Source organism: Desmodus rotundus, chromosome 4, assembly GCF_022682495.2.
Source record: "Desmodus rotundus isolate HL8 chromosome 4, HLdesRot8A.1, whole genome shotgun sequence".
NCBI classification, from domain to species: Eukaryota; Metazoa; Chordata; class Mammalia; order Chiroptera; family Phyllostomidae; genus Desmodus; species Desmodus rotundus.
In genome coordinates, this window is record NC_071390.1 from 9,224,892 (window position 1) to 9,369,070 (window position 144,179).

Consider the following 144,179-nt stretch of genomic DNA (forward strand, 5'->3'; position numbering starts at 1 on the left):
CAAAACCATAAATTTACTTAAAACCTGATGAGATTTTGGGGGGATTACATGGCACAATGTATTTAAAGTGTGGCCCAAGACAACTCTTCTTCTTCCAGTGTGGCCCAGAGAGGCCAAGAGGTTGGACACCCTGCAACCTCCCACAAGTCCTTCTAGTGTGTGCAAGTGGCAAACGTTTGGCATTTTAATCAGGTGCTTCCTTAAAAATAAGGTCACTGTAATTAAAACTGTGAAGGAAACAAAGATCTCTGTCATTTCTCTCATCCCCATTGAGAAGACTGTATGTAGTGTTGGTGCCCCAAGGTCCCCTGTGACCAGCACAAGGAGTTCAAATCTGGTGCTTAAACATGACCTCTTATCTTGAGCTCAATCTAGTAAATCGTCTGATGAAGCTGATGAAACTAATTTACCCCATTGTAAACCGTAGGTGTCTGCTTAAGTCTTTCTGGGTAGGAACTTACAGTCTTAAACCATGATACAAATGAATGCATCTATGTAGTCAAGAATTTTAGTTTAAGAGTAATCTAGAGGCAGATTTACTGTGAGTAACTGAATGATCAAAGAAATGATCTCCCTTTGAAATAAACACTTACCCAACTCATGTATGTTTCAAGCTCCTCCGAGCTTGGAATAAGCCCTAAACAAATCCTATCCCGAAGGTTCCAGCACAGTTCTTCCCTGCTGGTGGCTTTGCCTCTGAGATTGACTCACGGCCTTCCCAACCATTTCCCATGCTCTCTGAGTCACTGTACTTGGCCCGGGCACATCTGAGTGCCCAGGGCAGGAGAGGCCATTGGCAGAAACTCCAAGTGTTGTGCCACTTGCTATGGCTCACAGTATTTGGTTCATCTCCAACTCTCAGAAAATTTCATCCTTCACCTCTTGAGTTTAAATAAATATACCTATGATCATGATTTGCCATTAATATAAATTATTCAAAAATGTGTAATAGAGAGAGAGAGAGACTGGGGGAGTTTGTGGTAAGGGGCCAGTGCTGTATCTACGGTGAGGGCGGTTACACGAATCTACACATGTAAGCAAATTTCACAATACCATACACCAAAATTTTAACTTTTAATTTAAAAATTTTAGAAAAAAGGCAATAAAGATTAAAAATAATTAAAAAATAAAAAATAAAACTTCTGTGAATACACACACACAAAATTTTAAAAGAATGCATGTAAAAACTGATGAAATCTGAATAGGGCCTGTAGTTTAGTGAATACATTGTAGCAATGTCAGTTTCACAAAGCACCATGGTTACAAAAGATGTTCCCCTGGGGAAAGTTAGGTGAAGGATGTGTGGGAACTCCATACTCTTTTTGCAACTTCTTGTGACTCAAATTATTTTTTAATTAAAAGGTGAAGGTACATAATCATTTATTTCTAAATTTATCTGACTAATCTTTTCAAGTTTAGGGTTTAGTTAGCAATCCTGGTAGAAACTACCTTTAAGACTCTGGTTCACTCTACCCAAGCTGCTACCCTTTTGCAAACAAAAAAATGGAAGAATGAAATAACAGAAAAATGTAGAAAAGTCTCAGTTTTCAAGCACCTTGTTTCTTCAAGCACCAGTTTTCAAACATATACATATATATATATATGTATATATATATACATATGTATATATGTATATATATATACATATGTATATATATGTATATATATATTCCTGTGCAGAATAAAAGGTCCTGCTCTCTTTTACACATTCCTTTCTGTAAATGCCAGGTCTTGGGGGGACCTGCCGCCGCCATCCTCTTTGCTGTCCATCACTAATCACAGGTAAGAGTCAGGAAGCTTTCTGAAGCTTGGAGGTACAACAAGCAGATCTTGCCCAAGGTGGTTTAGAGAGTGAAGGCTGGAGAAAGCCAAAAACTGTTAAGCTTGAAATAAGCAGGCACGACACTCAGGCAAGTTTAAAGGGGCTCAGACATGAACCAGAACATGTGTCTTCAGGGAATTTTCCTAGGACAAAGGAAACGAGGTAATTTATCTCTGTTCCCTTAAGCAGTTTTACAATGACACTTTTTTTCACATGCTGAATCTGAAAAAAAAAAATGAGTTTAACCACAGAATTATTTGATACTAGATATTTTAAGCTGAATCCTTAAAGCCAATAATTTTTAAAAGTAGTATATCAATATATATGGATTTATAGAATTGATGAGCAAAAGGAAAAAAGAAAAGCAAGGAAGGGAAGGCGAATGTGAAAGAAAAGACAAATTACAGAGATTACCACTCCAAAATGTAGGGGGGGAAAGGCAGAGAAAGGCTGGTGATGGAAGACAGTCAGAAATTCCTCTGTTGAACAAAAGGTTTTATTTTCTCACTTTGTACTGTCCCTTAAGGATTTGTTCATGAGACATGCAAATACCTGTGAGTTTGAAAGCTCCACTGTGGTGGCTGTATTTGTTTTAACGTCTGCACAGGTGAAATGCCAATAATCGGACTCATCATTATTTATGCTAGGCATTTCAGTCAATACACTTCCAGGAGCCTTAAAGCTTAGTCTATTGGTTTCCCCCAGTCTCTAAGGCTTTCTCTTAATATGATAGTGTCATCTTGAAGCTACGCTATAAAGGCTATGAAAAACATAACCATTCCCTATGTCGTTAAGCATTATACTCTATGGCATATCTTTCTAACACGAGTATTTATAGCGCCAAAGAAATGATCACTCAGTTCTCTAAGTCCTTACTGCCTTTCCCTAAAGATGTCTAGGAATAGTCGTGCATCACTTAACAATGGGGACGTGTTCTGAGAAATGCCTCGCTAGATTTCATCGTCGTGCACACATCACAGAGCGCACTGGGTGTGTAGATGGTGCGGCATAGCTAGACGCTGCGGCCTTCTGCGCCCTGGGCTGCGCAGCACAGCCTACCGCTCCCAGGCTGCACGCCGGCACAGCCTGTTCCCGCGCTGAGTACTACAGGCGATTGTAACACAACGCTAAGTATTTGTGTATCTAAACGTAGAAAAGGTACACTAAAAATGTGGTATTAAAAAATGGACCAACTGCATAAGGCACTTACAAAGAATGGAGCCCGCAGGGCTGGCAGCTGATCTGGGTGGGTCAGTGAGTGGGTGCTGAGGCAACGTGAAGGCCTGGGACGTACTGTCCACCGCTGCAGACTTTGTAAACACTGTACACTGAGGCTACGCTAAACTTTTAAAAATTATTTTTTTCTTTCTTCACTAATAAATTAACCTTAGGTTACTGTAATTTTCTTTTGCTCAACTGTATGAACTTTTTAATTTTTTTAAACGTTTCCACTCGTTTTATAAAAACACAGCTTAAAACACATATTGTGCAGCTGTACAAAAATATCTTCTTTCTTCATATCCTTATTCGTTTTAAGTTTTGAACTTTGTGTTAAAAACTAAGACACAGACACACGCACTAGCCTAGGCCTGCCTGCACGGGGTCAGAATCATCAACATCGCTGTTTCTCCCTCCGCGTATCTTGACCCTGGAAGGCATCGGGGCGGTAACATACATAGAGCTGACACCTCCTATCATAACAACGCCTTCTTCTGGAACACCTCCTGAAGGACCTACCTGAGATTTTTCTCGAGGTGGGAGGAGTCACTCTTCCTAGAAATCTGTCCACCGCGGTTTGCTTTGCTCGTTTCATCTTGGAGTTGCATGCGAGCAGATGGCGCACCACGAACATTCCTGTCTGCTAATGAGGACGTCTCGGTATGGGGTCCGTGTCGTCCAACTTTTTTAAAGAGCTTGTTGAGGTCTGCAAAAGCTTCTGCTAAACCCTTCACGGTAAATTTTTCTTGGAGATTCTTCTTTTTTTTCTCCTGCAGTTTCCTTTTTTCCTTGCCTCATCTTCAGCTATGTGTTCCTCTTCCAGTTCCAACTAGTTAGTCAATTCCTCAGGAACCACCTTCAGGAGCTCCTCAAGGTCATCTTCATCCACACCCAGGTTGAAGTTGTTTACCATCTTAACCACAGTCTTGTTGATTTTTGCAACATTTGAGCTATGATGTTACAAAGGGTATGATGTCCCTAAGGCTATATAGAAATTTCAGCTCCACTATAATCTAAAGGGGCCACCACCACGTATGGGGTCCACTGTTGGCCAGCATCTTGTTACGTGGCAGTGATTGTGTATTTCAACTGTGAGGGCTATGTTAGTTATCTATTGCTGTGTAACCAACTACTCTAATGTAGCAGCTTAAAACAATACACATGTGTTATTTTAAACTTTCTGTGGTTCAGGAGTCTGGTCATAGCCTATTTGAGTCTTCTGCCTAGAGTCTACTAAGGTGACAAAGTATCAGCTGGGCTGCATTTTTATCTGGAGACTGGGAGGAAGAGTCTGCTTCCATGCTCTTTCAGGTCGTTGGAGAATTCATTCCCTTGTGCCATATGACTGAACCTCTCAGTTTCTAGAGGCTGCTCACAGTTCCCTGCCCCACCGGAGTTCACCACAGGCAGCTTGCTTATTCCGTCTAGAGTAGCCTGGCAGCTAGAAGGGCAGTCTTACCTAATGTGATGTAACCAGGAGTGACTCCGCATCGCCTTTGCCAGATTCTCATAGTTAGAGACAAGGAGCACGTCTGCTCGCACTCAGAGGGAAGGGGGCGTACAAGGGTATTGTGGGTGAAAAGGGGCCACAGACTAAATCCAACAATCTCAGGGGTGACCTGTGTGGCAGCCTTACAAACTCAGAGACCTAAAGTAACCACAAAGGATGGTCTGAAATTAAAATGTTAACTAAAAGTAGTTTATGGAAGGTAGTCCTGTCCTAGGCTAGAATCTTCCCTGACAAAAGTCAATCTTCACCTTAATTAAGCCTATCTATTGTTTCTGCATCTACATAACATACCTCTGGAATGTCAAAGTAATTTTCTTTTCCCAAATCCCTCAAAGCACAGGTACTGCACCAGAGGGAGACCACAAATCCCCTCATTGTTATTGTTATTGTTAATTGTTGACTGCTAGCCATCCTGTATCCATCTGTGTAAAAGAAATATGCATTTATGATATTACTATTTATCCAACACCCCACTCCCACTTTATTCCATCCTGCCTCCCTAATCTATCACCAGTAGATTTCATGTGAGCCACTTATGTCTTCTCTCTTTTTTTTAAAGGTGTTATGTATTTATTTTTAGAGAGGGTAAGGGAAGGAGAAAGAGACAGAGAGAAACATCACTGTGTGGTTGCCTCTCATGAGCCCCCTACTGGGGACCTGGCCTCACAACCCAGGCATGTGCCCTGACAGGGAACGGAACCAGCAACCCTTTGGTTTGCAGGCCAGCACTGAACCACTGAACTACACCAGTCAGGGCTGATTCCATGTAAACCACTTACGTCTTCTCTTTTGATGGTAATGTGTAAAATAAGGCGCAGACTGCCATTTTCTGGAGCATTTTCTCAATCTGTCGAGGTTCTGCTTCTCAGCAATTGTCATTTTGGCTCAAATGAACTCATAAAAATTCTTACAGGTTTGGATGTTTCTTATGTTGACAATATGAGTATCAGAAAGAAGAGGTCATTGGGGTCACCTTAGGGTCTGTCTGTACAGGTGCTAAAATAAGCTTTTCATATTTCAGGTATCTTTTCACATGTCAAAATAGACAACTTAAAAGGTGACAGTGATAATGTGGAATAGTGTTTTGACAGAAAAATAGTTAAAGAGAAAAAAACTTTAAAGGCACTTTAAGTAAACTTTCAGAATGTAATAAATAAAATTCAAGCTTACACTTAAAAATTGCTTACATAGTAATTAAAGTATAACTGAAAAAATATGTTAGCTGCCTGATTTCTTGACATGTTTAAGTGTTATCAATAATTTTATATGTTCAAACAGGATTCAGAAATAAATAAAGCTAAAAAATGTTACAGACCAGGAGAAAATATTTGCAACACATTTAACAGAGAGAGAATTAATAAGCAGAACACATAAATGCCTTCTAGAAATCATTAAAATACTAAAGAAAAATGGGCAAAATATGAATAAGCAATTCACAAAGAGATAAATGCTCAATTAGCCTTATAATTAAGTAAATGCATGATCAAACCAATAATAAAATATACATGTTCACTCACACAATTGGAAAGATGAAACAAAAAGTGGTTTGTAATCTCAAGAGCTTTCTGGGATGTGAGAAAATGAATGGGCTCTCGTACATTTAGGGCAAAGATAAGCTTTTGGAAGACAATTTAGCAAAACCAATAAAAATTTTAAAAGGATTACTATTTGATCCAGCAATTCCATTTCTGGGAAACTATCCTAAAGGAACACTCCCACTTTTTACAAAGTAATACACAAAAATATTTATTGTAGAATTTTATCATTGTAAAACACTGGAAATAAAAAAATGTCCTGTGACAGAGAACTGAATTACAATTGACCCGGGCTATCAAATTCTATGTAGCCAATAAAAAGAAAGAGGTTATTTATGTGTACATGCCTAAAAAGAGCTCCATGGCATACTGGGTGAAAAAAAAAATGAAGAACAATATATGAGTTATGATCTTATGTGTGTAAACCACAGATATGTATCGGTATAGATCTGTACAAACACGTAAGACCCGTAGAAAGGGTTGTGAGAGGGTGCCCAACGGCGCTCGTCCTCCCACCCCGTGAGTGGGACGCAGGAGTAGGGAGGTGGTCAAGGAGGCTGCTGGGCTTCGGTTGGTGTAACTTGATTCATTTGGCTCACGTGCCTTGAGAATACTCAATAAGAATAGAAATAAATAGAGTGCACCACCTTTTTCTTTGTCATTCTAAGTAGAAAGAAAAAACATTTCCATAATTCAAAAATATTAAATCTTTTTAAAGCCAACCACCTAAATTGATGTCCTTCCCTGCAAACTTCTTGCTGAGTCATCTCATTTTCTGGCACACGATAGATGTAAACGAGAGATTCGAAATTAAGAGGAGCGTTCTAATATCTGTCTGTCTGTCTATCTATCTACCTATCTAACAATGTTCTATCCCTGCTGTTTATAGTCTGCCTTTCCTACATAGTCTGTACCATCCTTCCTACCGGCCATAAAATGTATACTTTTCCTCCTCGGAAGGTTTATTTTTCAAAAGGCCATAAAAGAGCAAGAATGGGATGGGTGAAGAACAAGAATACAATACCAAGAATAACAAGATTAATAGAAGACCTATGTTAAAATACAACTTTAGAATTTTAACACCGTCTGGAAAACCTGTCTCGCCTATGCTCAGCTTCTGCATATAAAAGGTTCGGTCGCTCTGTTTTCTTAGCAAAACAATAACAAGCCATAAGGGGTCTGACTATAACTCTGATTTATTTTGTCACAGTGAAGAACTTCTGAATGTGCCTCACGTCAGTTTTGCTGATATCGGTGTTTTTGGCCATAGTTGGTGCCTTCTACGGTGGTGCCAAGCTCGTGAGCAACATTGCTTTTTTAGAAAGTTAATTCAACTTCTTTTGCACCAAAAAAAAAAAAGCAACTAAAGAGCTGGAAAATTGAACCAAAAATTAAAAACACATGGCTTTGGTTCTTTCTGTTTAATTAGGTAAATATGTATATAAATTATACCTAGACCTGTAGGTACTCGTTGCCCATTTTTACTTTATGATTACCTCAAGTCAGCATAGTGCCTTGTAAGAATCTACCAATGCTGCAGCCATGCCATAAACTCTATGAAATAAACACATCTTTCTGGCTCAGTGAAGTTCAGAAAATCTGAGTCTTCGCTCCTATAAATGTATCATATTGCATTTACTGGCTAATAAAATCCCAAAGAACAAGATTGCCCTTCTTTTCACAACTTGATCCTTCACAAATTGACAAATGTAATGCTTTAACCTACTTGCACTTAACCCTGGCTCCCCAAGGGAAGGTGCTAACCAGGTGAAAGTGTCCTTCCTTCCTTTGGTCTGGGCTAGTGGAGGTGGCATCAGCAGGAGGCAGCCCAGTGCCTGAGGGGTACAGCTGGCCTACGCTAGAGGTTTGAGTGGCCCAAGTTAATGAGGTTAACAAATCAAGGTCAAAACAAGAAGACAAAAGGAGCGTGGGCACTGCGAAGGCAAAACCCAGGACCTGGTGCCAGAAGGTTGGGTCACGGGACAAGGGCATGGATTGTTACCCAGTTGGAGGCCAACTCCCTGAAAACCAAACAGAGATAAAAGCCAAGGACTAGGTGACATTCTTCAGAATCCAGGTAGGTATTTGTTCCTTCTTAGTCATCACGTGCTTAGAAAAAAACAGAGAAAAGTTTCTCTGCAGAGCTTCTATGCTACAACAGTCTCGGCCATCTCTCCTGAAAAAGGGTTGTGACATTCAGGTGGCTTTCTGGAAGGTGTTGCAATAAAAAGCCTTTATGAAAAGTCCACCCAGAACAAGTCGCTTTGGTTTATTTTTTAAGGATATAGTTTAGAAAGAGCAGCTCCACAGGAGGAAATACACAGGGAAGAAATGATGATAACACCTGTAGGCAGTAATTTGCATATGGCCTTGCATAAAAAAGAAAACGTCTTTATTCAAACAATGACATGTTTTGTCTACACAACTCAAAGCATTCTGAACTGGAAACAGGAAAACAAGGAGTTTGTATTGGATGTAGAGGGTTAAGTGGAGAAAAGTTAAGACAGAAGAAGAGAGAAGAAATTAAGGGGTAGACAGAGGGAAGGCTGAAGCATTTCATCTCAGCAGGCAGGGGACCCTGCATCCCCCTGCATATAAGAGCCATCCCTCCTACAATGTCAAAGATTTGAAAATTTTCCTTCCAGCTGAGAGAAAAGACTGGATATTTTCGGAATTCCCGGGATATCTGCCATTGAGTCCCTTCACTTCGTAAAGTGGGTCACTAAAGCCATTTGCTAAGTAATGCAAAGAAGTGCTTCAGCTTCCACAACACACCCCAAGGCAATGCATACACGACCTCAGTGATTGTGAATCAAGGCATGGTGGTGAAAATAATCGCTTTGTTTTCCACTTTATCCTGCTAGTTGATTTCCACTGGAAAAAGAACAAATGGTTTCTTAAAGTCTCAAATGCATGCCCCCGTTTGTGTGGACGTGTGGAACTGGGCGGGTGCACCCAGCCATTACTGATGACTGCGAGCCGCCCCGAACTACCTGGCTGCCCCCTCACAGGAAAAGCAGGCCTTGGGCACCATCCAAATGCAGACAGTCGCGTCTGTCTGTTTCCCTAAGCTTCAAATAAACCACCGTAAGCGCTCAGTGACCACTGGCCGCCTCACGCTTATTTCCTCCACGGTTCAACACTTCAAAACCTTACGGAAAGTAAGTAATTTTCATCAAAATAATTATAACTCTGGCTGACCCTCCATGAAGGTGGGGCCCTCAGGAAATAACATTGCGTGAGGTCTTCCATTGTCCACACTTTAATCCAGGTGAAAAATCAAGGTACGTAATAAGTCTTTGGGGCAACCCTAAGGAATAAGAGCTCAGTGAGAAGGAGGTCTGGGGAGTTGCGGAGGGACAAGTAAGGAAGGATTGTAGGGCCACAGCTTCCAAAGAATGTTCTCAGAAAAACACATGCCCCGCCCCCCTGCCTCCACCCTCATTCCACTCCCTGTGATGAACGAGGAGGGTTTTGGTTTATTTTTTGTTTGAGCTGCTGAGTCCCACAGGGCAGGGGACTGGAACAGCCATCTCTGATTAACATACAGAGAACAAAATCCACCCTGTTTTGCAGCTGCAATGCCATTTGGTCTTTGTTTTACAAACGTTTCTATAGTTTTATCTTTATTTCTGATACCGTTGAGAAGCAATTATTTTTTAAATAGATTTTGAACGTAAGTGAAATTTTCCCAGTGGCAACTCTGTTTGCAGACGTAATGTGCCTGCTGGAAAATTGGGGGAAATATTTGCTTATTTTCACAACAAATAATTGGCAGAGTTGTGTCTTTGTGAGACACAGTTGTGTCTTAAATAGTAGCTAAAACTCTGTTGTGGTGATATTATTATCTGAGGAATGTTAAAAGTTTAAATTCATTCAAATGTTGTGCTGAGTTCCTACTCTGTGCTTAGCACCCACTAAGTGCTGGAAAATACAAAAGAAAGGCAAGAAGCAGGTTTGGCTTATTTCAGTGCTATCAAAGAGGAAAGACAGAAATGAAGGACTGTGCAAGAAGCATGTAATTAAGTAGCAACATGTGCCGTGCCAAGGATGTGGTCTCGTTTTTTATCACTAAAGGAAAAAATACACCGAAGCTCAGTTAAGAAAAATGTGCTCTACCTTCTTTGGAAACAGGATGGGACAGTGGAAAGAAACAAAATACTTTAAAGTCAAGAAGGACCAACCCAGGAGATCGTTGGGGTGGCAAATATCTTAGCCAGATGGTCTTTACACAGAGCTAGGTTTGCATCTGGGCTCCTCCTATGATTAGTTTTGTGATCTTGGACAAGTTTTTAACCTCTTTCAGCTTCCGGTTTCAAATGAGGATAACAATGTAGTGTAATTTACTTGTTTTAAAATTTCAATAATGCGGTGTAAACATGAGATGATTTTAGTTTTGACCAATTGCTGCTTTTAACATTGTTTTGGAAAAGTCTACTTTTCTTATTTGAGGACTGAACCCTTATCATGTCTTATCCCCATGTTAAGGAGTATGGAGACCAGAAACAGTTTCCTGTCCCAGTGTTAGACAATACTGAGATCGTGCAAAAGAACGGGACTGTTTGATCTAGAAAACAATCGTCCTGAAAGAAAAGATTAAATCGCTTACTGATCAAGACCAACAACTTGCTCAACAAGATTCACTCCGAGACTCTAGCCTTGCTTTGCACTGCCTTAAAGTTATTGTGTCACGAACTGTTCAGCCTCACCCAGCTACCCCTGCTGCTGCCTTGCCTTACCCCCTCAACTTCCCTGGCCCCCGCCCTAACGCCCATTCCCAACTGAGGCTGTCAAGGTGGGGTTCTGCCTTACGGCAGTAGGTCTAATGCTTCTCTCGGCTTGACCAAAAGGTTTTTCTGGTGGTCTTTTAAGATGGTAACGGTAGACACCTCCCAGCAGAACCTTTGCAGCACGTTTCATAATATCCTGGCCACTCTGGAGTTAAAACACAAACCTGTCTGGGCTGGCTTAGAAAGCTCAGTTTATATCTTCTTCAAAGCACCACCCAGCCTCACCTCACCCCAGACAGGGGGGCTTGAGGGACAGGGGATTGGGAGGTAGGTTGGCCTCCTCTTTTCTTTTTTCTTACTGCTTTTTTTTATTGTTGTTCTACTACAGTTGTCACAGTTTTTCTTCCGTTGCTCTCTACCACTCCACCCCCCCCCCCCCAGTCAATCCCCACCCTGTTGTCCATGTGCCTGCATCCTTGAGTAGACCCTTCCCCTTCTTTCCCCGCTTCTCCTCTCCCCTTCCCCTCCGGTCACTGTCAGCCCGCCCCTTGTTTCCCTGCCTCTGCTTCTATTTTGCTCGTTTGTTTGTTTTGCTCAGTGGGTTCCACTTTTACTGGCCTCCTCTTCATAAATGGAGGCGGGGGAGGGAGGAGACATGTGGCTGGAGGCGACCCTGCTCCCTTCGAAGACCTAACACTCTTGTGGCTACTCAGTGGTGGGGAGAGGTTCTTTCTCACTTGGCTGCTCTGGCAGGTGTGTCACCAGGGTGTCCCTGTGTCACCAGGACGGCGTCCCCTGTGTGGATGGTGCTCCTGGCTTTGTTGTGGCGTGTCGGCACCAGGCCGGCCTCTCCACTGGCGTCCCAATCAAAGAGGCCAACCCTCTCTATCGGTTCCTGCCTCCAGAAACCTTTCTCCGTGTGGTGCTGCCCTGTGCTGCCCACTCTTGTAAACCTCCTGTTTCTTCCTGCGGAGCCACAGGGCCCACTGAGGAAAGCGAGGAGACAGAACGTATTATTGAGGATTAAACACCCTTCTACGTTATGTGGCCCATAGACAATAACCAGTAACCTTCTTTCTTCCCCACGGCAGGCAATGCATCGTGGCGGCGACGCTACCTTTGCAAGCAGAAAAGCAATATGAGAATATTGTAATACATTTACCATGCTTACGTGTATAAGAAAAGGTTCCCAAACATTTGGACTTCAAAACCAAAAACTAACTGACTTTGATTTCATCTGACTACAAACTAAGACAAATTTATCATCAAGAATTTAAAAATTCTTGTCTAGACCAATAAGAAAGACAATTTTGATACCAGAGGGACACTCTGTCTTTTTTGTTGTTGTTGTTGCTTCTTACTAAATAATCTTTAATTTGGTGTCTTAAAAATGGGTGTTTCATTGCTGATGTGGCCAGGCTCTGCTCAAGGTGTGAAATCACTTATGTGCCAGTGTGAAGGGGGGGGGGGTAGCATTCTTAATAACATTTTCCAGACATGTCTTCGAGACTATTGCTATTTGGGGGAGATCCAAAAGAGCATAATGAGAAATATTTATAGCATATGAGTGTAATAAAAAATGTAATTATGAATAAACAATACATTAAAATGGTAGGACATACTTTACATTAGATCATAGGAATGAATATCACAAATACAGGCAATATTTTTGAAAAAATAACCAGCAGTGAAAAATTTATGTATAATATAAACCAGACACTCCAAAATAATTTGTGGTTTACTTAATTCTTACCGTTCATCCTATATTCTTTTGAATAAGCTGAAGGAAGGCACCCGAGGAACTACCTCAGCTGTTTCTGATTTTGATTCTGAGTTTTAGTGCAATGGAAACTCCAGTCTACAGAAAGCAAGAGATAGCATGTCGTTTTTAGAAATTTAGACTTTTTTCCTCTGAATATAGACACCTAATGAAAAGAAATGCATTATACAATAAATAAGTATACTTCCAAATTGTCTCATTATTTCTGGGCAAACAATAATTGCATATAAATTCTGAATAAAGGAATATCACATTGCATCTTATGTGTTCTACAATATGCACTCACAGAAAATCATTACAGTAACAAAACCAGCTGCATGTAATAGAAAGCAAATGATTTACAATGTTACTATGAGAAACTACTTTATTTCATATTATCATAAAAAGAGCAGAGCTGAATATTTGCATGACAAACAGAAGAATCCAGGAAATTCCAAACGCAACTCAGTTTCTTTTAATAGGTATTAATGCTGGAAGGTGATTTAAAAGCCTGCTCCTCTAGAGAATATTAGCAATTATAATTTGCAGTCATCATTAATCTAACAACTGAAAGAAAAACAGGGACGAACATAAATGGAATATAGAAAGAAATACTTGGAGTAATATGTGCTCCTATCACACAAATGAGCTAACATTTAGTGATTTTGAACACTTTATGTCATTGAAGCTGAGATGTAGAATGCATTTCTGTTCCTAAAGGAAGCTTGACTCCGAAATTTGAACCACACCATGGTTGGTCCCTGGTCCTTGATCCACATACAATAAATCTTCCCAATCCTCACATGACAGATCCCTTAAGTCTACCAGTGGTTTCTTAGTCATTTGCACACCTTTCAGGGGAAGATGACATTCTGAGAGGTTCCTCTGGTGCCTCTCCGATGACAGGAGGCTCAGGGGGTTGTCTGAGACCTTCTTTGCCCAGAGTCCGCCTGGCTGGCTATTCCACTGCAACTGTTGCCACTCCGAACCAGCCTGGTGCACGGCACTTGCTCACTTTGAAGGTCCCTCCTGAAACAAGATACAAGTGATAAATGACTGCTTTTGGATGCCCAAATCAAGCTGGAGGCTCTATGAACAATTTGCCCAATTTCCATGCTCAACAAGGAGGGCAGGGAGAAGAAAGGTCTTAAAGACACTCAAAAATATCTGACAATCTTGATCTTCGCCAGTCCCCCGTTTTTCCCCTTCTCCCTGAGCAGTGAATCTTCCTCAAGTCCAGATCTTTCATCAGTTGCATTCTTTCAAAATTCTTTCTTTTGAAATATTTTATTTATTTATTTATTTTACAGAGGGGAAGGGAGGGAGAAAGAGAGGGAGAGAAACATCAGTGTGTAGTTACCTCTCGTGCGCCCCCTACTGGGGATCTGGCCTGCAACCCAGGCATGTGCCCTGACTGGGAATCGAACTGGTGACCCTTTGGTTCACAGGCTGGTGCTCAATCCACTGAGCCATACCAGCCAGGGCTCGAAATTATTTATTCATTGCATAAACTTTGGGCTTTATTACCTTTTTTCCCCACTCTCTATCTTGAAATGGCAAAACTGCTGCCTGAAACCAGGAGGAAGGTCACTAGCAACAAGAAACACGGAAGTTATTATCAACAGATTGTCCACCTGACAATCACACGAGCTTGGTAGGGTGTGTTTTGCCAAGAAGGCACTGGGTTTTTCATTCCACGATAAACTTAAAACTCATCTCTCTTTTTTGCCTGTTTAAATTAAGCTTTGGGGGGAGGTGACATTGGTTAAAATCATTATATGAGTTTCAAGGTCACAACTCTATAAGACATCATCTGTCTCTCATATGGTAGCTCATCACCCAAAGTCTAGTCTCTTTCCATCACCATGCGTCTGACCCCCTTTACCCCTTTCAAGCTCCTTCTGCCTCCCTCTCCTCTGAAAAATCACTTCACACGGCATATGCTCTCCTGCGATAGTCAATCAGCTTTGACCCGTCATGTATATATCTCTCTACGTAGCTGTCAAGTTCTTATTTATTCTTTACGTGTTCACTATGTTGTAAAGTTTCATTGGATGTGACATAGTTTGAGTGACAGTCAACTAGAAGTTTCTTGCTTTCGAATCCGTTCAGCTCAGCATTTCAAGCAATCATTGATGCTAGAGGAAAAAGTGTGAGTGCTAAAAGTTACACAGTTAATACCATAGAGTGTGCTCCCGTGTATAATGCGCACCCACGATTGGGGCCCAAACTTTGAGGAAAACAATCTTTCATTTTAATTTTTTAATTCAATTATTTACTTATTTATATTTAGAAACAAAACTGATTATCATATTGCAGGGTATTATTTTGCATTTGGATATCATTATTGTTTTCCAGAGTTACACTTTTAACACATATGTATAAATAAAAGAAAAACATACATATTGATGTGGAATTAGCATTACCCATGCAAAATGTGCACCCTTATTTTTTCCTCAAAAATTTGGACAAAAAACGGCGTGTCACACAAGCCTAAAAACCATGATAACGTTTCATATTTGTAAAATTCTTGACAGTTTACACAATGCTATTCCATGTATTGTGTTATATATAGTCAAAGGTCTAACAAACACTATGGGTGGGTTGAGGTGGTGGGCGAGCCTTGGTCTCCTGAACATTTTTCACAAGAGACAGACAGCAGAGAATCCAGTGCTGTCAAAAGCGCAGAGACACATCTCATCCTTCTGTAGCTTGTGGACGCCCACCACCACAGTCGAGACCACTGTCTCCGGGAGTGTGCCGTGAGCTGCAAAACAGATCCACTGCCTTCGGCTTGTCTCTGCACTTTCAGTAAAGCAGTGTAAGTCTCGGGGATTGTGTCAAGGATGCTATGATCGTGCTTAAAGGCAATCGAAGTACAAGAGTTGTTCAAAGGAGAGGAAGGATTTGGTTTCCAGGTTTCCTGTCTCATCCCTACGTGAGCAATGCCTGAGGGGGAGAGTCGCCACCTTCCCTCATTCATTCTTTGTGACGGGATGGGAAAAATACAATGGGAGTGTTCGTGTTGGCTGTAGCTTAATCTCCTCCAAAGTAAATGAAATTATGATGTTAAAAAATTAGCATGAGGTGAGCAATCAGCATATGTTAGCTATTAGTTAATAATATTTAAAAGAGATAACATGCTTAAAGTCAGAGTGGTACATGGGAGTTAGAAAACACTGATTAGTCACCGAATGTTTATGTTACTAGGTATACCAGAGGATGTCATGCTTAAAAAAAAATTCACCACAATTCTCTTCTTAAAGGAAATCTAGTACGTTAAAATATTATTCGATGTATGATCCATGCCTTAAGTTTCTCTCTTTAATATTTATTTTGTATTCATTACTTAAGCTCCTAACTCAGCTGCTTGCAGAGATAGAAGGTGTATAATTTAGGGAATCCCTTATTACTATTCTGCAACTTAAGAAGCTCATTAATTCTTATAAAGCTGTTAACTTGATACTTTGAAAAGTCATTATTTTATTGTAAATTAAGGTTTGGAATATTATTGAGTTATTTTAACTTTAATTTTTGTTTAGGAAAAGTGTCTACCCATATTAGATTTGGCATGAAACAAAAATAACTCGGGGTCTCAGTTTGCTGGCTCTCACCCGCTGGACTCGTGAGGCAATTACTGCATCCCCCGATCCTTAACTTGGAAAAGAACAGCACAGGAGAAGCCTCAGATCTGAGGAACACAGCTGCAAAGAGAAGTGGAATCGCACCGTCGACCCAACCACAACTTCCTACGAGCTGGACCCTCCTGAGCTTTACCTGACCCCGCACTGAATGCTGGGATAACACCCACCGGGCACGGTCGCTCAATGACAGTCCAGTGAGGGTCTCTTTCCGGGGTACTTCAGTGGAGATCTTGCGTCAGAAAACACAAGCCCTTCTTTCCTGAGGCGCTTATGCACCAGGCTTCACTTGTCCAAAGCCAGCCTGTTCCATGCCTTTCCAGTGTCCAAGCACCAAAAAGGAAAACGAAATCCCCTGGAATGACACAGGTGATTTAGACAAAGCTTTAACTTAGAAATTCATACAATGCTCTTCATGCCCAGGATACAAGTTTTAGAAAAACTTCATTAATTTTTGTTAAGACCTCAGGTTCCAAGAGCCCAGTTATAGGCACAAATTCCACAGTTTACACCTTGTCCTCCTGCAGAGTAACCCTGATAAACAACCACAGTAAAACACAGTTGTGCATTGATGGGAGTCTATTGGGGAGACATCCTGGATAATCTAAGGTCCAAGTTTAGAGAAGAAATTTAAATGTCGTTGTTTTGCTGAGGAAGAATTTAAGTTGCTCAGGGTCATAGATGCTCCACGCTCCTTCCACTACACTACTCGACTTCCTGGAAGCGGGTATTTCTTCCAGGTCTATGTTGCCAAGACATGTCCTATGCTTAACCTTGGCTGTGTAGATGATCAGTGATTATTCCAATAACCAGAAAGTGATTATAATGCAGATTCACAACAGCCATTCCCTATAGCATAGCCTATATGTGCTCTGAAGGTGATCTAATCCAGACCATGTAAAAGATAAGCACCCAGTTCTAAGCCAAAAATATTTTTATTATCAAATATTCAGATGGACTAAAACATTGTTCAGGCTAGTTGAAAGTGCTTAGAAGAAACAGTTTCAAATCTGACCTTGGAACAAAGAGAGTTGGATCTACCCCCTCAAAATGCCATCCTCCCCCCACCCTGAGCTTTATATCAAACACAAATATAACAAATACTTTTAAAGTCCTTTACTTTGTTTAGCATAGATTAAATAAGGGGAAAGATAGAACAGTAGATCTCATGTAGGGGGGAAAACACCACCACCAAACGTTTTTGCCAGCTGTGCACCAGTTTAATGCTCTCCAAATGATCATATGCGTTAGTTCCAGAAATATTACGATTCTAATCCTTTATTGTTTGTTTAAAGGATTCTCCATGTTGGATGTTAACTGAATATGAAAAATATTAGCAGATGTTTACAAAGTACAAGGATACACCTACGGACTCTGATAAACATTTCCTTCAGCAGTAATCAAAACCTCCCAGCCCCTGTTAGCCTCTACATAGGTCCATACAAGGAGCAATGTCCTAGAATATTTTGGAAAGACTCAGGATAATGAGGCAATTGAAATTTGAAGACAAATATGTAAGTATTCACAAAACCTTTCTCCAATAACAATCATCACCGCTTTTCAGTAATTCTATACATATATAAATTTACTGTATTATATCGAGTGGGCCAAAAATCCATTTAGTGTTTTCCATATGATGGCTCCAGTAGCGCTTAGTTGTCTTTAACTTCATTTGAAACAATTTTGTTAGACTGTATCGTGACAGCTGTCATGTCAGTGTGCATTAAAAAAACTTATTGAAATTGGTGAATTATTTAGTAAGCATTTTAATATCGAAGATGGAAGAAAATATGCAACATTTTTGTTGATAATGCTTTCTTAATTCAAGAAAGGTGAAAATGCAACTGAAATGCAAAAAAAGATTTCTGCAGTGTATGAAGAAGATGCTGTGACTGATCGAATGTGTCAGAAGTGATTCGCGAAGTTTTCTTGGTACTACTGAATTTTGGCCAAATAATTCTTTGCTGTCTTATGCATTGGAAGATGTTTAGCAGCCCCCCTGGCCTCTACCCACTAAAACCCAAGTGGGAGATAGCCAACATACTCAAAGTATCCAGATAAATAAAGTTATTGGTGAAAATGAAAAATGTGTCTTTTATTTTATGGAAGAAACTAAATGGACTTTTTGGCCAACTCAATATATAGAAACAAATCATATCTATATACATTAATGTATTATATATTACATAAATGTAATATATTCTGTACTGTGTGTATATATAAAATTATAATATATTATTATATCATTTACATTATATATTACATCCATATTGTGTATATATATATGTATGAAGAACTTTGAAAATTGTGGAGCTGGAAGGGGCCTCAGAGGCACAAAAAGATTATGACTTGTCAGGCCTACAGCTGCTGGTTACACGGCCAGAACTAGCAACAGGCCTTCTGATGCTCAGGCCCATCGGTTTCCACACTGTCATTCACAAACTTCCAATAATTTCACGGTCAGTTGTCAAAAGAAGCATGATTACAAAAAAAATTATCTGCACATGTGCATCGGAGATATATACGGATATTTCCACAGCATTGTTTATGATAGTAAAAATTAGAAACAACTTAAACATCCTTTTGAAGGAGAAAAGATCAAATGGGGCTCGTTCGTCTGACCCAATACCATACGAAGCCTGTCCAGAAGGTATCCAGCCATACAGTAGAGACGTTTATTGAGGAAGACACAAGATATACAAGAAACATTGTACAGAGGACAATGATGTCTCAGTCCCCTTCAAAGTAGGTGCCTTGGGACCTCACACAGTTCTCCCAATTGCTATCGGCTGCCCCGTCATATTTTCCTGAACCTCATCAATGGTCTGAAATCTTTTCCCTTTCAAAGGTGATTTTAGTTTGGGGAAAAGCCAGAAGTCACAGGGCCCCAAATCTGGGCTGTAGAGGGGCTGAGTCACCTGGGTGATTTGCTGTTTTGCTAAAAAAATCTGCACAAGACGCGACGCATGAGTCGGTGCTTTGTCACGATGAAGCTGCCCATCACCAGTTGCCCATAGCTGCGGCCTTCTGAATCATGGAATAGTCTCCACGGAGGAATGTTCAAGCTTAACGCAAAAATGATGCAGATCCGTTGCTCTACTCAGTCAGTCATTTTGAATGCGATGAACACACAGTGCACATGCTCACTTAACGACGTCTACCACCCTCACTGACTAGTACGGTGAAGTCGTCGTTCACACCTGCACATTCCAGTCCACTCTCCCTGGCTGCCAGGTTACATCGATGTTGCGTAAACTGTTCCCGTTATGTTAACAATGGCTGGACTTTTTCCGGACAGACCTTGTATAACAATTAAGGTAAATCAATTCACATTCTGTGCATCAACACATATTGATTTTGTTGAGAAAACGAAAATTGCACATCATAGTATGATACCATAAAGAGGAAATTAAAAGACATCTACACAAAACAACATCCTTATGTGCAAACATGTGTTCTGCTCCATAAATTCTTACCCTCCTCAACATCTTTTCATAGTCTGAAAAGGCTACAAATAATATGTGTAGAAGTTACAGTTATTACTACAAGTGGAAAGTTTAAGGCTTTTCAAAACCAATTGTACTTACCTGTAATTTCTTCCTAATTGAGCTGTTAGTGTCAATTTCCTCATGCAGGGCCTATTAATAAGAGATATATTTACTTCCTTACTGAGACGATCTTCGGGAGGAAGAGCTCTCAGGATGTCTTAAAGGTTTTTTTCTTCCAAATTAGAGGACCCTTCATTAATAAATCACATAAAATAGGAATCTGCTTTAGTATATTGACCACATTCAATTAGGCAATTAAAATGCAATTTGCTTCTTTGTGTTGTGGATATGCTACTTAGGATTGTTAAATGTTAGAGAATGCTTTAGTGGCTCCTGTTAGAGACTCTCATTTTACAGATGAAGAAACAGAGATCCAAAGCTGGGAAGATACGTAGCTAGTAATAGGCAGGATTGGGACTAAGTCCCGGGCTGCTGACTAGAGCTCTTTATAGGACTGTCCCCACACTGCTCAGGCATTGCAAACTGTTTCCGTACAATACCCGCAAGACAAATGAATCAGGCCAGTGATGAAAACAAGAAGACCACCTACCCTCCACCCCAAATACTTGTTCATTGCAATTATAATTTCAAATCAATTTGCCAAAGACTTTAACTTTTTAAGGGTTATGTGAACATTAATCAGTCTATGTACATACCCCTAATATAACTCTAGAGTTTTTCCATATGTATATCTGTATACATTTTATATATATTTGAATTGTGTGTATATTTGAAGTATATACGTGTGTATCTGAGGTTTGATGATTGTAATGACACTTTGGGAAAGCTCTGTGTCGCCTTTGTGTCTTTCAGCCTGCGACTGGAAAATAATATTGTACATGCTAGTGTTAACACGCTTGACCTGGTGGGTTATTTAAACACTAAGAGCTTCCTAATTCTCCTACGATAGGTTTCCAAGTGATGAGTTTAGAGATGCTGATGCCCAAAGGAAAAAAATTCTCCCACAGTGCTTGGAATAAATAAGTCTCCTTATGAGACTTTACTGGAAGGTGCAAGCACTATACAAATATCTTCATCTGTGAAATCCTCCTCTATTGGAGGATACTGATTATCTTTACCTTCTGCTTACATTGTTCTCATTTATTGCATCAGACAGTGTAACTGTTTAAAATTAGAAATTTCACCATTTTTCCTCCTTGAAGATGTATTATTTCCCCAAGCCCTTGAACTTAGAATTATACAAAACATTTCTGGACATATCATTAGTCACAGCATAGTAAGAAGTGACTGTCTTCAGTTCTGGTTATATTGTCTGTATGTGTGCAGACCTTCTTCCTTTCAAATGATTGTCCAGGTATACCTTAAAATCAGTAGGAAGGAGTTTTAAAGCTGTGTGACAATAAGTATTTTTGCAGAACCACTTAGTTCCCAGGTCTTATGCAATTGCCATTATTTTCACTATGAGCCAGTGATATATTTGACTCAACCGACTTGTTTTTAATTCTCTTAATATACATAATCAACAAAGAAGAAACACTTTCTTATAGGAAATCACTTTGCTTTTATAATACCATCCTGAATTCTGTTTAGCTCATTTTTCTTTCTTTCTTTTTTTTTTCTTCTCCAGGGCAAAACTATACTATTTTTTTTTTCTCGTTTACAAACATTAAGTCATAACTCCTTATCTTGCCAGACAGTTAAACTAAATAATTTGGGTCTACCAGGTCTTAGGAAACCTCACAAGAAATTTAGGTGTTACAGGAAGAGATGTTAATAATTCCAGTTGTTCAGCTCTTGCCTTTAGAGTACTCGCTAAATTGTGACGGAGTACATTATTGCATTGCTGTGAGCTCCCCCGCCAACTTCCACCCTGGAGATGGCTATATTTCACAGATGAGTGAAATGATATTTGTAAACAAGTTTAGAATTATTAATAAAGCTTCCCAAACAATTTGAGCTCTTTAGAAACACACATTCACTATTATAACTAATTATTTATTGTTTATATAATTACAACCAATTGAGACGAAGAATTGTAAAATGCAATTTATGAAAATTCTCAACGGAATTTTGTTTTTGTAACTTCCAGGTATCAAATCATTTCTCTCTGGGGATTTTGGTTGAAATTCCACCATTGACTCTTCCAATGCACTTTCTAAAAATTAAAAATTCCTAAAGAATATTTTTCATTAAAGTTGACAACTGCCCACTCTGGGATCCAGATGCTATATTCACAGTAGGACGACTTTTTTTTTTCTGTTTTCTGTACATGGCCTTCATACACCCTGTCTCTTGGAGATGAGAAATTCTGCCTCCTTTTATACATTTTATAGAAAACTTTCATGAGAATGGCCTAAAACCAGGTCTTTTCATTCTAGATAGTGTCTAGCTGTTACTTAAGATACCATGTGCAGTTCGGTTTCCTGAAGATCTTGGTGTTAAGTTAATCCATCGTCTATTTTGGGAGTGCCTGTTTCATGCAGAACTCACACCAGCCTCTGAAAAAATTAGAGTTTCTGACAAATGAAAGGAAATCTATAGGTACTAGTGAGTGTCCGTGGGTCCCTGAAAGAATGTGCTGGGATGTTAGTGGTCTTTGAGGTCTGTGGTGTTGTCCTTCAAAGTCAAGGAAATAACTTCCTTCCATAAGATTTAAATAACGTTTAATGTTATCCCCAACCTCTGAGGTTTTAAAGTCTATGATTGCTTTTCTGTCACAAACTCTGGGTGGGACAAAAGTAGGTTACAGTTGTGAGTACACGGAACACAGTTTATTCTTGTATTGTTATTTATGAATTATTGTATTATTTTCCATATGAACAACTGTAAACCTACTTTTGCCCCGCCCTGTACACTGGGCCCTCACACACCTCCATGCAATATACAAGTCCATTGCATGAAAAGACCCTTGGGTTTTAGAGGTTTGAGTGCTGTGGCTAGTAATCTGTGAACACGAGGACACTAAAAAACCATGGAAAACTTAATGTCTCCCTCAAATGGAAAAGTTTTAAATCGTGCCTGAAAATAATAAACACTTACACTTTATGTATCTTACACTTCTATGGCCTTTTTAAGTTGGAAAAGTATATGCACATCTATCATATTGTTTTACTCTCAAAATTAGTAATAAAAAGGAAGAAAAAGCATTAAGTCATTCCATACATTGAGTGCCCACTGCACGCTAGGCACTGTGAAGTGATGATCCATGACACACACGGCAGTCCAAAGAACTGAGACTTCCCGTGGGAAAGGAAGACATGGATGGAAATAAAAACAGCAAAGGTAGTGTTAAAAAGTCTCTTGTGAGAAATAGATGGGGCAAAGGGAGCTTTAGAATTATGTGCCATACTATGCTAGGAAATGTACATTATTTCAGAATACTTCTCCAAACCCTGTAATAGCTATTTTATCTACAATTTATGGACAAGGGAATGGAATCTCCCAGATTCTAAATTCCTTGCCTCAGGATACTAAGTGCCTATCACGAGCTCTGTACTGAATTTCTGGCAGAGCCAGGACATCAAGCAAGGCTCCTGACTTATCAGCTATTACCATATTTCTCTCACTAGATCAGGCAAGTGGGGAAAAAGGGCCGTGTTAACATATTCCCATTTTCTTCTCTTAACAAAGCCCCTTTCATTCCAGCAGCACCGGGGTCTTGCCCTCAGGACCAGCCAAGGCAATTGTCTGTGCCTTTGGTGAAGGAGGCTGTTCGCTTTTCTCAGCTGAAAGTGTACGACCAGGGAGGTCTCTGGGCTTGGCTTCCGAAGCTGGATAGTCTACCGGACTGCAAGTGTCCCAAGGGGTCCTTTTGACATTGAGTCCATAGTCGCGATGGAGTCTTAGACATGAGTTTTCCTACCCTTGAAGAATCTGAGGCTCAGGGGTCGGAAACAGGTCTTGAGACTCCAGCCCAGGGCCTTCAGCAACCTTTATTCATACCTGTGTTTTGGAATCCGACCTGCTTCCCTTTCTCCCTTTTCTTGGGGGAGAGGGAATAGGGGGTACCATTTCAGATTTCTCTTTTTTTCAAAAGGAGAAGAGGGGATAAGGGGTTGAGAAAACTGTGTTTTCGGGCAATGAAGGGGAGGGATGCATTCCATTACTATTTATCGAACGCCCGCTCTGTGCCAGGCACAGGGCATCTAGGACACAGCAAACACAGCTTCCGAAGACTGAAATCGGGCTCTCTCTACGTCGGGCAAGCCCTGGGGCTTGACTGCCCCCTCTCAGGGGCGGTCCCCCGCCGGGCGCTCTAGACACGCGCGTCCCCAGAGCCCAGCGCTGTGCTAGGCCGCAGCTGCGGGCGCGCATCCGCGAGGAAGACCTAGCCTCGGAAGAGAGCGGGTGCCGGCGCCCTCGGTCGCCACGGCAACCAGGGAAGTGCTGACCTCTGACCCGGCGGCCCCGCCCAGCCCCGCCCCGTTGCGTTCCCGAAATCAACATGGAGACTAACAACCCGGAAGTGCCGCTGTGGCTGCCGCCGCTGCCACCTGCGCGGTGCTAGGAGCCGAGGGCCCGGACTGGCCGAGCCCGGTGCCCGTCGCCCTGCAGCCCGTGGCCTGCCGGCGCCTCGGCGGCCGCATCCCCTGCCCCAGGTCCCACTCCACCCCCCAGGCGACCCGCCCCCGCCCCCGCCCGGAGGAGGAGCCGAGGCGAGTAGGAGGTGGAGGGAGAGGTTTGCGTGAGAGAGCGAGGCCGCGCGAGCCGCCGGCGGTTCGTATTACCGGGGTCGGGAGGAGGAGCCGGGCCGGACCGGCGGGCTAGCGCAGGGCGGGCGGGAGGGAGGCAGGCGCGGAGGAGGCGAGGGTAGCGCGGATCTGCGGAGGCGGGCGAGAGGCCGGGGGCTGCGAATTAGGCGGACGAGCTCTAGTCTGCAGGGCGGGGGGCGCCCTCCCACTCCGCAGCCCTCCGCCCGGGCCGTGGCGGCCAGGCCTCACCGTCCCGCAGGCCCGGAGCCGCCCGCCATCGCAGCCGAGGGCTTGTCCCTGGGGCCGGGGGCGCGAGAAGGTGCCGGAGTGGGGTACGGGACGGCGCGGCCAGGTGATGGTGGGTCCCTGTGCCTTTGAAGAAAGGGGACCCCCAGCGCAGCCGTGTCCCCGGGCTGCCCCGTGAGGCCCTTGGACATCAGCTGCAGGCAAGTTGGGCAGCTGTGAGATTGCCCGGCTCCGTTAAGTGCCCTTAGGATGCAGTGATTAGGGACCAGGCTCTCCCTCCGGGAGGGGCACTGCCTGAGCTGGGGAACTCGGTGCAGAGAAGGACAGAATGATGCTGTCCGAGCAAGCTCAAAAGTGGTTTCCAACCCACGTGCAGGTCACAGTGCTCCAAGCCAAAGGTCTTAAGCCAAAAGGCAAAAGTGGCACCAATGACACATACACTATAATTCAGCTGGGCAAGGAAAAGTACTCCACCTCCGTAGCTGAGAAAACCCTTGAGCCAGTCTGGAAGGAAGAGGCCTCCTTTGAGCTACCCGGCTTGTTAATGCAGGGCAATCCAGAGAAGTACATTCTTTTCCTCATAGTTATGCACAGGTCCCTGGTGGGGCTGGATAAGTTTTTAGGGCAGGTGGCAATCAATCTCAATGACATCTTTGAGGACAAACAAAGAAGGAAAACAGAGTAAGTTACGTAATTTATTTTTAATTTTGGGAAGCTTAACTATATCTTATTTATGGATTTTCTGTTCTTGGAAATGATGTGTATACCTGGGGCATTGGTGTTGGGACTGAAATATGACCCGGTTTTAAGCACCATATTTGCATGACTTCCAAGTAAAAATAGCCCTTGTGAAGAAACATTTTTAAAATGGAGTCTTGAATGGTCCCTTACTTTCATTTGTTTGAGGTGTTCATCTTAAAGAATTGAATGTGTTGCACTGGGCTTTAAGTAAATTGACATTGTTTCATTACTTATAACAAGACTGGGTCCTAGGGTTGGCCAGCTAAAACAATGTGTGTAAGTTGTCTTTGAACGTAACAGTTTTCCCGGAAATGGAATAGCAGAAAACTAAATCTGCCAGTATATTGTCCTCTGTATATATGTTGAACTCTGAAGCTGTTAAAAGATGAATTACCAGATTTAGAACTCATTATGTCATTTCAACATTGCAAACACAGTGGCCTTTATTTGAGTGCAGCCATTTTTCAGGGTAAGGACATCCTGATGGAGTCTAAAGCTTCTTAAAGAAAGAAAAAACTTCGTAAGTGTGTGCAAACATCCTCAACCTTGAACACACTGACGTTTTCCTGCGAATCTGCAATATATTGGAGCTGGTGTATTACTTCGGAATTAGCTCTGCAAAGCCAATGTGTTTAGACCGTATTAAAAGTTGTCAGATTTGGACAATGATTAAATTCTTGTGATGAAATGATGTAATGGCATCGTCAATTAAAACATGGGTTTTTAAATAGGACTTTTTAGCTTAAGATAGATATATTTCTAATTTTGAAAGCCATCATGTAAGTTAACACTGGGATGTTACGTTGAAAAATAGTATGTTTTCAGAGATACGTGTACTTACCTCTTCCTTAAACATAATTTTTCTGGTCTGAGAGAACATTATTCATGAGAGAAAAATATAGATTGAATTTATAAGAGGAATTGAAATTTCTGAAATAGCTTTGCTGTTTGTTTCATTCATAACTGAAATTTAGTTACCCTTTTAGAAACTTTTTTATAATGATAACTTTCTTGACATTTATGTTAATTTCTTATATTTTCAAACAACCACCTCTTGTTTTTTTCTATGTGTATCTTTCTGCAAGCTTCTCTTGACTGGAGTTTTAATTTTCATTTTAAAAAAAGTTTTCCCTCAGATCTTTACCAAAGATTTAATGTGTAGGGTAAAAGGGTAGAGAGATGATAAATACTAGAAATGCAAGACTAACAATGGTAAATATTTAGACTAGTTAAGGAGATGAAAATACTGTGAGAAAAAGGAACAAAAAGGGTTTTAAAAAGTGTAGGCTGAGTATATATCAGTGATTTTAATGAAATTGCTTGATATCTACAAAGTCGTATTCAGTTTCCTATTGAAAATGGATAGTTATCAGATAATTTGTTTCACATTACCAATTTCAAGTGTCACTTAATAAGTAATGTTCAAAGTGTTCTGAACGTAAACTTTCAAGTGCATTGTGACTTCAGTTGTCATACTGCATTGACAGCACTTTTGATGGCAATGAGTGATGCGTTACAGGCCCTCTCTGAAATGTAAATTTTCCACGTGAAAGTAGGCCCAACTCTGAACCCAGAGATTCTGAGGACGAAGTGAGCTTTTCAAGTTTCTTCTTGTTTTACTCCTTGTTGTTGTCAACATCACAGTTATAATACATTAGGCTGTAAACAGTAATACTGTAGACTCCCTATAGAAATTCTCTGTTGGCTACTGTATAAAATTAGGTAGAACTTTTTTGGGGCAAATGCTTTAAAATGTTATCAACAGCCCATGCGATGTTATTGCTTCCAAAATGATTTTCGTGTTATTAAATGCCCAACATTTTCTTTCTTTGTGGATAAATGGGGACCACATATTTGATGAGGTATCTTTATTGGTAATATTTCTAGTTTTTTAATATATTTAATAGTTTCCTTTTGCAGCACAGCTGTACATGTGGCACAGTGAGAGACAGACTTGAGCCACTGGTGTATTGCAAGAGAGATATTTAATATTCTGCACATTGCTGAACCTTGTCAGCATATTCCCCAGTGCTTTCGAGAAAAGCCGTATGAATGGTGAAGGTTACCAGCTGAGCTGGAAGTGCCACGAAACTGCTGGGTGTGACACTTTTTATTCTTGACACTGAAGACAGGTATTTACAGCTTGTCTTCCAGTTGTGCCATGATAGGCCAAGAAATGTGACAGCTAAAACTGTTACTTAACTTATTTTTATACCTTTAAATTAAATGCCTTTTTTTTTTCTTTTAAGAAGTGGGGGAAGGGGTCTGGACCGGCACACACTGAGTGGAGCATAGAAAGGGAACTTCTGTATCTCCCACTTTAATGGGTGTCTGGGTTGGTTCTGGCATGAGATTTAAGGAAATAATACAATGTTTAATAATAGAGTGGTAAAATTGTTCATGCTGTTATGTAATGTCTATTGATTCTTTTCTTTTTTTTTTTTACAACAGAAGTGGGTGATGTTGATTTTTTTTTTTTTAACGCTCATGAAAAGTAATAACAATCAGAGTCCCCAGAGTTAGGTATGACTCAAGCACATGCTGGTTTTAGGACTTTTGTGTGCGTCTCTGCAGTACACCTGCGTCCTGGCCTCTGGCACCCTTACTGCCAATCTTGTCCCGTTCCTGACCACACAGCACCAATTGCTTGGGAATAGTTCCCACATGTGTGGTGGTTTTTGAACATGGACCTGTGCCCACTAAAAACTGAACAGAGGCCATATATAGTTTAAATCCAGCACTCAAGAGGTGAAAAAAAAATCAGCATTAATCCACTAAGCCCCAAATGCTGCGTCTTCATTCTATCTTTTTGAAGCCTGGGAAAACAAGTTTTATCTCTGGGATGATTTTTGAAGGTCTCATTAAGCCTTCCCTGTTATATCACTTTCAAAACAAGACGGCTAAGGTATTTGTCATGCCTGTATTTTAAATTAGTATACTTAAAGTTGTTTGCAGTTTTTTTGGATGGGGATGGGAGGAAGATGGTAAAATACGATATTTACAGTTTATATTCAAGCACTGACTTGCTTTATTCTATAAAGCTCATCTAAGTCTTTAGTGTTCCCTGCAAAACACATCCACATGCACCCACGGTGTATTATAGCTTGGTTGTTTTAAGGATACAATTCTGGAAATAATTCAGTTAACATTTATTTAGCGCAAGGCAAACTATCCTCATGGACCTTACACTGTGGCAGTAGAAAACCCGCATTGCCTTCTTCTTTGGCTGTCCTGCCTCCTGATTAAATAGTGTCCTGTAATAATGCACAGCTACGCATTTAATATTATTAACATATTTGGTTCATCACATACGAAAGAACTTCTGTTTTCATGCAGATGTTATCCATCAACTTTGGATATTTTTCTTACTGACTTTAACCTGACATTGGATGTTACTTCTGTTATCTGTGCCTCATTTTCCTCATCTCTGAAACAAGAATGTTAAAGTAGATGATGCCTTTGGTCTTATTTGTAAAATCCTGTGAATTTTGATTACCTTCATTCCCTTCCATTTATTGGGTTATTGGGGTTTTTTCCCCTGATTTTCTTTGATTTGTTATACACGTGGAAATCCTACAGGCTTGGGTTTTGTTTGTTTGTTTTGCTTTGTTTTGGGTACAAAGCGTATTCATCTATTTTCTGTAAAGCCTGAGATGTCACAGAATGTTTCTGTAGTGCCATTCATCAGCAGTATTCCTCGCCCATTGAAAATGGCTCTATTTTCCAAAACTAAGTCTGTAACTGTGTATGTAACCTTGTTCCATTTCCAGACTGTTCAAGTGCTCAGGTTTGTGTTCAAGGTGCTGTACTCCACAGACTTCATCACTGTCACGTCTAGTCTCTCATCTGCAGATTTCACCCTTTGCCACAGATAAAGGATTTCCTCAGTTTAGAGTAAATCAAGTTAACGCTTTCTATTTTAAAATATTCTCTTTTTTAAAAAAAGTTGCTTGTTTTGATGCAGCTAGATCTTACTTGATTGAATTGCTCCAAATTAATCAAGAAAATACTTCTTTTGAGTGTTACTTGCTAAGATGTAGCTGATATATGTATTGTTATGTGCCTGTTTTTCCTCCTGCCTGGAAAGACCTGTGATCCAGTCCTCCACGTGATATATAGTAAATGTACCTTCTTCCGGCATATCCTGTTGGTAACAATGAGGGAAAGAACTAATATAAAATTAGATCTGAGTTCCTTTGTAGCTAAGAAAATTCGTTACACTTGATTAGAGCTATGTTTAAATAATAAGTCGTCTGCAGGTATGGATATTCTGCTTCATTGTTAAGTAATGTGGAAACATTGTAGAAACTGTCTGCTCGGCTTGATTTTGCAGGGTGGTTTTTGTTTTTTGGGTTTTCTTGTTCTTTTTTCTTTTTTTGGCTGTTTGCCCTATAGAATGACCACTTGTAACACTGACAACTGGAGACTTTCTCATGGATAAAAATACTATGAACAAAAGCAAAATAAACTTTGTTTCTTATACATCATTTAACAATGGGCAATGTCATACAGCAAAATGGCTAAGTTTATGAGATTTGGCTCCTATTAAAATAATTTTTATTCAGTATTGTCACAGTAGCAATAGTAAATGAAACAAAGGTGGTAACAGGAAGCATTTATACTTTTTTCTTTGAAAACTCTTTATGAGATTTATTACTATTTATCACTTCCTGCATTTTATTCATTTTGCATTTTTTATTCAGGAAAAGTTTTTGACCCATTTTATACTAATCTAAATTACATCATATGCAATTTTTATAATTAGTAAACTACATGTAGTGGGCTGCGATATTAACAAAACTCTTGTAACAGTTTTTACAGAAGAAACTTTTGGATGAAGCTAAATATTTATTGCTTCATTAAAAATATGGCCATTTATCATTTTATAGTGCCCCATCATAGTTTGTATTGATGAATTCTTTCGGAATCTGTACTTCAGTATCGTTTAACTTTAAAAAATGTTTATAGGCAATTAGCAACATTTCTCCCAGATGGAAACATAATAAATAGCCCTCATCAGTAAGGAGTTTTGATGTGAATGATTTGCAAGTAATGGAAGAAAACATTATCTGAAAACCTTTCAGACTTACTACAGGCCCACTTCTTTAGTATATGTCCGGTCCCAGAGACAGCGGTAAGTCTTTACAAACTAAACAACGAGTAGAAGCAGAAGTGCTCCGCCGGCGCGGTCTCCTCCGGTGCACAGATTGCCCTCGCGTGCGAGAGCTTTGCCTAAGAAGCTGTTTGTGTACAGCGAAGCTTGCTAGCCGCTCTTCATCACATGTTACAACCCAGTTTTTCCTTCTCTTTAAGGTGGTTTAGTTTAGAGTCCAAACAAGGAAAAAGAGCCAAAAGCAGGGGTGAGATAAAGGTCAATATTCAGTTCATGAGGAACAACATGACGGCGAGCATGTTTGACTTGTCAGTGAAGGACAAGACGAGGTCCCCCTTTGCAAAGCTGAAGGACAAGGTGAAAGGGAGGAAAAGCGACGGGGCGTTTTCTGACACGTCTTCTGCCATCATTCCAAGTTCTCACCTGACTGATGCCAATTCTGACTTTCCAAGCGCTGAAATACAGATGAAATCCAAACCAAAAAAGCCTTTCCTTCTGGGTCCTCAGCGACTCTCCTCAGCACATTCAATGTCTGATTTAACTGGGACCCACGTGTCTTCGGAGAAGCTGAAGTCTGGCCCCATTGGCCAAACGCATCTTCTCGGCCGCCAGGTAGATTCCTTTGGAGCGGTTCCCGAAAGTGGTAAGTGACACATTTCCTTCTACTTGCATCCTCAGTGGCCCGAGATACCCTTTATAATCGTTAAAGTTCAGCTTCTAAAATTCGAAAATAAAAATTACAGGTTCTTAGTAGTATTTTCTAAACTGAGTGATCCAATATTATTGAGTACCTACTCTTCTCAGAATTGTTAGGAGTATTAAAGGCAGAGCCTGTCTGCATTCAGTATTGTATTTATATTATTAGATGATAATAAAAATGAGTCTTAGTCACTTCTCATAGCCTGGCTCATTTTTTTTCCCTGCTGTTGCTCCTGCCTGGAGCCTGAAGCATAAATGAATATTCCATTTAATCGGAAAGTTCCCGGGGAAAGACCCATGTTCAGAAGTACTGTAAGAAAGTCAGTGTAATGCGAACGATGGAAAGTCTTTGAGGGTTTATAGCACTGGCAGGCCCAGCAGAGCCTCTAGTTTTGACATTAGGGTTTGTTTATGTGCTTGCTTCTAGCCGTATACTAATTATTATTAGCCTGATACTTCGGAGTGCTATCCCTCAGCATTTTAGGGTTGTTGTCTTTGATTATTTTAAAGTTAAATCTTGAAGTAGCTAATGGCTCGCCTTCTAAGAGCAGCAGCATGCGCACATAATGTGTCACCTCGTGTGATGTGATGTGTCACTGACTATGTGCCGACTGCAAAATTGTTTGCAGGAAGTCTCAGATCTCCACACAGAAGAACATTAAGCTTTGATACTTCTAAAATGAGCCAACCCGACAGCAGCGTGGATGAAGGCGAGTCGTCTTTCGGAAGACAAAGTGACCCATTTACCAATGTGACTGCCTCATTACCCCAAAAATTTGCGACACTGCCAAGGAAGAAAAACCCATTTGAAGAAAGCAGCGAATCCTGGGACAGCAACATGACTTTATTTTCAAAATCCATTGAAGTAAGAAAAGAAAATAAGAGAGAGAAAAGGGAGAAAGTCAGCCTGTTTGAAAGGGTGACTGGAAAAAAGGAGAGCAGAAGGTCTGATAAACTCAACAACGGGGCGGCCAGTAGCCCTTGTGACTTGAAATCACCTAATGCGTTTAGTGAAAATCGGCAGGACTATTTTGATTACGAGTCAACTAATCCGTTTACAACAAAATTCAGGGCCTCCAATATAATGCCATCTTCAAGGTAAGCTTAACACGGGCGAAGCCATGCTGTTTTGAAGAATATTGTGCTTGAATGTATCAAATACCCTTTTTAAAAATACTTGAATGTTCTAATTTTTCTGGTTTTACTTGAAAAAATTCTTATTTTTATAGTTAATTGTGGAGTCAGACGGTGTTGCATACGTGTTTGGATTTGAGCTTTTTATCTCAGAAGGACGACAGAGTCTTAATCCCTGCCCTAGTCCACAGGGTCCAGCAGAAGAAAGGCCTGTTTGAGTGTGGTTGGTAGGGTGATGTGGGTGCTCATTTATGGTTTTAATTTGACCGTTTCACCTGAAATGTCCTATGGCGTGCTTGAGTGTGACACTGTTATGTTACAGAGGTGGGGGTTTTGTAATAGAAGATTTTTGTGTAATAAAAAAGGGGCATTACCTGTGCTGGACCCTGTATTTGTACTTAGGTGAGCCAGAAACTCACCAAAACTAATGGAGAGAAGGGCTTTTGATGGGACGTGGTGACACAGTCCAGTGGCTGTTCAGTCAAACCGGAAACTGGGGAGGTGTGTTGTGTTTGCGTGTGTTGCTTTCCAGGAGTTAGTGTGCAGGCTGTCTGGGGAGGGTTAATGGACCAACAGCAGCCCGTGGGCTATTCTTTAAGAAATACTGGCGTAGGTATTAATGGCTTTCATAGCAGATGTCAACTGTCCTTATCAAATGGCAGTGTAGAACTCATTTTGTTTGTGAGTGTTTATTGGAACTCAGGGACCCCTATGGGTACTATAAATACATCAAAGAATATCTGTATAATGATTTATAGTTATAGACATAATCACTATTATGATAAAGGTTTTCAAAATCTTAGTTCTCAGTTATGTGTATAACGGTGCTTTTCTTATTCCTTGGTACAGGTTGGAACTATATGCCTTTAAGATTATGGATTTTGCAGAAGGGAACGATGGAATAGCCAATTAAGGAAACCTCAAACACGGGAAAAGATGAATTTATTGCAGCCTTAAGCAGTTATCATAGCAGTGCATGGTAGAATGTTTGCCGTGTGAATCAGAGGTTTTTTCTCGAGGCAATAATGTGTACAGACTGGGGGGGAATCCGGCTCAGTAGCTCTGTGAGCTCTGTCAATCTCAGCGTCTCCACCTGTGAAACCAGGAAGAGAATTCCTACTTGGTGGCATTGGGTGACGATAAACGATAAGTTAAGTACAAGGCACAAAGCCAGGCCCCAAACAGGGAACCCCCAAAATGTCAGCTGCCCTTCTGTTTCACACGCTGTCACTCACGTTGTGTTTGAAAACAGCACTTTATTTCGCCCCCTGTAAACACAGGATTCATATGACGGCCGCCCGTCAGGCTGCGCGCTCCCACCTCTCCGGTGACGTAAGGGCATGTTAAAACTTTCACTTAAACCTTTCCGAGGGCAGGTGTGTGTTTCTTTGGTTTTCCCTTAGCAGTAAATGGTATTTGCTGCGGCTTTAGAAAGTACCGGTCAGTTTTCTCTGCAGACTATACTCCAGAGAAATACATTTTTATCTTACGGCATTAATATTTTATTAAGGAGTCCATAGTTTCGATATGCTGTTCTGAAATATTTTCTTTTGGGACTTTATATAGTGTACTTTACATGTTGCATTAGTTCCTACATTACAGGTAGGAACCCATTTGCTTTTTTCTCCTCCTTTATTAAACTTGTTTTGAAGGAGACTGTTGAAAACAACTGTCTAAGATAACTTAGAGATTGGGTAATTTGTATTATTTTAGAGTCAAAGAAAATGGGAAATGGTAGGAAAATAATGTTTTTAAATTATGTCAGCATATGGGAAAATAGATATCCTCAAACCTTTAAATGCCCTATACTTGGGCTATTTACATGGATTGCCATGGATTTCAAAAGTGAGTATGACACTGTGAAATTTAGGCTTTGTTTTGGGTTGTTTCAATATTGATGCATTCTCTATCAAAATTAGAGCTGTTTCATGTTATATGTATAAAATGACAGCAGGCATGTAAAAAAACAATAGATTTTTAAATCTGAAGACTTTTTAAATATTCGTTCATCTTCATGTTCTATGAGATGCCAGAAATGACGTGGACAGAAATGTGTAGATTCTTGGGGGCTACTCTTTCTCATTGTATCAGAAACCACCTTTGTGGTGAATTTAAAGCATTTGCAATAAAATAGCTCTAATTAATAAGATTGACTGTGACTAGATCTAGGAAGAGAGAGTGCAGTCCCATTTTGGGAAAGCAGCTCCATCCTGAGTGGGATTTGGAGGCGGCTTCCTCTTTACGTAACAGCAGCCCCTGTTTACGCTCCCAGGACCGCCCCTCCCTTAGATGGGACATTTTAGAGTTCTCACACTCGCATCGAGCCCGAATGCACTTTTGAAGCTTTGGACTCACGTCACGAGGATCCGTGCTGGGGATTATTTTTCTTCCAGTAGTGCTTAACAGCCTCTCCGCAGTTTCCTGGACTCTTGTGACTGGAGTTGGTGAGGATGCTGAACAGAGTTGAGGGGGAGACGGGAGGCTGTGGAGCTGGGTCCTGTTCTTGGTGAGTCAGCTGGCTCACCTGTGTCTGCCGGTGCCCAGGAACTGTTATTACCCTCTGCAGGAGTGATGTGTACGATTCCAGTAGGAGAAGTCCCTTTATGCCAGAACAGTCTAAAGTGCTGAGGAACTCTTTCTTAGACGTTAGAGTTTTTATTCCTTAGTGTCAGTTAAGTCCCCCTGAAGAAACCCTGTAAGTCGCGGGAACGCTGCCTTTTGCGTCTGTTCCTGGAGTGGACCCACGGTCTTGCATAGAACTGATGAAGGAAGCGTGTTAGGCTTTTTGTGGGGTGACTTCAACAGAGGGCGGGGCTCTTTGAAACGCTTTTCCTGAGGTTGCTACTTCTCAGTCTCTGTCCTCTTCCAGGCCCCTCTGAGAACCCTCCCCTTCTCCACTAGGGGCGGTGGCTGGTCCTGTGCTGCAGCTGCTTCTTAGCTGGCTTACTTCCCGTGGCACCCCATTATTCACTGGGAGCCCCTTCCCTCTCCCCTCCCACCACCACGATCAGCTTGAGGGTAGCGCCTGTGTTTCATTCATCTTTCTGCCCTCAATCCCCAGCATGATGCTGGGTTTGGAGAAACATGTTTTAATCAGTGACCACAGAAGAACTGACTGATTTCCTAAAGGACCTCTTCCACCTCCGTAGCCTCCTGTTTCCAGCTCGGTGCGGGCTGCGGACATCTTTCGGAAGGACTGAGAACAGATCCATAAGGCAGATGTGTGCATTTTCATGTGCAGCACGTTACGTGACCACGTTACTGAAAGTCCGAGTGAGTTTTAAAGGACTGTTAAAATTTAATATTCATATCCTAAACAGCACCTTTCTGGAGTTTATTAAGAACTCTGTATTGTTTAGAATAGGTTATCAACTGTAATAAACAACCCCAGATGTCGATGGCTTATTACAGTAGAGATTTATTGTTGTCACAACCTAATTCACTGAAAGGGGGATGAGAGAAGTAGGTACTTGGCTCCACACAGTAATTCAGGAGCCAGGCTCCTCCTTCCTGTGATGCTCCCGTTTAATATATGGCCTCCAGGGTTACCTGGCGAGGATCGAGAGTGGAGGATCACATGCGGGACATCTCTGAGTAAGCCAGGCCTGGCAGTGGTGTGTAGCGCTTCCCATATGTCCCATTGGCCAGAGCTCAGCCATATCCCAACTTGGGTGCAGCCAGCTAAGAAATGCCGTTTAGCTCTGACTCCAAGGGAGCGGAGGTGGGTGTGGTGAGTGCGCAGTTCTGTATTTGCTGCAGGAACCGGTGCTGAGAAGCCTGGATGCTAACACTTGGCACGCTGCAAAACTCCTACCACACACAAAGGTACATGGAAATGTATTTGAAATGAGCATCGTTTTACTGGTTTGAGTTGTCTGCGTTTGAAGATTGCTTCTACTCTTGGTTTTCATTTATAAATCACAGGTAGTTTAGCATCACCAGAATCAACTCATCAGCTGTGTGGTGAAGCCCACCATGTGTAAAGTCATGCTTTTTCACACCAGCAGTATATAGTTTTCCAAAAACAAATGCACCTAGATGTTTGTGCCCTTTTCAATACCGTGGTTTCTCTTCCTCCATACCCTAAACTGGGGGGCTGGCAAGCAAGACTCGGGGAGCCCAGTCTGCCTTGCTGCCTGTTTCTGTAAATAAAATTTTGTTGGCGCACAGCCCACCTATTTGTTCATGGCTCGTTTTGTGCTCGCTGAGTAGTATCGACTATGACCTGCAAAGCCAAAATATAACAGAACTAGTTCGCTGAACCCTGTACTAGCCGAGTGGAGACCTTTGAGAGGATTCATAGGGTAGGAACAACCTGGGTCCCTGAGGCCACCTGACCCCGGATACCAGCTGAACCTTGAACTTTCTCTGAATGATGAATTCTCAGAGTATTAAATTACTGAAATTTTTGTTTATTTATTATAGCACTTAGCATGATTATTGTTTAGCGCTTAGGGCTTAGGGCTTAGGGCACGGGGCCATAGTACCTTTTGTTCTGTTGTATGAGTTTTTTTAAAGATTTTATTTATTTATTTTTAGAGAGAGGGGAAGGGAGGGAGGAAGAGAGGGAGAGAAACGTCAGTGTGAGAGAGACACATCGATTGACTGCCTCTTGCATGCGCCATGACTGGGGACCGAGCCCTCAACCCAGGTATGTGCCCTGACCCTGGGGCATCAAACCAGTGACCTTTTGCTTTGCAGGCTGATGCCCAACCCATTAAGCCACACCGGTCAGGGCCCTTTGGTTCTGTTTAAGAAAGCCTAGTTAGAAAAAAGCCAAGAACCACTCATTTGCAATACCAAATCCAAACCCTTCCTTCAGCTTTTTAAGACTTACTATATTTTAGGCTTTTCTTAACTACAACTTTTCTTTTACTATTCCTTATCTCTCTGTTCTCAGTGGGTTAATTTCCTTACCTCTCCACCCGGAGGCCTTTGTGAGACTCCCCATCCCCACTCGTTGGCTCAGTGGTAGAATGTACCCTTATCCTACCTGAGTGTCCTCAGCCCATCTACCCTTGATGCTAAAAGCTCTGTACTTCTCTCTTGATCAATAATGTGATGTTTCCCTTCTTTGGATATCTGCTGACGCAGAGGAACGTGTTTGCCAAGCCACATTGATTGTGTCTGGGTCTTAGTCCCAGTCACTAGGGAACGTAAGCTTCCCAGTGGTGCTGGATCTTCTCCAGTGCCCCACAGAACCTGGATCGGCACCTGTCCTCAGCATGAGGCCTCAGGGCCTCCTGGGAACTTTGAAAAGCTATGATTTGTTGGGTCCTACCTCAGGCTGAATTAGAATTTTTAGGGAATGGGCCTGAAATAAAAATCATTTTTAAAACTTCCCGCTGATTCTCAGACAGTTTAAACATTGCTGATCTGAATTAAATCATTTATTTCATAGGGGTTCAGTAAGTACTTATTGATGAGTAGGAATCAGGAGTTTGTATACTCGTGGTTGACTAGACAACTGAGTCACATTAGCTTTGCTTACAGGGCCCTAGCTAAGGTAGAGGGCACCGTAGGAAGACCAGGATGATGGAAACAGATGTGGTGAGGAATATGAGAGTTGACTGACTAGCTAAGAAACATCTAGATTATAGTAGGCATTGAAGACTAGGCAGAAATGTCTGACTATTAAATGTTAATGGCATCTGCAGATGAATTATTTCTCAGGATTCAGGTAGGACAGAAGAACTCTGCCTAGTTAAGGGAATTCATTAATATAAGGGGAAAGTTGGTTGTGCATTTCTTATTCTGAAGTTTAAATAATGTAACCAATAATAGGAGCATACTCTGTGTGATGAGCTAATGTTTGATGTTAGAGGAGTTTATATGAGAGAGCTCGGGCTCACCAGAGAGATTGTTGCTGGAGAATTTGGGGCGGAGCATCCTTCTGTTCCTGACTTGCACAAAGACCGTGCTTTCCCTTCATCCGTTTCTGCCTCGTGGTAGTTGTGAGTACTGTGTAGCGAACACCCAGTCACTCTGTGATGACTTAATTGAATGTTTCATAGTATTATACTTAGTATCATTGATTTTATTAAGAGCATGTATGCATATATTTCCATTTGTAGTGTTTGCTCTGAAAGAACATGTCTTTTACTTAGCTGATGAACTTAGGCCAATCATTTACTTTTTAAGGCAGTACAGAAATAGTGTCCAAGATCAAATATTATTTATCACTAATATTTTATAATTTTGCATGACAGATACACCTTTGACCATTGGGATCAGGTTGCCCTACTTCCCTCCCTCCCCTCTTTCCTTCCCTCACTAGTCAACTTCTGACTATGGTTGTATCATTCCTCTCTTTGAAGTGACAAAAATTGGGTACCTGGACTATATGTTTCTAATTTTCCCAAATCAAAAAAATCACCATAGGCTTAAAAGCATGTAATCATTATTATGAAGTTACATAACACGCACATAAAACACGAAAGACTGCTTACTGTAGGCTCACATTTTAATTTTAAAAGTTATAGTAAATGACCCTAAAGAAAAGATCCTATTCTTAGTTTTAAAACTTCCATTTATATAATGCTTCTTATGGAGATTTGTTTTCTTGTGTAAGTTTAAAGGCCTCTCTTTGGCATAATAAACCTTACCACGCATAAGGCTTATTTTAATGGCAATGCTTTTTGTTCATATTTGTCTAGTGTTGAAGATAACTTGCCTGGTATTCATGGCAAGCCGTAAATCTTTTACACAGCTGAAAATTTATACCCTCATTTATGAGGTAGAAAACGAAAACTTTTGAGATGGTTTTCAGCCCCATTGACCCATCGGTGCCCAGGGATTAGCAGAACGCGTCCAATGAAACAGTGACTGCGAACGCGAAATATGCAGCGTGATTAGTTCCCACTAACTAGAACTTTATGCTGAACTCCGCAGAGACTACGTGAAACTTTCTTACCCTTTGTCATCCTAATACTCATTATAATAGCTCTCATTAATTGGTACATTTCCCAATGGGTTAATTTGCAGATACCCACCATGCCATCCTTTTGCTAACTCACTAATGCAAATTGATATTTATAGACTTCAAAATTGAAAACAAAAAAAAGCTCTGTAACAAAAAAGACAAACTTGGCTAAGTTATTATTATTTTGGGCTGGGAGATTGAGATACAGAAAGACTCTGTGAGAGAAGAAAACAAGCCAAAAAAAAAAAAATCCACAAAAACTACTGTAGGCTAATAAACTGATGTGAAAATTTCTCAATTTACAGCACTTGACAGGTGCTAAAAGAAAAGCATCTTTAATTTTAATGTGTTGTTAGGACCTCTTTAGAGAGACTGTACAAGTTATTAACAAGGTCCTCTGAGACAGGAGACGGGTAATTAACAAGACCTATGGAGATATAGTTTAGGTAATTAACGAGCTCTTGGGCACTGGACACGGGATGGCACCTAGTGAGTCTGATAGTTAAAGAGAACAGGCTGCTATGACATGATCAAGTGCGAGACTCAGTACGTACGTCCTCTCGAGGTTTCTGATAGGGAAGTATGAAAACTGTATTCCAGTGACCCCAGTGCACTAATTTTTGTAAACCACTGTGTAATTTTTTTGGTTTAACTTTTCATACAGAATTTGAGAGTTTTATTTCTTTGTAACATCCAACAAACAGGAGGGCTTGTTACATACAGATTTATAATCTTTGTTAATTGTCACTGGTGAACACGTGTATTTTGAGGACAATACATTGGAAAGACATAAATGATATGATTCTAAATTGTTTTGGACACTTACTGTTCTGTTTACTTTTCCATCTCTGGCCTGTTGGCTCAAGTTGCCTCTTCCAGGTTGACCTTACTTTTCTCATCCACCTGCAAACCGTCAGGATCCAGGCCGGAGAGGAGACTGCCCCTCACCGCTTTGGTTCGTACCCGGCGTGCCCAGGTTCCTCTGCTGCTAGGGCACCTTCGAGGCTGAGACTCGATGTTCCCGATTTCAAGCATTTGGTCTAGTTATCACCTGTGTAAATTTGCAGTTGTGAGGGTGTGAATTGAGTTTCGGTTCGGAAAACTCCCACAGTCAGCAAACCTTCAGTACAAACATGTTACACTCTATGAGGATTAGGGGTCAGGGACGTAAAGAAGGCCCCTGCAGGCCTCCTGCTTCATTCCCTCGCTTCGACAGTGCGGCCAGCTCAGTCCAGCAATATGACTTCTCTCCGAACTTCAGATCTGGTGATGGAATGATATTTTCATTTTCATTACTTTTGAAAATTTACTGTATGCATGGAAATCAGAGGTTATGAAGATATAAACCCTGCTCTTAGAGCGTGCAGAAGCAGGCGTGTAAATATTAGGTCTGAATTCTGTGCTAAGGACTGGACGTGCTACAGGCGTTGGGGAACCATAAAAGGTTTTTAAATTGGATTGTAATATGATCAAAGTACTATCTTACACAGATAGCCCTGTAGAGTGGGGCATCTGCTGGGGACAGGAGTGGAGAGGAGAGGAGAAGGACTTGGGGCAGGAAAACTAGTTAGGAAGTTAGTGTGATTGCTGAGCTGAAAGCTGACAGAAGGTTACTTGGCAGTGAGGATGGAAGAGAACATCTCTGACGCACTTTTCTGGGCTAAAATAGACGGGACTTAACCATTTGTGTGTGTGTGTGGAGCGGGAGGGGGGCCTGGAAAAGAAACAGTGAGGGTTATCCCAGTGATGCGTCTTCAGTCGGTGCCCTGAATCTGATGAACACAGCATTGTGGGAACGATTGCAGCTACGTCAGGTCTGCAGTGTCTGAGCCAAACTTGGCAGCTTGGTTCTGGTGGAGATGTTTGAATTTTTGGTTTTTGTTTTTAATGAGATGCTATCTTGTTTATTTAGAGTAGGGAAGGGAAATTTATGTTTATTCAGAGAAGGGAAATTAATGTGTTCTGCATTGACATCAGAACACAAGTTAGTATCAACATGGTAAAATAGCTCTGAAGAGTTTGGTTTTACAACTTGAAACATACTTTGGCTTCTTTGAGCACAAGAATGCAAATTTCTGTAATTGCTTATGGATTTAATGCATGTAAAGTTTGTTCACTTTAGCACTGTAATAACTGCAAGTATTTCTCTCCGGTGGCTTTGGCTTTACCCAATCCCCTGTTGGACCCCTTTTGTTAGTTTCTCGCGGAGAGAATGACTTCTGTTTCTTCTGTGGACAGGCCTCCTGCTTCTGTGTTGAGAACAGTTCCTTTTGGGCCACTGTGACCACATTACCTGCCATTACTGTTTTTCATTAACAATGAAGCTTCAACTTTTGGAAAACAGGCACTGTTTCTGTGTATTTAATATATGGTGGTGGTGTTACCTGTGGCCAGGGTGTTTTAAATGGCTGCTGGCAATAGAAAATCAGGCAATTAACTTGATTATGAAATGGTTTTTTAAATGCATTTGTCTACTTTCTAAGAATGTTAGGATCCAGACATTTGTCTCCTTGAACTTAAACCTTAAGGATAAATTATTGCTCTTTGATTTGATGTGTTAAATGTAATGCAGCATTATATTATAAAATAATTACAACATAATATAACTGTATAAATATTAAAATATGTATAAACATGTATTACTGTTAAATATTATACATCAAATAAAATGTTTTAATGTATATATATATTTTTAAGCCTAGAACTCTTTCTGACAAAGGTGCTAATACTGTTTAAATAGCAATTACATGAATCAGTTAGGCCTAGAATAAAACTTAGTTCATGTTGCCAGTTGTTAAAGTTGTTTGAGCAAACATGTATGTAAAGCTCTGCAGGGCTGGGCTGGGTGGGCTGAAGAAGGGATTCGGAGAGGACTGGTAGCCACCGGAGCTGCTCGGAGCGGGGTGTGAGCAGTGGCCCGTAATCCAGGCAGAGTGGGCTCTGTTGACCACGGTGCTTGCTGTGGAAAGGTGGAGGAGTCGTTTGCTAGAATTTGGGAAATGCTTCTTCAAGGAAGAGGCCTTTGAGCTTGGCCTTGACCATTGAACATGATTTTATAAGTTGGGGAATGATGACGAGAGATAGTTGTCTCACTAAAGAGCAGGAAAACATTAAAAATGTGAGATGCATTTTGAAGGGAGCTTTTCTGAATAGTGACTCTGAACTCACATCATTAGCGTTTTACCCACTCCCGAGTAATCTCACCCCTCCCTTCTTCTCTCGTTGGAGTCACGGTGCTGTGCTCTCCTGTCTGCCATTCCCCGAGGAAGTCTGCTCGCTGCTTCGACTACCACGGAGCCAATTAGGGGAGCGCCCCGCAGTGGCTCTGCACTGAGACCTCCTTGTTACGGAGCCCGGTGTGGGAGTGGGGGTGTCCAGGGTAATCATGTGTTTTGTTTTCTTGAGGTGTACATTGTATTTGTTTCATCTCAATTGTTTTCTTTTTAAAGACATAAAATGTCCCAAATAAATTAAAAATGGAAATCATACTGAGCAAAATCTAATACTTGATTCAGAGGCTCTAGTTAACTTCCTCTACCCAAGGGTTTTACAGTGTAACATGAAAAAATATATGTGTATAGTAATAGAATATTCTGAAGGGAGAATTACGAGTTCAGGTGTCAGACTTAGGTCTGGATTTGAGTCTGCCGAATAGCTGTGTGTCCTTGAGTTAGCCTTTCTAAAGGGACAGTGACCTTGTTTTCCAGCTGTTACAGGGGACAGCGGCCTTGGCGTCCTGCGGGCACAGAGAGTACAGTCCCGAGTGGAGTGTCTGCCACACAGTGAACCTGGAAACAGTGGCTCTCGCTGTGACTTTACTGCGTAGCATCCGCAGAACTGTTGGAAGTTAAAGGAGATTCTTTCTAAGTAGTAATATATCCTCAACTTTAAAAATATTAAATACAAGTGGAATTTAGGAGCTCATGTTTTTTACTGACCAATAAGGGACATACATTTGGCCGAAAACAAACTTGATAGATTTTCTAGTTTCTTTCAAGATGTATGTTCAGTAATAGTCTTTGGTGAAATAAACTAAACTACATTGAGATTAAGTAAAAGTATTTCCTGTATTAAGTAGAACGTTTATTTTGTTCCTGTACGTGGTGAAGGCATCATACTCAATATTGCTGCCAAATCCTGTGTTCAGAGATTCTTGCATAGCACAAGTAAGGACAGCGACTGGTACATTTCTGAGCTTTGACTTTGACTTAAAGCATATTGGCTATTTCCTAAACTCACATGGCTGAGCTCAGTTGTTAAAGAAGGCACCATAGCTTCCTCTCCAGACTTGGCCTTGTCTCAGTTACAGAGCCAGCTTGGGGTACTCTCGGCCAAGAGCGTTGTGGGCCATCTACCCTTTAGTGCCTAGTCCAGAGAGACACGGGGCCAACTTGCCGCGCCCAGGTGGTGCTCCTTCTTTCCTCACAGGAAGAGGCTGCTTGGCCTGGGCCACGGGGAGACAGAGCCTGTGCTGGGTCTGGCCTGTCTGGGGGCCTGCGGCCTTGTTCTCATCACTCCTTCTCAGTTTTATTGTTTTTGCTTCTAAAATAAACACAACTTGATTCCCACTGCCCCCCACTCCCCCCACACCCCACGCCCAAATGGACTCTAGTGGGTATAAAGCAGGCAGTGGACCAGGGTCTGCTCAGAGTGGCGGGACAAACAGAACTTCTTAGAGTGATGGTATTCCTAAAGATTTAGGGAGAAAAGATTCTTTTTATATCAAGGGAAAGAAATATGAGTAAAGTGGAAACATCTACCTGAATTTCTAACTTCAGTCTGAGGTGTCAAGGACATTTTGTGCTTGTTGCTGAATGTATTCTCATGTATTAGGGTGCTAAAGAGAGGAATGTTTGAGAAGCTCAGTTTTAAAGAAATGGAGAGCTGTTGGGATTCCTAGGGCTTATGTTGGACAGTTTGTGAATTGTTTGATTGACTATATTTTTTAGTTTAATAAAAATTATTATTTTACCTATTTTATTTTTAAATTATATTTTATTGATTGTGCTATTACAGTTCTCCTGATTTTTTCCTCCTCCCCCCCGCCCCCACACTCTCAGGCAGTTCTCCCCACCGTTATACAAGTCCATGCACGCATGTAAGTTCTTCAGCTACTCCATCTCCTACGCTGTACTTACATCCCCATGGCTATTCTGTAACTGCCTATGTGTACTTCTTAATCCCCTCACCTCCTCACCCATTCTCCCCCTCCCCCCCCCATCTGGCAACCATCAAAACGCTCTCTGTATCCATGATTCTGTCTCTGTTCTTGTTTGCTTAGTTTGTTTTTTAGATTCAATTGTTTATAGATTTGTACTTTTTGCCATTTTATTTTTCATACTTTTTGACCTTTTTCTTAAATAAATCCCTTTAACATTTCATATGATAATGATTTGGTGATGATGAACTTCTTTAGTTTTCTCTTGTCTGTGAAGCTCTTTATCTGCCCTTGGATTCTAAAGGATAGCTTTGCTAGAGCAACCTTGGCTGTAGGTCCCTGCTTTTCGTGACTTTGAATGTTTCTTGTCAGTCCCTTCTAGCCTGCAAAGTTTCTTTTGGGAAATCACCTGACAGTCTTATGGGAATTCCCCTGTACGTAATATTCCTTTTCTCTTGCTGCTTTTAAGAGTCTCTATTTATATGTGCCCTTTGGTATTTTATTTACAATGTGTCTTGGAGTGGGCCTCTTTGCATCCATGTTGTTTGGGACTCTGTGCTTCCAATACTTGCATGGCTATTTCCTTCACCAAACTAGGGAAATTTTCTTTCATTATTTTTTCAAGTAGATTTCCAATTTCTTGCTCTTTCTTTTCTCCTTCTGGCACCCCTATGATGCGAATGTTGGACTTCTTGAAGTTGTTCTAGAGGCTGCTTATACTATCCTCATGTTGGGGGGATTCTTTTTCTTGTTCTGATTGGTTGTTTTTTGCTTCCTTATGTTCCAAAGCATTGATTTGATTCTGAGCTTTATCTGCTCTACTGCATTTCCCTGTAAATTATTCTTTATTTCAATTGGTGTATCCTTTGTTTCTGACTGGATTTGTTTTATGCTATTGAGGTCCTCACTAAGTTCCCTCACCATCCTTATAACCACTGTTTTGAACTCTGTATCTGATAGATTGCTTATCTCCATTTCGCTTAGCTCTTTTTCTGGAGTTTTGATCTGTTCTTTCATTTGGACCATGTTTCTTTTTCTCCTTGTTTTGGCAGCCTCCCTGTGTTTGTTTCTATGTGTTAGGTAGAGCTGCTTTGGCTCTGTGTCTGTGTAGTGTGGCCTAATGTAGTAGGTGTCCTGTAGGGTCCAGTGGCACAGCCTCCCCTTTCCCCCAAGCTGGATACTTGAGATGCACCCTTTGTGTGTGCTAAGTACACCCACCTCTTTCAGTTGAGCCTTGGTTGCTGTTGGTAGATCAGTGGGAAGGATTTACCCAGGCCAGTCAGCTGCAAGGATTGGCTGTGACCACTGACCACCAATCTTCCATGGAGTATCACAGCTGTGCAGGGGCAGGGTGGTGGTGCTCTGATGTGGTCTCTAGCTCTCCACTGGGTGTGCTGGCCCTGAGGTTTCCCAGGTGGTACAGGCCAAGGTCAGTCCTCACCTGTGTTTTGCCCATGGCCACCCTGCCTGAGCTATAAAGCAATCTGAGATGGCTGCTACTTGTGCTGGTCTTGGAGATTCCCAGGCAAAGCCAAGCTGTGAATCTAGGCTGGCCGCTGCTAGTTCCAGGCTGGGGTTCACTGAGGCCAGCTGTTGCTTCTTTGAGAAGATTTAGGAAATTGTGAAGCTTGAGCCAAGACCAGCCATTCATATGGAAAAGCAGCTTCCGTGGGCCTGTAAGTTGGATGGGGCAGAGTCTCTGGGGGATCTCCAAGGCAAATCAAACAGCGTTAGCCAGGTTGATGGAGTCTCAGATGTGGCACCAGTTTGCCAGCTCTGTGGTGGGGAGGGTTTAGAAAAGAAAAAGTGGCCTGTGCTCGCCTTGATGCCAGCCACTTCAGTTTCTCCCTGCATACCGCTGGTGCCTTTCGAGCTGCTGGAGCTCAGAGGGAGTGAGTCTGAGTAGGTGAGTTTGTGTGGGGGCTCTTTAAGAAGAACTGCTTGGGGCTCCAGAGGTTTCTTCCACCAACTCAGTGTTTGCTGGTTTTTGCAGCCAGAAGTTGCAGGGACTTACCTTCCTGGCCCTGGAACCCTGGGCTGGGGGTTTGGTGTGGGGTTGGGACTCCTTGTTCCCGAGATATATCCCTCCCTATTTTTATCCACCACATGTGAGTGAGGGACCAGCCCGTTGTGCGTGTGCACCCCTCCTAACAGTCCAGATGGATGTGGTTTCTTTAATCTGTAGCTGTCAGACTTCCATTCAACTCTATTTCTGCCGGTTCTGATGCTGGTTCTATATTTGAGTTGTAATTTTGACGTGGTTGTGGGAGGAGGCAAGCCATGTCTGCCTACACCGCCATCTTGACCAGAATTCTAATGATTGACTACATTTAAAATAATTATTTCTTTTATTCTCCAGAGGAGAACAGGAAGTTAAGCTTGATTGAATGTAGTATTCTTAATGAAACATGCCTTAGTTTCATAAATATCTTTAAATTGTTCCATTTTAGGACTTTTCCAACAACATATTTATTAGTATTGGGGATGGAAATGCAGCTAGGTCTGAATTTACTGCCTGTGGCACCTCATGAGAGTTACCCTGCGAGGATGCTAATAAGTAAATTACTGGTAGTCCCAGGAGACATACTGTATTAGGCTCTATTCTGCTATTCATGTGTTTAGCGTGCTTGCCCAGTCCCAAGAGAGATAATGGAGTACTTTAATCTATAATGTCATTAATTTGAGTTGGTACTAAATGCCTCTCCCCACCGCCCCCCCAAAAAAGAAAGGGGAGAAAAAGAAATATGGAGTCGCACCTTGCCTCTTAAGCCCTGTCTGCATGTGGAATACACCTAGTTGCAACATGCTGAAAGTTGTATTTACTAGTGGAAATTCTCTTTGGAGACTTCATTCATCTGGGTTTTTGTAAAGAAGGTCATTAAAGAACATTTCTTTAAACTCCTCTAACTTCTTTAATCTCTGTTGAACTTCTATGGAATAAATGTTTTTAGCATTTTCCAGAAAAATCTCAAGTTAATCTGTACTGTGGTCAGCGATCCAAACTGGTGCCCCTGGTTGGTGAAATGCTAACCTGGCTAGTTGAATCGAGTTTATTGGAAGTCACCAGTTTGAAACGTATTTCACTTCATACTGGCAGTGGTATCGGAATAATTCTTCCTATCTTACAAAGAACTGAAAAAATTCCATTAACATACTGTCAGGCCTCGATATAAGTAACCTTCATTATTTAGAAAACATAATTTCCTCTCCTCTTTGGGGACTTTATGTCTCGCTGCTGAAACTTGTATCGACCTACCATTGATTTACTTACTCAACTATTAGCTCAGTTTTTGCTAATGTTTGGTAAGCCCTGGCCATTAATTTACTTAACACACATTTTTAAGCATCTGCTATGATGCTCTAAGTATGTTACATGCTAGGACTGAAAAGCCTAGGGAAATATTCCTTCAAGAAGTTTTCAGAAGAAGGGGGAGGGGATTAAGATACATAAAAGGCAAACTCAAGAAAAAGAAATTTTTGGAGCGGTTATAGGTCACAGCAAAATTGAGCAGAAGGTACAGAGATTGCCCATATATTTCTACTCCGAAAAATGCATAGCCTCCCCCATGATCGACTTCCCCCCACTAGAGTGGTACATTTGTCACAACTGATGGACCTATTTTGACACATCATAGTTATACAAAGTCCGTAGTTTGCATTAGGGTTCTTGTATATTCTGTGAGTTTTGACAAATGTATAATGACTTGTGTCCACCTCTGTAGGGTTATAAAACCTTATTGGTTACTGTTCCTTTGAAAACATGTGCAGAGAAATTCTGTTTGTGAAACTGTGTTACAAATTATAAGACAGTATATAAAAGTGAGGGGATATTTGTTCAAGTACATGTCATTTTTAAGTAGGAGCAATCTTTAATAATGCAATTCTTAATTGTAAATAATTTTGAACATAAGCTACTCCAGGTCTGTGAATATGGAATGTGTTGTTAAACAGAGGCCAGAACTTTTTTTGTGGCTGGCAGTGAAGTATCATTTACAAAGTAGGAGACTATGGATATTTTGGAAACAACAACAAAAAAATAGTCCTAAAAACTAGTTATGGAGCATAAGCCCGAAGTTGAAGGGAAAAGGAAAGTGTAGCTAATTCATGTGAATAATTGTGACATACTGTTTTTCTCTGGTTTTTATTAGGTAAATATAATAAACCTTTGTCCTAAACTATTTTAAATTATTAAGTGAATAGTTTACAGCATTTATTGTGTATGCTTGTGTCACTTCGAGTCCCAGCAGGAGACACATGGTACACTCACAATGGATAATTGAAGAACGTTTAGTGAAGAGATTGTTTCCAGAGGGGTGGCAAGTGTGAGGGGTGCCGAGGGGGGGTAGGAGAGCCCTGGGGACCAGCGGTGTCTAGGTGGCACTGCCATGCTTAGGTGTGGAGGAACAGCTGTAGCTGCAGCTCTGGCTGTTTGTAGAGAAGCTGCTGCTAAAGCTGTGCCCCGGCAGAGATGGACAGAGGAAAGTGGGATGGTGGACCCTGTCTCCCTTTCTAAGCGGAAATGGAAGCCAAAACGGGGGACCCCAGGTGATGCACCCTCCTTGGGGTGCAGGGAGGGAGCAGGAGAGGCAAATAAAATAATGGGCACTGTTACTTCAACACCTACTGCTTTTCAGCCTTTCTTCTATCTCTATAAAATGATCGAAGCCTTGGACTTTGCGTAGTCGTTTCTGATTGCAAGAATTCCTAGGAGATTGTATCGGACTCCTTGAAAGCGGCTCACGGTAGGACTGGACTGAACAGGTTAGAACACCTATGTGGAAGAAGTGCGGTTTGTGGCTCAGAGCGTGGGCCGGTGGAGTTCGGTTGCCTTTCCTTGTCTCTGGCTCACTCATAACTATGTTACCTAGAGTGAGCTTCTTCCCTCCTCTGTGCCTGTTTTCTCGTCTGCAGATGGGAGTAAAGACAACACTCACCTCCTAGGATAGTTACAAGGATTAAGTGAGTTAAAGTGCTCAGAAAGGCACCTGTTAAGGAAGGTGCCTCAGAAAGGTACCACAGTTAAAGTCCAATAAATATCAGTTGTTGTTAGGCCTAGTGTCTTTTTTTTTTTTTTTGCCCTTGCTTTACTGTAAATGGGGCATTTTCCCCCCTTTTCAGACTCATTAAAGGTTTTGTTACGTTACGTTACAGTTCTGTTTATACCCCTCCTCCCAGCTACATTTGTCACCAGAGTGAAGCCCCAGGTCTCTAGAGCCCACTCTCTCAGTGAAACAAGATCAATGGGCTACTCCCCTTTGAACATAATTAATGTCAGAAGTTCTTCTGTGATGGTTTAAAGTTGCATGTATTCCCCACACACAATAAGGAATGAGTGGCGTCTAAGAGCGTTAGTCCTCTGCCACCCGCTCCTTCCCCTCGTGGACCCCCAGCCAGGTGGGAGTTTTCAAAGAACTTGAATTCATTTATTAAACACAAAATGGATCAAGTTGTAGGCCAAAATGGACTTACCTTCATAATGTTAGCACTAATGGGAGCTAGAAAGAGATCTTACGGAAGATGTAATAATGCTTTTTAAATGCCTTCAAAAGAGCTTCTAGTCTTTCTCATTGAAAGACTTAAAATCCTAGAGCCAAGAATTTGCACAGTTTGCATTATCTTATACTAACAAGGTAGTTAGTTAAGCAGTTTTAATAGATCTTTGTTCTTCTGTGGGTTTTTATTTTTATCTCCACAAGCACTTCATACTGTTTTTCACTCTCATTAGTTCCTTCCCAGTCTCAGGTATTCTTGCTCCAGAAGGATCTGTTTATGTTTTGAGAAGAGACGAGGAAGGACAGTGGAAAACTCTGGTGATTGCTAAATGTGTTAGTGATTTCTGCAGTGGTCAGTTTCATCGCTAGTTTCATCGCTTTGTGGCACTGCTTAGCTTTTCTGACCTGTCTGTAGAAGACTAGTGCATAGCAAAAGTTAAACGACGCTTTGAAGTTCTCACCAGTTTACTTATTTCTTTACCCAATATTCATTCTACAAAATAAATCATAAGTGATGTTATAGGAGAGATACTAATGATTCCTTAAGATATGTTTGAATACTATTCATCTCAAAATTTAAAATAAGAGTTTACTTAGAAAAAACATTTAAAATTGGAATATTACAGTAAAAAATAAGCTTTTACTTAAACACTATAGAATGTTAACGTAATGCAGTTTATTAGTTTAAAAAACTTTTAAAAATATGAATTTAAAATATTTCTATCAACTTAATAGTTACTTTAGAATCCCTTGCCACCCCCAAACTCCTTCAGTTCTGATTTCTAAAATAATTTTTTTAAATTCGGAAGTTTACATTTACTTTTTTCAATGTGAACATGTCCAAGTTCATTTTCTACCTGATTGAAAACACCCTGTTCCTTAACCTGTCAGCGACTCAGCCGAGCAGTCAGGCTGTGTTATCCAATATCTTGTGTGACGTGAGGAGCCGTCCAAAGGAAAAGATACCGCAAATTGGTGCCACACTTCGATAAATAGAGACATTTTATTTTTCACCAAGCTAATTCAATCCAGTTCAGTTAACTCTTTCTTCCCTCTTAAGGACAGATCAAAAAAGCAGCCACGAATGAGTGAGTCTGTCCTGTGTTTGACACGTCAGTGTGGCCTGTAAAGCCGCCCCGTGAGGGAGGGGTTCTGCCTTTAGATGTTAGACAATGGCCCACACAATGGCCCTGTCCTGTCCACGGAGACGGCTGGGGACTGCTCGAGAGCGTCAGAGGGCTCCGATTACACTCAGGTAGGATGGGAACCGGAGCGGCTTCTCTGCGTCCTGCACGCCTCTAAACCCTTACCGCTGCCACCTTCTCAGCTCCGGTTCCGGTTGTCACAGAGTGCCGCTTGAGCTCCAGAGGCTAGAGCAATTGGATGTCGTTACTTTTATGACTTTGATAAAATCTTTGTCCTAGATGTCTGTTTCTGAAAAGCCCTGATCAACATAAATATAGTACTAGCATTTCTATTTCTTATTTCAGTAATGCCTTCCCCAGACGTAATGAAATGTATACAGTCGTACTGTTTGGTCTGCAAGGATGGGAGGGGTGGGTGATGCTGCTGCGGGGGAAGCGTTGAGAGAACGCTCACGGAAGACTAGAAGTGCGAAGAAGGTGCCCGTTGCTCTGTGGATTAGGTGTAAGAGCCTTGTCTCGGCGTCAGAACCTTCCGGGGCTGCTTCCCCACGGCTGCCTTGGGTCCTAGTGGTGACCCTGCTGTGAGGCGGCCCCGGGCCATGCCCTGTGTCTTCAGACTCCTCTGTCTCTGGCCTGCCAACTGATCCTTCGTGTCATTGAGAACCTACCTTTTCCTCCACCAGTTGCTGTGGTAGAGTGCTCCTTCCTCCCAGTGGTCGGAACGTCTCACTCTCAAAGGTGTCGCCCCAACCTCCCCCAAGTGCAGCGGACTGTGTACTTGCTCCACCCGCCCGGAGAGGGGAAGCGCACTTTCTGATTAATCCACGTGGCCCGTGTGTTCGTGGCTCACGGTGCAGCCCGTGCTCGCCGCACACGGGCCGGGGGCCAGGGCTGTGTGTCGCAGGCAGGAGGACATGCCAGAGCCACACACCCCCACTGTCACCAACGGTACGACCACACGCAAGCTCCCACGCCGCTTCTTGGCTCTCGTTTCCTTATTCTGAAAATGAAGATCTTACCTGCTTCAAGGGTCATAAAGATGAAATGAGTTAATTTGGGGAAATTTCTTCCAACAGTATGTGACAGAGTCAGGTGCTTTGTGAATGTTTATAAAATAAAATAAATTATTGAATATGTGCTATCTGCCATTCACTGTGCTAAGTGTTTTACATGTTGTTAACTAATTTAATCTTCACTGTCGTCTTATATGGCAGACACTGTTGCCATCCCCCCTTTACAGATGAGGGAACCCAGCAATGAAAGTTAAGTGGCTTGCTCAAGGTCACGCAGCAAGTACAGGGCTGAACCGGGACTTGAATTCGCACTTCCTGGTACCAGGGCCCTCCACACTTCTCTGCTGGTAACCGTCTGTGAAACCTGAGTGTCAGTCACTGGGTCCCAGAGATTATCACAGTCAGATGGAGGGAGATGCAGCAGAATGTGTTTCTTGGCTGTGGGAGGACAGCGTGCCGTGAGACACTGGCGAAAGGAGAGATCGGTCCCGCTGGACCCTGGTGCTGACCGCCTGGATTGAGAATCCGAGAGGATGGGAACCACATGTGCGAGCAGCAGCTCCCCTGGCTCCCCGGGCCGAGGTGTGCGCTGTGATAACGTCTTTTTGGATTTTGTTTTTGTTGTTTTCTTTCAAGCCACTGTTTTCGTCCGGCTCTTGAGACCTTGCTGGTACAGCGATCTAGCCTGGGACCGTACTGAACACAGTAAACATGGTGAGATGCAGGAAATGAGAAAGTGTGTCAGCTGCCTCTGCCTATAAATAGTGCATTCTAGGTATTTAAAACATGTTTCATTCTCTTCTGCCGCGTCGCCCAGCTATGGTGAGGTACTGAATGTGTGCCTAGGAGTCTTAGCTAGGAAAGGTCAGCCACCAGTTCAGGAAGCTGGTACTACAAATCTTAGTCATAACACATGAAGCCTTGGATATAAGAGGGATTCTTTTGAGGTGGTTGTACATGGCATGTATGCTTTTTAGATTTACAGCTTGGGACGTGTACCTGCAATAATAGATTATTTTCCAGACATTATATCTAGTGTCCAGACCTTTTGTGTGCACAGTCTAAAGTTTTAAAAGTGAATTTCTTCAAAGGATTCCAGTTATTCCACTGATAAAGCACAGATAATGTTAAAAAAATTATTTTACTGTTAAGTCTTTTTGGAGGAGGTATAAAAAGGTTCCTAGGACAGAAATGCTTTGTAGAGGTTATAATGGCTAATACTCTTAAGTGCAGGGTAAAAATTAAACTTGAAGCGCAACGATGAAATATTTACTCATCTGATGGCTTTGAAGTTTAGCTTCTTTTTGGTTGCAGCCCCCCTCCTAATGGACATGTTTCAGAGAAGAAAATGATTATAGCACTCAGCTGTGATGTTTTCTTACTCGCTGTGTAGAGGAAATCCATTTTTCTTTTTTTTTTTTGGTCCATTTGGGTGTTTGAGTTTTGAAGACCAGCTACTTAGAAATCACATTCATTACAGAGATGGTTCCGACCACTGAACGCGTCCTCATTGGTAGGCAAATGTTTAAAAGGTAGTTTTTCTAGTACCTATAGAATTTTGTGAAAAGTTTGCTTTAACTCTTTTATGCTACAATCTTTCCTACTTAAATTTACTCTCCGTCATGGTATACCAGGAGGCCTAAGGTGAGAGTGTGAATGTAAAATGAATAATAGCGTTACAAGATTGAGTTTTATAAAAAGCTCAATGGGTAAAATGCTTATGTCTAAAGCTATTTAGAGGTACAATTCTTTAGTTCTGATAATAACTGAGAGGTTTTTCTTCAAAGTTTAAAAATTATAGTGGCTTTAGAATGTCGAGTAAATACTGGTTTTCTCCTAAATCCTGGATGAAATTCCACTCATCTGAGTGATTTAGGACTTTAGAAGCTGTTACTGAAATGTTGATGAACAATGTTCTGTTTTTATGTTTCCTCCCATGTGGACTGTGATACATTTTTAACATTTATGTTTGTCTTTTTGTTGCTCAGTTTTCCTATGAACCGGCCAAGCAGTGAAGACCTCAGGAAAATTCCGGTAAGTCGTGGAGGGGTTTAGAGAATAACCAAAAAACGAACCACAAGCTGGCCTGCTGCCTGGCCCCCGTTTCTAAAAGGGCCTCCATCTCCTTGAATCCTTCAGTTACCTGCAGGTTATAGCTGAGAGTGATAATTTGAGGAGAAAGAAGAAAAGCAAAATTTAATCTTTATTTTTAACATGTGATAGGGTGTGACTTCTGTACAATTTATGGAAGTTCAGGTAAACGTAATTATAACTGATGACTGCTTAGAGTTTACACATTTTGTTCGCAGACTCTTCAAGTGAATAGGGAAGCGGTACGTCAAGGTCAAAATTATAGTTATGAAATAAGAGCATGTGGAGAAAACGAACATTGTTGTTGTTGGGACAAAGATTGAAGAAAGACTGAACTGTTTGTAGTCAGCAATAAGAAAAGCATCCTGACAAGAGAGCCTGTTAACCAGGACAGCATGGGAAAGGACCTGTAGGACCTTACCTTCCTAGTCAGAACAAAAGCGTGCGTTCACAGGCTTGCAGCCACCGGCTAAATTAACTCACGTCTTTGGCCAGGCTTGTTCGGATATCTCGACTTTTTTTTTATTGTTATTTGAAACCCAGTTTTATGTGTGTTCAGAGTTCCATTGCATCTTCGGTCAATTCTAAATATATTAAACCTAGGGAAGAGGTTACTTTACAAAAACTTCGGCACGTGATCTTGGTAGAAAACTAAACTCTCACTGGATAACAGAAATAGAGCCTTTATTCCAAGAGGCTGGTGGTTGCTGTTTGAACCATCTGTCCTTAGAGTGTGTGATCCAGATGTATAATAAGAATTTTTTAAAGCAGTAACATGTCACAATTTTCTATAATGAGATATGCCCAGAATAAACCATGATAGTGTGTAAACCATTCTAAGTGTAGTTATTTCTTTAAAATTGTAGAAAACATAGAAGCGGGAGGACTTTGTATTGTGTTTTTGCTGTTTTATGTAAATGATTTGTAAGTTTTTATGTTTCATAAATACTCAAGTCTTTATAATATGGCAGTCTGGCGAGAAATGTCAGAATATATGAAGTCAGCCTTTGATCAGATAGTAAAATGAATTCTATCAGGCGATTACTTAATCTCAAACAAAATGCAACATCAAAAAATCGATTTAATGTGCAGCGATTGTTTATTAAGTAACCTTAATTACAATTTCTGTGTGCTTGTAAATGTACTTTTCCAAATCTTGTAATTTATTTCTGTAAAAGCATCCTTAGAATTCTTTAAAGAAATAAAATGTGAAAATTGTTTTAGTTAAAGGATTTAAAGGTGATAAAAGAATCCTTGATGTGTGATTATTTTTCTCCGGAATACTAACTATTCTAAATGACAGTTAAGGGATTACTAGGTGTTGTTAATTTGCTGCAAGATACAATTAAGAGGAGAAAGCTCATCCTCATACTGATCGTTTTTGAGGAAAAGTATTTGAACGATCTTTATGTTGAAGATTACAAGATGTTTGAAGTAATTTACATTAAGTTCTCCCGTAATAGCCATCCACCAAGTTATTTTTCCCCCTTCTGGACATAGTATTTTGTAATTAAGTTTGTGTGTCTTACATGCCAGTGCCAACACCTGTCGGTGAGAGCGCGTGTTTAAACAGGAGCAGTGGCCAGTTGAAAGGGCAGTGTGAGCTCTTTAAGGCCTAATTAAGAACTGAAAGGGAGATGAAGGGAGGAGGACAAAAGATGTGAAAGTAGCTGAGATGATATTCCCAGAGCAAAGTTCCTCATTAGAACAATAATGAGATGATCACAGAATGCCAAGCCTTCATCTTATCTCTCTCTCTCTCTCCTCCAGTTGCCTTGGATGTCAGTTAGTACCCCACCAATATTTGGTTACCAGGACAACCTTTCTTTAAATCTTCAGTTATTTTGAGTCCTGATAATTTGCTTTTGTTCAAATTTAAATATTGTAAAAAACATATACATTTCCTAATTTAAAAGGCTGTGCTGTGTATAAAGTAAAAATAGATCACTGGTAACACTCAGAGTCTTTTGCACAACTATGTTGTTGAAAATTCCGGTTAGAAAACTTCATGTAGTAATTCTGCTCTTCTCTCCCTAATTTCTTGTATCTGTGTGCGAAAATTTTTAACAGAGGTTGGGTATGAATGAAAAAGGATTGGTTGTAAAAGGGCAGGAGAGAGCAAAAAATTAACATTACATTTCAATGTGAGAAGACATTTTAAAAACATATGTGCTGTCGAAAAGGCTGGAGGGAAAAACACTGCATACTTAGGAATCCCACTGTAGGTTATTTGAGTCTGGACCAGTTTGGAAATTTCTCAATTTTAGATGTTTTTCCAATAATAGCATTAAAAAAAATCTTTTGAAAAAAATCAATTTTTATATTTGCCTGAGAGTTTCCCTCTTTAAGCAAAATAATTTTTTGTGACCAGAAAATATTTTAATTTTCTGTTGTACGTATTAATTGATATTAATCTTTATTATTTTATTTAGAATTATATCAATAAACAAGGATAGATGTTTATCAATTTAAGAATCTTATGCCTAATATTAAAAGGTTTACATGATTTCCAAATATGGGGTAAAATCTGGAACTAAGCATAAAACTGTTTTTAATTATATTATATTCTTTTTCAGAATTTAGTTTATAGTACATGTGTTTCTAAGATGTTTTTCTGCCTAGAAACTTGATGCAGAAATTTGGGGTAAAATTTTCACATAAAAGGACAAATGGAAAATTTATTGAAAAGGTCAGCAATGTATTTTCAGGAAGGCTGTCTATAATAGTATAGATAGAATAATACTAGTCTGATACGTTTGCATTAGACACTTGTTGGGGGAAGATAAGCCAAATAATGGATCTGCGTATTTTAAATTGTGACTGTAAAGTGTCAATATTCCAGGATAATAACTGATTATTTTGAGATTAAATTGTCAAATTGATTTATATCATGGCATTAAATTTAGACTATGTCAAAATAAGATTTTTTTTGACATCTTTGTTCCTCATTGTCTTTAGAGAAATGTTAAAATTTTTTTAGCTGTATTATCTGGTAGTACTGGTGTAGTGCTAAATAATAACAGTGTAAGTGATTTTCTGTGTCCATCACATAATTAGTTTGGAGAAGTCAGTTCATATATGTATAATTTGATTAAGACCAGTGAGACTCATGCATGCTATTCTTCTGTTAAATTAAGAGAAAAACATAAAAGTCAACCAATCAGTAATGAATCCCATTTAGTTTAATGTCATCATTCCCTGCGGTTCTCAGAGGAATCCCTATTTTTCGTTAAACGTTTTATTAGAAAAATGAAACCACCTCGGCTGGATGGTGCCACTCTTTTAAAATGCAAGTCAGAAGACTCGGTGTGAAGACCAGGAGGTTTTAGAGTTTAGACCTTGGAGACCATCTCACTTATCAAACAAGGAAAGTGAGGCCTGGGTTGGTTGCTGTCTCAAATTTGTGCAGAATTACTCAGGTTAAGTGAGACACTTTAGCTTATTTTTAATAAATTAAAAAAATGTACTTAACCTGTATTGTATGTCTTATCTTTTCTTTGGAAACCTGCTTAATGTAATAATTATTTAATAAGAATGTGGTTAAGGAATTATAATGTTTATATCTCTTAAGTACTCATGACCAATTAAATATATGAGGGAGTATGTATATTAAGAATTAATCTTTAAAAGGATTAATTGATCTGAGAGAGAAGAGAATAAAAAGTAAATTCACACTTGTGTCCAAAATCGTCCTTTAATTGTTGCAGAGCAACATTCTGAAATGTTTTTAGGGACAACGGTAATACAACACATAAATTTGTATCTGTTCCCGGTTTCTAATGCTAAAACAAAGTTAGCTTTTACAAATACATATTACAGAATTTAAACTCACTTCCTTTGGCGTTCTTTCTATTCATTCCGTTAATCTGGTGGAGGCTCTTACTAAGTCTTCTCTGTAATATTTCACCAGCTTTGTCACTAATCTCAGCCCCTCTGAATGATTTTACCCACTGCCGCCATTTTAATTTTCCTGGAACTTAGCTCTAATCATTTCCTTCTTGTCTTTGGAAACCTTCGATGTCCTCCTTTTTCCCACAGCAGTAAGTCTACGAGTCCTTAATAATGACATTGAACGTCCTTGATGGTCTGCTTAGAACCCACCATTTCAGCCTTTCTCTGCTCCCTTTCCTGGACCTTAGTTTCCAGCCATACTCCCCTGGTTGCCTGTTTGATCACGCTGCCTGAAACCTTGTTTCTTTCTTTGAACACGCGGAGCCCGCCGTTGGAGATGCACATTAGGCGTTTCTGCCTAGTGCAAGCTGTGGCTTCTCCACAAAACCTGAGAGATCCTATGGGTTGGAAAAGTTTCTCCACCCTGAATCTTTTTCGTTGTCCTGGAGAAGAAAGTGTGGTTTGATAACCCAAGCAACACATTGTCACCTGCACTCTAGCCTGAGTTTTGGTGCTGGCAAAGCCTTGGTGCCTGGGGCGGGAGAGGACAGAAAGTGACACCTTGGCTTTACTCGTGAAAACTTCTGGACACATAGCCAATTAAAGTAGATCCTGAAAATGAGTACAGACACATTTAATTCCTATTTTTATAAAAAGGAGGAAAAATGGCCTTTCTGCATTCATTGGTTCCTGTTCTCTGTCCCCCACGGTTTAGAGTAGATACTCTTAGTCTGAAAGAGTAAGAGCATTTCCTCAGTATTTTAGTTTATTTTCCTTAAGGCCAAATGGGAATGTTTTGAAAGAAAGTGATGAAAACCATTTTAAGTTGCTGAGTTTAGTAATAGAACTGCATCTGAAAAGGCATTAAAATGCTACTTTATATTTGGCCATTATATTTTACATAATGAAAAACCTAATTACTATATACTGTAAATAGATGTCATTTTTTAGTACATTCCTGAGAAATATATTTTTTAATGTTAAAATGTTGTGTAATGAACATGAATTAAATCAGTTCCTGTTTCTTTCTTTTTTGTTTGTTTATGTAAAAAGAATTTTCATCAATAGAATAAATTTTACAAAATAAGTCAATAGTGAAATGGAAGAGAATGTAGATGTACTAATTCTAAATGTCAGCATTATCGTAGTTAAACTCTGAGTTTCCTGATAACCAGGGCAAAAACGGAAATAAGATAAAATATATAGGTATTAGTACTATGAAGGGGAAATGAACTAGTTACTCAAGGGAGAAAAAGCTGTTTGCCTCTAAATTAAAGCAGAAGTTACTCCCATGGGAGCTGCTTATAAGGAAGCTCATTGATTTAATTCTGAATGCCTTCAGCATTTCGTAGCAAGAAGCAGATTTGGTATTGCCGATTCTTTGTAACCTTGTCCAATCAACAGCCAGAGGCCTAACATTAAACGACAGTTCAATGGAAGTGATTTCACGAGAACTGATGTCCAAATGTGTAGTTTTCAATAGCTTTCTGTAGTTCCTCCAGGTTAGTTCTCAGAGATCTATAGGGGTTTTTAAGTTATATTTAGTATAGAACATTGTATCTTAATCCTAAATTATATGTCAATTTCTTGTTTTAAGCCATTGTCCACATTGTAAAGAAGGATTGTAGGAGAGTTCGGAATTACAGTGAAGGCTTCCGCACGTCCAGCCTAGGGCCTGCCTCAGCACAGACCCACCGTCCTGTGAGCCGGTGTGTTGGCTCAGGCCAAGGATAGAGGAGAAGCCTGACCAGGGCTTGAAAAACCAAAAGCTGAAGTTCAAAATAATTCTGATTTTGTTCCTGAGACTGTATCTGCTAAGGTGACACTCTTTGTCCTGTTCCAGGACAGCAACCCTTTTGATGCCACTGCGGGGTACCGCAGCCTGACCTATGAGGAGGTGCTCCAGGAGCTGGTGAAACACGAAGAGCTCCTGAGGAGGAAAGACACCCACATCCGGGAACTGGAGGACTACATCGACAACCTCCTGGTGAGGGTGATGGAGGAGACGCCCAGTATTCTCCGAGTGCCCTACGAGCCGTCCAGGAAGGCCGGCAAATTCTCCAACAGTTAAGAAGCCAATTGTACCATGCTTATAACTGGGGGTGGGGGAGAGGGGAGAAAGAGAAAGAAAGCAAAGGACAGGAAAATAAGAAAAAGAAAGACTTGTTACCGAAAGAGACTACACTTTCAGGTTTCATTACATGCTCTTCTCCATTGTGAAAAATTGTTTGACCTGCAAATACCAGCAGGGACTATCAAGAGTGACCTTTGAAGTGAGCTACGTAATTTAAACTTTTAAAGTGAAAATGGGCCAGGTTCTCGATCAGTAAGCAGTTCCTTAGGACCCCCTTAGGTGCTGGAGCCAGCCTACTGATCCCCCAGAGGCCTAGGAATGTCTTCAAAGGTACATGACTTATTCCTCAGGAATAGATTTCTCATCAATTGATGTGTGACAATTGATACGGTGGTTGGTTTCTCAGCATTCAATTTGTAGACAATATAGCTGCAGGAATACTGCTCACTATAAACACTACTTTAAAAACAGTTCATATTTTATATACATGTATGTATGTGAACATAAGTTCACGTATATTCCTGTGTAAGATACGTGCATATACCTCACGTGTACATGTGTTTTTAGGACATCTAAAAACAGCTGGTTGCCTCTAAAATTAGGATGCTAACCCTTAACTTAAAAACGTGTGTGTACTCTCTTGACGCACAGCAAACCCCCATCGCTACTGCGGCATTACGGTGTGTTCCAGAGAGGTTGCTTCAAGGCACTCTCAACTGTGTGAGCCTTGGTTTCAAAATGAGCTGCTGCTCTGGACCACTCCTGCATCAGATGTTTGCTCTTTACCCGAAAGTAATACTCCAAAGTCCTTTTTTAACTTTTATTAACTTCACAACAGCATGGATTTCTTGAATTCATTTTTTATCTTAACATTTGAGTTTGGTCGAAGCCCTAAGCAGAAGATAAGCCAGTGCAATTTGTTTTGTTGAGATTCTGAATGTCTATAAATCACTAGCAAAGAAAATATTAAGAAGTTCAAGCTGCAGATAATTTAGTGGGGGAGTAGGTGATCATCTGATGCTGATAATCCGGAGCAGTGGGCAAACGCTGGGAAGAAAGCATTAGGCCTGGTTTCCAGTTACATAAATAATAGAACAGATGGTTGCATTTGGGTCTTGAACCAAAACGACAGTTACTGAGGAGGACTGAGTTTGTAGAAGAGATCTCGACTAGCGCGACGCTACACGTTATTCTGCATTTACCCTTTTAAGAATTGATTTATCACAAAATTGTATGTTGGCTTCTTTAAATAAGTCTGCCCCCCCAAAATGTTGATTGCTTCCATGGATTATCTTTATATATCTGTACAAAATTAGTCTGAAATTTAAAGTGAAGAACCCTGGTTATAAAAATATTACTCATTACTACTTTTTACCTTAAAAATCAAAAATACTTACTATGAAACAGTGATCTGTCTCTTCTGAACTTAAACTGAGAAACATTCCTGTGTGTGGAGACAGGTATTTCCCAGTCTTTTACTGAAGTGCATTTTTGTCTAACACGTATCTCTACTAAGACTTCATTGAAAGTTGCATACAAAGCAGATATCATAGCTTTGCTCATTTTCATGTTTTGAATCGTATACTACTTGGCTAAGCTTATATTCAATTTATAAGCTAAAATCCCCTGTTATTTATATTTTTTGAGTTTCTTTAGTTTTCCTGGAAGAGCATACATTTTGAAATTATGAAAATTTTCTCCAAATACAAAGACAATTTTTTGAAATGAAATAGAGAAGGAAAAATAGCTTTACCAACTTTTCCTTCTTAGGTATTTCTTTAATGAACCTCAAAATGTGGTGTAGAATTTTATTTTCCCATTTGAAGTCTTAATAATTATTTTTTAACATGGTGCCATTTTTAATGAACATTTATTAAATATTTAAAAAGTCTTAGCATTTGTTTTTTCTGTTGTTAGTATGATTGAAGCTCTTTTTACACTTTTTTAAAAATACCAAATCCATGTGTTTTTGGTAGTATGACAGATTATTTGCAGATATTTTAATGTGCTTTGGCCAAATTTGCTCTTTATGGAATGAACTGAGATGTTGATTTTGTGTTGGGGATGTGTTTTATGTGAAAGAGCTCATTAAAAAGTATGGTCCAAGTAACTGCTGTTCTTTTTATGAGGAAATTCATTTTTAAGGAGATATTCTTTGCTTGTATAAAAACTGTTAAGAATTAGACTTATCCATATGTGAGTGATTTGGTTATAAGTGACTCAGTATTTTTATCTTTAAATCTGAGACAAGAATTCTATTGAAAACTCAGTCTGCATTTATCACTGCCTAAAAATGTTCTGTTTGGATGTTTATGAAGTTTTACTCATGACCAAGAACACAGCGTATTACGTATGTTTTCATGGTCCGTCTGTATAATAAACGGAAAGACAGAAAGTGAAAATCGGCTCCCCAGTACCCACATCGGTGTTTCCTGTGTGGGGCAGAAGTGCACGCAGAGTAGTTGTATTTCCTGCCATCGTAGAACAAAAGGCGGAAAGATCACCTTAGTTTGTTTTTCCCAAATGTAACTTTTAAGTATTAATGGTGTATTTCGTTAGTAGCTTAGAAATGGAAATAAAATATAGGTACTCATTAAATAATGCACAGCCCTATATAGGCTTATACATGGATTTTATTTATGCTTAAAAATGCATGCTCAAAAATATTTCCACCAATAGGGATTTATTTTTTAAAATATCACGGAATTGATGCTTATCTCAAACCTAAGTTAATATACTTCTGTTATGTAATTAAACTACTTCTATTATTTTACAGCCAGTTCCCCTCCCAGCTTTAAAACTCAGTTTTGAAAACACTGAACGTACTGCCCTTCCCCTGAGGCTTCCACTTCATTCCCTGACTACCAGGGCCCTGTCTGAGCGCTGTATGCAGAGTGACGCGTCACCATTCACGGGAAACATTCACGCGTTGCTCTTGGCTGCTGTGCTCTGCTCTGAGCCTGGTTTTGCCCTGCCCCCGTGAGCGCAGTATTATCCATAGATTATACATCACCACGTCTGTTGCTTTTGGCAGTAAATGAAGATGTCGTCGTAATTTTCCAGCTGTGAAAATGTTGCCTTGTATTTAAAAGGGTTTCGTGGCTGGAAACCTCAGTAAAACGCAGCTCATTAGTGACAGCCCTGCTTTCCTCACCCCTCTGCCCTCGCTCACTCACTCCCCCTGCCCGCCACTCCCGTCAGGGTGCTTATTCTTTAGCAAGGAGAATGTGAAAAGAAAAGAACCGTCTTCAATATATCTAGTACCTGTTACACTAGAGCTTTTATTTGCCTCTGTAGCTTTCTAGGAAAAGCTACCTACCTTGGATTTGTAAGCCAAGCTGAAACTTTGATGTCGGTGTGCTCATGTGTCTCGTCGATGTGCCAGGTGTCACTGGGGCGTGTGGAAGTGAAGTATGAAGCATGCTCGCTCACTCGACCTCTTTGAAGTAGGAGGTGAAGGACGGCAGCGCCGCTGGTTCGGGAGGGTGGATGTGAGGGTCTGTCAGCACACGGTGGAGAGCCCCCATTTTCACAGATTTACGACTTTCCTAATCCAGATGCAATTATTGGAAGTATTTAATATGCAATAGGTAGCACCTTAACTAATTAATCTGCATCTGAAGGGTTTTCTGATGTATTTAATAAGTAGTGTAGAAACTCCAAGCATTAAGCTAGAGTTGGTGTTTTATTTCTATGCCAAAAAGTCCACTCTTACCATGGAATTGAAGTCTGTAACAAATGATCCATTGGGCCTGTTAATCTTTGAAGCTCCCAGATGGTTTGTATTTTGAGGTACAAAAAATGCTGCAGATCTAGAAGTGTATATATTTAGCAGGTATTTGAAAGATATAAGCATTATTTATAACGGAAGAGTATTACACTTATGAAGTAAAATGCTCCAGTAACTTGTATACGTTTTTACAGGTACACACTCAAGAGTATGTAAGCATTGCATAATGTGACAATTATATAATTTATGTAATCTGATGCATGAATCAGACTTTTGATATAATATATATCGATTTATTATAATTGATTAAAGTGTTTAATCTTAACTCAGTTGTCTAGTTTCTTACTGCAGATAAAACAGTGCGGCATATGCGTTTGTACATGAGTCCTCCTTGGCTTTTCAAAATACTGACGATCACTCTTGTTTGATGCATTCAGCGAGTGCTCTGGAAGACCCACAAACTCCTTCACTCTGCAGATAGTTCTGCAAGTTCATTGAGAGGTGAATGTCTAAGTACCTTAGAGCGGACACTCTGCAACGGCAGTGGGAATGCCCTCTGTGTAAGATGCCCTCTGTGTAAGCTCCTCCCTCACAGGGGTGGAGCTGGGGCTCGGTAGAAAATCACGAGTGAGTATTTCTATAAGGCCTACGCCCAGTGTTTTCTCAGTGCAGCATCCGTGCATACACCTGCCTGTCCAAGGCGAGCAGGAATCTAAGGACCTGGGATGGGGGTGGGGGGGAGGTGGGTGTTTACGGCAGTGTATTTGGCAGTTGTATTCTGTCACGAGATGTGACCCCCTACCGTAGTCTCCAGCACCAGTCATACACATTTGGAACAAGAGATTTCTCTGCAGGCCAGAACGCCTTCCTAGCCTCCAGTTGCTCCCAGTTTTGGAGGACCCATTTAACTTAACCCTTCACTTCCCCCAGCACACTCCTAGATTATTCCCCTTCCTCCCTATTCCTGGTACACACGTTTCTTTTTCCTTGGGCTACCGAGACAAAGGTATTTGGAGTAATTTGGAAGTAGAGAGTTATTATTCAAATCAAAGTGGCTATTTTTCATGTAAGTTTCGTTTCAGCGCGGTGCCTGTCCGAGAAATGTTTCTGTTCAGTTTTTTAAAGCAGTGGGCTTATTTACGGCCTGGATGCCCAGCATCCTACATTTTTCCTCCCAATAATTTCACATGATAACACATGTCATATTTCACATTGTTATGACAGACACAGTTACTACTTACAAGCACCATCTTTACATACCTATAATTACATGAACTAGAAGTACTTGACTCTCTCTGACACCCCTTACCGCCTACAACTCGATTCTGAAATTGTCTGTGGTTTCGTCATCTGTGAGGCCATTCAAAAGTCAGAATTTATGCTGGGAAGCACGAAAGCAAATTTCTCTATCAGAGGTTTTCAATTATGATGTGTTGTGGACACATGTCAGATAGGGTCCAGTTTGTTTGAATACTAGTATCAAAGGTTGCAAATGATTTATTCATTTAATAAATTAGAACAGAGTAAGATTGTCGCTATTATAACATTACATTGTATTACCCACTGGTGAGTGACATAAAAGCATGAGAGACGGAGACCACAGGTTATTTGCAGTTCCCAGCAAATCTTATTTGCGTTGCAACCTTAGAGCGGGGATGGCAAACTCGAATGTTTACAGGGCCAGGCAAGTAACAGTGGATAAGAAGGCAGGCCAGGTGTGTAAGAGGAGGGACTCCTGGGGACAGTGGCAATCTGGGGAGCCCATTTTTCTCACTAAGAGTGGGCAACAGCTGTGCAGCCATATGGAAATGGCCAGGCTAGGGCTGTTCAATGTGATCTTTCTAGAGAAACAAACTACAGATATTTATGTGAAATATGATTTCCAAATGTGAGCAACTAATTCTCGATTTTTTTTTTAACAAAAAATCTGAGGGCCACCAGCTTGCAATCTTGTCTTCAGTGAGTCACTCACTGTTGCTGCAGTACCGTCTCATCCTCTCCTCCTCGGCATCCTCGGGGTAAGGACAGTTCAGGGTAGGGCGGTGGTTTACTTCTCCCGCAAATGACTGTGTGTTCATTCAAAAACTGGCTTGGTCAAGGGGCACCTGCGGCGGGGGGGTGACATGTAAGACAGAAGCACAGATCAAACCTTACTTGTGGGAGGGAAGGAGGAATAATTAATTATTCAGGGGGTACAAAGCTTCAGTTATACAAGATGACTGAGTCCCCAGATCCACCATACAGCATTGTGCCTGTAATTCACAATACTGTATTACTGCACACTTAAAATTTTGTTAGGAGGTATTTGTCTCTCACTGCCTGGCTTATTTCACTTAGCATGATGCTCTCCAGTTCCATCTATGCTGTCGCAAAGGATATAAGCTCCTTCTTTCAACAAAAGAAAGAAGCAAACAAAATATAACCAGAGACATTGAAGTTAAGAACAATCTAACAATAGCCAGAAGGGAGTGGGGAGGGGACAGCGGGGAGAGGGGTTTTCAGGAACTACTATAAAGGACACATGGACAAAACCAAGGGGGAGGGTGGAGGCGGGGAGGGAGGTGGGTTTGGCTGGGGTTGGGTGGAGAGGTGGGGAGAAAATGCAGACAACTGTAATTGAACAACAATAAAAAAACTGGTTGCTGTTTCAAAAAAAAATTTTGTAAGAGGGTAGATCTTACGTTAAATGCTCTTACTACAATTAAGGGGGGGGGGACTTTCTCCAGTGGGCCTGTCCCTGTGTGTCGCTGTGCAGGTGCTTTTGAGGGAGAACCGTACAGGTACGTGATCTGAACTGCCGCCCCTGCTCCAATGGTTAGAGCACTTGAATGTTATGCCTTGGTCTGTTACCCCCCTTTGTGTGGTAAGTATGATTTTCCAATATTTATGATGGTCTTGCGCTTCGGTAAAAATCGTACGAAAACTGTTAGCATCCCAAAGAGCAGTTGAGCTCATAATACCGATATTGTGCTCTGTGGAGGTCAAATCACGTGCATTGTGTGGGAATTTCCAGTACTCTAAAGGTAATGTGTTTTCATAAGGTTTTTTAGGTTATAAAATAATGGTTTTCAATTAAAATATAGTGGCCAGTGATTCCAAAGTTTGATTTTATACGTTAGCCATTTAAAATTCTACCATACTTTTTGACTCGAGCCAGATGAAGAAGGGTAGATGCGTTAGCCCACTGGTTTGACAAGTGTTGCCCCAGGCAGCAGTGTGGGTGTTACCTGGGAACTTGTCAGAATGCAGATCCCCAGGCCCTGTTCCACAGCCAATGAGTGAGAAACTCCAGGGGGAAGGGCCCAGCGAGCCCTGTGAACAAGCCCTCCAGGTGTGTCAAATGCATATTTGAGAACCACTGAAATAGAGACGCCCCCACTTTTTTCTTGGCTTAATGTTTACAGAATCCTTTTATTTTACTTAATGTAACTTTCCTTGTTTTTTCAGTTTTTTAATGAATATTTTGTATGTTAGAGGAACTTAATCTCCAGGATGAGACTTCGTAGAGGCAGAATGTCCGTCAGGTACGTACCGTGCGTTACGCAGACTGCTGACTCATCGATGTGTGAGTGTGGTTCCCGCAGTGCGGTTTGCTGTCGTGATTGAGAAGGGAAGCTGTGCGTGGCTTTAATGGGAAACTGCAGAATGTCTTCCTTTTGCTCAGGCTTGGCTGTGCCACGTTGGCTGAAGGAGGGCATCTCTCCCAGCCCCCCAGAGGCCTTTTCCTGAGGCCACAGACAACAGTGTAGAAGAAGAGAGACGGTGTGGCCAGGTGTGGAATGTGGGAGAATAACGTTTGGAATACACGTGTGAAGTTGGGCGATGAGCCTTAATATAACAAAGCCAACTTGAGACTTTCGGTCAGAGGTTTTACTTAACAGGCACTTTGTAACTTTGCTAGCTACAATCATTTCGGCAAATAGTTCATCAAAGGGTTACATTCTTTTCACAAAAAATACTGAGTCGAGCCCTTATTTCTAGGGAAATCTAGAATGAAATTTCAAAGTCTTGCCTGATCTTCTCGCCCACGTAGTCGAAACACTCAATGGTTAGGGAAAGGCTATTCCACAGTAGGTTAAGTAACATAATTTCAAGTAAGGGTGGTGAGAGAGAGAACACCCACCAGGAGATACTTAATAGCTCTCATTCCTCAGTGGAATCATGGCAAGAACGTGAACAGCGTAAAATGGATTCGAAGACACCTGAACACTGGCGAAAGTTGTTGGGTTTGGGTTTTTTAAATTTTCTTTTGTTTTTATCATCATACACACCCCCAGTGGAAACGTCAATGGCCAGCATTAGCCTGTTGTGAAAAGAGCACCGATCCTCAAAGTCACAGCTGATTCAGAATCCTCAACTCGAATGATGTAGTTTCAACCTCTTTCAGCAAAATTTTGCTAAAGCTAGTTTAGAGAGTAACAAAATTGGCTTACGAATTTCCTTTCCTTTGCTAGTGACGGAGGCGTTAATGAGGGGTGGGGGAGGGGGGAAGAATGGCAGAGAAAGCGCCTGGAGTTGCTGGGGGAGAGGAGAGGCCAGGCTCACAGGTGAACTATGTCACCCTCAGACTGAGTCAGGTGGTACTCTCTGAGACCCTATAGGATGAGCACTTCTTGTAGGAAAGAATTTGGCTGTCATAAACCATTGACAGGGCTGATGGTACATTTCATGTTTTTATGTTTACATTTAAAGGGTTTTTTTTTTTAAAGTAATGTACTGTTATTGAACATCTTTCATGATTTATAAGCTGTAAAATATTTTAATCCTTGACTCATTTGTTTACCCAGCTATTCACTTAATGCTATGTAATATGTAGCACTTGAGACCATCTGTTAGGACTATTTGAATAATATGCACACTGTGAAGATATGTACAGCAAATAAAGCTCAAAACACATGAAATATTCAGAAAGAGTTTGTGAAGACAATCCATGTATTTTAATTAAAAAAGGATGTGGCCTGAAATCGAACAGTCAGTCTTTCCAAAAACGAAGCTCTTTCCTTACTCCGCGCACATCCCTGTGCCGAGATGGCATTAAGATGTCATTTTGACTTGAAGTGACTAGATCTTAAATAAAATTATTGGAATTAATACTAATTAGGACTGAGCTTATTAGCGCTCTTCCGTGAGTGTGGGAAGTTACTGCAGGGAGCCTTCGGGAGCAGCAGCGCTGTGTTTTGCGAAGCAGGCCAGAGAAGAAGGCTGGGCCCAGGGCACCCTGGGGTCGTCCCTGCAGGAAGGGTGTGGGGGAGCCTTGGGTTTACTCGACAGTCTGGAAAACACTGAGCCTGGTGCGGTGGATCTCCTGTGCATCTTTCCTAGGCCCTGAAGGATACTTCAGTCCTGTTGGAGCATGAGGCTCTTTGTTCATTTTTCCCTTTGGCACTGGTAGAGGATGGGGGGAGGTTGGCATTGTGTGTGAATCCCCCACAGCAAAGGGCCTTCTTGTGAAAGATTGAAAACTGAGGTTTTCTAAGGCACTCGGCTCCTGTAGACGCCTGGATGCTTAGATGTATTAGCCAGAAGTGGCTCAATTCTAATTCCAAATTCTAAGGAGCCTGGCTGTCTCTGGGAGGCTTGTTCGCTTCAGAGTCACACCATTTGATGAGCTGTGGCCTACACACCTATTTGGTGCCTCCTCGAAGAATGTCCCAGAATGGCATAAGCACGAGACAAGATTTCATTCCCGCTGTGCCGAGGGGCTGTCCGACAGATGGTCGGTCAGTCCTGGCATTCCGTCTTTGCAGGTGCCTTCTTTCTCTAACCACTTTCAGCTCTTGTGTTTTGATGCCTAAGCCAGGCTTCCTTGGAATTAAGCCTTTTTCTTATGGGTCTCACGAGCAGCAGTGACCCCGCTCACAGGTGCCCCTCACACGTGCAGAGCACATCTCCTGTGTAGAGCCGCAACAAGACCACGGCCGGGCGCCACATCTTACTGCTGATTGGCTCTTGCATAGATGGCACTCTTTAAGCATATTAGCCTACTATTTTAACCTTCTGTATGGTCCTTACTGTTCAACATTATGAGACCCTCTCAGCGTTTTTTATTATATTTTTCACCTCAAAGCTGGGGTTCTTCCTCCTGTTGATTCTCGCAGACTCCCGATAGTTGTCTGAATGCCTTTTAGTTGTCTTTGCACTAAGCCCTTCCTACTTGTGCAGTGAATCTACAGGTTGAACAGGCTTCACTTAAGTTACTCCTCAGTTCGGCAGCCCCTCGTGCTTGGCATCTAGTGATTCAGTGAATAATTCAGCGGATTTCAGTGTGCATTTCTAAGTGGTAAATTTACTCCAACCTTTATATTGATACCCATGTTTCTCCTTGTCCCAACTCATATATTTAATCCTTTTGAACTGCATGTATCTTTGTCGATCACCTCAAATCTTTCGTGCGATAGAGCATAGTATGAATAATGTTTTCCTCTGACATTTGTTCCCATCCTGCTCATTCCTTTCCCCCAAGAGTCCCCCATCTAACCTGCGCCGACCTCCAGCCAACCCCCATCTTACGCATTTATTTGTCCTTGTTTGGGGGTCTAATAGTCATTTCATAAAAACATACAAAAGTTCCCGGAAAAGAGTTTGTGCCCCTAGTCATTGTAGCCCCAACACACCTAGCATGGGTGTGGTGTGTAGTTGGTGCTCAAATATTTGTTGAATGAGTGATCAAATTATTGTTATTAAGGTCTATACAGTTGCTATGAGTATCTATTATAAACAGTGACAGTATCTTACAAAGGAGCCCCCTTTAAAATGAATAAAATAACTGTTTGTATTTTAAACAAGCACTGGGAGTTGAACCTAGAGGAGAAATGATTACTTCAAAATCATGGCCAGGGTAAATGGGAAATAGGCAGAAATAAATGTTCATCTCAAATTATAGGCAGTCTACCCGAATCAGATAAGCAGGCTTACTCAGCTTCTTCATTCATTGCATTTCTGTAATGAGTGAGGGCTTGTCCTAGCCTACTGCAGATTCTTGTTTGCTTGTCTATGTACCCTGCTCTGCTGATGCATACTGACCAGAATAAAATAGCCGCTCACTTTGCTCTCTGCCACTTACAGGTCCCACGTCACACGCCAGTCCTTAGTAAATGCGTGCTAGAGAGAAAGAAGTGGAAGGAGGAGTTCAGTGGCTGGTTCCTTGAAATACTGTGTAAGAAGGTTTTACTTTTTTGTTGGATGGCAGCATGCTGAGATTTTAATTATCTGCACTTTAAAATAGTGCAATCATGGTTATTATAAAAACACTTTCTATTGTCCGTGATGAAGGGGGGAGTTCCTATTCTAATTTGGCTTGTATTTGTAATTAATGAGAAAGAAAGAAACCTTGAGTGGTCCCTAATTGAAACAGGGAGTACATCAATCAACTTCTGATTAGGAGTCTTCTGGTAACTAGATATAAAAACAAGTTTTTGTAATTATATATGATACAAAAATAAATAACTCATTTTCATGAGAACACTAAGCAAGATAGGCTTTTTCTGACTGACGTGCTATATTTAACATGTCTCTCATTGAACAGGCAGGGAGAATGAGTCCAGAATAAAATTTCACTACCGAGTGGTGAACACATTTCATCTTGGGTGTTAATTGACCAATTACCAGTTGCTGCTGTGTCCTGGAAGTTGGTGAAGATTCCTTTGGGCCCTCCCATCCATCCGTTGATCCAATCCAATATCCATCCATCCATTCTTCCTTTCCTGCACTCAAATGGATTGCCTGCAATGTGCAAAGCACTTCTCTAAGCTCCAGTGATACAGAACTGGACAAGACGGACAAACGGAAACGGGGCCACGATCAGTGACTGGTGTCTCCTAAGGGCTCATAGAATCCCTGCACCCTGCACCATGCCCCCTTTTCTTAAGGATCAGTTTTGGATCTTTTAAAGGCCTGCTGAAGCTGAAGTAGCCAGTTAAGTACTCTTGGGTTAATCATAGCAGCACCAGCGGATGCTGATCCAGGATTATCTTGTGAGGCAGAGCTTCCCGCCGTCTGAGGAGTGCTGACTCGGGCCAGTCGCAGAGAGGCGAACTCACACGCAGTGTTTCCCTGCTTCTAGGTAGCCCATGGGCTTAATTTTGAAACCTGGGAGATGCTCCCGAGCAAAACTGAAAAACAAAACCGGAGTGATCTCTAGAATAGGGGCAAAGTTTTGAATAATTACAGGTAATGATGCAAATGGCTATTGTTCCCCTTTCCTGCCTTGCACAGAACTTCCTGTCGTTCTACACTTGGAATTTTGATACGTGAGTTCTTCAGTTTGGAGGGAAAAGAAATTCCAAATCGCTGAATGGAGTAAGAGTTGTGTGTAAAAGGATTTTTTTCCCCTGTAGCTTCTAAATTGAATAAACTGAAAAATTTTCAAAACCAGGACTTAATGATGTCTGATTAGCCTTTTTATTGAGAATAATTACCTTCAAAAGATGAAAAACAAACATCAAAGCAATGGGGAAAAGATGGGTCAATCAATAGATGGACTTAAGGCAACTGAGTGCCATCTGGAAAAAATACAAATTCCAATCCACACCTCACCCTTTACACCCAACCAAATTCTACAAGGATTAAAAAAGTTAAAAGTGTGAGAAGTAACAAAAAAAATGGGAGTTTTATTCTGTTTTGTTTCTTAGTTATCTCAGAGCAGAGAAATCCTCTCTATTCAAGTCACAAAACCTAAATGCTGTAAAGGAAAAGATATATTTGACTACATAAAACCTTGAAAACATTCAAGCAACAAAAAATACTATAAACAGAGTTAAAGGGCAAATGACAAAATGGGGAAAAGATTGCAACATGTATGACAGACCTGGTCCAATTTTTTATTTCGTTTATATAATAAATCTACCCATAAAACCCTAAAACTACCTATAAGAAGAAGATGAGCCACTAAGAAAATACTAAACAACACACAGGCAGAAGAAGAAATCCCAAAAGCCTTTTAAAAATCTGCAAATGAGAAAAAACAAAGAAGATGCTATGTTTCACCTATCAAATTGCTCAGTGCTGTTAATGCACAGGCTTGCCGGGGGAGGGGGACAGGGGCACTCCCATCATTTGGAGTATAATGAGACGAGCTCTTTGGAGGGCACAGTATCTATTAATATCTTAAACGTGTACCCGTCTTAAATGTGTATCTATTAATATCTTAAATGTTTGATCAGCAATTTTAATCTAGGGATTCACCTTACAGGTGTTTGGGGGTGTGTACGAGCATGTACTTGGTACAATGATGGCTGCAGCATTACTGATAATAATGAACCACTGGAAATTGGTGACCAGTCGAGTGTTGGCATCTAATAGAATAATGCTGTGCGGTACATTAAAAGCATGAGCTCTCTATATAAGCTGATAGGACAAACACAAGATACATTGTTAACGGGGAAGGAAAAGACACAGGGAAAGTATAGAGTGCTCCAGGAATTTGCATATTAAAATATGTACGGATGTGTGCGTGCGTTTGCGGGAACATTCCTGGAAGAACATGTAAGACGGCGGTTATTTCTGAAGAATAGGCCTGGGTATTTGCTTAGGAGACACATTAGCTTTTTTTTAAAAAAAAAAAAAACCCTTTTTGGTCTGTTTGAATTTTTCATCACAGACACAAGCCATTTTCAGAATTAAATAAGATACATCTTTTGACCAATCTCGGGAGTATTTGTGACCTGATTTTAGACGTCAGTCACTTTTTATATAATTTGGGGATCGGTCTGTGGAAAGTAATATGTAGAAAGCCTCCAGTAAACCACTGGCCTGCCGAGGGGAGCGGTTCACCATCTGGCCAGGAATGGGAGTCGGGCTCCTCGTTTTCAAAACTCTCAGCTCTCTCCCACTCCTGCATCTGGCGTCCAGAACCCGCGGGGCCCTGTGGCTCGCACAGCAGCCCTGTGACCCGGGCTCTCCGGGAAGATGGATGCTGCTTCGGCCGTGGAGCCTCGGTGCAACGTGCCCGTCGTGTTTCTGACAACGAATCCCCTTCAGAATTGAGTCCAGGAACTGCTTTTTACATGTTCTGTGTGACTTGGGCAGCTAAGGCCTGGAATTCAGTGTCTCTTTCAGATTGATTTCTCTGCCTGGAATCTTACCGCCAGATGCAGTGTTCAGTTCGTAAGTGGATATTTAATAGCTGTTTTATTGATCTGGGTGTGACCAAAACATCTACTGGAAAAAAAATGTTTTTCTGGTAAAAACCATGACATCGGCATAAAGTGTAAAGAAATGAACCATCTTAATGCCACTTCAGTGACGACATTTTCTGTATGTGGGTGACATGGAGGCCTACCTTTAAGGTATGTCCTCCTCCTAGGAAAGGCAGTCTCTCGTGCATTATTGTTGCCAGAGCTACTTAAAGGGACTCTCACCACGAGAAAGCAACCAGGCAAATCCAGAGTGTGGTGTATGCTAGTCAGTTCACTTTAAAAACTTCACACCCGGAAAAACAATAAACACACAAAAGAGGCCGCCCTCAAGTAAAATAATCTAATGAGACATAGCCAAATGCATTGCTTGAATTTTGGATTCTGGGTTTTTTTTAATAGCAAAAAAGAAAGATTTGGGGGGATATTGAATATAAACTATATACTAAATAAAACTAATGTTAATTTCCCCAGGTATGTAGTAGAGTGGCCTTCAAAGTAGGAAGTGCATGTTGAAGTACTTAGGAGTGAAGCACTTCGGGGTTTGCAACTTATTTTAAAATGACTCAGGGGAAGGACGTAGCTCGAAAGCTACAGCAAAGGTATCGTTACTTTGTAAATCGAAGTGAAGGATGTATGGGCATAGAGTGTACTGTTCTTCCAACTCCTCTATAAGTTAGAGATTTCCAAGAAAAAAAAATGGAGAGAAAAAATGTGACAGGACTCATAAAGTCATACTGTCCGTAAACATAGTTATTGCAAAAAAAATTAAAGAAGAAAAAAGAGTTTTTAGGTTAGTCTCTTTTGCTTTCTGCCACCCCTCCTAATTTGACATCTATCCCTTGCTAATCCCAGCTGAGGACACTCTCTTGATAACATCCCTGTCATCCCCAGGCAACGCACGTGACCTCTTTTGCCTGAGAGCAGACAGTCTGGTGGGCAGCGCCCTCCCTCCTCCACTTCTGCACTCTGGTTTCTGCCAGCCTCCTTGACCTGCCTCCTTTACACCTTATTCTGGCGGGAGAGTTTCAATCAGGGTCCCAGGTGGCTTGTTTTTCTCAACCTTTGCCCCCACCATCCCCCTTCTCTTTCACTCCCAGGTGTCTCTGCTTTCAGACCTCACAGCCCACCCCCAAGCCTTTGTCTAATTAAACTGAAGTGGTGCCACCTGGCGAAGTCTTTCTTCCTGGGCCTCTTTGGGTGGGTTTTTTCCCTTCCTTTTCCCCTCTGGGGCTGTCATGAGTTTCTTGTCGGCATCTTTGGCCTTTCCTGCCCTCCTTTCCCCTGAGCCGGGTCTGTGGCTCCCCAGGTGTCCAGCTCTTAGTTGTGCCGTAAGTGCCGATGGGCTTTTCAGAAACCTGGAAGGCCTGGTGGAGACCGCCTCACGCCTTTCCAGATCTAGCTCCAAACGTGGGTGCCCCTAGGTGTTTTCAGTCACCTGCACGCACGTCTCAGTAACCTGTGTGGCAGGAAGGGTGGGTGCCTTTGCCTCTTCCTTCCTGGGGGCCTCCCGCCCCTTCTCACCCTTGTTTTGACCTTTTCACTTTCAGGCTTTGAAATTTGATGCCAAAACCTTTCCAATCATTCCTCCGGATTCCCCAGGACCCCCCAAATGACACCTAAAAAGAATCAATCTTCAACAGTGGAGGCCAATTGAAGGATTTACGTCCTGGGTCCACTCAAGCAAGGAAGCAGAGCCATGGACCAGTTCTTACCTGGATTGGCCAGATTTGAGCTGTGATCTGTCCATTGAGGTTGGATGATTAGTACAGTGTGAATGATTAGTATGAAATGTATTGGGAAGAGAAATGAAAGCTAGAAAATTATTGGAACCAAGGGACAGTCATGCTTTGCGCTAGAACTTGTGGTTTGCAACTTACTGTGGACCTTCCTTAAATATTCCAACAAACTGGCATTATACGCTAAGCACAGGTAACCAAGGAGCATTCACGCCACCTTCTACTGACTCTTGGGCATTCTCAGTGTTTCCAACATTTGAGAAGCAGCGATTAATAAAGGTAAGCAGAGAATCTGAAAAACTTGAGTTCTAGCCCTGCCGCAGTTTTTGATAAGCTTTGTAATTTTGTTCACTTCCCTAGATGTGCTTGCTTTTGTTTCCCCACTTTGTAAAATGAGGAATTGGGTTAGGGGCTGGCAGATTTGATGATGTCTGAAGTCTCCCCAGCCCTAAAACTCCAGGACTATAAAATCCAGTGGTCTGGGGTTTTACCTTCTTCCCTATATTGGTTTTTAGAAAATGCCTTTTAAACCTTGAGAGGTCTTTATGTCTTTCATAATTCTAGTATCTCAATGTTGAGCAACCAAAGCTCACCTGAAGGCAGCACTGGGATAACATCAGATGAACTGCACGCAAATCAAAGGCCAGAGCGTGGAGGAGTCGCCTGCAGAGCATCAGTACCCAGGTATCCCCCTCACAGATCTGATTCTCAGGGGGGCCCCTCGCAAATGCCCCTGGATGCCCACGCCTGCGCGTCTGAATTCTCCACCGCAGAGCTGTGCCTGATTTCATCACCTCTGCCTGCGTTTGATGGTGGTGACTTTGATCTGAGCCTGAAAGCCCAAATCAAAGTGATCTTTTGTTTAATATTTGTCACACATCCGGAAATTCTGAAACCCAAAACAGAATAGAAAGCACCATAACAAGGACTTTTCTCTCCAGCCAATTAAGGTCGCTAAAGAACAGCGTCCTGATTCAAATAGTTGCCTAGGCTTAGAATTGCTGAGTTGCCCCAGCAACAGGTTACAAAAAGAGTACACCAGATCATGTCAGTGAACAGAAGAGGAAAGCAAATGTACATATAGAAGTCTGATCAAGTAATTCCTTTGACAATAACATAATTTAATGGGCAGAAGATTCAAAAGGTGGATCTAAGTAATGGCATGAATTTTAGTTAGTTATAGGGTTATTGCCAACAGTTATACGCTGGCTACCACAATAACGATAGAGCTGAAAATCTAACCCTAGCGAAGCCCCTATAGCTCATAAAACATGTCATTTTAAAACCACATTTCTCCCCAATTTTACCAAGCATTCACTTCCACAGCTGTAGGTCTCCAGTTTTCACCGTGCTTCCCGAAAGGAAAAGCACCTGGAACACTTTCAGCTCCTGTCTGAGCCTCCCTGGCGGGAGGGAGTGTGGTTTACCTGATGGGCAGGTTTGGTAAGAATGCTGAGCATCCTTCCAGGCAGCCTGTCCCCAGGACGCATGCATTCTGGGGCATCTCAGTCACGCAGTGAGCTCATGGGCAGGCCCTTTATCTGTAGGGAGACCTCTAATTGGCCAGAGCTGCCCCTGACTGAGGGGCCGGTTGCATCTCATTCAGGATGAAGGAAGAAGGCCACTGTATAGACACACGAGGCAGCCACGCCCTCTAATTTAGTTTTATCTTGAATAAAGGTGATATTTTTGTCTCCAGTTGTCTGACTCCTCCATGCGTCTCAGGTTGGGAAGAAAAGGGTGTAATCTGCGTGGCCCCGGCAAGTCCAATAAGCCTATCAAGTCTTACCTATGGGGAGCCAGGACCTGGGCTTATCAAGAAAGTTAAGACTTGGTCTCTGTCCTGAGCAACCTCAGGTCTAGGCTTATGGAATTCAATTGGGTTCGTTTTAATTGTGAACAGAGTTCTCCCTCACTGTTCTTTTGATCTCCTCGGGTATTATCATTCTGTCCTAAAAATAAACGGCTTTGCATTTCTAATACGAATGATGGCGGAGCTATTCCGGTGCTCTTTGTATTGCTGTTGGGTTTTAACAGCTCACACAGAACAAATTTGGTTGTGTTTATATTCAAACCTTCTTAACAAGGGAAACAGAAGGATTAGATTCAATAAAAACAGGGGCAGCATTCTGAATGTGTTTAAACAAGTTTTCCCCACTGATAAATAGAACTACTGAGTATCATTTTCAACTAGACTGACAAGGAAAAACAGTCATCAGTTCCCCTGAAGAATTTGTGCAATGCTCGAGGCAAGTTACAGCTGGATCCTCTTAAAGAAATCAATCTTTTCTCGTAAATGACTCGTAAGACCATTTAAATCTATGCAGCTTTTCAGTAAATTTATTCAATTAGAGGGATTTTTGATATTTTAGCAAATACTAAATTAGCCATAATATTCTTGCAATGTCAGAGTAGAAAACAAAACACACCACGTACCCAACAGCCCCTCCCCAGAGCCGGAGGCCTCAGCGTCGGCAGAGCCCTTCCCGCCTGAAGGCGGGTCTCCCTGTAGATGGATGGCAGTGACTTTGCTGCACTAAATACTGACAAATTCGCTTATCACTCATGACAATCCCCCTGCTTCTTTAGGGGAAAAGACATGTAAGTGCCTCGGCATCAGGGGATTATATTTTGCCACATTAAAAAGGAAGAAGAAAACTTGTGTAATGACGAGGCAACATGAGTCAGGACTGCACCAGATAATCATGTTCTCGTACTAAAGTACAGTAATTTCTCTGTGTCCACAGTGCAGTTCATCTCAATTTGGGGCTGTGACTTCCTCTTTTTCATGAACGTCATTTCAAAAGGTTCACTATTTATGTAACTTTCCTTTTTCTTTTTTTTTAAGTGACAACCTCCCAGTAGAAAGTATGTCTGGTTCCCATCCAGGAAGCTGTTCGAGCGATTAGACGGCTGAGCTGAACAGACGCAAGCCTGCGGCGGTGAGGAAGGCCGGCCTCAGCCCTCCTTGCTAGTGGGTGGAAGTCCGAACGGAGGAGGCAAAGGTCTCAGAGATTTTGGGCTTGGCTTTCAGTGGGTGATGAGTCAACTCTAAAATGCAGAGAATCACCTAACTTTCAGGTCTGAGGATGAACACAAAGAGTTTTTAGAGCCTTTTGAGGTTTCCAAGAAAAATGATTGTGTTGATTTGGAAATACTCATTGGGTTTTATAGAACAATGATATAAAGAACAATTCTTTACAGTGAATTTGTAATTAAACATTTTTTGTAACTTTTGTTTTAATCCTCATCCAAGGATATGATTATTGATGTGTGTGTGTGTTTGTATGTAAGAGAGAGAGAGAGAGAGACACGTTGATGTGACAGATAAACATTAATTGGTTGCCTCCTACATATGCCCCAACCGGGGATCAAACCTGCAACCTAGGTTTGTGCCCTGGCCAGGAATCAAACTCTCCACCTTTTGGTGTATGGGACGATGCTCCAACCAACTAAGCCACCCTGCCAGGGCTAAATTTATTGTATTTTTAACCTTAGATTTTCCTAATTGAAAGATATTTTGTCAGACTAATTAATGCTCCATGGAGTCACCTATACACCTAGGATTTTTCAGTCACTTGTGAAGCAAATGTCTCTAGGCCCACTGTGTGCACCAGGCCCACTGTGTGCACCGGGTGCGCTGCTGGACTCCGGGAATCTAGCGGTGGAGACGAGGACAGTCCTTGTTCTCATGTGATTTCCAGTCTCGGGGATGTGGAGGTGTTGGACATGTAATCACTGGTTCATGATTATAAGTCGCAATAAGTCTGAGAAGAAAAAGAACGGATGCCCGGGAGTCAGTGAAGTTGAGGTATCTCCTCCACAAGTCGGCGACCTCCACGAGGCGCCCTGAGGCTGGGAAGACAGCCTGGTGACGGGGGAAGGAACAGCACTTGCAAAGGCTCCAGGGCTGGAAAAGAGTTCGACAAATTTTTCCTTGTACATTTTTATTTTATGTTTTAATATATTTTATTGAATATGCTATTACAGTTGTTCTGTTTTTCTCCCTTTATTCCCTCCTCCCTGTGCATGCCCTCCCACCCACCTTCCCCCCCTCTTTAGTTCATGCCCATGGGTCGTACATATAAGTTCTTTGGCTTCTCCATTTCCTATACTATTCTTACCCTCCCCCTGTCTATTTTCTACCTACCATTTATGCTAGTTATTCTCTGTACCTTTTCCTCCATTCTCCTCCTCCCACTCCCCAATGATAACCCTCCATGTGATCTCCATTTCTGTGATTCTGTTCCTGTTGTAGTTGTTTGCTTAGTTTGTTTTTGTTTTTGTTTTTTTTAGGCTTGGTTGTTAATAGTTGAGAGGTTGTTGTCATTTTACTGTTCATATTTTTTAATCTTCTTTTTCTTAGGTAAGTCCCTTTAACATTTCATATAATAAGGGCTTGGTGATGATGAACTCCTTTAACTTGACCTTATCTGGGAAGCACTTTATCTGCCCTTCCTCTCTAAATGATAGCTTTGCTGGAGAGAGTAATCTTGGGTGCAGGTCCTTGCTTTTCATGACTTCAAGTACTTCTTTCCAGCCCCTTCTTGCCTGCAAAGTTTCCTTTGAGAAATCAGCTGATAGTCTAATGGGAACTCCTTTGTAGGTAATCGTCTCCTTTTCTCCTGCTGCTTTTAAGATTCTCTCCTTCTCTTTAATCTTGAGTAAAGTAATTAGGATGTGCCTGGCACCACATTTTAAAATGAACCCTTCCTTCCAGGTGACTTAGAGCAGATTCCTTCAGAGGGATAAACTGTTGTAAATGCACATCAGCCAGACCCCTGCACGGGTTTCAAGGAACCACCTCTGGCCCACAGAAAGGACCCAACAACCCCACAGGCATCCGAGATTGATAAGAACATTTCAGAAACAATACTCAAAGTATCTGCCACTAAATTCCATGCCGTCACTGCTCAGTGAGAGCATGTCTGCTGCCTTGTCTTAAAAAGCTACAGTTAAATAGGCCAGGAGTTTAGCGAGTTTTATTTTTATGTGAGGGCATGCAAATCGGCACCAGCCCCTCCTGGGAAACTGATGTCGCTGAACATCTGTGCTCACATTCCTTTTAAAAATAAGCAAGCAAATCAAATTCAGAAAACAAAACCCTTCGCCTACACTATCTTCTCTATCTCTTAGCATCCTCATTTGCCGACCTTTCCTTTGGATGTGACCAGTTACGTTTATCAGGACTGCTGTGCAGGGTTTATTATTTATTTGACTTTTGCTTTTTAAATGACCTTTTGCTTTTCCAGAGTGTCCCTGTAGTCTTTGCTCCGGCCCAGCGTTTTCAGCTTCTTCCTGGTATCCCCTTGCCTGGGATTGCTCTCTGTTTTCTAATAGTTTATTGACATCGGTCTTTACTTTTCTTCCCCCTGAACTTCTGACCCGAACTCTCTGTTCCTGCGGGTCCCCCTTTATACCTCCCTTCATCCTTACTTTCCTATTTTATTTTTGCCTGTGGTGTCATCATTTGGAAAGGTGTCAAAGTGGTGTTAGCCTTACTCAACACCTCGTCTCTCTGGGGCACCGTCAGCTGAATTTCGTCACATTAAGGTCTAATTACTGAGCTAAACGATTATGATTACGTCCTCCACTGCTTTGGTCTGTGAAGTGTGTTTTCTGTACGGTGAAAACTTGCCACATTACCTGGGAGGAAGTTTTTTAAAAAAGAGGATGCTCACTCTTCAGCTAAAATAATACTTGTTTATTCATTTATTGAGCTTCTATTATAGGCTAGGCACTGTGCTACTTATTAAGTATAAACTGGTGAATGAAATGAACATAGGCCCTGCCCTTAAAGAACTTAGAGTCTAGTGAGGATACAGACCTACCTGCACACACTTTAAAAGTGCAGTGAGTGAAGGGAGGAAGCAAAGTGCTACAGCTGAGAGTAACTCAGGGAACTACTTAATTGGTTGATAGAGTTGCCTGATTTAACAAATAGGACTGAAGGATGCTCAGTGAAATTTAAATTCCAGATACACGAGGAATACATTTTTGGCATAAATATGTTCCATGCAGCATTCAGGGCCAACTTGTACTAAAAAAGTATTTGTTCTTTACCTGAAATCCAAATGTAGGTGTTGTGTTGTTAATCTGGCAACCTGGGTAGTCAGGGAAGGCCTCTCAGAAGAGGCGACATCTGGGCTCATCCATGAAGGTAAAGAGAGAGCCAAGCTAAGAGCATTGAGCTGAAGGCCGCAGGAGTGAGCGCTGGACACGCTGGAGGAGTGGTTTGGGGCGGGGGTCCCTGACTGGGTTGGGGTTGTGGCCAGAGGCCAGATCATGCAGGACTCCCTACACCCTGGTAAAGAGGGGAAATTTTATTCGAAGTACATTGCAAAGCTTCCAAAGTCTTTTAAGCATGGGACAGGGGTAAGAGATTACACTTAGGTATTACAGTTGTTATCCTGGCTGCAGAGTGGAGAAGAGACCGGAGAAGTGGGAAAAAGAGGGGGATGGATGTTGCTGTCACCCAGGAGAGATGACAGTTGTTTGGATGAAGGCACAGGTGAGCTAGGCAGATCGGAGATTCTGTTTGGCAAGTAGAATTGATTGTGTTTGCTCATGTATTGGGTACAGAAAGCAGTGAGGGAAAAGGAGAAAACACCAAGAAGAAGTACTCTCTGAAGGGAGAACCCGGGTAGACATTGGGGCCATTCCTGAGATGGGTGGGACCGTGAGGGGTGGGTGGGGTGAAACGGTTCAAGTTCAGAATCAGAAGGGTTAGGATTATATCAGTCATGAGACATCCAGTGACCCCCACCACCAAAACACGCACTGGACTTTGAACTTCGTGGTTCACAAACAGCCCCCACCCACATTGTCTCACTTGACATGGCACTTCCTTAATCTGGGTGTTACTTAATTTCTACAGCCCTAAGGTGGTGGTATTCTACCTGAACCCCAGAAGCTCCTTACTTGGCATCTAGCTTGGTCTCCTTTGACTTCTGCCATGAGCGATGTTGATGCCTTCGTTTTACACTGCGTGTAATGTGTATGTTTTCTTTCTGCTGTAAAGCCAGTTCCTCGTGGCCTTCGTTACACAGGTCAGGATGGAGCAGTCCTGTCTCGTGGCACCGTCTGCACACTGGGCTTCAAAGAAACCAGCGAGTTGATGTGTCAGTTTTGGGAAGTGCTGGGCACCCAGCGCCCCTCACCTGGTGTCACGAACTCAGTGTTGTGGATAATGAAAGGCTTCCTGAGAGAGACCAAGGCCTGACCAAGGGACTAAAGTGCAACCCTTCCACAGGCTGGTGGCCAAGGTCAGGGGGTCAGGCATCAGGTGTCCTGGATTCAAGCCCTGCTAACAAGATGAGTGTCCTTGAACTCACTAGTTAAGCTCTCTAAGCCTCATTTCCCCCACAGTGTTTCTGTATGACAGGAGCAAGTTTATATTTAATGGTCTAGCAGAGAGCCTAGCACATAGTACCCCATGATGGTTGGCTTCTGTTATCTTCTTGTATCATTAGTTACATTACTGAGGAACTGCTTATGGAACTGCTTAGTCCCCCAAATTTGAGTGAAAGAGGTAAGCCACGGTAATTCTGAGTGATGGAGAAGACACCGCTCGGATTTGAATCTGGACTCTGATGAATCCTCGCTGTGCGGCATTGGCAGTCGCTGAGCTTCTCAGAGCCTCAGTTTTCTCATCTTTAAAATGGAGTGATTGGTGGCTGTAAGAATTAAATGAGTTAACACATGTGAAAGATGCTTAGGGGAGTACACGCGATGCAATAAGCCTTTGCAAATGTTAGCTACTTATATGGAAGGGGCACTTGTTGATGCAGGCAGGAGTCGATACTCAGCTGGAGTGAGGTCAACTTGGCTGTGGCCCCGGAGATGGCAGGGCATGTTCCCCAGTGCCAGGGCACTCAGCAGAGTTCTGAACAGTGACCGTCCGGTTTTCCCCATTCCTTTCTTCTCTAAAATTCTGAAATTGAAACAAGTGGAATTTACCTGGAGGTCCAAGAGGAAAAGGCCGTCAGGTCTCTGGAATAACCCAGCCTTGCAGATGACGGGATGTGCGGTTCGACAAGAGGGACAAAGAATCCCTGTAGGGGACCAGGCTGTGATTCCTTTGTCCGCAGCAGCAGAAATTCCATCAGGCCAGCTTAAGATTTTCCTCTGGCTTCTGGTAGAATTTTCAACTTTTTCTCCTCTGTTGCTCACTGGAATTCTTAAGTTATTGAATTTGTTGTTAATGATTCTATCAAAGTTTTGTCGTGTGGCCGTTATGTTTTAAATGCCCCTGTTGTCTTGGCTTGTACTGACTGCTGTTGTAGTTTTATAGAGTCAGAGCCCTCTCGAATCTTCATTACTGTGAAACTTTCTGAAGTGGTCTTGTCTACATCTGGGTTAGAGAGAGGAGTTCCCTCAGATTCTGCTGGCAATGATGTCCTCCAACCCAGCAGCCTTTGGGGAGTGACCTCAGCTTTCAGCGTTTTTGTTGGGGCTGTGGCCCTCGAAGGAACCCCACTGGGCCAGCTTCTCATGAGTTTGACCCCCAGTGTGAGCCCTTGATCTTCAGACTGGGGAAGATCAATGGAGACATACTAAGGCTCATCAAATTCCTTCCTGCTCATGCTGCTCTCGCAAGAAGTGGAGTTAGAGGTTAGGCTTTCCTTTCTCCTCCCGTCCATTCTTATTAGTAGTCCCTGTGTGACAGGGACCTTGAAGTGTTTGGCAAGGGGATGGCACCCTGAGTTTCCAGAAGCAAGTATGCCTTTGGTAGCATTTTTTGATGATGGGAGTCGGGAGGGAGAGGTTAGACATCTACACGTATTCCACCATGGAGGCGGAGGCTTACCCCTCACTTCTTAAATATCAATAGTTTGTTCATCCTTTTATTTACAAAGCATTTATCAAACACTTGATATATATCGGGCCCTATGCTTCTCCCTGTGGATACAGAAGTTAACAGGACAGACAGGGTCTTCGCCTAATGCAGCTCACCTCCGGCAGGTGTGTGTCTTTCCCTGGCCTCCTAGATAAACGCATTGCATCTGGTAGACGATCCACAAAAGCGTTCGGTAATGGGTGAGATACCCCCAAGTGGTGCGGCTTGTCCTGCCTTGTAGGTCATAGGATGCTCCACTGAGCTCAGAGCCCTCTCCTGGGCCCCGCCGTGATCCCATAGTCTGCACAGTCCACACAACTTTTCAGGGTTTCATCTCTGTGCTGTGACATCAGCGCCTCTGCATGTCTAAGTTCTTTCATTTATTTTAAAGCCAACTGAGTAGCCGGGTCCAGAGTACCCAAAGGAAGTGCCAGGAGGTGTGTTCCACTCACTTGAAGTCCTGATGTGGCAGTTGACTGATCTTCTGTCATTAAGGAGGTTTTCCCTAAGCAGTGGTGGTGACCTGCCCGATGAAGCCAGCATTGCTTGGAACTCATGTCCCCAGCAGTACCAACGATGAACACTGAGGGAGGATGGCATGACTCTAAACAACCAAATTCAGGGGTGTTTAGCCAGGCTACCAAGGCAGGCCATTTTTTGTGGCTCTTTGCTGCTAAGCTTTTGAAGGTGTGTTGCTGATTGTAGCTGTAACCTTGGCTTCTTTCTGTAACAAACTGGGAGGAAAATTACCTACCTATAATATTGAATTTTACCTACATAATTCTTCTACAAGCCCTTTGGACTTGCCTGTGTTTTTCATGTTTCTTAATTTCTTAAGCCAGAACGATAGGATTGGGGCTAAAGTAGGTGACGTTTCTGAAGGAAACAGACCACTTATTGGTCCCAGGTGGCACTGAAGCTTTTGATCCTAATACAACCATTTTTTAAGCAATGCCCGGGACTTGTAAAATTGGTCATTTTATTACAGAAATACATTATCCTTTTGGTTAGAAAAATGCTCCGTTGGGAGCTGCCACCTGATCGACTGATGATGCAGTCAACGTCTGCAGACACTTTCTAACCAAATATTGTATCAGGTCCTTTAAAAACGTCTTTGCTTATGTGACTTAGGGAGAGAAAATCATTCTTGATGAATAGTACCACACAACTGAGCACACTTGGGCAAGAAAATGATTCAACAAAGCCCCCGTTTATTTTAAATGACATTGAAACAGAAATTTGCTGGTTCATAAATTATTAACAATGATTCTGCCAGTGCTTTTCAAGGACCACTTGTTTATTATGCCACCATCTCATTTGACCCTCATAACAACAGCCATATGGGGTGGGGAGGGCATGAGTTGTTATGCCTGCTGGGCTGATGAAGAAAGAAGGTTCCAGAAATGATCAAGTCTCAGATGGCTAGAGGCAGAGGTCTAGACCTGGTGACTTTCATTCCAAAGTCCATTCTTGTACATTTGTTCTTTCCAGTGCCAACAAGTCATGCACTGGGAGCATCTTGAGAGGAGTCTTATGGTCCGCGTGTTGGTCAGTGTGCTGAGCTGGTCTCTTCTGGGGAAGGGTAAAGCGTTAGGTGGTGATATAGGCAAGGAGAACCTTCCAGTCTTTCCTCGTCTTTATTCGTTTTGCTAGCTGATGAGAAAGTGGTGAAGCTCAGAGGCCACCAGAAACACACCCGGTCACCTGTTACTTTGCTTATGAAGGACTAACCCTGTTTTGTGACCAATCCCACTCGACCATCATCTTTTCCAGTGGAAATAATTCTGTTAAGAGCCATTCTCCTCTAGGAGAGCACCTTTATGGAACAGACCAGAGGGAAAAGTAATTGAATTTAATAAAAGCTGTTCTCAATATAAAGCCACAGGGAAATACATTTAACTTCAAAGCCAAGATGCATGGTTCCTAAACATAATTAATTGCCTGGCTGTTTCTTCCATCAAATCTCAATTTGACAGTGAAGAATTAAATTCTTTGGCACTTTTTATTTTATAGTAACATGAATTCTCCATTGACAGCTGATTGATAAAAAATCATTCTCAGAACTGTCATTCTTTAGATTCATCAAAGTTGCCACCACTATAACTTGTTGCCCCATCTGTGCAGGAGAGCTAGAAAGAGGCTTAGGTAATCTTAACGGAATTGTCAAAGGGGAAACTTTCTACCCCTTACCCTCCTCCCTCCGTCCTTTTCAAAACTTTTCCTTCAATAGAAAAAGAAAACCTTCGGGGAGCAACGCCATTAGGAGAATACTTCTGTTTGGGGTGCCCTTGTTTTCCAATGCTAAGGATTAGTTGAACACAGATTTAGAAATAAGGAAACGTGCTTATCCTCGGCCGAAGCCCACGGAGCGGTGCGTGCCTCTAATTCAGCAGATTAGGAACCTGTGAGTATTCCCAGGGAAGGCAGAACCCACAGGCTGTGCCATGCCGGCTGGGGGCACTTCCAGCGTGGGTGGCACGTCACTGTTCTCTGGGTTAGAGCTCCTTTCCAGGTGCCAGGCCCTTGCTGTCTAAGGGCAGGCCCCTTTCCCTTCCCCAACCTCCCCAAGGGAAGGCTAGCTGCTTTCTTTATTCTGTGAAGTTGCGTGAAGAGAGGAGTTACATCTAAGAGGGGGAAGGCTGTTGCAAGAGATGAGATGAGCGAAGAACCTCGGCCCCCGATTCTCTTCCACAGAGAAAAAGCACAGGACACCACAGACCAGTCTAGACAGAAAGTTCGCAAAACAACACCTGTATCTTTAGCATCACAAGTCAGGACAAAGGACGATGTTTCACCAAAAGACAGCTCCACACTGAGCTGCTTGCACTTGGAAGTGTCTCTAGGAAAGACGACAGCTGAAAAGGAGAGATGGTCGCATACGCACGAATGAATGTATTCAAAATTTAGCAATATCACATTTCCAACGAAATTCAAGAGAAAAAAGTTACATGTGTGAAGATCTCACTTGCAAGGTTATCCACATGGTGAAATACTTAAACCATTCAAATGTCCACAAGACAGATATCATTTAGATAAATTGCCATACATTTATTTGGTAATATAATAATGCCATTATTATTTTGTTAGGTACAAAAGCTGGGAAGGATATGGAAAAGTGTTTATGATATAATATAAAGTTTAAAAACACAAGTATGTGCCTATATGACTGTAACTATGTAAAAAAGTTTAAGAGCAAAGACTAGAAGTGACTATATAAAGAAGAAAATAATAATGTTAGGATAGTGAAATCACAGTTTAAAAACGTTCCCTACGTTTTATTTTATGGTATGATTTGTGTGTGCACGTGTGTGTGTAGATAGTGAAAACACATAGTAAAAAGTCGAAGCTGCCCTTGCATGTTTATCAGCTTCTCATCACGACCCTTTAGCTTTCAGGAGGCTTCACCTGCCACGGGCTGTTGGGCTTCAGCCACAGGCCCAGAGAGCAGGTGGGCCTGGGTCTGACCGGAGAAGTATTGCTCTCTCCACCTGCCCTGTGAGCCAGACGGACTCCTCCATTCCCCAGAAATCCCTAATCCTCAGATGGCCAGATGGATGCACAGTGAGACTGGGCCTCCTCTGGGTTTTATGAAGAGCCAGGCTATCGAAATGGCCTAAGATTATTGAATGCTTTCTGACGACTCAGTGTCCATCAGGGGAATTTATGGTGGTTAGACGCTTTGGGGACTGCTGACCATGGGGATTAGCCAATCCACCCCCCTTTCCCAAATGTCAGCTCCCCAGATAGCATCCTGGAGTGGGGTGGGTGCCAGTGGCCCGGGAGAGTGCCGGCAGCCCAGCAGGAGGCTGTCCCAGTCAGAGGGGAAGCCAGCCAGTCCTCTGGCAGGAGCCTTCTGTAGCAGAGCCTGGAGAGGCCCGGCCAGTGAGCCCCCTCTGAGGCTGAGCAGAGAGTGAACTGGTCCTCCTGGGTGCTGGCCCACGTCACTTGGCAAGAAGATCAGGAGGAGGCTGATGAGGATCTTGCGCAACACGAAAGGGGACTGTGTGATTGGGACTGTGTCTGCCAGCCCGCTCAGGCTCTCTCTCCCTTCCAACCTATGGAGCTTTGCTCACTTTACCCAACATGCCAGATTCAGGTCCGTCTCAAGGTGTTTCTTTCTTTTCTGATCCTCAGAAGAACCTTTTCCCCGTTTTGTTTCTCCAGGGCCTGCTTCTTGGCATCCTTTTCAATGTAAAGAGCCATCGCAGAGGGCCTTTCCCCATCCCCCTGTGTAGAGTACTATTCCCAGTGTGATTGTTCCTATTCTCCCTTCTTTCATGTTTCTTTCAAGTTCTTGGCCGTAGGAAGTGTAATGTTTATTTACTACTTGCTTCTCTGGTTTCTTCTCGGTCTCCCCTGCTAGACTGTAAGCCAGCCAAGGCCAGGAACTGTGTTGACTTTGTTCATCATTAAATACAAGAAAGCAGGGCAGCACTGGGCCCCTAGCTGGGGGAAGGGCTCCTCACTGAATATTTGCTGAGGGAGTGCGGGAGGGAATGCTTGTGTGTGAGATGAACCACTAGCATTTTCTAGATCAGAGCCCACCTCTGAGGGACTGTTCTTGCCACACTCCAACCCAGAGGTGGCAGCCTGCGGCTCATGACCACGGTGACGCAAGGCTGCCCTTGATGTTCTCTTGATGAGTCTGAGACAGTTCAAACCACCTGGAAGGGCCTGCTTCCGTCCTGAGACCTCAGAAGGGGAGTGCAGACTGAGGCCTGTTCATCTTAGACCTGCTGCCCAGCTGTTGGACCAAGAAATCCTAAGGTCCCCTGCCAATCTGCGGGGAGGGGGGTGCAAGGGTGAACTTGACAGTTGGAAGAAAGACTTGGTGATTGTTGCTGAGTGACATGCAGATGCTCGAAGCGATGGAGAATGGGGGCACAGCCCGGGTTCCCCGCTTCGCCTGAAAGGACATGTGAAGGCAGTGTGGCCCTGGGCACACGGAGGGCTGTGTGGAGGACAGGGCCCTGGAGAGTCACTGCTTGACCCTCTAGTGCCCAGGGCGGGTGCTGTGGGTGGGAGAAAGGGAAGGAGGATTCCAGCACAAAGCCCTTTACTGATGTGATCTCTGACTTAGGGCTTCCTGTACGCCTAGCAACCTCTACCCTGCTGGGCCGTGCGGCCATCCTATTTCTTCCCGAAGACTCTTGATTCAGAATCTAGTTCCCTTGCTTATATACATTTTTTTGAGAGAGGCTTTAAAACATCTTGGCCAGCAATTACTCATGTCTTTAGAAAATGTGAGCTCAGTGTTACTTGCCATTGCTCCCTTGTGGGTAGAAATCGAGGCAGGCATGACATTGAAATGAACATCTCTGGTCAATAAACGACCCAAATAGCAAGAGGAATCCCACCGCCTAATATCCCGTTCGGTCTGTCCCCTGAGTAGTGTTTGGGGAGGTGACAGCTTTATTAGTTTTCTAGCTTTCCATTCTTATACACCAGTAGCCAAGAACAATTAAAAGAAATAATTGCGCCACAACTTACTTATTTTTCCATATTGGACTCTGCTGGTTGCTTCCAGTTTTGCATCTATAAGTGAAGCTGTAACGAACAGCCTTGTATGTATGTCTTTATATACATGCACATATGTGTTCTCTTGGGAAATTTTTGGTTCCTAAGAATCAAACATATTGGGCCACACGTGAATATTTTATTATGAAGTACACACACACATGAGTATATATAACACATGTGTGTATGCATTAAAGAAAAATCAACGCCTGTAAATCCGTCACCCAGCTTGGGATCTAGGATGTTACTGACATGCGTGCGGCTTTCCCTTCCCCACCGACCGTCCCCCTCCCTGACCATTGATCTTGACCTCCAGACATAGTCACTCCCCTGAATTTCATTGTTGGCACCCCTTTACTCACAGCTTAACAACTCCTGTGTGCAGTCCCTAAATTATACATACATGTCTATTTTTATTTTGCATGTTCAGACCAGTATATAAATGGAGCCATACCCTACAAATTCTTCTATGACCTGCTTTTATTCACTCAATATTGTGTTCCTAGTATTTATGGAGACATGTCAGTGCTGCATAGTATTCCCACAAAGGCCTGTCTTACCGCTGATCGATTTTACTGTTCTTGGGATTGCAGTCGTTTCTAGTTTTTGCTCCACAAACGATGCTGCTGTGAACATTTTGTCCGTGTCTCCTGGGGCGCACATAAAAGTGTTCCTCTAGGAGTGAAATTTGGGTCATGTTCAAGCATAGGGATTAAATTAATTGCATTTAATTAAATTAGTTAAAGCAGGCAAGGGGAAGTTTCAGGGGCTCCCAGGCACCGAAGTTGGGGTTGAACAACACATCGCCACGTGGAATACAATATCTCTAACCCTCTTCTTCAACTCCAACTGCCTCCCCACAGGTGGGGAAAGAGTCAATTTTGGCCCAGATAGGAGCCATGGAGGGTCCAGCATTTCCTGAGCGCTGGAGTGTGACACCTCCTTACTTAGTGACAGACGGGCACAACGCTTTGACCAACCTTTGGGAGCAGGACTAAGAGAACACACATTTACCAAGTACCTCAACTGGGTTAAGGAAGTGGGTGGGCACCTTACGTGTTGTATTTTGTCTCATTTAATCTCTATAGCTACTCTTTGACATACTGTTTTGTCCCCAATTTGCAGGTGGGCAAATTGAGGCTCTTAGAGGTGGAGAAATTTGTTCAAGCTCATTGTCAGCAGTGGTGAAGATGGGATTCCAGCCTTGCCTCCTCTTGTCCTAGGTAACCATGCGTGGCACATGGTGGTTCTCTGCAAATACTATGTGTGAATGTGTGAAGGGAGGAAGCAAGGCATGTACTGGGTGCCTAAAAACAAAAAGAAGACCCTGGCAGGTTCAAGTGTGTAGTGTTAATCAGCTGCTAGCTCTGCATGCCCCACTGCCTCCTGGTCCAGAACCTTGCTCCAGAGCTGAAGAGCAGATTGAAGTCACCCACATGTCTTTCTGCCGAGAATGGCCAGGGCTCTGCATGGCCCCTGTCTTGAGTGACTCATTGTGTTTTCTGACCTTCAGAAGGACCTAAAGTAAAGCCACAGGCGGCAGGACAGATGTCCACCTCCTTCAGCAAGGACATGGCGCTGGCCATTCTGGGCTTGCTCAGGAAGCCTGCAGACATTAGGCCAGGCCCCTGTTTTCCGCTGCAGCGTTTCAAAGAGACTTATGAAGAGGGATCCCTAATCCACCCAAGCCCTAGGGAGGAGGCGGTATTACCTCCAGGTTGGGGTGGGAAGGGGCTGATTCTTCATGGAAGTCATAAATCAGGGGGCTGGGTAGCCCGGGGCAGCTGAGAAACGCTCAGTACTGAGGACCGAATGCCGCCAGGGTCCAGCTGCAGCCCTTGTCAGAGCAGGAGTCTGGGACTCACCTCCGGCCATTGGGAGCCTGGAATGAGGGCTGGGTTCCGGGCCCAGGTGTCCTCACCCTTTTGGTGCTTGCAAACCTGTCCCTGGGGGTTGCCTGTCCTTCCTCAGAGCTCAGCCCATAGTCCCTGCAGCCAATTAGGAAAGACAAAGGCGGGCTGTCGTGATAAATGATGCCGGTGCTGTCATGGAAAGAGGCCGTATATCCTTGAAAAGACAAACTACCTTTAAAACGTGGATTTATGGCAAGGGCTCCGTAATCAGCCTACATTACTACTTGAAAGAATAAGAGCATTTAATAATAATAAGTGTATGTGTGTACATATGTATATATATCAGCTTGTAGTATGTTATTTAAATTTTTCAAGGCCTTTATTCTTGACTAAGGTTAATTTCAGCTTCTAACCTTGGCTGCCTTGGGTTATAAAGTGTTATTCTTGTCACTTTATGTGTGAATGGGTATTAATATATCTTTATGTAGTATATTTTTATATAAGAATACATAGTTATGCAATTACCTTTATAATTTATATATAAATTTATAGCATAATTATATAGAAATTACTATATATTATATGTACTTTAATAGTTACATGCAAGTATATAATATAATATTTTTAAATTTTATATATTTATTTACACTTACGTAATCTATATATAAGCATATAAATATATTATTACATTTTAAATATAGTTAGACACACTTAAATATGTATTTAATGTGTACTTTGAATGAATGAACCTCGGCATGGAAATTGGGGGGAGGAGCGGCCACTATTGACACAGCTCACATGGAAACAGCTGAGTGATTAAAAAACAAGAAGAGCGCAGGCTCCTGGTCCTGCTGTGCAATCATCCCGATTTCCCCGGCAGCCCAGGTATGGCCTCTGAGCTCTCCTCGCTGCACATCGGCCTTCCAAGTCTCATAAAGCTGCAGGCTTGTTAATCCAGGAGGCTGTACAGATGGACTAACTGAAGCTTTAGTCATTATACTTAATTGGGCGAGTGGCCCTCAGAGCTGTCTATAAACTGTGTGTTCACAGTGAGGTAATTAATAACGCCACTTCCTTTTGGGAGACATATCATTAGCCATTATTTCTAGAAACATGACATTGATCTCTTTATTCAGAGAGGTAATTGCAGGTTTCTGAAAAGAGTGTATGGTTTACCCAACAATTGCCCACAAATGACATCATCTCTGAAAAGTAAAACCCACAAAATCTGTCATTTTGAATCCATAGTTGGGGTTTTGTTCCCTAGGTGGTAAAAGAAGACTCTGGAGAAAAAAAATAAATGAACTATTTTGGTATGGAAAGAAGAGTGAAAGATAAGATTTGGGTGGGGTTTTTTTTAGATATTAGTAATTTCTCTATGAGGCTGGTTAAGGGGGTTGCTTGTGCTTGTTCGGACTATAGCAAAAGAAAAGTGAAACAAAATGAGAATTAAACACATTTTAAAAAAACTTTTGCAACTCCCTTTAGGTAACAGTTTTCCTATCATGTCTTACAACACGCTCACAAATGACTTCCACTTCAACACGGACATGTGAAAGCCCGTGAGTTCCAAAATCCAATTCTTCACTTTAAAAGGAAGCGGGGAAAATGCAACACAGGACTTAACATTTTGCATTGATTGGATTCTACACTGTGTAGCAAAAATCAAAGGGAAATTTCCGAATAATTTTTGCTAAAGCCTCTAGCAGATTCACCACCAACAATCCTATGCTCATATTCACATTAAATTGAAAAAATCTAACTTGCCACATTTCACTCTTTTAGGGACTTTATAAAGTAATGACAGGATCATAGAGAAACAAGACCTTTACTCGTTTAGATTTTTTTTTTTTTTTTTTTTTTTTGCCAGTTTCAAATCCTTGCCTGGTTTTGGGAACAACCTGTGTCCATTCGGGAGGAGAGTTTAGCGAATGAGAACCAGGTAGCTCATTTAAATCCACTGCAAGATAATCTGCTTCCAAACTCTTGTAAACTTTACACTGTGGTCCTTTCACATGTTGATGAACTTCTTCAAACCATGATTTCCCGAAGCATCTTTTTATTTATAAACTTGTTTGGCACCACCTTCGCCTTTTCGGGTAGAGTTCTTGGATGCCGTAGGACCTCTACACTTGCCATAAACCAACATTTCTCATGTATTTTAGAGGGAACACCAAGTGTGCAAATGCTGCTAATAAATTTGGAACGCGATTCCTTTTCTGGTCTCCTCTTGGAAACTGCCTGTGCGTATTGAAATATCAAAGGCGCTGAGAAGTTCTGTAGTGAAGGAAGATGCTTCGCTTTGTGGACCTGGACAGTGCCTTTTAAAGCTATTCACTCTTTCACTTTTCTGTATGTTTTTAAATGTTCATACTAATGGGTTAAAGCAAAAACAATTTTACTCTTTTTTACACACTACCAATTAACATCTCGCAGGGCTAACATTTCTGAAAACCCGTAGGACACATTATCCTAAGTGACTTTATTTACTCTGATGAGTTTCTCGTCCCTTCTGATAAATAAAAGAATCACCTGAATATGGATCTACTGGTTAAATATAACAGCTTTAAAGTTAATAACTATTGAACATCACAGATGTGAATTCATTTCTCAGACACAAAAGGATTTTCATTGTTGGTCAAAGATGGGAAGACAACGTTGACGAGACTGGACGTGCATTCAGCCTGAAAGTAGAAGGGAAAGAATGTTTTTCATTACATAGTTTTAATCAGCCATACATTTAATTTCCCCAAAATAAATTCAAATTTTAAGAGAAACTTGCTGAAATGAAATGTCTCTTGTATTTATTTTTTATTCAGGTTCAAATAAATTATGGAATTACAAATGATGTCCAAATACCTACATAGTTATTTTAAAGATAATTCTAAAATGTCATTTAATGTCTCAATACCAAGTAGGTAGATATTGGATTGGATAATTTGGCATTTTAGGGTCTGGAGACTTAGAGAGTGAATTTATGGCTTACAGGTTTTAAAGCCATAATCTCGTGGTGAATTTGTTGACCTTGTTAAAAACTACATCTTAAACAGCTATGCTTTGTTTAATACATTAAATTTATTAGTAGAGTTGTCGGATTTTATTTTTAACCTGGCAGGAACATAAGCATTTTGATCTAAATTTAATCTAAATGCTCAAATGTATCTTCAAATGCTCTAAACTACTGTCTCTCCCCGAGGTGTACTTTGGGCTCCTACTTATCCACAAGAATTAAAAATCCTTTGATGAAAACAAATCACTCGCATTAGGAATCATGAACTCTGCTCTCCTATCCCGAAGTCAGATCTGACTAGGCCCTGGCTCATCGTATGTACCAGCAGTGGGGCTTTGCCCAGGGGGGTGGGCACGCCTCTGAGAGTCCTGGGGTGGGGGACAGGGGATAGCCACTGAGGTTTCTCTGAAGGGCATCCTTCTAGGGTTTATTAGTTTTAGGGATATTAAAATGTACTGATTATTCTAATGCTTTCCTAATGTCTTGGATTATTCTGCGCGTGACAAATAAACAATGAGAAAGTCTTCTAAAGGGCGTTTAAGTTAAACAAATAAATCCTGGCTACGTCAAGTTAGTGGATCAAGATGTTCTTGTCTTTCCTTTCCTGCCTCGGCAGGTCTGATAAAATCAGAAACTTCTCAACCCTTTGGATTTTTAAGTAGGAAAGAAAGACCAGATTTAGGCCTGGATGCCTCTCCCTGGACCCACTGAACCCGAACCAAGTGGTTGTGGATTGCAGGGACAAGAGCGCCTTTGTCATCTTCATTAATCAGACCCACCAAGCCCGATGGATGGGAGGCATTTTTTAAAGTAAAATAATTCACCCGAATTTGGATGTGTTTCTCTTTAATTAGTTTGATGAGCCCCAAGTCTGAGGACTTGTCAAACACCTGGTATTAACCCTGCGCTACTGACCTAGGGGGAAAGAGCCGAGAGAGGCGAAAGGATAGGCAGGTGGAGTGAGCTGAATGAGAGGCCTTTTCTCTGCAGCCTGTGGCCCAGATGAAAAGAATCATTACCACAATGATACTTCTAATTATACTGTCATTAGGATACCTCTTCGGTTCACCGTGGTGCAGGGCGCCTTGCCTTCAGACAACATGATCCAGGAGACAGTGAAAGCTGGGCGGCCAGGAGGCGTTTAACCCTTCCTGGAGAGGCAACACAACTTATGTCAACGCTGAGCTCAAGAGTGTTCAACGCATCTCGAACCTTTCTTCTCACCGTGCAGGTAGAAGGTATCACAATGAGCAATGCCTAAGTTGCCGTGGGAGGCGCATCGGGGAGGGACCCTTGGTGTGCCGTCATTACCCAGATCCTGGGTGGCATGTCCACCGTTTTCTGTTCAAAGTTCTGCTCCAGCTCAGCCAATGGACACGTGGTTTACTGTGGAAGGTGTCGGTCTAACTGCCCCCCCACCACTGGGTAACACACGACCACACGAAGGCACTTCACTGGTCCTAATTCCGGTGTGTGCTCACAAAAGCCAAATGGGCCCTGCAGAATTAAGGGCAATGTGTCTGTCCACGTAGCTTAGAGGGACAAAGGATGGGCTTCCGAGTTTGACGGGCCTGGATTTGAGTCTCAGCCTCATAATTTGTTATCGTTTTGGCCGTGAGATTATACGTCTCTAAGCCTAGATTTCCTCATCTGTGAAATGGGAATTAATAACAGTACCTGCCTCACAGAACTGCTAGAAGGAATAAAGGACAATTCACCTACATTGCTAAACAGTAGCTAGGAAACACGTAGCAAACACTGAGAAGGTGGTTGTGGAGGGGTCCTCTCTAAAAGTTTTTTCAAGAGTGTCTACGTTTCCCTGAACCACGTTTACCAATCTATCAGAAGTGCTACCTGCATTATAATAAAAGAAACTCACTGTTCAATTCCCTGTTTGTGCCGGTTGTTGTGAGACTTTCTGTAGCTCCAATTGCAGAGTGCCTAAGAAGGCTCACTGGTGAACTTCATTCTTTATTTTCTGCCAGCTTTGAACACAACAAGCTCCTCAAACTGTTGTGGTATGAGTACTTGATAAGACACTGTAAGCTAGTGTGTTTTATGTTGGTGACTTTTGGATCGTGAGAATGATACTGTTAGGAAGAATCTCTGAATTATTTCAGGACTTCATTTTTCAGGATAATGAACCGTGATGTCGCAAATGGGGGTCATGGATTTTAGCATGAATAAATCCAATCCTGTTGACATCTTTTAAAAACCGTGTCTGCCCCCAGCCTTCCATTGGCGCTGAGATTCAACAAAACATTTCATTTCATACATATAAATGGATTTACACATAGGGTGAGAATTTGAACTATTTGGAAGAAAAGCACTATTTATATTGAAAGGATTCTTATGCGTTATTGCTATTCTTTTTAGAATAACAAACACGCAGATGTCTGCATTGAACAATAGTCGAGAGAAACTGCAGTTCGAACTCTTTCAAAATAAATCAGTGTTGCATTTCACACATAGAGGGTGTGGATTTTTCATGAAACATAATGAAAAGCATATATCGGGAGGGTTTATTTTACTGACAAATACCACTGAAGATCTGCTGTGGTGAGTGGTATGGGACTCATACAGGGGAACCACCAAGGGGACTGGGTGTCATCAGAGGACACAGGCATGCAGCATGCAAATTTTATGCAAAATACACATATGCAAATGTATGTTTCTCTCTGCATCTCAGACAGTGGGATACATACATATCCCAGATAATTACTGAGCACTGGAAAAACATTAAGCAATTGTCATATGTTTCTAACTCAGTAATGAGATTTTCACTAGGTTAAATTATTATTATTATTTATTTTTAAGTCCTTGCTGTGATTACTTAAAAAATTTATACATCTTGTGGGGTTCTGGTATCGTGCTGAAGTCAAATTATTATGAACTCTAAAGAATAGCTAAATCCATGAGCTAGTTTTTACAATCACTGTAAAGATGACATTGTATTGCTATGAATTTTAATTAAAATGGCAGACTTTGTTTAATCCTTTTATTAAAAGAGCTCCCTACAATGCAAGCGAAAAGTTTATGGAAGAAAGCAGTTAATTTTTGAGATGTTTAAATACCTTTTCTGTTCAAATCTCAAACATGTAGCCCTCCATCAATCCATTTTTTCCTTAGGAGGTAGTTTTTCAACTATTTTGTATAAAAAGTAGAGCTTGGAATTTGCTTTAAGAATAATTAGGGTCCTAAAATGTATGGTTGCTCTCTCTGAGAACTATATCTCCGAGCTCTTTTGCAATACAAGTTAATTAACTGGATTTAGATATTTGCAAGATGATATATTTAATGGGATTACTGCTCATATAATGTTCTCAGTGACTGATTTGCAACCTAAGCTCACGGAACCGAGTGCTGAATTTCCAGCTCTTTGAGAGTTAATGTTGTGTTAAAGGAAAGTACAATTTGAACCTCATTGTTCATGAATAGGTGAGTTATTCCCCTGAAATGGAGCCGCAGCGGGCAGATGCGGGAGCAGGAGCTCGCAGCCCATCACATTCCAGCCACTGCCCCAGGTAGCTGGATCCCCACACCTGAACTCCTGACAAGTTCAAGGCAATTGTGTGTCTCCTCAAGATATAATGGCCCATTATTCACCGTCTGTCTCCCAAGTGGGATCAATTAGATGCTTCTGCTCCACAGGCTTAAAGATAAACACCTATGTTTTGGTTGGTTGAGAGTTAAAATGAAACCACACATAACCATTCGGTATCCCTAGATCTGACTATTGTGAGCAGCGAATGTTCCAAATCCACCTTTCAATGTGGTCATTCAAAATATTTGTGATTATTTTACCAGACTCGGTGGAAAGGTAAGCCATAATTTGCTTTGAAGGAAAATCAGTAGAAAAATGTCAGCTTCCAAAAAAAAAAAAAATTCCCTTCCCTGTCTGCCTTTGTCTCACTATTTTTTTTTAAGCAAATATATTTCTGCCTGTCAGCTGGGTTCACTCTAATGTTACGGCTTCAGGCATTGAACATGACATCACTAATGAATATAATTTAAATCTTCCTGATCAGAGGACCACTGTAAAAATAGCATTTTAAGTAAAATGTTGAAACTTTTATTAAATGTATAAATATTAGCTCAGTCAAATAACTATTAGGAAAAATTGAAGTTCTCCCTTAGTGGGAGGGCTGTATAACAGCATACTCGGTTTCTCACGCTCAGGGGCACCCAGTGGGGGACACGGTTCTTTGTATTTGACCTAACGAGATCATTTCCGGGGATCCACAGACAATCTGTGCCTCACGTCTGTGCTTCCAGTTCACTTGACACCTGCAAGCCAAAGGACGACTTCAGAGGAAGCATCTTCCCATCACACAGGCATGACAGTTTCCCTGAGTTTTCATATAGGTGAGCTGCTGGACCAAGAGGAAAATATAACTTGAATCCAGGTGTTAAAAAGCCCAAGACCAAAATCATCAAAGGCCAAGGGCTGAGTCAGCTGAGAGGTCGTGTGGCCTAGGTTCACTCTCTGGACGAGAACGCTGTAGTCCAAAGAGCTAGAGGGACGTGCTGGGTGGGACAGCTAGAGCCTTGTTCTCGAGCTGCAACCTGGGAGATGGCGCAGGCTGGGGGTTGTGAGAAAGGGAGGCATATTCAGAAGGGAAGAAGTCCGACTTTTACTCTTCTTGCTTCCCGAACACTCTACAAAGTCAGGAGAAGCTCCCAGACACGCACTGCCTGCACAGTTTCCTCCATTTGCCCCAGGCACCTGTGGGTGGGAAATCCCTTCAGCAGCAGTAGCTGGGGACACAGAAGTCAGCATGCACCTTGGCAGCCCCGCAGTGACTCTGGGTCTGGCTCCAAGGGTACCTGAGTCTACCTGTTGGGCTACACCCCACTCCCCCTTTTAGCTACCTCTCTTGTCTGCCCCTGTACTTTTTTCCCAACCCACCTTCAATGAGGCGATCTCTGCTTTTCTGTATTTTCACATGTTTCAGCTTTGGAGGTTCACGGAAAGAGCTATTTTCCTACCTTATTGAACTTTTCCTAAGTCAAGGGAGTAGGATTCCACCTCCCAGCCCTTTTCACCTCATTAACCTCTGCCCTTCCTTTAGATCTCGGCTCATTTTCAAGCCTTTCTTGACCTTCACAAGCAGGTCAATCCCTCCATTGCAGGCTTTCATAACATCATGTATCTGCCTTTTGTAGCACTTAACATAATTGTAATTTTAATTGAATTAACGTGCTATTTCTAACATAAATTTTTTATTTTGAAATAGTGGAGACTCAGAAGAATTTAGAAAGTTAGTATGAGAATTCTTGCACAGGGCTCACCCAGCTTTCTGATGGTACCATCCCTACCGGACTTAGCCATAGTTGCACTGTTGAAACCAGGAACTGACATTGGTCCAATACTATTCGTTTGGGTAAAAATCTTTCTCGGATTCCAATAGCCTTTACATGAATGTTGTGTGTGTGTAGTTTCATGACATTTTAGATACTAGTAACTATAACAGCAGTCAGGATACAGAACTGTTAGTTCCTTCACTGCAAAGAAATTCCTTGGGTTACCCCTTCATAGCTGCAGCCTTCACCCAGCTCTAATCTCTCATGATCCCTGACCCATTATCCATTACTACAGCTTCATAGCATTGGGAATGCTATGCGAGTGGAATCCTACAGCATGTAACTATTCGACAAAGGCTTTTTACACTCAGCATGATCCATCCAAGTTGTGTGTTTTCTATAATTTGATCCCTTTGATTACTGAGCAGTATTTCTTGGTATGGATGTAATGCAATTTGCTTGTCCATTCACCTGTTCAAAGACATTTGGGTTGTTTGCAGTTTGGGGTTATTACAAGTAAAGCTTCTAGAAACATTCATGTACAGGCTTTCGTGTGAACATATATTTTCATTTCTCCTGAATAAATACCCAGGGGTGCAATGGAGAGGTTGTATAGTAAGTGCATGTCTATGAGAAAATGCCAAACTGGTTTCTGGTGTGGCTGGACCACGTTGCGTTCCCCCAGCAGTGCATGAGAGCTGTAGTTCTCCACACCCTCGTCGGCACTTGTTACTGTTCGGGATTTTTACTCTAGGAATTCTAACAGGTGTGCATGACCTTAATGGCTAATGACACCTTTTTGTGAGCTTACTTGCCATCTGTGTATTGTCTTTGGTGAAGCGTCTGTTAAGCCTTGCCTGTTCTCTAATTTGGTTGTCTGTGTTCTTACGGTTGAATAGAGAGAGTCCTTTACATATTCTGGATACAAGTCCTGTCAGATATGTGATGTGCAAATATATTATTCCTCTCTGAGGCTTATCATTTCATCTTCTTAGGAGGATGTTTTGCAGAGGAAAATTCTTAATTTTGGTTAAGTCCATTTATCTACTTTTTTCTCTTATGAATCATCCTTTCATAGCGCATCTAAGAAAACTTTGCCCAATCCCAAGTCGAAAGACCCCCAGGGATTCTGATCCAAATTTAGCATCAAGCACTGTGCTAGCTTAGGGTCCTTTTTAAATGCTAATAGCTACGATTTTAGCGTTTGGGTTCAGAGGTCACACTGGTAGCCCTTCAGTTCATTGCAGCTTAGAGTGCCTAATAAACACAAAGTATGCTGGGCTGCAAAGATGACACCGACTTTGTCCAAAATGTTAGTTATCCAAACAGGAGTTTGAGCAATGAGAAAAATTATGTATGGGTTAAAGTGACGTTACAGCTTGTCTAGCCAAAAAAAAAAAAACCCAACCCAAACCAAACCAAACCAAAAACAAACCAACAAGAACCAAAAAAACAAAAACAAAAACAAACGATGTGCAATGAACGCTGAGAGAGTTAGGCTCACCACCGAAGGCCGTTATTGCACAGTGCGCGCCAACTGTACTCAGAGCCTCCGGCAACTGCATGTGGGAGAGCTAATTCTGCTGCCGCTGCTTTCAAAGCCAGGGCACTATGGCCTCTCTAAGACCTGGAGGAGTTTATATCTGGGATGACACCACATTCTGTTTAGGGGAAAGCTGTGCCACACATATGCTGTGACAACGCCAGTCCCTCTCACTGATTTTGGCAACGGCGATAGTTGTCCTGGGAGCTTCAACATGACTCGCACCGAATTTGACCTAAGCTAAGGTCATTGGATACAGAATCTTTTTCATGGCATGGAATCTATGGAATTTTTGAAATCTAAAGACAAAATTCTGAGTTAGTTTCTTTAAAACAAAGGGGGCAAAGGCAGAAAGGAAGGAAGGAAGGCGGAAGGAAAAAAAGAAAGACCCTAAGGCTTGTATGTTTCTATAAATTACGTTTGTATTCCACCAATGACCAAACGTTTAGAGATGGCTTTACTAAAAAAAAGTTTGTAACTATTCCTCTTGTTGCTTGTGGGAAGTCCATCTATCTGTGTTCACCATTTGCTGAGAGAAAGACTCTCACAACTCCCACATCCCAGGGGGAGGAGTCTACACTCCCTGGCTTACTCACTTTATGACTCCAGTAAATTCCGCATCTTAATTTCAAAGAACCAAAAATACTGGTTTCCATATGATCGCCCCCACTCCCCCCAATCTTGCACATGAGAGATGAGGCTTCCCAATCTTATTTGGAAGGGAACAGGAGAGAGGAAACCACTTTGAGACTTTTCGGAAACTGACACACGAGAAACAAAATAACCCATTAAAATTCAACACAATACCCCGAATTCCTGTTAGTCGTTTTTGAAAAGAGAAACAGGCATTGGTTACACAAAGATAAGGCCAAGATGCTTAACAGCAGGTAACTGAGATGCTCTGTAGCAGGTGGAAGGAGGAAACAGGGGCCCTGTAACCATGACTTTGGACTTCGCCAGGGGGACGCATGTCAGACCCATCCAGTGTGCACTCTGGCTTGTCTCCCTGTAGCCACCCATTGAAACGAACTCTTTAGCGTCTTTGTGAATTTGTATCATGAGCTGTATTAATGAGCAAGTGGTCAGGCCACCTCTGCAAGCAAATACTTTCAAAAATAATACTACCCAGGCTCTGCCTGTGCCTGGGGCAAGCACGCGTTAACTCCTTCAGAGAAGGGCCTGAAAAGCTTACATTCAGGATACATTAATCTGAAAACAAGTGTACTTTTGTGTCCGGGGAGGATTCTTTTCATTGCCATCAATTTAGTACATCGATAGACGGAGATTCCAGCTTCACTATCAGGTTGCCCTCCGAGCTGAGACCCCTGCGCAGGCCGGGCTGAGTGAAACCGTGGCTCCTCTCTGATTTCCCCTGATCATCCTGAGTGCTCTAAGTTCCCGTTCCCTCAGTGACCTGCTTGGGGTTTCCTGGGAGGAAAAATGACCTCCAGGGAGTACAAATAGTTACTATTAGTACACATAGCAACAGTTCCATTGCTAGTGTGTAAACTGAAGGCAAAAGAAACACGCAAAAGACACATCCTGAGAACAACTAAAAGCATTTAGCCCTTTTGCACCAACATACCATGTGGTGTCACAGATTTTGGCCCATGGGGGGACATCGAGGCACTACCTGGCCCTTGGCCCTTCTCTACTTTGTTCTGAGTTTTCTGAGGATGCTACCAGGCTTTGAGCTAAATCCTACTGAAGTTGGGGAAAAAGTGATTTTTTGCTAGGTGAACTCTTTGGGAGCTCAGAACCCCCTATGGATGGACATCCATGGTTTTTTGTTATGTTTTGTTTTAATGCCTTTGTCTTCTTAGTAGTTAGAGGAGTCATGAGTTACGTGTATCCACAATAGAATTTGTACCTTTACTTTGAGAATCACATGCTTCAAGTGTTTGTTAGTTGTAATACCGAACTAACATTAATGGGCTGAGTACTCAGCCTGGGTCAATACAGAGCTAGGCACTTTACCTAAGTCAACCCTGATTCATGTGGCAGTTTAATACGTCAGAGGGGAAGAGGGTGAGTCAGGAAAGTTTGGTGACCTGCTCAAGTAACGCAGCTCATTGATGGCCACGGATGTAGCTCCAAAGCCACGCTCTTCCCACTGCACGACAGTGCCCAAGGGTGAACTTCAGAAGCTGGAAATGCCAAGCATTGACAAATCTGACAGGCTTTCAGCCATAACTAACCCAACCACCTCATTTATTCCGGATGGGAAGCTGAGGTTCAAAGTCACTGACTAGACTGAACCTGGGCCTCTTGTTTCCTCTCACCAAGGTAAGCATTGTTTGGGGACCACCCAAAACAAGGTCCTGCCTTCTCTAGCCATCCCCTGGCTGCCTGCTTCCTTCCTTTGCCTTGATGTCTGATGTCCTTGGACGCACCCTTCCTGATCTCTACCTTGAGACTGAGGGACTTTCCTCACCGGCGTGACCTGTGGCCCAGAACATCGAAGCCTGTTGCCTCCAATGCCGTGCCTGCCTTCTCAGCCCTGCAAATTGAATTTTAAAAGCACTTTTTGCCAGTCTTGTTTCGTTAATCCCCATAATCACAGGGAATGGAAATCACTATTAATTTTCCTATTTCATTCCTTGAGCAAGGAGACCAGGAAGCCCAAATGTTGAATGGTCTCCTGGGATCACTGGGTGCCAGGCCTGTGGGCTTGGGAGCTCTTGAGACAGCACTCCCCTCCCCCAGCGGTTGGGGGCCGCCGGGGGTACATGGTGCTCAGCCCTCTGCCGCTGTGTTCTGGTCTCTCCTGGTACCTCCGGGTTCCCCCAGGTATGCTGGGGTCTGTCCCCTGGTGGGCAGGGAAGTAGCTGGAAGAGTATACTCTTTCCCATTTATTCATTCAGTAAATGTTTTCGGAGCGACTTTCAAGCACCAGGTCTTATGGTAAGTACTGGGGATGTAATAGAACAAACAGACATGTTCATTACCCTTGGGTGCACTATAAAACCCCTCTCAGAATTTTGGTTATTTATTCTTTTATTAATTCCAGTCCTTTAGTTTACTCTCCAATCACTCTGTGGACACGGAATCTTTCTTTTTCAAAGAGAGCTGAATGATTACATTTTCACACACATAGTCCCACTAGTGATGGGAAATATTTTCGGTGTCAGGGACAGATCCACTCTGCCCTCCCCCCAAAATTATTGTTACTGCCTGTTATGGAATAAATGTTTATACGTTGAACCCTAACTCTCAGTGTAATGGTATTTGGGGGTTGGCCTTTGGGAAGTGAGAAGGTCATGAGGGTGGAGCCCCATGAATGGGATTAGTGACCTTAAGAAGGGGATTCCAGAGAGGTCCCTCACCCCTCCTGCTGTGTGAAGACGCAGGGAGAGGGCCCTCTGTGAACCAGATACCAAGTCTGCCTGCACCTGGACCGAGGCTCCCAGCCTCCAGAACGGTGAGAAATGAATTGCTGCGCTTATAAACTACCCGGTCTGTGGAGTTCTCTCGTATGACACCCACTCTCCTCACCTGGAAGGGTGTGATCAGCCTCCCAGGGAGCTGTCATGGCAGCCTGGCCCTTGCACTCGTTCCCTGCCAGGATCATTTCCTGACATTCAGCCCGATGCAGCCAAGGTTGACTGCCTTCTGAGCGCAAGGCAGCTCCGTGCAAAGTGTTCCCTGCTCGGCTGTGGTTGAAAGGGAGTCAGGGCTGTGCTCGGGCCGAACCCCTGTCTGACCTCTCACTGCCAGTCAGCACTGGCCGAGCCCCTAGAGAGTGCAGGCACCGGCTCAGCCCAGGGCACGAAAGTGAGGGACAAAACAGTCCCTGTCACAGTTTAACTCACAGATGGAAGTCCCGGCCGTTAGCATCTTTTATATTGTCCAACGTAATGACCAAGAAGTGGGCAGCGTCTCAAAATCTACCAGAAGCACCTTCCCTTAAAAAAATTCAATAGTGTCCCAGTTTTATAAAAGGAATACTGTTCACTCGACTTCTGAACCCAAAAATGTACAAAGAAGACACATCATCAGCTCTAGGACTTCCCCTGTCCTTTCCAGTCCCCTTTCTCTGTCCTTTCATGCTGTGCCCACAACACGGGCTTTTCTTTTCAACCCCGCCTTTTACAGGACACCGTAGCGTGGCCATCTTTCATGGGCTCCCAAGGTCCGGGGAGTGTCTTTGAGGACGACGCAGAGCCCTGGGGGAGCTCTCAGGGCCCATCCAGATGGGCTTGGTTTCCTGTAGCTGCTGTAACGAGTTTCCACAAACTTGGTGGCTTGGAGCAACAGAAAGTTATTCTCTCACATTTCTTTTGGTCAGTTAGGTGTGTTTTCTTGCTTTTCTTAAGAATGCCTTGCCTTTCCCGCTATTTTTATATCTTGGTCTGAGAATGAGAAGAGAGAACACACACAATGGACCCGAAGTGAACCAGAAACCACAGTCGCAGTTTCTCAATCGTTGCCGACCAAGAAAGCCCTTGCTGACATCTTTACTTAAATGTGCGTGGCCGGGAGCACCCGGTGCTGGAGGTCCTGGTTGGTATTAAAAGAACCCCCCAAGCGCCTTGACCTGGAAGTTGACCTGTTCCAGTTTCTGGCAACTCAGGAACTGATGAGGACACCATAAATTCCAGCGGATCCCGGCGTCTCTCTAATGGGCACGCTAGTCCGTGACTAACACAGAATATGGTTCCACCTAATGTTTGTGGTGAAGCTGCTCATGGGTTTCCCTGCTAATTCACCGCCCTGTAAACTGCGATAATTTTAGGCTCGTTTTCATGTTAATTATGACGTTCAAGAGTATGGCTAGAAGCGTGCAGGGTGGAGCACGGCCCCTGAGCGAGCGGGAGCTGTGGCAGGTCAGCTCTCCCTTGAGGTCAGCATGGGTGATCACTGTAAAATGGTCCGTTCTCTGGCAGGTCTAATTTGGGGGGTGTGTTATACAAAAGGTGCATTAAAAAAATAACAACTTCCCATGTCTTATAAAAGCTTTATAGCTTTTTCTAGTCTTTGGACTCAATCTACACAATGCAATTTAAAATCCAGTAATCATTTAATAAGGTTCATATTAGAAATCAGCTTTTTTTTTTTTTACTCTATATGCACATGAGCTCTCATAAACCAAAAGCTATTTGGTTTCAAACCCTTTGCCCAGCTTCATCATTGTGTTGGAAGGAGAGAGTGAGGATTAGCAATCCTACTTAAGTAAACTTTCATTGGGAGCCGGCTCGGTGCCCAAGGCCAGGGTGGGGAGGTGAGGAAACCCACGGCAGGTCATGAAAGGCACAAGCCAGGGGGAACACAGAGAAGAGAGGGCCTTGGTTTGCCCTGAGTGAAGATGGCATTAGCTTCTTCTTCTAATTAGTGAGGCAGTGTCTCTTAGTGGTTAAGTCCAAATCCAGAGTGGCATTGCCACCTATGGGCCGGGACTCAGCCAAGTTAATGGCCTTTCTACACTTCTCTCCCTCATTTTAAAACTGGGGCAATAACCATCTGGATGTCACGCTGTATCCGTTGCCAGGCTCAAATGCGTTCTTACACGTAAAGCGCCTAGAACACAGAGGGAACGCCCCTTTCCACCGCTGGTTCTCCGACACAGCCAGGGCACACTTGGGGGAACCAAAGAGACAGCTCAGGCGAGGGTGAGGGTAAAATGCTCTCCTGCCACTGAGATAACCACCTTTCCTACTCTGGTGCCATATTTTCACTCCTCTCTTATTAAAGAGAAGCATGCCCAGGAATATAATTATATGTAAATATTATACATTTTTTAAATAACCTTTTTTGAACATTTATTTTGGGTTTACTTCTCTCTCTGTTCCCAGCCTCCCGCCCATCCTGCTCCTGGGTTGTCATGCAAAACCAATGTGCAGTGTTTATATCTTCCTCGATACTTCAATCATCGGTACAAAGCTGTGAAGCAGGGGTTGGGAGACTCACTCTTTTCCTCAAGTTCAGTGTTTCTTCAAAAATGTCTCCATGACTGTGTGGGTTTTATTTCCCCTTGCTTAATAATATAAGCCATAAGTCCCTCCAAATCAACTTGTCATAGATCTAAGCCACTCTTTTTACTGACTGTATAATATTCCACGGTTCTACTCTCCTTTTGCCGTTGATCAGCACTCACTTCATTTCTGTGTGTGCACACGTGTGTGTGCATGTGTACAAAGAATGTTATAATAAGAATACTGGAGCTTTGATTTCTAGAGATAGTCTCCCAGGGCTGGGGTTGTTGAGGGTTTGGAAAGATGGATTGAGGTAGATTTGAAATAGTCAAAGGCATGGACAGCATCCTGCGATCTGACTCCATTCCACAGATCACCGCACTCCGCTACCAAGTGGCAAACACTGACATAGGCCAAGATCCATCCAGCGGGTGGCAGAGCTGGACTTGAAGCTAGGGCTGCTGGCTGTCTGTCTACTGCTCTTTCTCCTCTTCCACATGGACAGAGGGAGCAATATTTGACCTTAGTCTTGAAGGATGGCCAGATATAAAAGGTAGGATACAGGGCAAAGTATCTCAGGTAGGGCAAATAGCATGGACAAAGGCCAGGAAGGTACAAGTACAAGTACATGGTACATGGAGAAATGTGGGTTTTGTCTTACTGCTGAAGCCTGGAGTTCTAGCATGAGGCTTAAGATGGGTGTTGTGAGCAGGGAAGACGAGACAGGAAGAAGCTGTGACATTGTCAGGCAGGCTGTGGAGAAGCGTCAGCCTGTATGCCCGTGTTATCATGCGCATCTGGGAGATCACTCCAGTGGCAGATGGTTGATTTAATTTCCTGGAGCAATTGAAGCTGCAAGTCAGGGAGACCAAGCTAGAGGTGGAGACATGGGGACCTTCCAGGGTAAAAACCACAGCACTTGTTCACCAAATGCTTAAGACATTGACCACATTGAGCTGTAGCAGGCTCTTAATGAATTTTGAAAGGACTCCCACATGGGAAACTTGTGATGGATGGGGAGTAGCCAAGTATGGATATTGATGCTGAGTCATTGCCAAGTTGATGTACTGTTGTCTGGGGCCATCACCCAAGGAAGGACACACCGTGGTGGCCCTTAGCCCCACTGTTTTGGAAATGTCTCCCCAAACTCTCAAGGATTACCCTGATCTCAAATTATGAAGTAGGATCTGTTACATGAAGGTCTATCTCTTATTGCCCTGTGCTCTTGGCAATGAACGAACATCTCAAATTCCCAAGAAGAAAGCTCTGGTTCTATTATGAAATTAATTTTCCACTGACCCTGGTCCAGCAAGCTGTTTGAAAGATAAGTGCTGATTGATGTGCCTATGAAGACTTCCATCCAGCTTTGCGAAGTATTAAATCTGCAAGTCTGCAAGTAGAAATAGAGTCTTTCTGGAAAAAATATTAATACTGTACCTTGGTGTTACTGGGTGATTGCTTTTCAACACCTGGGAGGACTTTTAAATGAACAATTCCTATTTATATCTTCCTTCAAATAGCGTTGGAACTCCCAGGCATCTTATAAAACTTTGGAACAGGCCTGCCTTGCCGAGGTCAGAACTTGATTAATCATACAGAAGGCACAAGCCCAGGCATATCACAATTATAGAGGGATCATGTCTCAAATAAGCCAGGCACCTGAAATGAGGGAATGTCTAAATCCCAGGAGTGATTCTGAAAACAAGAATGCGAGGCATGATCCCAGTGGACGATATTGAAATCTATGGCAGGAGGTAAGTTGAAGAAGGAATTGAGAAATGAAAGATGAGAACAGAATGATAGAGGCAGGACCCTGAGGATGCGTTTCCATAGCAGCAGACAACTAGGAGGAGAGCTAGCCAGGAGAACAGAGCACAAATGTGCATGTCACAGACTCTGGAGGAAGCCATGGGCGCAGTGAGTGAACCCTTTTCATCTCCTCTCTTACCAGTGAGGAAACCCAACTATCAATTCCGAAAGTCAGCCCAGAGCTCACTTCCCAGCACCTGCTTTCCTCTAACCAGGCCACCCTTCCTGGAGCCCCAGTCTGATTCTCTGCACAGGAGGCCATGTAGGGTATTAGATGTACGGGGATTCTGTCTCCATTTGCCACAAATCTGGAAATGACGCTAAAGGTTCTGTGGAACATTGAGGCACAAATACTGATTTAAGGGAGGAAGTACACATTTTGAGACAAATAAAGGGTTTTTGTTTTGTTTTGTTTTACCAATTGGCTTAGGAAGACGTATGAGGGTGTAGAACCCCACAGCAATAGGCAAAATAATAGCTACACCCCAAAGACATCCACTTCCTGTCCTAACCCTTGCAGCCTGTGAACATGTTACTTCACATGGAATAAGGGATTTTGCAGATGTGATTGAAGTTAAGGACCCCGAGAGGAGGAGATTATGCTGGATTATTTAGTTGGGCCCAATCTAACCCCATGAGTTGTTAAAAGCAGGGAGCCCTTTCTCACTGCAGCGAACCAGAGAGATGCAGCCTGAGAAGGACTTGATCCAGCAGTATTGGCTTTGAGGATAAAAGAAGAGGCCACAAGCCAAGAAACACTGGTGGCCTCTGGGAGGTAGAAAGAGCAAGAAGACAGGTTCTGTCCAGAGCCTCCAGGAGGAGCTAGCCCTGCCAACACCTTGGTTTTATCCCGGTGGGATCTTTGTAGGACTCTGACCTCCAGAGCTATGAGATGATGAATTTGTGCTGTTTAAGCCAACTAAGTTTGTTATAATTTCCTAAAATGACCATAGAAAACTAACGTACAACTTCTGGAGAGAAAAGGCTACCAGAATGGGAACATCACTGAGAAGAGAATGAATTCCAGTTCTGCCAAGATTCCATCTGAAGATTTCTCTTAGTTCAGGTTGCTATAACAAAATACCATAGACTGGGTGGCTTAAACAATAGACATTTATTTCTCACAGTCATAACAGACATTTATTTCTCACAGCCCAGACTGTACGGAGCCTGGGAAGCCCAAGATCCAGGTGCTGGCAGATTTGGTTCCTGGTAAGAGCCCTCTTCCTAGCTTGCATATGGCCCCTTTCTCTCTGTGATTTCCACATGGTGGAGAATGAGAGTTTTGTTTTCTTCTTCTTCTTATAAGGGCACTAATTCCATGATAGGGGCCCCATCCTCATGACCTCATTAGGCCTAGTTACCTCCCAGAGGCCCCACCTCCTAGTATCATCACATTGGATGTGTTAGGGCTTCAATACATGAACTGGTAGCACCTTAACTCAACCCCAGTCGACTTCTCGTATAACAATCCTGTCAATGAACCTACTGTCAGTCTGGTAGTTGACATTCCACGTGATAATGCCGGGACCCAGACTCCTTCCATCTTGTGACTCTGCCTTTCCCTGGGGCCTTGGAGTACTTCATGTCTGGCCAGCCCATGGGCGAAAGTGGTGGAGAAGACACGCTTTTCCCCTAACTTAAACTAGTATGGCCTCAAAGGGATATGGTGCTTCCACTTGCCTTCCCTTGGTGACAACCAGTCATGTTGTCTCACCTTAGGTACAAGGAAGGTTGAGACATGTTTCTGCACTAAGGAAGGAGGACCAGAAATCTTTGGGGAGCAGCCGGGCACCATCTCTGCCACAGTGTCCAGCACACTTTGTGTTTTTGAGAGTTGATAATCTAGACCCTGGGAAATGTACTGATATTGGACCATCATTTTCTAATCAAATTGTCCAGCTACGAACTGCAAGAAAAGATCACTCTGTTTTGGGTGGCATGTGTTTTTTCCATCAGGTAGCGGATATCTGCACTCTCAGTCACCCTGGAAGAAGCTGCCCCTGGGGAAGGGAGGTCTGCAGAAATGGCCTCAGACCAAAGACACAGAGAAATGTCTTTCCCCTGTGGGTTTTCCTGGTTGGGTCTGAGCTGAGGTGCAGATGTGATCTTGATTTCAAGTGGAGACAGGTTGAGAGTTAAGTGAGCTAGTGTCCTTTAAGTGGCCAAGGGATTTGGTCTTTATTTGAGTTTTGAGAGTGCCCTTGTGCAGGAGTGATTCTAGTTGTGTTTTCTTCTATTTTTTTCCTATTAGTAAAGTCATATTAAAATTGTGAAATACTAGCCGCTCCTGCTGTGTAAATTAAAGGAAGGGCCTGTGTTATGGGCTGGATTGTGTTCCTCCAAAATTCTTGTGTTGGAGTCCCAACCCTCAGTTTCTCAGAATGGGGTCTTATTTGGAAATAGAGTCTTTAAAAGGGTGATTAAGTTCAAATGAGATCATTAGGGTGGGTTCTAATCAACTATGACTGGTGTCCTTATAAGGAGAGGTGATTAGGACACAGATACGCAGAGAGGGAAGACCATGGAATGACTCAGGGAAAAGATGAGGCATCTACAGGTCAGGGAGACAGAGGTCTCAGAAGAACCTACCCTGCCAACACCTTGACCTCAGACTTCCAGCCTCCAGAGAGGGTACATGTCTGTTGTTGAAACCACTCACCCCGTCTTTGGTACTGTGTTTCAGAAACCCTTCAAAATTAGCACAGCCTGGTTTATACTTGGGGCAGAACAGTGACGGGGAGGGTAGGACACCTTCCCCAGAGCTGGTGTCAGGGGCAGTCATTGGCAGAGGCAATTAACACTCAGTGCGGAGCGGTAAGGTCGTGAATAGCAGAAGGTACAGCAAGGTGCCAGGAACCTGAGGAAACTGCTCATATAAAACACAAAACTGGTAGAACTTAGTAGGGGACTGATTTCTTCCATGGCCTGGTGGGCTTGATGTCTTCATAATATGTCATTTTAGTGGATATACATATGCCCACTTTTGGAAGCTCCAAGCTGGTGACGCCAAGCCTCACATGGGCTGCAAAAGACAGAATGTTCTTGGGCTAACTTCTTCGAGGGAACTGACATTGTAGTTTGAATCCTCAACTCCCTCTCTTCCTAACTGTCCTTTACTTAACCTCCCTGAACTTGGCTTTTCTCATTGGTAGTATGTTAATAACAGTTCTTACTTGAATATGTTATAATATAATATAGTCCTGCCATTAGATTTAAATACTATGACATATGACTCTTAGTACTGGGCTTGGCACATATTATGTGTTCAATAAATAGCAGCTGCTGCTTTATTATAGAAAAACACTCAGTGATGCGAGGAACAGAGTCTCTGGGCCTCAGGTCCCTTTCTGATGAGCAGAATGGATTTATGTGAAGGATACTGGCCGTTTGTGTGTTGGGGGAAAAATTGGCCAGCTCTTCGACCAAATTTGGCCCTGACTGGACCCTCTGGGGAATGAAAATGACTTTAGAAAGGAAGCAAGAAGGCTGAGCTACCCTGAGACCCATGGTTCTTTCTGTCTCAAATACTAAATCTGCTGTTTCTCACGGCTTCCAGCATTTCTGAAGGAGGCCCTATGCATTTGAGTATGAGTGGGTTAGCCATTACCAGGGAGAGGATTCTTGGGGTCGGGTCACAGAAAGAGAGTTGCCTGGCATGGTTAGCTAGCTATGCTGTGCCTGCTGTGTCTAGGACACACCATGGTAGTTAGGAACCGAAGGTGTATTTCTGGGGCGGGGACCATAGCTGGTCTCTAAGCACAGAACAGTAGTTCGGTACATACTCAATTTGTTGGTTGAGTTCTGGCCATGGGAGCCTTGACACCCCTCAAGCCTTTCAGTGTTGTTGCCTTTTTCTCTTTGCACGGAGGGTGTTCAGGAAACTTGGAGAAAATCTGGAACAGAATCCCTGACGTGCACGTTGAACTGGCTGGTCTGGGCCTGATTACGCACAGGCAGCCGGGCCTCACACACGCCACGGGGATCACACCGCACCGTTATGAAACCAGACTTTTAAAGAGCTGGAGTCAAGTGGCAAAGTCAATGGCTGTCAACAGCCTAAGGCAAGACCTGAGGGAGAGTGGTTCACCGGCTGAGGTTGCTCTGGGGAACCTCGAATGGCCCCATCTGGGATTGGGAGAGGGAGAGGGCGGTAGGAGAGGGAGAAGGGGGAGCCATGAGGCTGGGAGAGTGGGAAACCAGCCCCCGGGATGAGGCACTGAGTGACCTAGCTTGTTATCCTGGTTCTGAGCTCATGCCCAGCCTGATGTCTTGGTTTCCAGCTGTCCAGATTGTTCCCAAGCCCCAGGCTTGGTTATCTGCTCTGTCTCCTTAGGATTGGGACCCTCCTTCATTCTTTTTCAAGCTGTGCTCCTGAACTTTCACCCAGAGAGGTGAGTGAATGGGGTCAATGAAATTAGTCCAAGAGTGTCAAATAGGTGACCACGGTGGGGGTCACAAGTGGCCACAGAGTAGACACATTGCAAATGTCCTATCTCATCAACTCTATGAGTGGACATTGTTACTTTTCTCATTCTGTAGATTGGTAAACTGAGGCCGAGAGAATCTAAGTAAATTGCCTGAAGTCACACAGCCCATAAGTGATAAAAATTCAAATTCAGGACTTTTTGGGTCCCAGGGGTGTTTAGTTTCTTATATGACACCGGTCCTCCACTTAGAAAGGGGAAAGCATGAGAATTTGTGGAGGAGGAATTTCATAAATGTAAGATGCGTGTGTGTCTCAGGAACAAAACATAGGAAATAGGAGCGGAGCTGGAAAGGTAAAAAGGGATAAAACCGAGGAAGACTTCCCATGTCCAGTGGAAGAGTTTGAATTCCCTTCTGAAAGAGATGCCTGCCTAGGAGGAGGTGCTGAAGCCTGTTAGGGGGAGTGGGACCTTCATTGCGACAGTTCCTAGGGGCCACCTAACCACTCACCTCCCCAGCAACGCCCGCTCTCCTTGGGCTACTTTCCACTCTCCAGCTGGATTGTCCCTTCTTTGACAGCAGAAATCAGAAATTGCCTCCTACTTTTTCAAATCTCTCACAAACCCTAGGATGAGGCTGAGCATGCAAGCAGGGGCCCCAGTGAACGCTTGTTGTCAAAACAATGCATGTGTTAATTGTTCTTCCCTTACGAGCAAATTTTAAGCTGCTGTCATAGGAATATATTTACATATGAATTGTGAGAGGAAGAAGGTGATAAATCTTTCTATGAAGAAAAATGTTCCTCTGTGCACCTCTGTGGTTAACCCCTTAGCAAATGTGTCCTAACATTACTTGGAAATTTCCCAGGCCTCAAAATAAATGACAGGGAAGCTTTGCTGAAAAGTCTTGTTTGGCTTTTGTTTTGTTTTTACTTCATTGTTTTAATTTTTCTGTTTCATATTTTATGGAGATTTTCAATAAATGAGGTCTTGGGTCCTTAATCCCCACTCTGTGGCTTTCAGGAGAATTTTATATCAAACACAGGGTTGAATTCATGCATAAAGTACCACATTTCAAAATCCAGTTACTATCTCCAAATTTTAAACACTGAGATTCAGTTTACTGGGAACTTTGTCTCAAACACACTTAGAAAGAAAATTCTGAGTTTAGATTATTTATTAATGCAATTTAACTTATTTATATCCCACATTACCCTGTCAAGGATTTGAGGATTTTTGGCAGAAACACATATAATAAACTGGCAACCTAAAAATCAAATTAAAAAATCAGAACCAGGGAAAGTAGAAATCAAAACAGGAGAAAAAGCGAATGCAAATATCTGGGTCCCAAGAGTCTACATCAGAGATGGTAGAAGGGCGGCCTTTCACACGAACCCAGCTGAAGTCGCCTTTGGTTTGGTCCACATACTCTTTAGAAGAATGCCTTTTTTCAGCCTGCTTCACAAACCAGTGCGGGGAGAGGCGATCGCAGAACAGACGGGATTTAAGAGCTGTAACTACCGAACGCAATGTGTGGGCTCTACTTAGCCCAACTTTAAAACCAACTCTGGTTTCGATTTGGAAGTTTTCAATATGGATTTTAAGAAATTATTATTTTTTAGGTATGAAAATGATATAAATACCAGTAAAGCTGCCAAATGGCTGAGATTTACATTGAAGTACACAAGCAGAAATCAAACAAAGAGAAGGGGGGACAGGGAAACAGTATTAGCAAAATGTTGGTAACTTTTACATCTCAATGATGCAAAAATGAGGGTTCACAAGACCTCTTTTGGGGGTCTATGTTTGAAAATTTCCATAAGGAATGTGGATTTTTTAAAAATTGAGACAATGCCTGTCTTGAGATGGGTTATGTACTCTCTAGTTTGACACGGTCTCCATGCCTCCGTCTCCCCACCTGTCATCCCTGTATCAGTCTCGGATTCTTCATTTAATTACGGACCCAGTCTACCTTACTAAACTGCCAAAGAGTCCTGGACGAAAAATTAAAAAGAAAGGGATTTTGAGTGAGACAGAAAATGGAGAAAGGGAGTCGTGGCATCGCTGAAGAGGAATACACAAGCCAGTTCTTCAACTAGGAAGGACTGAACTAGCAGTTAGCAGTAAAAGACATTTCCTCCAAAGAGCTGCATGGGCCCACAGCAATGCAGAAAGTTTCCTGGACAGCAGCACAGGGGAGGGACCAGCCTCCACTCTCTCCCCCACCCCCATCATTAGGGACCAGAGAGGATGCAGTTCCAGGACTGGCACCGACCTATGGGCTGCACTTGAACTAGCACTCCCCTCGTCCAGCCCTCAGCGAGCCCTCAGCAAGGACCAGTAGGGATGGAACAAAGTGTGTCTCAGGAAAGCATTTCTGTGGCTCCCAAAGCACCAGGACCTGGGCAGGCAGTTGTTCATGGGCTGGCCGCACCTAAGGACAAAATGTGGAATTCTGGGGACTTGAGAAGAGTGCATAGGAGACACGTTCCTCAAACAACCCTCTGTGAGCATCACCTGCTGTGGGGTGAATAGTGGCCCCCACTACTCATTCGAGTCCTAACCCTGGCACCTGTAAATATATTATTTGGAAACAGGGTCTTCCCAGATATAATCAAGGTAGGATGAGGTTACACAAGAAGTCCTCACCTAGCGTCATTGAGAGTTCTGTGACTTTAAGTGAAATGACTACAATGAAACCAATTTTACCATAGGCTAATTGACATAAATAAGAGTTAAGTTCCTATGGCAACTCATCGTTGTTATGATTCAGGACCTGCTGCATGGGACTAAGGTGGGCCCTAACCAACCACTGGTGTCCTTTTAAGAAGAGGGAAGCTTGGACACAGATACATACAGGGAGAACACCATGGACGACAGAAACAGAGGTTGGAGTGATGTGTCTACAAGCCAAGCATTGCCAACAGCCATCAGTAGCTAGGAGACAGGAGAGTAGCTAGGAACAGACTCCCACGGAGGCTCCAGAAGGGACCACCTTGTTGATACCTTAATTCCGGACTCCAGCCTCCAGAACTGTGAGAGAATACATTTAGCTACACAGTCTGTGTGATTTTTTTATGGCATCCTTGGGAAACGAATAGGCTTGTCTCAAGAAGGCTTTTGGTGAGGTTGGACCACACACAATTCCTTTCTGGGGCGAGTTCCTGGAGGAGAGCCTATTGCTGAGTGAGGTGGGGACAGAGGTGGGTTGAGCCCCATTGGGGGAAGCAAGGTGCCCCACCTGACTGTCTCCATGGACAATCTGTCTGCAGGTAGTTCAATGCCAGGCTTGTTTGGGGAGCGGGTTGTTAAGGGTCCACTTTAGAATGAAAATATGAAGGTGAATGGAAGCCTCCTAAGTCAGTGATTCATAAACATTAGTGTGCATGTAAATAACCTGGAAAGGGTGTTTAAACTTCAGATTCCTGTGGATCTCTCGAGACAGCTTGACAGACTTGGGGATGGGCCCAAGAATCTGTGACTTTCCAAAGCTCCAGGGATGCTGATGAAGGTGGCAAGGGGCTGACACTTTGGACCCAGGTGATTTGTCCTAGCTGGGAATATTTGTTCCTGGACCCAGGAGCTAGCATCCCATTTTAAAGAGACAACTCCCTAAGTTTTTGCTTCATTTTCTCATGGATGGACTGAGAGTAATAAAATGTATAAAATGAAAATGGCACTAATTTCATTCTCTGAACAAATGTGGGGCTTGGGTTTATGCAGTTTTATTTTTTTCAAGTAAAAAAAAGTCCCTAAGAAGTGTAAAGGCTGCTCACTGATACAAGTAAGGGATGGAGACAGATACCGCAGAGTCGATTTTTTTCTCTTAAAAAAAAATCTGTCACTTAGCAACAACATATGTATGGCTGACAGTTGGAGTCATCTTCGAGTTGGCAACATGGAATTGTTAGGAAGTTTAAATTTGTGTCTTATCATTGTTAGCGGTGTTTTAGCAACTCGTGTAAGGTACAATATGCACATTCTGCTGTTTTGGAAGGGAGACATTTTAAGTCAGAAATATTTGACTGTAAACATATTTTGCACGGAACTCTATTTTCCTTCTGCATAGAAGAAGAAGAAGAAAAAAAATCAAAGCTTACCTAAGCACAGTGAGAACCTTAGTTAATCACTGCTATAGGCTTGGGGTGGGGGGGCGGATGTTCTTCAAAAATAGTTTATGAAAGTTTTAATTACACACACAATCCTAAAATGCTCAGTAATTGCTGCATATTGATTCCATTCTTTTCTTTTTCTGGAAATGTGAAAACTATTTCAATATACACAGAATCAATAAACATAATTAAAATATGAGCTCATCAAAACAGTAATTAAATGTACTTAACAGCTTTTGTGGCTTTTCCCCATATGGTTACTGTGGGAGTGTGAATCTGGCACGCTAGATAAATGTAACAAAATGAAGCGAGAGCCTCGGAAAAGATTACTGTCGTATCATAATACAATAAAGCCCGGCTCTGAGGCAGCAAGTTGCACTAAATCAAAAAGTTGACAAAAGGAGAGACGTATGCAATTATTATACATTTTGGGGCTATTTTCTATTTGTATGAGATTAACACTATCATGGTCTGCATTCAGACGGAACAGTGAAATCCTCCAACATGAAAGGAATTGGGGGAGAGAGCCCTGAATTGTTAACATGACAATTCCCCTTTTAGGATATTGCTGGAAGGAGTTTGATCATCACCTCTACTAGCTCGTGGCTGGTCACATGACTCAGGAGCCCTACACCCCGAGGTGCTCAGAGTTGTGATTTGTGAAGATGGCTTCTGAGCTTCCTGCAATTCATCTCAGCAGGCCCTGGCAGTGGGGAGGTAAATAAAACCTGACTTTTGCTGGAAATGGTGTTGCATCATCACATAAGGACATGAGCCTTGTCTTCGCTTGGTTATTTCCAGAAGCGGACCGTGATTTGACCACCAGGAGATTATGTGGGAGACTGTCCGGGAAACCCTGGCTGGGGGAGGGAATGTGACAGGGCAGGAGGAAGCCCCAGAGTGACATGTGACCAAGCATGTTACCCCAGGGGGCAGCTACCACTCGGTCTCACTGAGAAGCATCCATTTAGAATATCTCTGAGTTGTCCCCCCTGAGAGGTGAAGAAATTGGGGTATTTATCCTCCAACCCCCTTCTGGATTTGCCTGAAGACCTCTCTCTGAGGCATTAACCCCTGGTCCTTCCGCCCTCACCCTAGGGACTTCACTGCCTCACCCTGAGAGACAGGCAGAGGCAGTGGAATGCCTTTGGCATGTACCAGAAGAGTGAGTGCTGAGATTACAGGAGGGAACCCAAGGCTTCCACCATATGGTCTGTGGTAGGCTGAATAACGCCCTCCAAAAACGCCCCAGTCCTATTCCCTGTAATCTGCAAATGTTACCTTGTATGGCAAAAAACTTTGCAGGGGTGATTAAATTAAGACTCCTGAGCTGGGGATATCCTGTATCATCTGATTCCTAAATGCAATTCCAACTGTCCTCACAAGGGGACGGCAGAAAGAGAGTTCAGACAGAAGAGGAGAAGGCAACCTGATCTCAGAGGCAGAGCCGGGACTGATGTGGCTGCAAGCAGAGGAATGCTGGCAGCCACCAGAAGCTGGAAGAGGTGAGGAGTGGAGTCTGCCCTAGGGCCTCTGAACGGGGTGTGGCCCTGTTGACACCTTGATTTTGGCCTGGTGATACTGATTTCAGACTTCTGGCCTGTAGAAGCAGGAGAGAATACATTTCTGTTGTTTCAACCACCTAGTTTGTGGTGGTTTGTTCCAGCAGGTACAGGAAACTCCTGGAGGAAAAGGCTCTTTCAGAGAAGGATTATGGCAAATAGGGAAGAAACAAAGCCAGTGAGCATGTGGGGACCCTCACCTGTAACGGAAACCTATTGCACCTCCCCGCCCCAACACACTTCCTGTTTTCCTCTCCCATTTCCCTACTGTCTTCAAAACCTCTTGCAGGTTTTTTTTTCTCATCTGCACTTGATGGCTGGACCCCATTCTCTCTTTAGCTGAAATGTCTAAAATGCAGCCATTCCTAGTCTGCAGTTTACTGCATCTTGTCCGTGGAACGTTAGATCCGAGAGCGGTTTGTCCTCAGAGACTCTGGGGGTTTCATAGCTGCACACTTGGGACGTGTCCTCTGTGCTGTCCCATCCGGGGCTCACCTGAGAGAGACTTCCACTGGAAGTGCAATCGTGTGTGATCCCAAACATGACATTCCTTTCTACTGTACAGCAGAAACAGACTGTGTTGCCTCCAAAGAAGCGATAATTAGACTGGGCTCTTAAAGTTGGAGAACCGCCCCATCTCTGAAAATTAAAGAAGACCAGAGAAGGAAAAATGCATGAAAAAATAAACTCTAAACTTTCTTACTTTGGACTTGGGATACAGATGGGACTTCTTCTTGTGCCAAAAAATCCATTGAACAGCACCAGCTGTGAGGTAAAGGAAATTGGAAAGAATCACGCATCGCTGTTCACGTTCACGGAAGGAGCTGCCTTAAGGAGGGAGGGACAAGTTTTGCCGATCAGTTGATTTCTCACTGAATCAGGTGGCCAGATGAAAAGCCGAAGACTACATCTGCAGGCATGTCGAACAAGTATTAATATTCATGCGGAGACTATCTAGAAAGCTGTTTTCTCTGAATTTTTAGCAGTATGGTAGGTCTGAAGGGAAAACGTTTCTCTTGTGCTAAGGAGTTCGTGCTGCATTACTTTAGAGCTTTATGAGGATTAATTTTAAAAGAGCACAGGGAATGAAAATATTAGGTCTTATGCAAGGGTAATATTCCAACTACTACGCAATCGGCAAAACCAGAACTGACCAATCAGAAGGGATGCTGTCCTGGAGCTCCCGCTGTGCCAGGGTTAACCTTGTACTTGCTGGGTCATGGAGAGGTCTGGGGATTTCTGGGGGAGGCGGGGGTGGCTGGAGGTGCTGGGGGCTACTTGGGGACTGTTTACAGCATGACCATCACTGTGTGCTGGTGACACGTGTGTCCCTGCCACAGGTTACATAAAAATAGCAGGCCCTCCTCCTGTGTGTTTTCAACAAAGGGAGTAAAAGCACTCAGTAGGGATTCCTCTATTTAATGCATGTTATTTGAGCCTACTATGTGCCAGACATCGTGTTAAGTGCTAGATGTAGGGAGATATTGCCAGCTAAAGAGCTAACAGGAAAGAATCATTGGTTGAGACATCAAAGTGCATGTCTTATCTGGGACTTCTGTAGCTGCAAGTGGTGAAAAACCTAATGCCAACCACCTTAAGTACAATAGAAAAGGTAAGGGGCCTTGTTGGCTCAAATGGCAGAAATGTTCTGAGATAGATGCTGCTGAGACCCAGTTCAGGGGATCGTGTGTGTGAATGAGTGTGTGTGTGTGAATGAGTGTGTGTGTGTGAATGAGTGTGTGTGTGTGTGTGAGTGAGTGTGTGTGTGTGTATCTGTTTCCAACCACTCCCCCCTTTTCTTGTCTTTTGGCTGATATCCTATTTGGATTCCCTTGAACGCAGAGCCTGAGACAGGGACCGAGGTACAAGCAGTTGGTTTGGGACCCCAGAAATTAGAGGGAGAGGGAAATGAGACAGGGGAGGGAGAAAAGCCGACGAATACTGCAGTCAGTGAGCTGAAGACTGCTGTGGGCAACTGGGGCTCAGTCTTGCTGGGGCTCCTCAGAAGAACCAGGCAGAATTCAGAATTTCTACAGAATTTTCCGAGATGGAGGACAGGCAACGTGAGGACATTTATTTGCAGATCCCCATCACCCATTGGTTGAGGACTGATCTCAGGGACATGAGGTCCCCCATACTTCTGGATTGTGCCTGTCTGTGCCTCGGTAGCCTTCCAGGGTACACATTGGACACTGCAACAGGCATGTGAGCGCCCACTACAGGCGAAGCATTGAAAATGGTTGGATCGAGAAGACGTGGCACGATACACCGTGGACGTTCGTGGGCTATGATTTCCTCATGTTGGTTTTAGTCTTCGGGTCCACGTGGTGGTGCAGTGGCCTCTGCCGTGTGCTACCTGGTGGGAACGGCAGCCTCAGGACTGGTGGGAAGGCCAGCTGAGCCAGGCCCCCTCCTGCTGGTGTTCACAGAGCTCATTGGAGTAGGGTCTGACTCTGAGCCCTATGCAATAATTTTAGAATGTCACCCCAATTTTAAGTTTAGAGTCACCCCACAAGCCAAGTTCTGGATTTCTTTTACTCTATTTTAAATAGGGGCTAAATTCCATACTAATTGTCCCTTCTATACCTTGAGAGCTCCAACAGTGAATCCCCTCAAACTTAAATGAAGCCACGTTTTGGGCTCAAGGAATCACGATTGGGGTTTCTTTCTGTAATTAGGGAACTATAAACCTACTTGACTCTGAAACTCCAAAGTCGACCTGCTACTTAGTAGTCCCCTCTGACAGGTCCTTGTGTTCTGCCTGCGTGTTCCCATAATATTGTATTGTAAGGTTTTAAATGTCATGTCAGGTTGGACCATTTGTTATATATTGGAAGAGAATGAAGTGAAAATTGCTTTGTCTTGCCTCTCATTGAAGCTTCATTTGTTAGTTGGGGTTACTTGCTTGGCTCCAAGGTACAACATGACTCTTCTGGTTCAATTTTAATGTCAACTTTTGTCACAGGGAAAGTCTCTGTGGGACCTCAACCACTTCCTTTGGGCCTCATCCCAGCCACTCAGCACTGAAATTCTAGGGACCTTCAGGTCCCCAGACCAAGAATCCAAGGCTGGTTTTCCCTAGAGTTTCAAGTGAAGTCAGCCAATGACCATGGTGTCCCTTATGCTGGTCAATACTTTTCATGAGTGTTTGTTTTTTTTGCGGGGGGGGGGGGTTGCAGAGGAGGGAGGAAGTTGATCAGATTTCAGGGAGGAGTGTTGTTGCTTTGGGCTGAAATGATGTTGGCAATTGTCTCAGCTCCTCACTGCATTTGGTCTCTGTTGAGAAAACCCACTGATATTGTGAAGGCCTTTAAGGTCAAAATAGTCACTCTCTGCCTTTTACCTTGTGGGCCTGACTGTGTTGGAAAAATGATTTTCCAGATGGACTGCAGGTTGTGGAGCCTCATTGGTGGTGTAAAGGACACTTAAGCTGTGTTTTACCTGCTGCCAAGAGCCAATAACAGAGTGCAGCTTTTTCCTCGTGTGGGAGGAGGTGGTGGAGCTCAGCGCTGGGGCCGGGACTCCGCATTAGAGCATTCCTGAAGACCAGATGTGGGTCGACGCTCCCCTTTCATTCCAAAGCCATTCAAGGTGGAAGGCACTTTCCCTAAAAACTCTTGAATTAATCTCTTGGTACCAATACCTTTTCAGATTTGTTTCTGGACTTTTATTAACTTTTACTTCAAACACAATAGTCTAAGGGCTATGAAAACCCACAGAGAAACTTGAGTGAACACCTACTATATCTTGAAGTGGTTATAATTTATATCCTGTGAGGAATGGCTTGCTGAAAGTACATATTCATTTCTATTTCTAGGTTGGCTTTTTGGCTGATCTAATTCTTGATCACCATTTAGCTTATGAAACACCTATTGGTGCAGTCTGGGCTGACCTTTTGCATTCCTCCTGACAGTTGACAGATAGATATGCATAAATTAGGATACAGAAGTTTCCTTTTTGAAAATCAGTAGCTTTTAACCCTTCTGGGGATTAAGTAAGCAACTAACATATATAATCTTTGTTTAAATTTTTTTCTCAAGTCCTAGTATTATGGATGTTTTAGATAGTGCTTTTTATATAATATAATACTGGTTAGGGCTTTTTTTTCCTATGGTACTAGCAAATGGAGCCACTAGAAAAAGCAACAGCTGTTTATCCTCTTGCACCGATGGGCCCAGGGATATTACCACAAGGAGAGATTATTGACAACCATCATATAAACTGCTCATTTATTTATAGTGGTTAATAACGCACGCCATGAGGTTAGACCACCTGGCTTTGCATCCTGATGGCTCTACTTACTGTACATGTAACTTGGAGCAAGTTACGTAGTCCCTCTGCGCTTTGCTTTCCTACATGCCAACGGTGCCTACCCTGCAGAGCTGCCGTGAGGGCTAAATAACAGCCCACGCTGAGAGCTGAGAAGTGTCCTGATTCTCGCGACAGAGTGGTGAGCCAGAGAGAGCCCCTTTCCCCTTCGCCCTCTAGCAGGGTAGATGGAGAATAAGCAAATCCACAGATATAGCAGATGGAGAGCGAAGGGTGGGTGGGTTTCTCTGATGTGGCGGCATCTGGAGCAGAAGGAAGTGGGGGCAGCTATGAGGGTATCTGGGGGAAGAGTTTCCAGGCGAGGGGAAGAGGACAATGCAAAGTGCAAAGCTCTCAACAGCGAGCGGACCAGGGTGCCGGGATCCCAGGGGTAAAGGGGAGGCAGTGAGAGATGAGGTCTGGGAGGGCACAGAGGCTGGACGGAGCAGCCTTCCTAAGTGATTCGGGGGACTCAGGTGTTGACGCTGAGTGCAGGGGGAGCCACGAGAGGTGGGGAGGAGCTGGTGGGCGGAGAAGTGACATGAGCAAAGTCACACCTTTGAAAGGTTGCTGTGGATCCTGGGAGGAGAATAGGGGATGAGAGTGGAAGCAGGGACGGCAATGACGATGTGAGAGTGGTAGTCCAGTAAAAGGTGTGCTGGCTTTAGCTCAGACAAAGTCTGGGTTGGTAGCAAGAAGTATCTACCCATGGGCTACTTTGAAAAGTGGATCTGATGGATTTGCTGGTGTTGGGGGCAGAGCTCACCTTCTAGTAGATGTGCCAGAGACTATGCAAATAAATAAGTAAATAAATAGAATAATTCAGACGCTAACAAGAGCCATATAGGAAATGAGAGAGGATGATGGGATGGAAGGTGGTCAGGAGAGACCTCTCAGAGAGGGAAACACTTGAACTGAGATTTCGGGGGTAGCCAGGTGTTTTAATCACCTCCTTTTACACTGTTGGCAAGGAGGGGGGTCTACCCTAGAATTATGAAGACAGCCAAACACATGGCACTAAACACAGGCAGATGAGATAGATGCTTATTAGTCAAATATACTCACAGGCTGGGAGGGGAAGACACCACGTGCCATTCAGGGCCACATGGGACTTGCACTTTGGGGCAGAGTGAACAGCCAGGGGCTGTGGGAGGCAGGCCGTGTAGTACCAAAAGGGTGAGGTGCCCCCTGGTTCCCACGGGAGGGTGTAATTGGCTTGTTTGAGTCATTCTTGACTGGCAGGAGCCTGAACGCTGCTCCTGGGGTGGGCAGGAGCTGCCTGGTCCCCTCACTAAGGAGACCTGTTTGGATAGATCTTATCTGAAGGAGAGAGCTGGGACGGAAACTTGACTTCTAAAGTCCTCGCAATTGTCAAGGCCGACCTTAATGGCAGGCCCCACCTTTAGGCTCCACACACCAGGCCAGAGGAGAAGGCCGCCCGGCTGGACCCTCTCTGGAGGGATAGCGCCGGCTACGGGGAGAGGCAGGGATTTGATAGACATTTTAGAGGCACAGCTGATAAATTTTTTGATGAACTAACATGATTGGAGTGAGGAAAAGAGAGATATCGAGAATGTCATGCAGGTATTTTACTTGGGCATCTTATGAATTGTGATATCATTTAACCACTTGGGCAAGGTTTAGGGTGGTACGTAGATTCTGACTGGGAGTAGTCAGGAGTTCATTTTGTATACGTTCAATTTGAGATGTCTGTTACCCATTCAAGTGGAGATATTCAATAAGATGATGGACAGATCCATCTAGAGCTCAGCGAAAGAAAGGTTAGAAGTGAAGGAAGGAGACAGGTGCAGACAGTTAGCTTTTAAAGCCAGTGGACTGGATGAGGTCAATGTCAGGTGTAGAAGTGAACCTCCGGGTTCTTCAGCATCTAGAGGCTGAGCCAGAGAGCAGCCTGGGGAGGGGGCAAAGAGGGTTTGGTGAGATGGGAGGAAAGCCTGGAAAATACGATTCCTTAGCGTTGTAGAGAAGAAAGTGTTTCAAGAAGGAAGGAGGGGTCAGATGTGTCAACTGCTTGTTCACGAGGGATCAAGAAAGGTGAGAACAGAAAACTGTTGGATTTGAAGAAATGGTGACTCTTGGTGATCTAAGATGCTGGAAATGACAGAGGACAAAGTGGGGGAATGGAGATCAAGTTTAGACAAGTCCCTGGAGGAGCTTAGCTGTGAAAAGGAGAGATAATGGGGAGAGAGAATATTGAGAAAAAAATCAGTAGAAGCTGGTTAGAGGGTAAAGACACGAAACTTGTGATGCCAAAGAGGTCAGAACTGCAAGCCTAGAAAAACCTTAGGCAGCTGATAGGGTGTTCAGCAAAGGGGGCGGCGGCTCCCACGGCTTCTATTCAGGCTGGTGGTGTAAGTTGGAACCGGAGACCCGATGTGTGAAATGAAGGACAACTGGGATGTGGATAGTCCTAAATGAGTAGGATTCTAGTGGGACAGGCCACACGTAGGAAGATGGAGATGAGTTCTTCTACACAACAGGGCAGAGGCGTATGGCATGGCACCACACTCTTCCTGCCGAGCTGGTGATTTGGCTCAGAAAAATAAGGTGATATTATCAGATATTATGGGAGCAAAGCTGTTCTCCACTGACAAAGGTAAGTGACCATTTTTCAAGTGCCTTCTTCGTGCGTTCCCATATCCTTATTTATTTAATCATTAACCCCACACCATTAATGAAGGTCCCTGGGGTAAAGCAGTGCCCTTGGAGTCAGAACGTGGATCTGGGTGTGAATCCTGGACCTGTCGATTAGTACCCAAAGGTCTTGGGCACTTTTTAGTGCTTCATCTGTACAATAAAAGTGTCATTGCCAACCCACGGGGTGGAGCCAACTAGAAAAGGCCCAAATGACCTATTTGTTGCTCATCTGTACTTTACGTTGAAGGACTCATATGAGGGTATCGTAGCTACCCAGCGTAAGACGTGGAGATAATGGCAGGTCAAGGAGAAAGCTGATGCTAGCCTCCTCCTGATCCATTTAGGGTAGCACAACTAAATGATAGTCTGCTGTACTTATGATTGCCTGTAGAAGCTCTCGTACATAACCTTCCTCACATCGCCACTTGCTGGATGAGATAACAGTCTGTTTCCTCAGTGAAACCTCCCCATGGACGCCCCCAGCATCACAGTGCTTGACGCTAAGGCTACTCTGTGTTAAGCCCCCGAACGTCTGGTTATCACTGGTTGTGATCACCAAGAGTTAGCCATCTGTGCTCCCAAACTTATGTTAATTGTGCTAGCAACTGTTTGTGCAAACTTCATATGCTTTTTATTTACATAACCGTTATGTAAACTGATGAACATGTCGGTAATGACAGGGTGCTACAATACATTTCAGATAAAGTATACGTAAAGCACACATAAAATGGAGAGGGAGAGTAAAAATCTAGATAAGTTGCTTTGTAAGCATCTCCAAGGTCTCACTCTGTCTTCAGGGAACCAATACCAGAGCTTCTGGAGGATGCGTTCTGGGTAGTTTTGAAAGAAAGAACGCTCGAAACTCCGATCAGCAGACCACTACACAAAGGAAGGGCCTTGGCTCAACATCAAAAGAGTGGCAAGTGAATGAGCATCCATATGTTTTAGGTTAAAATTAAATCTTTAAGGTATGTATGTATCACATTTTATGATTCACTGCTTTAATTAACTTTTCCAGTTGACTCACCAACTGCCAGTTTCAACTTCATTGAATACCAATAAAGCTGTAATGTTTATGTTCCAGTTCTTCTAAATGTATACTCATTGTTCAAACCATTGCAAAAAGTGAAAATGGATAAAGAAGGAAATTTACTGATCGAGAGTCAAACACTGGCAATAATTTCATGTAGGTGGTTCTAGTTAGTTTTCATAAATATACTTGAAAAATAAAATTATGGCTACTCTATTTTTGCCTTCTGATTTTTCCATAAAATTATATCATAGGCATTTCTCGAGTTAATCTTCATCTATGATACTTTATTTAGTTCTCTTACAAATTTGTAACAATGTAACTTATCATAAAAATATAATTTGTCTATTGTTAACTTCAAACAATGCAAAACAAAAGCTACAAGTCACCCTGAAGCCAACGACCTGGAAACAGCCAGTGGTGAATTCTGATAAACACTGCCTTGGCATCACCCTTCACAAAGGTGAGGATTAAAGGGTGTCGGGATAGGATGTGTAACATTTTTAAGAGCCATTTTATATCGGAATTATTTTAGATTAACTGTACAGGGGCACAGAGAGCACAAAACGTTCCCACCTACCGCTCACCAGAATTCCCCTAATTTAACACTCTGTTACCAAGTGCATGGGTCACGTATCAAAAATCAGCGTCAGTACATGACTATGAAGTGAACTTCAGGATTTCTTTGGATCTTACTAGTTTTCCTACTACTGTCTTATTTTTAAATGTCCCATGATCCAGTTCAGGGTACCATACTGTATTTAGTATACTATAGGTACATTTTGCTTCATTTTAACAGCATAAAAAAATTGAATAAATGTAAAGTGATGCTAAACCTCAGATTAATGTTTCTCTGCCATAAGAAATATTGTTTCCTAAGTGATCATTCTATATCTTAAAGTAAACATGAAAAATGATAAGAGGTTTGAGTCAAGTTTTTTAATTATACATTTTGTTCAGCTTTATGAAGATAAGATTCGTTCCTTTATAGTTCTCCCTAACTCTCTTCCCAACCCTCCCAATTTCATTGGTTATACTGCTTTGTAGATTTCTTACAGGTTAATAACATGTACATTTTATTCTGTAATTAAACTCTCACGTTTACCCTTAAACTATATTTAATTGGATTCATCATTTGTCATCAGTCTTTTTAACCACAATTCCTCGAGGCCTAAATTCTGTACTTGATTTGTCTCTTGGTTGGCTGGTTCCCTCTTTTGAAAATTCTTTTCAAAAACAGGTTATGGATATTATATTTCACTGATTTTTTTCACATTTGAGAATATCTTTCTGTTGCTTTTATATGTAAACTATAAACTGCTGTGATTTAACATTTTAGAAAATTGTTATCTTTAGAATCTTGTAAAATTTTTCATCATGTTCTGACATTAACAATTTACAACATGTCTGAGACCAACCTCATAGTTCCCTTTTTCTGGGGGCTTGTTTTCCTCCTTGATAGCTGGAAAATTCTTGAGTTTGCTGTTTTAACCAAGACACATCTCCACGTGGACTCGTCTTTTTTCTGGAACATAGGGTGTCCTTTCAATTTCTAGGCCTGGTTCTTCCTTTCAAACATTTTTGGTTTTCACTATTATGCTTCAAAAGAACATTTCCTGTCCTTTTGGAGCATCGCTTCAGGGAGACCAATTATCCTTATGTTGGATCATCTTCATCCTCCATCTTCATTCTGATCGCTTTATGCTGTATTTTTTTCCCTTTGCTTTCACTATAATAATCTCAATCTGAAGATTTTCTCCGTTCCAGCAGTATAACTTTTATTTACATCTTTTCTTTTCCTTGCTGATTCTAATGCATTGCCCTGACATTGTTTTACTTCTCAATGTTTAGATTATTGCTCCAGTCTTTGCTTTGTTCTCATTCTGTTAGTTTATTGTTCTCATTCTGCTATTTTTTAATGACTTTTTATTAACTTTCTTCTACTGCATGAAAAATCACTTCGGATGATTTCTTCTGTTAAGTTGCTTTTCTTCCAGATGGGGTCTTCTCATGTGTTTCGTCATTTTATTCTCTCTTTATCTATCTATCTATCTGTCTGTCTATCACCTATCAGTCATCTATCTGTCTATCTGGTGTGAAAGGATTCCCACTCTCTGGTTAATTAACACATCACCACACATATTTATCTCTCTTTTTTTTTTGGTGACAACATTTAAGTTCTACTCTCAGCAAGTTTCCGTTTTATAACACAGTGTTATCCACTCCCATCACCATGTTTACATTAGATTCTCAGACCTTGTTCATCTTATAGCTGAAAACGTGTACCCTCCATTTCTAAAGGATATTTGCATGGTTGCTCGGACCTTCTCTTTGGCGTAGTATGATGTGGGTGACTTCTCCTCTGGGTTCGATGGCACTCTCATTGTGTGTGTGTGTGTGTGTGTGTGTGTTTTAGGGAGAACTTAGTTCTGTTCTTTCTTCTAGGGTCATGCTAAATACCTTATACTCTAGCTTGTTTCCCCACTGGCACAGTGGGAATGGGTAGACCTTGGCACCTCCCCTCCCCTCCTCTGCTGATATCCACGTGGTATCTTTGGGATTCCATTTGAAATGAGTTTTGCTAGGGTCTTCTCCAAGTCACATACTCACTCCCTAACTCTTCTCTCCACACTGAAACAAATGAGACGTCTCAGCATTTCACTACCTCATTCTCTTCAGTGCTGAGTAGGGGCAACGGTTGGTCCTCGCACAGCAGAATCGGCCAAGGCTGTTGGTAGTTTATGACATAAATTGGTACCTTTTCCTTGTTTAATTGCTGCTGACAAATTTGTAGCCTTTTATAAAAACTAATTGTGTGTATTTCTCTGGGTACTGGGGTTGGATATGCTCTAGCAATTCAGCTTTAATTTTTTATAATTGTCCTGAAGCCTGCAAATGATTTATAATTGATCCTCAACATTTATTTAACATTTATTGATTTAAGAATCTTCCATTATATGGTCATTTACATTTTTCCCGATTTTTTTGTTATAATACTATTATGAACACTCATGATAATAAACTTTTTCCACATATTAAATTACTTCCTTATGGTGGATTTCTATAAGGGGAATTGCTGGGTCAAAAGGCATTGACTTTTTTTTTTTTTTAAAGATTCTTGGTGCAAGTCGCTAACTTGCTTTTCATATTTGTTATAGTTTAAAGTGTACTTCGAATAGCTCACGTCAGAATTCTCTGAATGAATTTATTGCAGCGGCTTTCAGAGAAATGGAAACAAAACAGTCCAAGAAACAAAGAAAATGGTTCATTGGAAAACATGCGCTATCGAGGATGGGGTGCTTTGGGTTTGAGGGTTGTGCTCAGCGAGGGCTGTGGAGGGCAGCTCTACAGCCTGGTGGGAATGAGACGGGTGCCCGGCCAGCTAGACAGGATGCAGGACCGGAAGCACCAGGAAGGAAATGCGGGGTGTCAAAAACACTCCACGTCCACATGTTAATTGGGTCTATAAAAAGTAATTAGAGATTACACTTTTTTTTAATTCCCACAAACTCTCTGCTATGCTTTCAGCATCTGCTGAAACAACAAAAATAGTTTATTTTTACTCAATTTTTTCTCTCCCAGGAAGAAAAATTGACAAAGTATTGTCATGTTTCTTAAATATAACTGAACTCATCTTATTGGGGAAAAGCAAAGAAGTATGTGTCATCTTATTAGAAATGACATGATGTATATACAGCCATATGTTTTCAAAGGGTTTTCTGTCAGTGTTAATCAAAACTCCTCCAAATTTATGAACCTGCAGAGCAGCATGTCAGCCATATGGGAAATATCTCCCCTTCAATATTGAGAATTTGGATTAATAATAAACATTACTTAGAGAACCTAAATGAGAAAAACATATCAATGTTGAATCTCAGAAAAGAAGAAAGTTATAAAAAAATCCCCCTGGGTGTTGATATTTTTTAGCATACTGTCTAATATCTCTCTCGTGGTGCTCTGTCTTTATTCCCATTCTGCCTGCTCATTTACTAAATATAGACATGGCTGCACTCCATTTCATGACTGCCACCAGTGTCAAATAAGTGATCAGCATCCCATAGTTCACCCCTTTGCTTTGTATTTCGCAGGAAAATAATTAGAAAAATTGAAAGGAAGCTGGGAAAAATATCGCTCTTGCTCCTTAGTATCTATAATCAGTCCGTTGAGATCTTTCCTAATCTTTATCCATTGCCTTCTCACAGCAAATAACTAGTATCTTCTCTGTCTAGTAGTAATCATCACCCTCTTGCTATTTTAGGAGATACTATCATTTTAGGATCTGTGTTATTTAACATAGATGGATTCCTAACATCAATTGGATGAGGAGTCTGTTAGAGTCTTGTCAGGCAAGCGGGTTCTTCTTAGTTGGAGGAAGCATCTTTGATTCTTAGTTGGAGGAAGCATCTTTGATTCTTGCACATGGGTCTTAAATATGAACTTTCACAAGACAGGGAGTGGTGGTGGTCATAATTGGGAACAGGTTGAATATGAGCCAACAATGTACAGCTGTTGACCATAAACCCAATACAATGGGTAGGGGCTGGGAACTGCAGCAGGGGCAGAAAGGAAGGGCTGATCTGTCTTTACAGTGTTCTCTCCATCATTAGAGGGTGATTTAGACAAGGATAAAGATGCTGACAGTGACGATGATGTTGACCATGATGATAGTGCCTAGTTGGGGCCATCACAATATTAGGAAAAATGTAAAACTTATAGTGGTTTTCAAAAATGGCGTGGTATACACATGCTAAAGTGACCCTCCTCCCCCTAGTGAGCCAGCTCCTCTATAATATCTTCCCATTGATTGTGGGTGAGACCCATGGTTTGCTTCTTGTCCATAGAGCAGAAAAGGTGAAGGAAATTACCAGATGTAATTAAAGTTCCAAATCAGTTGATTTTGAGTTAAGGAGAAGCAAGCTCATGCTGGGTGGGCCTGACTTGATCAGGTGAAATCTTTAGAAGAGAGATTCTTCTCTTGGTCTTGAGGAAGTCAGTTGCCATAAAGAAAGGTGCTGTGATGGTCTAGGGGCTAAGAGCAGCCCCTGGATGAGAGCCAGCAAGGAATGAGGACCTCGGTCCCCCAGCAGAAGGAACACAAGGGCTTGGAGGAAGACTCTGAACTCCACCAAGGAAAACAACCCAGCTGACACCTCGATTGCTTTCTTTGGCGACCCTGATGCCTGAGCCATCGAAACTGTGAGATACTAAATATACGTTGTTTTAAGCCACTAAATTTGTGGTACTTTGGTGTTCAGGGATAGACACCTAAAACAAAGGACAAAGTAATAGGAAGGTGAGAGGTTTGGTCCAGGTACTTAGTGATGAATTTGAGATAACTTGCAAGAGAGAAGCTGGAGCAGAATTCCTTCTTCAACTTTAGTTATAAATAGGGAAAATACATAGAAATGTATTGCCAGTTATTTTTCAAGACTACAGATAACAAACATGTTTTCACTAATTTTTTTCAGAAACTCATACCCCCAGAGAACCTGGTCTAATAGATTTCAGGTGGTATGCGGACATCGGTATTTCTCAAAGTTGCACGGAGATTCTACTAGGCAGTACTGGGTTCACAGCTCTAGGCTTCCTCGTGGGAAGAAATGTGTCCCTCCTCAGTCTATGATGGATAGTATTAAAATCTATTCCCTGCAGGCAAAGTGTCTTAAGTAAAAGTGGGCGTTACAAATGCTAATGTCATGACTATGTGAATGGGGAGAGAATGCCAGACCTGGGGGTTTAGCTAAACAGAAGATCAGAGTCAAGGGTGAGAGGAAGCAGCCTAGAGAAATTCTGGTGAGTGGCCCAAGGGTTGTTGATTGATCTTGAAGGACCTGTGTTGCTCAGACCCTTCTTGATGAAATCTTGACCCCAGATCAAGCTACTCTCCTCAAACCCATCTGAATCCCAACTGCGTTATCTCAGTATTCTCTTCCTCCATATTCTGTTCGACATGTGTTGTTACTGTTGTTGATTACTTCTTCCTCCTATCTTCTTTTCTCCACCAGAAAAATTAACTTGGTTGAAAATCTTTCTGGCTAAAGTAGATTTATAGAGAGAAAAATTTCCTGAACCAGAGGAAATGGTATTTAGAAATATATTTGGGAATCTTCTGTGAGCCCATCAAAGGTTAAAGGAAGAGCTTAGACTAACTGGGTAATATACACTGTGTTGGAGTAAGTAGTTAAGTAGTTGAGACACTGATTAGAGGATTAGAGGATCTATCCATGAAGAACCAATAACTGCCCATCCTCAAGGACTGTGCAAGACAGGCTCAACTAGGTTATGCTGCAGTAACAAACAGCTTTCACATCTCAATGACTGAAAAACAAGTTTGTTTCAAATGATTCTTCCTGCTTCTCTTAGTTTGGCCAGAGTGGTTGGGGGCTTTCTTCCATGTCTTTCTCAATCAGAGACTGGGTGATAGGAGCTCCCCCACCCAGAGCTTTGCTAGTAAGAGTCAGATGAAAAGAGGAAGGAGTCACATACTGACTCTTAAATGTTTCTGCCAATAAATGCCACATGTCGCGTCCACTCACATTTGATTGGCCAAGGCAAGTCATGTGGTTCTGCATCACTCAAGGGGTCAGGGAGGTACAATCCCACCCTATATCCAGGTGGAAGAGAATCAGATATTTGGGGGAAATAACACTAATAAGTACCCCAAGGATTTAGTACAGAGGTTCCTTGAGGCCACAGACTTCTGCAGGACACAGCAATGCTGCCAGGGGTCCCTGAAGCCACACTGGACAAAAGCACTGTCTACAGACCCCAAATTGTCCAAATGCCATTTTATTTATAACTACAGATGTGCTTGTACTGAATTTCAAATTGTTATCACACTTACAGTAGCTTTTACTCTTGATGTATTTCTTTTCAAAGGACTTGTAATTACAGTGAGAACTAATATTATATTGAAGAAGGTTTTTGAAGTTAAAAAGGAAGTGTTCTTGTGTTTGAGAAGGCTGGGAGCACTGGGTTAACCATTTGCCCACCCCAGTGCAGTGAGTCAGCCAGACAAATTTTTAAGGCAGTTTCCTTCGTCATTCAGATCGTGTGATGATGCCGACACAAGTGTTTTGTGAGTACTGAAGATATTAATTGAGATATAGATTCCACCTATGTACTATGTGTTTCTGCTGCTACCGTATTAATTACACATTATGATGTCATTCATCAAGTTGCCCCATACCTCCCAGAATCTACCTGAACATAGAGTTGCCTTTAAAACTGCAACACAGTAAAGTCCCTAAAACTCTTTGTTATGAAGAAATACGTAGTATTTCTTTGCACCTTTTAACTGAAATCCGTCGTCGTTAAATAACTAACATACCTAGACCTTTGTGGCCAACGTGGTAAACCTTAACTTGAATTAAGAAGTTCTTTCTGAACGTTCACCTGTAATTTATGGTTCCTGCCTGGGAGAAGTGAGGAGGGAGGATCTTTGTTCTTATGTCTTGTGAGAAATAGTCTATCATGTTATTTTCTTTCGGCTTTTCAATTCACCCTGCATCGCCTTCCTTTCATTGGTGCTGGCTGAAAAGATGTCGAGCACACCAGCCTACTCCGAGGGGCCACTCCCCCTGCACCTGCTCTTTTCTTCCGATAAAGACTGGCCACAAAGGAACCCTGTGTGAGAAGGAGAATTCTCAGTTCTCTCCCCACTTACTATTTCCTCCCTCTCTGGAATGTCCTTACACTATTGGTTATGCCATATGATATCCTGCCGAACTCCTTCACCCACGAGAATTTTCCCCAGACTTGGGACTCAGCATCCACCTGCAAACTGCCCAACAATTCAAAACCGGCGTTCCCCTTTTGGGGAGCTATTTCCAGCTTCAAAAAATTCTTCCCAGGATATAGAAAGTGAGAGCAGCCCCATGAAATTGGCATCTTTTAATAATTTCTGCATCAGACAAAAGTGAAGAATTTTCCAAATAGAACTAACTGGACATGTCACAAAGAAAAAAACAAAACCAAACGGGAAAACAAGTTAAGCCATCCAGCGCAGGTGTGTTGGCAAAAATGTCCTTTCAACTTTCACATGATTTCTGGTGCTGAAAGAAAAAAATGTTTATACTTAGGGCTCTTTTACTGAGAAGAGGAATGTTAAATAATGTCCTCTGTAACTGTTTTTTAAAAAAATAAATTTAGTTTTTATTTCTAAGTTTAAAAGTGACCTAAAAATTGTAAAAAGACTTTACAAATACAGAAAATAATAAAAAGAAAATGCTTCCCCTAGTAATCATGTTTTTCAGAAATGATAAATATTAGCACTTATCCGGCCATTTTTCTAGTCATAAAAATATATTTTAATTAAATTTTATGGTACTGAATTCTGTGTTTAAGGCACTGGATTTACAGCTATAGATTCAACTTTAGTTTATTATTATTAAAATACTCCGCTTATTGCCTGGCTGATGTGACTCAGTGGATTGAACGCCAGCCTGTGAACCAAAGGGTCGCCAGTTTGATTCCTAGTTAGGGCACGAGCCTGGGTTGCAGGCCAGGTCCCCAGTGGGGGGTGCACAAGAGGCAACCACACATTGATGCTTCTCTCCCTCTCTTTCTTCCTCCCTTCCCCTCTCTCTGAAAATAAATAAAATATTTTTTATAAAACTACTCTGCTTATTGATTTTGCATGTACTTCATTAGACAAGGACCAAAAGTGGTATCATAAAAGTATACTATCCAAAAACTAGTCTGTCAGTTTTTATCATATTTTAATAGATTGTGTTCTCTATATTTTAATTTTTAATATTTAAAGGTTCAAAATTGATATACCTTTTATTCTGCATTGTAGCTTTAAAAATCTTGATGAAATTTAAAAACATACCAAGTTTCAAAAATAATTTTTCTTGTTTATTTAGTAAAGGAAGCTTACCTGGAGGAAAAAATAGAATCAGAAAAAGACATTAAGGATTGTGACTTTTGCCAACATAGAATGACCTCTTTCAAATCATTTCATTTGTTGTTGTTGTCGTTAGTTTGAATTGTACTTTGGGACTAAAGTTTCTATTCCTGATTTAATTCATCTTATATGTGCTTTAAAAAATTTTTTTAAACATACTGTAGTGTTTTGTTTTTTGGAGGGAGGGGGGAAAGAAATGAAGATTTATGTATCGTAAAAGAAGAGAGTTGGGTTTTATTTTCTAACGCAGTCAGACACTTCCTCTGCCATAAAGGCGTCCAGCACATTCGCGTGAGCTGATGTGAGTTGCGCAGTACAATTAATACTTACACCATCCTGGTTTTCCCCTCCTGGGAGGCTTCCTTTCGCTCAGACTTGTGCCGGATGAACTCTGCTCTGCCGACTTTTATTTATTTATTTATTTATTTATTTATTAATTTATGTACGTCGGGGATTCTTAATCTTAGTCCTCAGAGACCTCTGGATGTCAGGGCTTCTGAGGATTTCCTGAAATTATGCAAAACTTGGGGGTTGTGTTGGGGAGGGGGGTACACGCGCGTGCGCCTGTGTAGTGTAGGTGTATGTGTCAGAACCAGCATTTATTTGAGGGGAAGATCCCTTCCCCTCAAGGAAAGGATCTCCCCTCAACGCTTCTCATTTCCTTCTCTCCTTACGCCTCCAGTACATCCTCCCTCCTCTTCATGTTCACCTGCTGAGAAAATAAAAGCAATCGGAAGAGAATGTGCCCCACCATCACCACCAAAACTGCCCGCCTAACTGTTTGGGGGCCCACCGGGCTGAAGGTTGTGGAAGAGGCAACAGGAGAAGTGAGTCTTCAGGAAGAGTCCATTCCAGTTCGAGCAAGAAAGTGGAGGGTGTTGGGAGATGTTGAGGATGAGGTGCACAGGAATGCTGAGGATGGCCCGCTGGGAGTTCTGGGGGGCACAGCAGTGTGGGGGGACAGGGGAGGATGTTGGCCAGGGAAGGTACGAGACCGCCAAGGTGAGGTTCTGGAGGGTGAAGGAACACCTTGGAGTCTGGACTCATGGGGCAAGTGAGCAAGCAGGTCGAAAGGGAGACTGGTCCTGGAGCTTCCAGGCTGGTGAAACAGGCCCAGCCGCCGGCGGGCTGTGGCAGCTGTCCCTGCCAATGCAAGTGTGGAGGCTGAGGGTGGGGGCAGGTCTCTAAAGAAGTGTTTTTGGTTTTGGTTTTGTTTTTTTTAATATAGTCCTACAGCTCTACCATCTCAAGAGAGTTAATTTCTTGTTTTGAAAAAAAACTTTCACAGACACGCATTTTGTGGGCTACAGGCTAGTTTGTATGCCTATTGTTCTAGTATATTTATCTTCGACGTACCATTGAAGCAACTTTGCCACACTTCTACACAGTTTCAAACTGAGATAGCTGTATGAGAGCCCACTACACTGATGGACCATAATTTCCTGAAATGGAGCTGCCCAAACCCCACTGAGCATGCAGCTTCCTGGGCATCGGGACATGGTCTGATGGGGCACCACTGTCACTATGCCTACTGCTGCCCCTGGAGAGCCACCTGTGCCTCAGGACTTGACCCCACACAGCTGTCACCCGCTCACCAGCAACATCGATGTGCAGGGCATCCTGCCTTAGTCGCGCAGTTTTGGAGGCTGGAGGAGGCCAGGACGGCTTGACATTCTGCAGTGTGGATGGGGTGACGTGGGGGCTGAAGTGGAGAGCACCTGCTTAAGGAAGGTGAATGTTTCCCAGGCACAGCAAGAATATACCCAAAGTGCCCTGGGCAGTTACACAGGGGAAGATGCGGCCGGTCTGGAAAGAGGTGGTTAGAACGGGTTAGCCACAGCCTGGATGTATTTGGGCAACACCATTTAAAAATGTTTAAAAAGCTACCTTAATAGTCAAAAAATGGTACCACAAGATTAATTTAATTTTCCTTTAATTACTAGAGAGTGAATCCATTTCTCCTCTTTACTTTTTCTGGATTTCCCTTTGGCTTCATGGAATCCATTCACTCCTCATCTTGGACTCCCAGTGCTCGGCACACCCTGGATGCTAGACCAGCATTTGTTGAGTGGGCTGCACAAAAGTCAAGGAGACACTGATGGAGCTGGCAGAGCCTGCCCCCGTAAGCTCCAGGACATGGGCTCCTGCAGGCAGATGAACCATCCTAAGTCCAGGTTCAAACTCGTCATGTTCCTGTCTCTACCCCAGTCTCCACCTGGCTACTTCCCAAAGGCTGGAGTCATTGCACCAGCCTCCCCCTACTCCAGCACCCTCCCCTCCTCTAAGTCATCTTTCTGAAGTACAGTTCTGATCCCATGACATTTCTGTTGTAATGTCTTTCATGGTTCTTCGTCATCTGCAGGAAAGAGCCCTAACTCTGTACTTTTTCATCAAGGGCCCTTCACAGTCCATCTTCCTTTCCCCTCTCTGGTTTCTTCTCAGATTGCCATCCCGAGTGATCTGACCCCCAGTCCTCGCCCCATGCATCCCACGTTCCAGCCAGGGGAAAAGCTCAGTGATGCCTGGGAACACCATGCACTTCCCTGCCTGTTTGCCTTGCTCGCGCTGTTCCATTTGCACAGAATGGTTCTGATTGTCTTGTCAAGTGTTTGACTGTTATTACACCCGTGTGAGAGAGATCAATCATTTCTCTGAACTTTTTCTGTTTTCTCCTCCTCAATCCCATGCCAGCCTCAACCCCACAGGATCAACGGCTCCTCATCCACATTCCCTTAGCCCTTAAATGTACCACATACTATGCACATGCTCTCTGTCTGTCTGTCTGTCTTTCTGTCTCAGAACTCCCTCAGGAATAAACAGGTAAACAATTCATCTTTGCATCACCAGAGCCCAGTACCGTGCCTGGAACACAGTTGAGGTTGGTGTGATTTTATAGAATTAGACGGAATCTCTCTGGGCCACAGTTTGACCTGTGGGAACAGTCACAGGTCCCTCTTCACCAATGCCCATGTCCTCTTCCTCCACATGCCCCAGACTGGGCTGAAAAGCAAATGACAAGTCAAGTGTTCCACTCAGATTAGGTCCTGAATTTTACTTTCACAGAGAAGAAAATTCTTCTCTCGATTCCGTCTTTGAGTGGCAGACCTCTTGGGGAAAAGAACGGTGCCATTGTGTGGCAAAAGTCAGGAAGGCTTAACGCAGTCTGAATGCCAAGCAGGCTATCTGCGTTTGCAATCAGACCTGCCGCCCCCAAGCACAGGACGATGTTGGTTTGACCTCAGCAGCAATCAGATCTGCTCTACATGGCGATGATGGTAGCAAACATATGGAATTGATTAAATGAATAAATAACCCTACTTAGTTTTGCATAAGACTATGTGGCACCCAGGTCAAAGATAATCCCTAATTTTTCTATGCATAATAGATTCCAAAGTGTAAACATCACCAGTAGCCTGAACCAAACTAGATGCTTTAAGTCAACAGTCAAAGGTGTGATTGTAAACTCGGAAATATTGACAGTGTTTGTGAATATCACTTCTCTAAATTAGGTGAGAGGTCCATAGCTGATGTGTGTGTCTAATTTATCTGCCACCTCAGTGTCACGGCTTGGTCAGCCTCAGAAAGTTGATCAGAGACTTTTTCCTACTTCTCAGCTGTAGACCACTTCTCTAGATTGTGTGTGGTTTTTAAATTTACCATTGTAGCGCAATGGCAAAACATCCGGCAGGAACTAGTCATTCTGTGCTAAAAATGCGTTCAGTTACTTCTTTCCTTTGAAGCCACAGAGTTTTTAACAAAGTTTGATAAGGTCTCAAGGTGATTTCTGCCAGTGAAAATTTTATTTTGCCCTGGCTGGTGTGGCTTAGTGGATTGAGCTCCAGTCTGCGAATCCAAAGGTCACAGGTTTGATTCCCAGTCAGGGCACATGCCTGGGTTGTGGGCCAGACCTCCAGCTGGGGTGTGCAAAAGACAACCACGCATTGATATTTCTCTCCCCTTCTTTTGCCCTCCCTTCCCCTCTCTCTATAAATAAATAAAATCTTTTTTAAAAAAGAGAAAATTTTATTTCAGTTTGCAGAGTTTTAAGGAGTCTTTTACTGAGTGATTGCTGGCTTATGTCATCAGGGCCTCTTCCTTCTGTCTGAACCTGGCTGGAGCAGGGCACCCGCACCCAGGACCAGGATGGCTGGGGTGTGTGTACAAAAGGTCCGGAAGGTCTGAGCAGCAGGCCACAGGAAGAAAGGGGCCAGGAAAGGCAGGATGTCAGAAAGCAAGCTGAAGGCCACTGAGCAGGGAATCAACATTAGGAGGGAGGGTGGTAAAATTCAGCAAGACCCCCTATAGTGGGTTAAATAGTATCCCCCCAAAGCTATGTCCATCCTAACCCTATGTACCTGTGAATGTGGCCTTATTTGGAAATAGGGTCTTTGCAGGTATAATTAAGTGGAGGCTCTCAAGGTGTGATCGTCCTGGATTCGGGGGGACCCTAAATCTGATGACGGGCCGTTGAGAGAGGAGGAGATCAGAGGCACAGAGGCCCCAACAGGAAGACCGTGTGAAGACAGAGGTGGATAGTGGAGTGTGCCCGGCTAAGGGACATCCAGGGTTGCTGGCGGCCACCAGAGGCTGGACGGGAGTGTGGAACAGACTCTCCCTCAGAAGTTCCAGACACAATGACCCTACTGACATTTTGACTTTGGACATCTGGTCCCTAGGACTGTGAGTGAATAAAGTTACCAAGTCTTTGGCAATTTATTACAGCAGTGCTGGGAAATGTATATATATATATATATATATACACTCCACTATCCACACGGTCTTCCTGTCGGGGCCTCTGTGTCTCTGATCTCCTCCTCTCTCAACGACCCATCATCAGATATGTATATATTACTGGGAAGTACATATATATACTTCCCATGCACGGAACGTTCCCAAATGATAAGTTTCACGAGGGGGGCAACGTGTTAGTGTCATTCACTCTGTGTCTCTCGTCCTAGAGCAGTGCCTGGCATTTAGTAAGTGCCCAGTCAATACTGGCTGAATGAGTGAATAAATCTGCTCTCCCTGCCTCCCTCTAAAACAGAAATAAAGCCCTAGACCTGAGAATGGATGGTCCTTTCCTACAGACTCTCCCAATATAAATGCTTAGGGTTGACCATCTTGAATGTAAGAATCAGCATTTAGAGAAGCTTAAGTAAACATTGATTATGTTCATTAGAGAAAACCTATTGTATTTCAGCTCAAATACAATGTTGGGTATAAGTAACATAGGTCCATGATTTGCCTAGAATAAGACACTCATTCAATTTTCTTTCAATCAAAATACTTCAAACAGTTCTTAAGCACTATGATAGTGGTAAGCATGTTGCTCAAAGTCGGGATCCAAGGCTACAACCAATAGGAACTCAGGGAACCTTCAGTCTAATGGAAGAAGAAACAGCAGTTAAATCAAATCATGCACAAGTATATCACTGCAAATGTGATAAAAGCAGAGAAAGGGAAGCACAACGTACTTTGTTAAAAGGTAACTTGATGAATGTGTGTTTCTTTTTGTAACTCACCTGTAAGGTGTACGTGGCAGGGACCACTTTGCTCACCTGTATTTACCTAGTGCTTAGCTCAGTTCATAGTCCAGATATACTTTATTAAATAAGTGAATAAATAGTACCATTCTATCATCTAGACTCCCGGTTACAGTACTATACTTTTCTCCCTCTGCTATGACTTTTCACTACAGGAAGTGAAATGCATCCTTGTAGCAGGATCAGACGTGATAAATGAGCCACCATACAAGGCCACCAAAAGTCAATATGAAGCCAAAGAAAGTCCATTCTCAAAGACACGGAAAACTTCATGTAGTAAAAGGAAACTTCATCCAGGGAACCGCCAGCACCCTGCCAGGCCATCTGCTTTGGCAGCTTCAGGCACATGTTAAAACGCGTGGAGACTGAACAGTCTGTGTCCCCAGCCGTGACCGCTGTGAGCCGATGGTGTTTGCCAGCTGTAAGGAGGAAGTCATGGAGGCAAAGTTTTGATTAGCCCCGGTTCTAAAACATGTTTATTTTTTCTGCATTTGGTGATATTAGTCAAAATGCATCTGTGGGTAGTTATCCATTGATTGAGATCCTCGGGACGCACGTATTAAGTGTAGGACATGCAGCCGTGGGGAAAATGTGGAAGTGGGAGCTGAGACTTTTGTCCTGAAGTTAGTTTTTATCACTAGGTAGGGAGACCGGCTTCTAGGGCACATTTGCATCCCTGCTAACAGTATCCATTCTCTCTTTTTCTACAAAGTCGCTCCTCCCTCATGCGTTCTGATAGACTTGATTCCGCCCCTCCCCCCCCCCCCCCCCCCCCCCCCCCCCCCCCCGCTCAAGGTTGAAACATGTGGCTTAGGTCAGGCCAATCGGCTCATCACATTGTCCTATCCATGGCCAATGAGATTTGGACTGGAAGCATGGCACCAAGATCTTCCTATCTTCTACTGTGTGAGAGGTTGGATAGGCACAGAGCCGTGGGAGCCACTGGCAATTACTTTGTGCTCAGTGAAACCAGCACCAAAGATATGGAACCGAGAAACGGAGAGACGAGTCTCAGGTACATCATTTGAACCCTGAATCAAGACTCGCCTGAAATCAACAACCCCCAAGGCTCTGTTCAGTTATAAGAACCAACAAATTCTCTTTATCTCTCTTTCTTTCTTTTGACCTAAGCCAGTCTGGTTTGCATTTTCTGTCACTTACAACCAAAAGAATCTTAACTGACACAGAGACACTATAAAAAGGGTGTTATCGATACATGCCATAGGTCAAGAGAGCAGCCACGGTGGGCTGTGTAGATGGAGTGACAGAGGAGGCGGAAAAATGTCCCGTGTTCCTGAGTAGAACATTGCGGCTAAGGGACATCTCAGAGGGCAGAAGTGGGAAACAATATGAGGAAGGCTGATGCCAGGTCATTGAACAGCTGAACAATGAGTTAGGAATCTAACCTGTGGCCCTGAGATCTTTTGTGCTGAGTAATGACCTGATGTGGAGGAAATTGATCCCTAAGGATCATCAATTTCTTCAGTCAGCTCTCCACACAATTAGGAAAGAGGGCCAGGTCAGCTTGAAAGGCAACTTAATGCTTTGTTTGTTTAACCATCCTCAGTAGAGGCTTTTAGCACATTAAGGGATACTTTACACTGTGCTGTTCTCTTTGGTGACAGGACAGCAAACACAACAAGGGGCCCTCACCTGGCCCAGGAGGATAAAGAGCCAGGTGAATGTACCATTAGCTATCAAGGAGGATGGAGGCAGCTTGTCAATAACTGTCCAGGCTGCTTTGGGGGATGTCAGGCTTGATGGTCAACCCCTATACCAACTGTGGATAAACTTTAGTCTTGAAAGCGCCTCCAAGACCAGGTGACAGAAACCTGGGCAACGTCCCAGGTCGGAGTCTCTTAAGTGCAATGATTAAAGGACCCTTAAACAGAGCCTCTCCACTTCCCTCTCCCAGGGGAACGCACGGGGTGTGCTTCAGGCATTTCACTGTGGCTGTTAAAGCGAGGACTGCAACTTGTCTCCAGGATATTCCTAAGCGCATCTACTGTCATCATTTGAGTCCTGCTTATAAATCGGCGGCAGAAGTGAAAAAAATCAAAAGGAATGTTTTTATTCTTTTTTAGCAGATGTGTAGACTCTCTGACTCC

At 42.7% G+C, this 144,179-nt stretch overlaps 1 protein-coding gene and 1 long non-coding RNA gene across 3 annotated transcripts; both read left to right on the forward strand.

The window, feature by feature from the left end:
- The first annotated feature begins 24,190 nt into the window (after window positions 1-24,190).
- On the forward strand, window positions 24,191-62,483 carry RAB11FIP2 (RAB11 family interacting protein 2). 2 transcript variants are annotated; one of them, XM_045191416.3, is made up of 5 exons: window positions 24,191-25,342; window positions 30,968-31,158; window positions 31,844-32,312; window positions 54,067-54,112; window positions 59,904-62,483. In XM_045191416.3, exons 1-5 carry the CDS (start codon window positions 24,990-24,992, stop codon window positions 60,129-60,131), a joined length of 1,287 nt encoding a protein of 428 aa, XP_045047351.1. In that variant the 5' UTR covers window positions 24,191-24,989; the 3' UTR covers window positions 60,132-62,483. The 2 variants fall into 2 exon arrangements, with proteins under 2 accessions (XP_045047351.1, XP_024411329.1); XM_024555561.4 differs by having other exon boundaries at window positions 24,194-25,342; window positions 30,716-31,158.
- A 3,980-nt stretch (window positions 62,484-66,463) lies between these two features.
- LOC128780773 (uncharacterized) lies at window positions 66,464-73,351 on the forward strand. Its single transcript, XR_008426778.2, has 3 exons — window positions 66,464-67,388; window positions 70,930-71,020; window positions 71,390-73,351. It is a non-coding gene; the product is annotated as an uncharacterized lncRNA (long non-coding RNA).
- The last annotated feature ends 70,828 nt before the right edge of the window (window positions 73,352-144,179 follow it).

What these genes read in the sequence shown, in the direction of transcription:
- RAB11FIP2 (XM_024555561.4), top strand. Translation starts at nt 24,990, where the DNA reads ATGATGCTGTCCGAGCAAGCTCAAAAGTGGTTTCCAACCCACGTGCAG. An exon ending in AATATAATGCCATCTTCAAG is followed by an intron (nt 32,313 to 54,066) that starts GTAAGCTTAACA and finishes TTTGTTGCTCAG; the next exon opens with TTTTCCTATGAACCGGCCAA. An exon ending in AAGACCTCAGGAAAATTCCG is followed by an intron (nt 54,113 to 59,903) that starts GTAAGTCGTGGA and finishes GTCCTGTTCCAG; the next exon opens with GACAGCAACCCTTTTGATGC.